Here is a 133,065-nt window from a genome sequence, read left to right as displayed (position 1 = left end):
ATTCACATGATTTTATTTTTTTACATGTTTAAATATGTCTGTCTCTTCATTCAGTTATTGAATTTCTAGTCTTAGTTAATCTTCACATATTATAAGATTTTTTTAAGTGTCTTTTTTTTTTTTTTTTTTTTGGTGTATGTTGTGTATCTTGGTAAAGTGATTTTTTTCTTGGGCATGGATAGCCACTTTTACAATTGTAGACACTGTTGGTTTGCAGACCAATTCCAGTGCTTCTCCCTCACTACTAACTTCCTTAGCATCTTTCGAAGATGCTAGTGGCCAGGTAATTGATTTAGGCCAGGAAAAGCAAAACACTGGTAGATGTATCCTGGGAAAACGTTTGCTTTCCTAAGAAAAGGGATAGATTTAACTGTGCCCTCAATTTACCTTTCTTCTACCTTGCACGTGATGCCTGGGACAGTGGCAACCTTCTCTCAACTGTAGGGGAAAGAATCAGAAACACTGGTCATGACAGTATTTAGTCAACACTAGTAGCAAGTTACCTCCAGATGTGCTAGGTGATAGATATAGACAGGTTTTGCATAAACCATTCTATTCTAGGTTTCTCTTGTATCTGAAAGCATGCCTAAATTTATTCAGGCAGCAAGATGTATAAAGTAATCCATCTTTTTTTATTTAAATTCTAGTTAGTTAACATAGTGTAATATTGGTTTCAGGAATAGAATTTAGTAATTCACTTATATATTACACCCAGTGCTCAACAGAACAAGCTCCCTCCTTAATACCCATCACCCATTTAGCCCATCCCCTGCCCACCTCCCTCCATCAACCCTGTTTGTTCTCTATAGTTCAGTCTCATCGTTTGCTTCTCTTTTTTTTCCCTTCCCCTATGTTCATTTGTTTTGTTCTTAAATTCCACATATGAGTGAAATCATATGGTATGTCTTTCTCTGTAATCTCTCTTTTCTCTTTTAAAATAGAAAAATATTTTAAAACCCCAGTAGATAACCCCACATAAACTTAAGTAGAGAGATAGAAAATTTACATAAGATTTGTAGTGAGTAAGAAGAACCACAAGTGATATTGGATCAATTAATAAGATCAAAAGAGAATACTACCTAGAGTAAATGAATGATTACCTGGCAAGACATAATTGACCAAAATTGAAAAGGAAAGAAAAAATTTGATAACCATAAAATTAGTTGTAAATATCATTACAGAGCAACCATTTAAAATGTACCAGAACTATAGGAAGAGATTGCTTAAATAGGACATAAATAATGAAGTATAAGAGAAAAAAATGATAAATTTGGCATTTCAAAATTAAGGTACTGCTAAGAAAATGAAAAGGCAAGATACAGAATGGGAGAGAATATTTGGAATAGATATATGACAAAAGATTTGTATTCTGAAAATATAAGCAAATTTACAACCAAAGCATAAGAAGGCAAATAATCCAATAAAAAATGGCAACAAACTCAAACAAATTGTTCATGAAAGATGTGACATGGCCAAAAAGGACAAGAAAGGATTTTCAACATTAGCCATCAAGGAAATACTAATTAAAATCACAGTGATACCTCTTCACTCATTAAAATGACTAAAATTAAAATGATTGGCAGCAACAAGTGTTGGAAAATATGGAGCAACTGGAATTCATTTGTGGCAAGTGGAGATTTGAAATGACACAAACACTTTGGAAAATGGTTTGCAAATTCTTAAACAGTTAAAATACACAGGTACCATACAACCCAGCCATTCCACTCCCATATTCAACCTGAGTAACAAAAACTTATGTCTATACAGATTTGTAGATGATTGTTGATAGTTTTATAATAGCCTCAAACTGAAAACATCCCACACGTTCATCATAATAGCCTCAAACTGAAAACAACCCACATGTTCATCAAGTGAATAGATATCCAAAATGTGGGCTATCCATAAATGACTACTGCAATTCTCTTCAGCAATAAAAAGCAATGACCACTGACATGTGCAAAAACACAGATGAGTTTCAAAGTCATTTTGAGTAAAAGAAGCCAGACATAAATGAGTATCATATACTGAATAAGTGCATTTATATGAAATTCTGGAAATGTAAACTGATAGTGAAGTGACACAAATCAGATTGGTCGTTGCCTGGGGCCAGAGGGAGGGATGGCCATCAAAGCGGTACAAGGAATGTTTTGGGAATGATGGAAATGTTCTGTATTTTTATTGTGTTGGTGGTTTCATAGATGTACACTGTCAAATGCATTGAACACTAAATGGATGCAGTTTATTGTATGTAAATTTATCAATAAAGTTGATTTTTAAAAGGCAAAATGAAAAGATGGTTTCATATCTCATTTTAGTACATGTTTAGAGACCAGATAATCCTTATTAATTCAAATTATTCCAAATCCTAGAGAGAGCATTTCCCAATATATTTTTTTAAAGATTTTATTTATTTGAGAGAGAGAGAGAGAGCACAAGATGGGGGAGGATCAGAGGGAGAAGCAGACTCCCCACTAAACAGGGAGTCCAGTGCAGGACTCAGTCCCAGGACTCCAGGATCATGACCTGAGCCAAAGGCAGTCACTTAACCAACTGAGCCACCCAGGCACCCCCCCAATATATTTTTTATAATTCCCAATATATTTTATATTTCTCATTGCTTCATTGAAATTTTAAAATATGCCATTACTAGAAAAGGGAGGCAAGATGGTGGAAGAGTAGGGGACGTCATTTTCATCTGGTCCCTCGAATTTAGCTGGATATCTGTCAAACCATTCTGGACACCCACGAATTCAGTGTGAGATGTAAGAAAATATGTTTGGAAATCTACAAACAGAAAACAACTGCTTTTTGTAAGATAGGAGGTGTGGAGTTGTGAATCCACGGGAAAATATCGGAAGATAAACGGAGGGGAGAGGGAGCCTCCACAAGCTGGCTACCGGAAATTGATAAAACACCAGAGCGCAAAATTGGAACCCTTAGAAATCTGCTGCAGTGAGAGACATCCCTTTCTGAAAAGGGCTCAGGGGATGAAAAAGGCAGAATTCTAGGTGGATCACAGTGGTCTCAGGATCCCAGGAGACACAGAAAGAATGGAGGTGCCTGAACTGATAGAGTGCCCAAGCAGCAGAGTGGGGAAACTGGTTATGGTCAGGGAGTCCAGGAGGGACTCTCAGCTCTGGTTGCCATAAACCACGAGCCAGCCGGTAGAGAGACCGCTCTTTGCCTGAACAGCTGGAAAAGGACTGGAATGAGTGGGCCGGTTACCATCCCCTGGGAGGGACGAAATGGCTGCGCCCATGACTGGGCAATAGCTCTCAGGGTGGCAGCAGCCCCAGAAAGGACAGTAGGGTAGTACCCAGCCATGACCTGGGAGCAGTGGAGCAGTGTGCACACACAAGCCCACAAATGTTCACAGTCCCAAAGACACCAAGTACAGAGACGCTCTCAGGTCCCTAGGAATCCCCCCAGGAGAATTGCAGTGGGCGCGACCCGTGGGAGTCTGCAGAGCTTGGTGCACACAGAAAGGGATACGGTTTGATCAGATGGTTTGTTGAAGAGGGGGGACCACAATCTTGTGGCTCTGGGCTGGAGATCCATTCATGGCCATTTTTGCTCTGACCCTCTGAAGAGGCAGGGAAAGCCACCAGAGAACAAAAGCCATGCAGAGGACCAGCTTACATTAAGTCCATCCCCCTGACAAGGGATGGGGCAACTCCGCCCAGGCAAAGATACCTGAGAAGCAGCACAGCAGGCCCCTCCCCCAGAAGACAGACTGGAAGGACAGGTGAATAACAAGCTTATGGATCCCAGAATACTGTAAAACTCCAGCATTGGGGAAAACAGTATATTGAGCTCCAGGTGTTTCCTCATGACTTCTTTATCCTTCAGTCTAAAATTTTCCATTTCTTTTTTTTTTTCCTTCTTTACTTTTTATCCCCATTTCAACTAGATTCATATTTTACCAGCTTATGTTTTTAAGTCGCTTTTTAACTTTTTTTCCCACAGCTTCATTTTAAAGATATATACTTCATTCTAGTCCTTTTTCCTCTCTATTCAATTATATATATATATATATATATATATATATATATATATATATATATATATATGTTTGCTTTATTTGCAATTTTGGGATGTAGTGTCATCTAACACACCAAATGTCAACCAGGAACAAGCGGATCACCCTGCTTTGTCCACCCTATGAGAGTATAATCTCTCCCCCCTCCACCTTTTTTTAAAGTATAGTTTTGTTGCATTTTGGCTTCGTGTGCTTTTCTATGGTGGCTTCGGACTGCTTCAGATTTTTTTCCTAGGGTGTATTTTGCTTGGGTTGTTGTTGATATTTTGGATTCGGTTCATTTGCTTACCCATCCTTTCCTGGGCAGAATGACTAGAAGGAGCAACTCACAACAAAGAAAAGAACCGGAGGCAATGTTCTCTGCCACACAGCTAATCAATATGGATATAAGTAAGATGTCAGAGATGGAATTCAGGATAGCAATTATAAAGTTAGTAGCTAAGCTTGAAAAAAGCATAAATGACAATACAGAATCTCTAAGGGCAGAAATGAGATCTAATCAGGCCAAACTTAAAAATGCTATAAATGATGAATCATGGAACTCTACGTCAAAAACTAATGAAGTACTGTATGGTGACTAACATAATAAAAAAGTTTTTAAAAATGCTATGAATGAGATGTAGTCTAAATTGGATGCTCTAACAGCTAGGGTCAATGAGGCAGAAGAGAGAATAAGTGATCTAGAGGACAGGCTGATGATGGAAAGGAAGCAAGTTGAAGAAAAGAGAGAAAGACAACTAATACCCATGAAGAAAGGCCTCAGGACTTTAATGATGCCTTCAAACGAACCAATGTCCGTATTATCGGGATTCCAGAGGGGGTGGAGAGAGAGAGAGAGAGGGCTAGAAGGTATAGTTGAGCAAATTATGGCTGAGAACTTCCTTAATCTGGGGAAGAAAGCATCCATGTCCAAAAGGCAGAGGACCCCTCCCAAAATCAATAAAAAATAGATCAACACCTGATGTATAATAATGAAGCTTGCAAATCTTAGAGGCAAAGAAGCTATCCTGAGAGCAGCTAGAGAGAGGAGGTTTCTTATCTATTGAGGGAGGAACATCAGAATAACATCAGACCTCGGGATGCCTGGGTGGCTCAGTCAGTTAAATGTCTGCCTTCAGCTCAGGTCATGATCCTGAGGCCCTGGGATTGAGTCGCTCATCGGGCTCCCTGCTCAGCGGGGAGCCTGCTTCTCCCTCTGCCTGCTGCTCCTCCTGCTTGTGCTCTCTGGCCAATAAATAAATAAATAAACAAACAAATAAATAAATAAATAAAATCTTAAAAAAAAAAATCAGACCTGTCCACAGAGACCTGGCAGGCCAGAAAGGGCTGCCAAGGTATATTCAGGGTACTAAATGAGAAGAACATGCAGCCAAGAATACTTTATCCAGCAAGGCTGTCATTCAAAACAGAAGGAGAGATAAAGAACTTCCAGGATAGACAGAAAATGATAGAATATGTGACCACCAAGCCAGCCCTGCAAGAAATATTAAGGGGGATACTGTAAGCAAAGAGAGATCCCAAGAGTAACATATACCAGAAGATAACAGAGACAATGTACAGAAAGAGGGACTTTACAGGCAATACAATTGCACTAAATTCATATCTTTCAATAGTTACTCTGAACATAAATGGGCTGAGTGCTCCAACCAAAAGACACAGGATATCAGGTTGGATGAAAAAGCAAGAGCCGTCCATATGCTGTCTACAGGAGACTCATTTTAGACCTGAAAACACCTCCAGAATGAAAGTGAGGGGGTGGAGAACCATTTACCATACTAATGGACTTCAAAAGAAAGCTGTGGTAGCAATCCTCATATCAGACAAATTAGATTTTCTTTATCTGGTTTTGGTATCAGGGCAATGGTGGCCTCATAGAACAAATTTGGAAGTTTTTCTTCCTTTTCAATTTTTTTTTAATAGTTTGAGAATAGGAATTAACTTTTCATTAAATGTTTAGTAGAATTCACCTGTGAAGCCATCTGGTCCTGGACTTTTGTTTGTTGTGAGTTTTTTAAATTACTGAATCAGTTTCTTCTCTGGCTATCAGTCTGTCCAAGTTTTCTGTTTCTTCCTGTTTCAGTTTTGGTAGTTTATATATTTCTTGGATTTTATCCAATTTTCTCTAGTTTGTCCAGTTTGTTGGCATGCAATTTTTCATAATGTTGTCTTACAGTTGTTTGTATTTCTGTGGTGTTCATTGTTATTTCTCCTCTCTCATTTGTGATTTTATTTGGGTCCTTTTTCTTTTCTTTTTAGTAAGTCTGGCTAGAAGTTTGTCAATTTTATTAATTTTTTCAAAGAACTAGCTCCTAGTTTCATTAATATATTCTGTTCTGGGTTTTTTGGGGGGTTTGTTTGTTTGTCTATCATTTACTCTGCTCTAATCTTTATTATTTCCTTCCTTCTGCTGGCCTTAGGCTTTGCTTGTTATTCTTTTTCTAGCTTCTTTAGCTGCAAGGGTAGTTTGTTTATTTGAGATTTTTCTTGCTTCTTGAGGTAGGCCTGTATTGCTATATACTTCCCTCTTAGGACTGCTTTTGCTGCATCCCAAAGGTTTTGGACCACTTCATTTTCATTTGTTCCCGTGTATTTTTTTTTTATTTCTTTTTTGATCTCCTGGTTGACCCATTCATTATTTAGTAGCATGTTATTTAACCTTCATGTATTTGTGCTCTTTCCAGATTTTTTCTTGTGGTTGATTTCTAGTTTCATAGTACTGTAGTCAATAAATATGTATGACATGACTTCAAACTTTGTGGAATTGTTGAGACTTGTTTTGTGCATTAATATGTGATTTATTCTAGAGAATGTCCCATGTGCACTTGAAAAGAATGTGTATTCTTCTGTTTTTTGATGGAATTTTCTGAATATATCTGTTAAATCCAACTGGCCCAGTGTTTCATTCAAAGCCATTGTTTCCTCGTTTATTTTCTGTTTAGTTGACTGATGTATGTGAAGTGTTAAAGTCCCCTACTATTATTGTATTATTATCAATTAGTTCCTTCATGTTTGTTATTGTTCCATTTTTTTTTATGTTCCCATTTACAATTGTTATATCGTCTTATTGGATTGTTCCCTTTATTATTATGTAGTGCTCTCCTTTGTTTTTTGTTACGGTCTTGGATTTAAAATCTAGTTTGTCTGATATAAGTATTGCTACTCTGATTTTCTTTCAATGTCCATTTGCATGATACATTGTTTCTCCATCCCCTCACTTTCAATCTGCAGGTGCCTTTAGGTCTAAAATGAGTTCTTCTAGGCAGCATATGGATGGGTCTTGGTTTTTTATCCATTCTACACCCTCCTTTGATTGGAGCATTTAGTCCATTTACATTTAGAGTGGTTATTGATAGATATGAATTTAGTGACATTGTATCACCTGTTAAGTCAATTGTTTCTGGAGATTTTCTCTGTTCCTTTCTAGTCTTTCTCTCATGTTTTGCTGCTTTTCTTTAATGATATATTTGGATTTCTTTCTCTTTATTCTTTGCATGTTCATTACGGTTTTGATATATGGTTACCATCAGGTTTGTATATAATCTCTTCTGCATGTAGGAGTCTATATTAAGTTGATGGTCAAGTTTGAACCCATTCTTTACTCCTCTGTCCCCCACATTTTAGGTATATATTATTATATTTTATATCCTCTGTGAGTTCCTTGACTGATTTTTTGCAGAAATATTGATTTTTACTGCTTTTGTATTTCTTACATTTATACTGTCACTTTTAGGTCTCTCCTTTCCACTCAGAGTCCCCTTTAATATCTCTTGCAGTGCTGGGTTAGTGGTCACGAACTCCTTCAGTTTTTGTCCATCTGGGAAACTCTTCATCTCTCCTCCTATTCTGAATGATAGCCTTGCTGTATAGAGCATTCTTGGGTGCAGATTTTTCCCATTCAGCACTTTGTGTATATTGTGCCACTCCCACTGGCTTGCAAGTTTCTGTTGACAAATCTCCAGCTAGCCTTATGGGTTTTCTCTTGTAAGTTAAGGACTTCTTTTGTCTTGCTGCTTTTAAGATTTTTTCTTTATCAGTATATTTTGCAAATTTAATTACAATGTATCTTGGTGTTGGCCTGATTTTGTTGATTTTGATGGGAGTTCTTTGTGTCTCCTGGATCTGGATGTCTCTTTCCTTCCCCAGATTAGGGAAGTTTACAGCTATTTGTTACTCAAATAATTTTCTGCCCCCTTTTCTCTATTCTTCTTCTGGGACTCCTGTGATAGGAATGTTACTACATTTGATGGAGTCACTGAATTCCCTAAGTATATTCTCATGTTGCATAATTCTTTCTTTTGTTCAGCTTCATTGCTTTCCATTACTTTGTATTCTGGGTCTTTAATTCTTTCCCCTGCTTCTTACAGTGTGCTGTTCTTTGCATTAATCATGTTTCTAATCCCAGTTATTGCACTTTTTTTCTTTTTAAAGATTTTATTTATTTATTTATTTATTTAACAGAGAGAGACACAGCGAAAGAGGGAACACAAGCGGGGGGGAGTGGGAGAGGGAGAAGCAAGCTTCCCACTGAGCAAAGAGCCCTATGTGGGGCTCGATCCCAGGACCCTAGGATTATGACCTGAGCCGAAGGCAGACGCTTAACAACTGAGCCACCCATGTGCCTGAGTTATAAGAGTTTTTTATGTAGTCTAGATACAAGTCCCTTATTGGACATATAAGTTGCAAAAATTTTATTCCAGTTTTTGGGTTGTCTTTTCACTTTTTTTAAAAAAAGATTTTATTTATTTATTTGTCAGAGAGAGAGCAAGAGTGCACAAGCAGTGGGGGCAGTAAGCAGAGGGAGAAGATGGCTCCCCACTGAGCAAGGAGCCCAATGTGGGACTTGATCCCAGGACCCTGGGATCATGACCCGAGCTGACCCAGGCACCCCCTATTGCACTCTTCATCTCTGATTGATTCTTTTTTAACTCTTTAATCTCTGTGGTATGCGTCTCACTGATGTCTTCCATTCTTTTCTCAAGTCCAGTGAGTATCCTTATGATCATTGCTTTAACTACTCCTTCCATGTTACTTACATCTGTTTCACTTAGACCTCTGGTCATGGCCTTATCTTGTTCTTTCATTTGGGATAAATTCCCCTGTCTTCTCATTTTTTCTAAATGTCTGCCTTCTCTGTCTTAGAAAAACCAGTTATATCTCTTGCTCCTGAATGTAATAGCCTTATGAAGAAGAGGTCATGTAGTACCCAGGGCCTGGTGCTTCAGGGAGTGGCTCTGGTGTGTGCTGTGTGTGCTCGTCTATTGTGTTTTGGCTGCTCTATCCTTCAGCCCAGTCTGCAGAGCCTCTGCCTCCTGTGGGTGGTCTTTCATCCCTAGCCTGAATGTGGTGAGTTTTAACTATATGTGCTCTGGTTTACTTGTGAAATGAGACCTGACATCACCTCCACCAGAACTGAGGCCCTACAGAATTCTCTGGTTGGAAGACATGGTGTGGAGAGGGCTTTGTGCTGGTCTTCTGGGGGAGGGGCCCACTATGCTGAGAAGGGCAGTTCCACCGGGGCACAGGGGGCTGAGACTCAGTGTAAGTAAGTTAGGTAGCCATTGTTGATGCTGTGCTTCTTCACACAGGTGGCTCTGTGTTTATGCTGAGGTGCAGGGGAGGGAAATGGCGTCAGCCAGCTACTTTGTTCCTGGTGAGGTTTCTCCATGAACTCTGCCTCTCATGGTCATACTCTGGGAAGAGCAGATAATCTCCCCACTATATGCCCCTGGTGTTCTTCAGATCACTGTTTCCATGCTCTCTGCCCCTGGGTTGTTTGCCTGCCTTCTCTCCAGGAGCAGTGCCATGCCTTCTGGGTTCTCTTCCATCCAAGCCTGTTGACCTTTAAAACAAACTATAAGCTTTGCTTGTTGCAAGAACTCATGAAATTCAGCCCCTCTCATTTTCCAAGTCAATGGCTGCTGGGAAATGTTCTCACTGTGCATTCACCTGTGTGTTCCTGTCTTCTCTTCGACCTTCTCCGTGAACATAGCTCCCTCCCTTCTGTAGCAGCCAGGTTCCATTTCTTCCATAAACCATTTCTTCCATAAACCATGTCTCTACATTTCCTACATTCTTTGATGTGGCCTCTTCTCTCCCTTTAGTTTGGAGTTTGTTCTGTCAGCCTTCATGTCAATTTCTGGGGTATTTAGGATGATTTGGTAGTTATTTAGTTGTATTCTTGGAACAAGGCGAGCTTAGGGTCCTCCTACTTTGCCGACATCTCCCTCTCTCCCCTGTGTGCAGCTTTTATATCCTGCAACTTTACTAAATTAATTTATTAGTTCTCATAGTTTTTTGGCAGAAGTCTTTAGGATTGTCTGTATATAATATAAGACCCTATCATCTGAAAACAAGAGACAGTTTTACATCTTCCTTTCTGATTTTGATGTCTATTATTTCTTTTTATCGACCAGTTGCTCTGACTACAACATCCGGAACTATGTTGAATAGGAGTGGTGAGAGTGGGCACCCTTGTTTGTTCGTGATCTAGAGGAAGAGATTTCAACCTTTCACCACTGAGTAAAATGTTAGCTGTGTGCTTGTCATTTATGGCTTTTATTATGTTGAGATACATTCCTTCTATACCCAATTTCTTGTGAATCTCTATCATGGTGTTGAATTTTTCAAATTCTTTTTGTATATCCATTGAGAGGATTTATGGTTTTTATTTTACATTCTATTAATGTGTTGTATCACATTTATTGATTTGTTTAAGGTGAACCACCGTTACACCCTGGGATAAGTCCCACTTGATCATGGTGTATAAACCTTTGAAGTGAGTCTCTTCTAGGCAGCATGTGTTTGCACCTTGTTTTTTATCCATTCTTCCCCCCCCAACCCACAGGGTCAGCTCTTGTTTTTATTAAAAAGTTTGATTTTTTTGTCATGGAATTTTTTATTTTATTTTATTATGTTAATCACCATACACTGCATCATTAGTTTTTGATGTAGTGTTCCATGATTCATTGTTTGCGTATAACACCCAGTGCTCCATTCAATATGTGCCCTCTTTAATACCCATCACCAGGCTAACCCATCCCCCCACCGGGAACCCCTCTGGAACCCTCAGTTTGTTTCTCAGAGTCCATAGTCCTTGTCCTAAGGACTCATGGTTCTTCTCCCCGTCCGATTTCCCCCCTTCATTTTTCCCTTCCTACTATCTTTTTTTTTCTTCTTTTTTTTTAACATATAATGTATTATTTGTTTCAGAGGTACAGGTCTGTGATTCATCAGTCTTACACAATTCACAGCACTCATCATAGCACTTACCCTCCCCAATGTCTATCACCCAGACACCCCATCCCTCCCACCCCACACCACTCCAGCAACCCTCAGTTTCCTGAGATTAAGAATTCCTCATATGAATGAGATCATATGATACATGTCTTTCTCTGATTGACTTATTTTGCTTAGCAATACCCTCTAGTTCTATCCACGTTGTTGCAAATGGCAAGATTTCATTTTTTTGGTGGTTGTGTAATATTCCATTGTATATATATATATACCAAATCTTCTTTATCCATTCATCTGTTGTTGGACATCTTGGCTCCTTCCATAGTTTGGCTATTGCGGACATTGCTGCTATAAACATTCGGGTGCACATACCCCTTCCGATCACTACGTTTGTATCTTTGGGGTAAATACCCAGTAGCGCAATTGCTGGATCGTATGGTAGCTCTATTTTCAACTTTTTGAGGAACCTCCATACTGTTTTTCCAGAGTGGCTGCACCAGCTTGCATTCCCACTAACAGTGTAGGAGGGTTCCCCTTTCTCCACATCCCCGCCAACATCTCTAGTTTCCTGACTTGTTAATTTTAGCCATTCTGACTGGGTGTGAGGTGGTATCTTATTGAGGTTGTGATTTGGATTTCCCTGATGCCGAGCGATGTTGAGAACTTTTTCATGTGTCTGTTGATTTAGTCCATTTACATTAAAGTAATTATTATTTTTTAAATATTATTTATTCATTCATTCATTCATTCATTCATTTATTGATGTAGTGTTCCATGATTGTTTGTATATAACACCCAGTGCTCCATTCAATACGTGCCCTCTTTAATCGCATCAGCAGGCTAACCCATCCCCCCACCCCCTTCCCTCTAGAACCCTCAGTTTGTTTCTCAGAGTCTATAGTCTCTCATGGTTCATCCCCCCCTCCAATTTCCCCCCCTTCATTTTTCCCTTCCTACTATCTTTTTTTTTTTAATTTTAACATATAATGTATTATTTGTTTCAGAAGTATAGGTCTGTGATTCATCAGTCTTACACAATTCATTAATAGGGAAGCACTTATTATGTCCATCTCATTGTTTCTGGCTGTTTTGTAGTTCACTTATTCCTTTATTCTTTTCTAGTTTTCCTGTATTAATTGGTTATTTTCTGTAGTGATATATTTTGATTCCCTTCTCCTTTTTGTATATCTAGCTTTTTGCTTGGTGGTTATCATGACGCTTACATAAAACGTAGTATAGATGTAACAGTCTATTTTATGCTGATAAGAACTTAATTTCAATCATATAGAAATGTTCTGCCCTTTTACTGCTCCTCACACTTTTTGTTTATGTCACAATTTACTTCTTTTATATTGTGTATCCATTACCAAATTGTTGTAGCTATAGTAAGCTTTAATACTTTGCCCTTTAATCTTTATACTAGAATTAAGTGTTTAACACAACACCGTATCACAGTATTAGAATATTCTGATTTTGACTATATGCTTATCTTTGCTAGTGTGTGCTTTATTTTCATAGTTTCATGTTATCAATTAAAGTCTTTCATTTTAGCTTGGAGAACTCTTTTCAGCATTTCTTCTAAGACAGGTCTAGTCGTAATAAACTTTCTCCACATTCGTTTGTTTGATAAGGTTTTTACATTATTTCCTAAGGACAACTTTGCCAGGTAAAGTAGGATTGGTTGGTGTATTTTTCTTTCAATTCTTTAAACCTGTAATGTTACTCTCTCCTAGCCTACAGGGTTTCTCCTGAGAAATCAGTTGACAGCCTTATGAGTTTCCTTTTATGTGGGGATTATTTTCTCTCTTGCCACTTAAAATTCTTTCTTTGTCTTTTATTTTATTTTATTAAAGATATTACTTAATTATTTGCCAAAGACAGAGAGCACAAGCAAGGGGTATAGCAGGCAGAAGGAGAAGCAGGCTCCCAATTGAGCAAGGAGCTTAACGTGGGACTCGATCCCAGGACCCTGGGATCATGACTTGAGCCAAAGGCAGATTCTTAATCAACTGAGCCACCCGGATGTGCCTCTTTGTCTTTGATTGATTGATTGATTGATTTTTATTTTTTTTTTTATTTTTTAAAGATTTTATTTATTTATTTGACAGAGAGAGACAGCAAGAGAGGGAACACAAGCAGGGGAAGTGGGAGAGGGGGAAGCAGGCTTCCCGCTGAGCAGGGAACCCAATGTGGGGCTCGATCCCAGGACCCTGGGATCATGACCTGAGCTGAAGGCAGATTCTTAACAACTGAGACACCCAGGCGCCCCTATTTTAATTTAATTTAACCATACAATATATCTTTAGTTTTTGATTCATTGTTTTCATATAACACCCAGTGCTCCATGCAGTACGTGCCCTCCTTAATACCTGTCACTGGACTCACCCATCCCTCCAGCCCCCTCCCACTAAAACCCTCAGTTTGTTTCTCAGAGTCCATAGTCTCTCATGATTCGTCTCCTCCTCCAATTCCCCCCCTTTATTTTTCCCTTCCTTCTCCTAATGTCCTCCATGCTATTCCTTATGTTCCACAAATAGGTGATGAAAACATATGATAATTGACTTTCTCTGCTAGACTTATTTCACTTAGCATAATCTCCTCCAGTCCCATCCATGTTGATGCAAAAGTTGGGTATTCATCCTTTCTGTGGCTGAGTGATGTTCCATTGTATATATGGACCACATCTTCTTTATCCATTCATCTGTTGAAGGGCATCTCGGCTTCTTCCACAGTTTGGCTATTGTGACATCGCTGCTATGAACATTGGGGTGCATATGGCCCTTCTTTTCACTACATCTGCATCTTTGGGGTAAATACCCAGTAGTGCAATTGCTGGGTCATAGGGTAGCTCTATTTTTTTTTAAAGATTTTTTTAAAGATTTTATTTATTTATTTGAAAGAGAGAATGAGAGAAAGAGAGCATGAGAGGGGGGAGGGTCAGAGGGAGAAGCAGACTCCCTACCGAGCAGGGAGCCCGATGCAGGACTCGATCCGTGGACTCCAGGATCATGACCTGAGCTGAAGGCAGTCGCCCAACCAACTGAGCCACCCAGGTGCCTGGGTAGCTCTATTTTTAATTGTTTGGGGAACATACACACTGTTTTCCAAAGTGGCTGTACCGACTTACATTCCCACTGACACTATAAGAGGGTTCCCCTTTCTACACAACCTCTCTAGATTTGTTGTTTCTTGCCTTGTCAATTTTTGCCATTCTAACTGGTGTAAGGTGGTATCCCAATATGGTTTTGATTTGAATTTCCCTGATGGCTAATGATGATGAACATTTTTTCATGTGTCTGTTAGGTATTTGTATGTCTTCTTTGGAGAAGTGTCTGTTCATGTCTTCTGCCCATTTTTTGACTTGATTATTTGTTTTTGGGTGTTGAGTTTGAGAAGTTCTTTATAGATCTTGGATATCAACCCTTTGTCTGTAGTGCCATTTGCAAATATCTTCTCCCATTCTGTGGGTTGTCTCTTTGTTTTCTTGACTGTTTCCTTTGCTATGCAGAAGCTTTTTACCTTGATGAAGTCCTGAAAGTTCATTTTTGCTTTTCTTTCCCTTGCCTTTGGAGATGTGTCTTGAAAAAAGTTGCTGTGGCTGATGTCGAAGAGGTTACTGTCCATGTTCTCCTCTAGGATTTTTTTAAAAAGATTTTATTTATTTATTTGACAGAGAGAGAGAGAGTCAGCGAGAGAGGGAACACAAGCAGGGGGAGTGGGAGAGGGAGAAGCAGGCTTCCCGCGGAGCAGGGAGGCTGATGCGGGCCTTGATCCCAGGGCCATGAGATCACGACCTGAGCTGAAGGCAGACACTTAATGACTAAGCCATCCAGGCGCCCCTCTCCTCTAGGATTTTGATGGATTCCTGTCTCACATTGAGGTCTTTCATCCATTTTGAGTTTATCTTTGTGTATGATGTTAGAGAATGGTCGAATTTCATTCTTCTGCATGTGGCTGTCCAATTTTCCCAGCACCATTTATTGAAGACACTGTCTTTTTTCCATTACATGTTTTTTCCTGCTTTGTCGAAGATTATTTGACCACAGGGTTGAGGTTCCATATCTGGGCTCTCTGTTCTGTTCTATTGGTATATGTATCTGTTTTTGTGCCAGTACCGTGCTGTCTTGGTGATCACAGCTTTGTAATATAGCTTGAAATCAGGCAACGTGATGCCCCCAGTTTTGTTTTCTTTTTCAATATTTCCTTGGCAATTCGGGGTCTTTTCTGATTCCATACAAATTTTAGGATTGTTTGTTCCAGCACTTTGAAAAATGCCATTGGTAGTTTGATCGGGATGGCATTGAAAGTATAGATTTCTCTGGGCATCATAGATGCCCAAGTATAAATATCTCTGGGCAGCATAGATATTTTAACAATGTTTATTCTTCTGATCCATGAGCATGAAATGTTTTTCCACCTTTTTATGTCTTCTTCAATTTTTTTCATGAGTGTTCTGTTGTTTCTAGACTATAGATCCTTTACCTCTTTGGTTAGGTTTATTCCAAGGTATCTTATGGTTTTTGGTGCTATTGTAAATGGAATGGATTCTCTAATTTCTCTTTCTACAATTACATCATTAGTGTATAAGAAAGCAACTGATTTCTGTGCATTGATTTGTATCCTGCCACATTACTGAATTGCTGTATGAGTTCTAGTAATTTTGGGTTGGAATCTTTTGGGTTTTTCACATAAAATATTATGTTATCTGCGAAGAAAAAGAGTTTGACTTCTTCATTGCCAATTTGAATACCTTTTATTTCTTTTTGTTGTCTGAGTGCTGTTGCTAGGACTTCTAGTTCTTTGTTGAACAATAGTGGCAAGAGTGGGCAGCCTTGTCGTGCTCCTGATCTTAAGGGAAAGGCTCTTGGCTTTTCTCCATTGAGAATGATATTCACTGTGGGTTTTTCATAGAATGATTTTATGAACTTGAGGAATGTTCCCTCTATCCCTATACTCTGAAGAGTTTTAATCAGGAAAGGATGCTATATTTTGTCAAATGCTTTTTCTGCATCAATTGAGAGGAGCATATGGTTTTTCTCTCTCCTCTTATTTATGTTTTCTATCACATTGATTGAATTGTGAATGTTGAACCACCCTTGCATCCCAGCGATAAATCCCACTAGGTCATGGTGAATGGTCTTTTTAATGTACTGTTGGATCCTATTAGCTAGGATCTTATTGAGAATTTTGGCATCCATATTCATCAGGCGTATCGGTCTGAAATTCTCCTTTTTGATGAGGTCTTTGCCTGGTTTGGGGATCAAGGAAATGCTGGCCTCATAGACTGAGTCTGGAAGCCTTCCTTCTGTTTCTATTTTTTGAAACAGCTTCAGGAGAATAGGTATTATTTCTTCTTTGAATGTTTGGTAGAATTCCCCAGGGAATTCATCAGGTCCTGGATTGTTTTTTTGGGGAGGTTTTTGATCACTGCTTCAATCTCGTTACTGGTTTTTGGCCTATTCAGGTTATCAATTTCTTCCTGTTTCAGTCTTGGTAGTTTATAGGTTTCTAGGAATGCATCCATTCCTTCCAGGTTGCTTAATTTATTAGCATATAGTAGTTGATAATAATTTCTAATAATTGTTTCTATTTCCTTGGTGTTAGTCATGACCTGGGCCGAAGGCAGACGCTTAACCAACTGAGCAACCCAGGCACCCCATGCTTTTGAGATTATTTTTTTGACTTTCACTTTTGACTATTTGTCGTGTGTCTCTGTGTGGTTGTCATTTTATCCTACTTGGAATTTACTGAGCTTCTTTGGATTTGTAGATTCATGTTGTTCCTCAAATTTGTGTAGTATTTTACATTATTTCTTCAAATAATCTCTGTACGCCATTCTTTCTTTCTTCTTCTGGGACTCCCATAGTAGAACATAAACTGGTCTAATTGATAAAGTCCCAAAAGTTCCTTGGGTTCTGTTCATTTTTCTTTAATCTATTTTTTCCTCCTGAGCTTTAATAATTTCAAATGTCTTCAAGTTTCCTAATTCTTTCTTTTGCTTGCAATTCTTCTGTTGGATTTCTCAATTCAGGTATTTGTATTTTTCTTTTTTTTTTTAAAGATTTTATTTATTTATTTGACAGAGAGAGACACAGCGAGAGAGTGAACACAAGCAGGGGGAGTGGGAGAGGGAGAAGCAGGCTTCCTGTGGAGCAGGGAGCCCGTTGCGGGACTCCATCCCAGGACCCCGGATCATGACCTGAGCCGAAGGCAGATGCTTAATGATTGAGCCACCCAGGCACCCCTGGGTATTTGTATTTTTCAACTATAGATATTCTTTTTGGTTCCTTGTTACAATTTCTATCTCCCCTGTATACCACTTCCCTGTATGTCAATTAACTAACTTATTTGAGAGAGCGTGAGCATGAGTTGGGGAAGGGAGGGGCAGAGGGAGAGGGAGATTTTTTTTTTAAGATTTTATTTATTTATTTGAGAGAGAGAGCATGAACAGAGTGTGGGGCAGAGGGAGAGAGAGAGGCAGACTCACTGCTGAGCAGGGAGCCCGACTTGGGACTTAATCCCAGGACCCTGGGATCATGACCTGAGCCAAAGGCAGACATATAACTGATTGAGCCACCCAGGCACCCCTGGAGAGAGCGAATCTTAAGCAAGCTCCATACCCAGCACGGAGCCCAATGCGGGGCTCAGTCTCACAACCCTGAGATCATGACCTGAGCCAATCAATAGTCATATGCTTAACCAACTGAGCCACCCAGGCACCTCTTTATTTATTTTTATGTAGAATCTACACCCAATGTCGGGATTGAACTCATGACCCTGAGATCAAGAGTTGCATGCTTTACCAACTGAGCCAGCCAGGTGCCACCTCCAATGTCATTTAAAATGTCAACTTCTCTAGGGGCGCCTGGGTGGCTCAGTCGTTAAGCATCTGCCTTCGGCTCAGGTCATGATCCCAGGGTCCTGGGATCGAGCCCCGCATCGGGCTCCCTGCAACGCGGGAAGCCTGCTTCTCCCTCTCCCACTCCCCCTGCTTGTGTTCCCTCTCTCACTGTTTCTCGCTGTCAAACAAGTAAATAAAATCTTAAAAAAAAATGTCAACTTCTCAGAGTCTCACCCCATCTTCCCTTTGGGGTCTTACATGTCCTATCACATTCCTCCGTCCATAATCTCTTGCCACAGGTGTCTGTGAGTCTGCAGCTTTCACAAGTAATGCTCACTGCTTTCCATGGCTTTTTCCAGACTGAGATTCAAGCTATTCCACTCTTCCCCTTCTGAGCTCCCAATCCAAAGAAACAGAAATATCCCTCAGGGAGCCTCCAGACAGGTTAGAATGTCGAGAGTAAAGTCTGCTCTGCTTCCTCCATTTTGATGGAGGGAATTGGGAACTGGGCTATTGTCCCCTTTAGACCACCCTACACTGCATCATACCAGGGAGGTGTTGAGACAAAGGTGAGCAAAGATGCCATGAAATTTCCTATTCTGAACGTGGGTTTTTATTAATTGGGCATTTGCTTGATTGCTGTAGTCCATTAATTATTTTCCAGGGGCTTTATAATGATATTTTAGCCTATCTACAGTTTTTTAAATGTTTTCATGGGCAAAAAGCGCCTGGAACCTCCTAGTCTGCTGTCTTGTAAATGTCACTCCATTGTGGCCAGTATTATACTCCCATTTATCTGAAGGTTCACTAATAGTTTCAAACTGGATATGTGAATGGAGGTTTCAGGCCTCCCTCATGGTTCCTCAGTAGGAATCAAAATGAGATATGTTTTAATAGCACAAAATTAAATTCAACTTATGTGTACTTGTAACTACATCAAGGTGGAAGCACTTACATGCTATATTAATGCAATTAAAAGAAGTGTAAAACAGTATTAGTAGGTTTTGTTTTGCAAAAGTGGTTAGCAATTCTGAAACTACTTTCTGTACATTCTGTCTCCCCAGAAGATGCTTATTAGCAATTGCATAGTGGAGAAATCTGAAAGGCACTACCTTAACCAAATGATCAAAGTTGACAGGGCCAGAATGGGACTATATACCTCTGATATGGGTGCATTAGAATTCGACAATTTTTTTGTAGTATTCCTGCTAAAAATTATCTGAATTTAACACCAAGAAAACATTAGTGAAATCCAAATGTCAATGTTACGAAAATACAAAGAAATCATCCGGAAAACAGTAACAATTTGTGGCCTCTCATTTAAGGTGAAACCTGTGTGGTTTTTTTTTTTCCAGCCACGTTCCGCGGTACTGCATGGGTACAGGTGCGCAGTAGGCAGAAGTCATTCTATAACCAGAATTGTATTTAACCAAAGCAAGAGAGCAGCCAGCAAGTTTCGGGTGTACACAGGCGAGTGACCAGACTGACCATGCAAGTTAAGAAGGGAGCAGAGGGGTGGCGGGGTGCGAGGCTCTCATCAGTGCATGGGGGGAGGGGACTTCCAAATCTGGGCAGGAGTGTAGGAAACTACAAAAGGTCAGATATAAAATACACATGTGGCAAGTGTGGCACGTTGACTGTTAACGGGGTCGACTTGAAATTGGTGAGATTACGTGTGGTGAATGACGCTTATTTCCTTTTATTTTATTTTTTTAAAGATTTTATTTATTTGAGAGAGAGAGCGCACAAGCAGGGGGAGGAGCAGGCTCCCCGCCCAGCAGGGAGCCCGAGGGGCTCGATCCCAGGACCCCGAGATCATGACCTGAGCCGAAGGCAGAGGCTTAACTGCCTGAGCCACCCAAGGCTCCCCGCCTTCTTTTCTTTTAAAAATGTACTTTTAAACTTTTCAATTAGGAGATTTTTCTTTAGGAAATCTACACATCCCCTCTTTCGATATACTTCTCTCTTGGGACAAGGCCCGGGGCTGAGGTGGGCTGGAGGAGGGGCGGCTGAGACAGCGGACCCGCCGTAAATGCTGCCTGTTTCCCGATGTCTCCGGGCCGAAGTGCCCTCCCGCAGGAGCCAGGCCTCCCACGCGTCGAGCACTTCAGGAACCCGCGACCTGGGAGACTAGCCCGCGGCGCCGCCGGCTCCTGTTCCGCGCCGGTCCTCTCGTCAGGCTGCGCCCGCGCTCAGGCCGGGGTCAGCACGGCAAAGGGTCCCACGCACGTCCTGCCGCCCAGGACTACGCCTCCCGGCGGTCCCCGCGCCGGAAGCGGCTTCTGCCCCGGCCTGCCTCCGGCTGCCGATTGGCTGCTGCTGGCCGCCGGCCGCGCGGGGGCTCTCTGCCCTGAGGGGGCGTCGGTCCCTCAGCCGAGACCTGGCGTGCCGGTTGGGGTTGAAGTGGGGGATGGTGGCGGCTGGCGGTGAGTAGGCGTCGGTCTACGAGCTGGTGTGTTTGTGCTTCTGTGTGAGGCGGTGGATACGGAAACGGACTGAGCGTTGGGACAGGTCGTGGCCGCGCGGCGTCCCAGCGTGAGGAAGGTGGGGCCGAGTCGCGGGGCGGGGCCTGGCCGCGCGGAGGGGCGGGGCCTGGCCGCGCGGAGGGGCGGGGCCTGGCCGCGCGGAGGGGCGGGGCCTGGCCGCGCGGAGGGGCGGGGCCTGGCCGCGCGGAGGGGCGGGGCCTGGCCGCGCGGAGGGGCGGGGCCTGGCCGCGCGGAGGGGCGGGGCCTGGCCGCGCGGAGGGGCGGGGCCGAGACTGGGCCCCACCTGCGGCCCCTGGCAGGTGGGTGTGACTTGCCGGTGTGACTGCTCACCTTGGCGAACGGTTCCGTGCCTACGCTGTGTGGTCCTGAGGGCCGGTGGAGGTCGAAGCTGCGTGTCTCCTGTGTTAAAGGGCCTAAGTGTTCTTCAGAGTGGTTCTTCCAACTCCTGGTACTGATCTTTTGATATTGCCGATTTGCTCTTGTATTTTTATTGTATTGTTAGTCTTGTTTGCGTATACTATACACACTTCAGGAAATTATACATATGATTACACAAGTTGATGAATTTTTGCAATCCCAATACACCTTGGTAATCAGCACTGAGACAAGGTGAAAAAAGGCCATTGCCAGCATTTCACTTATCCTACACTCCAGCCCCATTACTTTACTGCCAAGAATAACTATTATCCTGATTTCAAACATCATAGATTACCTTTATTTAAAACCTTTTCTACTTGGGGGGCGCCTGGGTGGCTCAGTCATTAAGTGTCTGCCTTCGGCTCAGGTCATGATCCCAGGGTCCTGGGATCGAGCCCCGCATCGGGCTCCCTGCTCAGCGGGAAGCCTGCTTCTCCCTCTCCCACTCCCCCTGCTTGTGTTCCTGCTTTGTCAAGTAAATAAAATCTTTAAAAATAAATAAATGAATAATTTTTCTACTTGGAATCATTCCCTACTGGGCTTTTTTCTGTCTTCTTTTGTTCAGGGTTATGCTTATCATGTTTATATTCTTGTTCGTTATAGTTCATTCATTCTTACTGTTTTATAGTATCCTATTGTGTGACTATAACAAAATTCCACCGTCTCATGCACTTGCAGTTTCCATTTGGGGACTGTTACAAATGCCGCTACCATGAACTTTTCAGTAGGTTTCTTTTAGTGCATGTAAATGTGCATTTCTGTTGGGTTTATATCAGAAGTCACATTGTTGGTCCTTAAAAGAGTAAAAATGTTCAACCTTAATGGATTCAAACTAGTTGCCCTAATTTATACTCCCACCATCATTGTATGAGACTTTCAGTTGCTTCAAATCCTAATATTTGGTACTTTTCATGTTTTCATTTTAGCTCTTCCAGTGGGTGTACATTTCCCTGATAACTAATAAGGTTATGTACATTTTCTTATGTTTATTGGCCATTTGGGTATTCTCTTTTGTGAAGTGATGGTTTAAGTTTTTGTCCACTTTTCTATTGGGTTGTCTTTTCATTATAGATTTAAAATATTATGAAGACAAATTCCTTGTTGGACAGATGTATTGTAGTAAATACCTTACTCCAGTTTATTTTAAAGATTTTATTTATTTAGGGGCGCCTGGGTGGCTCAGGCCTTACGCGTCTGCCTCCGGCTCAGGTCACGATCCCAGAGTCCTGGGATCGAGCCCCGCATCAGCCTCCCTGCTCCGCTGGAAGCCTGCTTCTCCCTCTCCCACTCCCCCTGCTTGTGTTCCCTCTCTCGCTCTCTCTGCCAAATAAATAAATAAAATCTTAAAAAAAAAAAATCTTTGCCCTTTTCAAGGCCACAAATATATTTTCTTGTAAGAGCATTAATATTTTGCTTTTCACATTTATATCTGCAACCACCTGGAATTGATATTTAAAGTGATTTTTCCCCCATGGGAATATCCAGTTGACAAAGCACCAGTCATTGAAAAGCCATCCATTTCCCACTGTATGTTTTACTTTTGTCATGTATCAGCAACTGTGAATGTGTCGTTCTTTTCCTGTACTCTTTATTTTGTCTCTTGGTCGTTTTATCCTAAGGCCAGTATCACAGTCTCTAAATTATAGTAACTCTACAACAGGTGCCAATATCTGATAATGTGAATCCTTTTTTTAAATATTTTATTTATTTGAGAAAGAGGGGGCACATGTGTGCACAAGCAGGGCCAGCCGTAGAGGGAGAGGGAAAGGGAGAAGCAGGCTCCCCACTGAGCAGGGAGCCGAGTGTGGGGCTGGATCCTAGGACTCCCAGGATCATGACCTGAGCCGAAGGCAAACTCTTGACCAACTGAGCCACCCAGGCGCCCCTGATAATGTGAATCCTTTACAAAGAATTCCTTTGTAAAATGTAAAGGATTCCTTTGAGATTGTCTTGTCTATTCACAGATCTTTGCACTTCTATAAGAGTATTAGAATCGATTTTCTAATTTCATTAAACTGCTTTTTTCAAAACTGAGATTGCATTGAATCTGTAAAGCTTTTTGAGAAAATTTACATCTATTTATAAATCTTCTAATCCATGAACATGGTGTATCTATATCACTATATAATCTTTCAATAATATCCTGTCATTTTTAATCTAGAGGTCTAAAAAACATTTTTTGTTTGGTTTATTAGTAGCTATTTGATTTATTCTTATATTGTTATTATTTTGAAAGATGTTATTCATTTATTTGACAGAGAGAGAGAGAGAGAGCAGGAACACAAGCAGGGGGAGTGGGAGAGGGAGAAGCAGGCTTCCCTCTGAGCAGGGACCCCGATGTGGGGCTCGATCCCAGGACCCTGGGACCATACCTGAGCCGAAGGCAGACGTTCAATGAGCTACGCAGACCCAGGCACCCCAGGTTTGCTCAATTTTTATCATAATGTTGCATTTTGTCATGATTTTTCTAGATCATTTGGTTTTCTTTTTTCTATTAATGAGGTGAAATACATTTGCTTTTTTTAAGACTGATGTATTAGTTTTAAAGTATTTGCTATATTATTTTTTTTAAGATTATTATTTTTTTTTGACAGAGAGAGACACAGCCAGAGAGGGAGCACAAGCAGGGGGAGTGGGAGAAGAAGCAGGCTTCCCGTGGAGCAGGCAGCCCGACGTGGGGCTCGATCCCAGGACCCTGGGATCATGACCTGAGCCGAAGGCAGACGCTTAACGACTGAGCCACCCAGGCGCCCCTCAACCAAATATTTTCAAATTAAGGCATATATACTGTTTTTTTTTTCACCCATAATACTACTGCACACTTACTAGGCTACAGTATAGTGTAAACATAACTTCTGTACGTACTGGGAAACCAAAAAATTAATCTGATTCACTTTATTGTGATATGTGCTTTATAGTGGTGGCCTGGAACCAAACCTGCAGTATCCTCACAGTATGCCTCTATCCTAGAGAAATGTACTTACCTGCATACCAGTAGTTATGCACATAAATGCTCCAGCAGCATTGTAATAGCCCCAAATTGAAAAGTATCAAACTAACCACCAATGACATAATGAACATATAAGTTAACATTTATATAAGGATACACTATTGAACATTATGAAAAAATACACAGTACAGACAAATTTCACATTATAGTGTTAAAAAATAATGCAGGACAGAAAGTCACATAAAGTTAAAAAGTACACTTATTATTTATTGATGCATAATTAGGGAGGTAAACTATAATGAAAAAACTGATCATAAAAGGGGTGGACAGGAAGGGTGATTTTGATTTTGATTAGGATGTTACTGAAGTGCTCGCAATGTTCTATGTTGTGACCTGGGTGGTTACCTGAGTGTTCTCTTTATATTTCTTAAACTTGATTTTTTTTAGTTACTTTGTATATTTTCCAAATTCTAACTGATCTGTAATTTTATAAGCAGAAAAAATACATTAAATAAAAAACAACACAAGAGAAAACTGAAACATTTGTCAAATTACTAACAGTTGGTTAGGGGGAAGGCAAGACACACTGGGCTCTTTAACATAAACACCCCACCCCAACATTTTCTCAAATGGTAAATACAAGAAACCGGGTCACTTGAAGGGCCTAGGTCCGGCATCAAAGGGGGGAAAAATCAAATCAGGAGGCAAGGAAATCAAGGCTGAGGAAAAAATGAATTATCACAAAAAGAAAATGAAAAAAACACCAAGGTACCTCCTAAGTGGTTCTCAGACATGCACCTCTTGGAGAGGAGCAGAACTGAGATAGTGGAGAAGATTCACGAGAGGCCAGGATTTTCTCGGAGTCCAGACTGACCAAATTCGAAACTACCCTCAGCTCCAGCCCCTACCAACGCGCAACCGCGTACTCACACACAGGACCTTCTCGCCAACTGAACGCACCGCAGGTGCGCGTCTGGGAAGTAGGCCGCGGGGCGCTGGAGCACGGGCACCGCCCCCCCGCCCCCAGGTGCGGCAGAGGGTCACAGACGCCCTCGGGGAAACAGCGGCCGCCGTACGCACGCACACACCTGCACGCACACACCTCCACGCCCGCGCCACTGCCCGCTCGCAGTCCCGAGGCTCCCACCGCGTCGCCCTGCCCAGGATTTGGGAAGCCCCCGCTTTCAGCGTCCTCTGGGTGCAGTCAGGAACGAGCCGCACTGCCCTGCGGATCTGACGCGCTTGTGCCCCGGAACCCTGAGCCCACAGAGGCCGAATTCTCCTGCCAACCCCAAAAGAAGCGCCAAAACCCCGAGATAACTGGAGTTGCGATGCAGAGCCTGTGAGCAACGCGGCGCGGCGCCGGCTCAGTGGCTCAGACACGGAGGCCGCTACCTGCAGCCCTGCCAGCACCAAGCCTACTCTCAGACGCGGCAGCCACGCCTGGCCGCACAGTCCCACATGGTTCTGGAAGCGTCTTTCCAGGCCGGCCCACTCCCCGGGGCTCCAAACGTTGAGCGGACGCTCACGCCGCAAACACCGGGGAGATGTCGCGCAGAGCCGTAAAAGCCTCGGGACGGAGGAGGGAGGCTCTCGGCTGGTGCGGCAGGGACTCCTGGGAGATGTCGCGCAGAGCCGTAAAAGCCTCGGGACGGACGCGAGAGACTCTCGGCCCCGGAGCAGAGGCACCTGGCAACGTCACGCAGAGCCCCAAAAGTGGCGGGACAGACGAGGGAAGCGCTCAGCTCGGGCGCCTGGGACTTGGGAAATGTCGCGCAAAAGAGCTGCGGGACCCACGAGGTGGGTGGTCGTCCTACCTCTCAGTGTCTGGCCTGGGGGTGGGGGACGCCGAAACTCGGCCTGGTTGCCCCTGCGGAATCCTGAGAGTTCTGGCCCAGCCCCCAGTTGTCCGAGTCCAGACGGAAGTGCACATGATATAGGCGTTCTCGGTGGTGGTTAGTATTGGGTGGAACGAGGACGTGGGTGTTGGGTGGGTGAAGGGGCGGCATCTGCGAGCCGGGGAGCCGAGTAGCTGTGTGCTGAGCTCGGGCCAGTAGGAATATGTAGTTGGGGTAGGATTGGGCTGAGGGAAGCTTCGGTGTGTTTGCCGGTGAGACAGTGGGATGCTGGGTGAATAGGAATCTACGAGGGTACAGAATGGGGTGCTGTGACCCCAAGGAGGCGTGTCACATGGGAGAGGAGGTTTGTCAGTGAGAGCCATAAACCGCAGACGTTGTTTTTGATCAGTCAGAACATCAGTGTATTTCACATGTGGAGAGTCAGAAATTACTTAAAACCGACGTTTATTCGGTATGCATGCAAGATCCGAAATTGTTTTTAAACAAGAAAGAATGTTTGAAAAGCATATTTTGCTACTGGATGCCTATGTTTGCCAGATCTGTGAGGGAAGATGTTCACTCTCTTCTTTGGTGGATAGTTGGGGACTCGGGGGGATTGGCCCAAATTTGCCAGCTTTGGGCCAAAGTAAAGCAGTAAAGTTCACCAGGCAATGTCCTGAAGAGCTCAGAATTGAGGAATGCAGCAAGTGTTTAAATCAGGCAGTGTTTGTGCTCATTTTCTGAAGAGAAAACATTGGCTTAAAATAGAATTTAAGGCTGAATACAATGGGACATGGAGGCTGGACTAGTTTACTGTGATCACAGGTCACTTAAAGCGTTTCTGTGAAGATTTATTTTCCACTTATTTCACCATCATCATTCTTTATGTGATTATAAATAATAGAATCCAGCAGGATAGCTGGGGGTAAAATTGTACTAATGGCATTATTAAAACCATAGTTTAAGGATGTAATGGAAGTAAAGACCCCCTTTCCCACTTTACAGTAGACGTTAATAAGAATTGGAAATAAACGACATAAAATAAGACGTATTTTAGAAAAAATATGAACACTAGAAAAATGTAAACCTTAAGCTGAAGGACAGCCTAATTGTAGATAGGGAGACTAAACATCAGCTGTCAGTTCACAGGACCAAAAAATAAGTAAGGATCTAAAACAGCAAACATAAGTTCGATTTTATGCACACATCTTGATTTTTAACACTCTGGTAGGAAGATAATACCATCTTCTCAAGCACATGTGAAACATTCATAAAACTAATAATACAGATTCCAAAGAAAAAAGTAATTTCCTTAAAGTAAAAATAAGACAGTATTCTTTTATCACAATGGAGCAAACTAGAAATTGATTTTTCAAATGACATACACTTGGAATTTAAAAAGCTATCAAAAGTAAACTTGTTCAAAGAAAATGCAAAATGATACTGCAGCTTTTAAAAGAAAATTGATAAAGCACAATATATCAGAGACAATATACACTTAAAGCAATTAAATGAAATTTTATAGCCTTAAATTCTTTTTTTTTTTTTAATCTTTTATGTATTTATTTGTCAGAAAGAGAGCACAAGCAGGGAGAGTGGCAGGCAGAGGGAGAAGCAGGCTTCCTGCTGGAGCAAGGAGCCTGAAGCGGGACTCCATCCCAGGACCCTGCGATCATGACCTGAGCCGAAGGCACATGCTTAACTGACTGAGCCACCCAGGCATCCCTAGCCTTAAATTCTTAAGACTATAAGAAAGAGAATTAAATTTTCAACTCAGAAGAAAAAAAAAAAACTAAATCAAAGCAGAAGGGAATAAATTGTAAAAGTAAATTCCAAAATTAATAAAGCTTAAAAGAGAAATGAAAACTATGTAAGTGAATAAGTAAATAACCATCTGTGCCACCCAGGTGCCCAAAACTATGTAAGTGAATAAATAAATGAAGTGTGATAAAAACCAAAATAGTCAAACCACTCACCGCAAATCAAGAAAAAAAATGAAGAAAAATGTAAAAAGTAACCAGGAGAAATAATTGTGAGAGAGGAAATTTTAGCAATAAACTATTTTCACAGTTCTTTTTTAAAAAAGGATTTATTTCTTTATTTGAGGAGGGGAAGGGGAGAGAGAGTCCCAGGCAGACTCTGCGCTGAGCTGACATGGGGCTCAGTCCCACGACCCCAAAATCATGACCTGAGCTGAAATCAAGAATTGGAGGCTTAACTGAGTCTTAACTCAGGCACTCCTATTTTCACAATTCTATGTAAAATAATAAGAGAGTAAAAACAAAAGAATGCTTTGGTAAGTTAGTAGATTCCTAGGAAAGTACATTTATCAAAAGTGACAAGTTCTGATAAAAAGCATAAATTTATAAACTTTATTAGAAAAAATGAAATGTAACCCTCTCACAGAACAGCATTAGTCATAGAAAGTTTCACAGAAGAATTCTACCAAAAAGATGGGAAGTTTCAAGTTCGTAAATGGGACACATACAACATTTGGATCAAAACCTGAAGGAAAATGTACAAAAAGAACTGTAGACAAATCTCAGTAATGAATATTGATTTAAAAATTTTAAATATCGGCAGAAACCAACAGCATATTAAAATAAAACCTCACCAGGTTGAATTTATCCGAAAATGCCAGGATGCCTCAATATTTGGAATTGAATCAGCATAACTAATCTTGTACATAGATCTAAGGAAAAAAGTCATAAAATTTCTCCCCTAAGCACTTGAAAAGATCTTACAAAATCCAACACCCTTTCCTTTCTTTCTTTATTTTTTGGGGGCTTGAACCTGAGTTTAAGACCTGAGCTGAGATCAAGAGTCTGACATTAACCAACAGAGCCATCCATATGCCTCTCGACACCCATTTCTAACTTGGAAAAAAAAAAAAATCGATGCAATAAGAATTGATGTACCCCAGAACTAAAACAAGGATCTTCCTTAATATGTAAAACAATAGAAACATTTTCGTAAGTTCAGAATCAAAGCAAGTATGTTAACTTTTTACGCTGGCATTAGCCAATGAAATCAGTGAGAAAACAGTGAGAGTTGTGTAAATTTAAAAAGAGGTGAAACTATTTACAGAAGAAATAAAATACATCTAGAAAGCTCAGTAGTCAATAAGTATTGAATAATGCACCAGGATTTTAAAATTAATACACAAATTTAATAGCCTTCATTAAAAAAAGTTATGACGATAAGGAAAATCTCAACATATTTTTTTAAAAAAAGTTTTTATTTATATATTTGACAGAGAGGGACACAGCGAGAGAGGGAACACAAGCAGGGTGAGAGGGAGAAGCGGGCTCTCTGCGGAGCAGAGAGCCCGATGCAGACTCGATCCCAGGACCCTGGGACCACGACCTGAGCCGAAGGCAGACGCTTAACGACTAAGCCACCCAGGCGCCCCTCAGCATATTTTTTAAAAAGATAAAATACTTAAAAGTAGAATGTGAAAACCTGTAAGAAGAGAATTTTATACTAGTCACAAAATAGACTTGGTCAAATGCTGTCATAAAGATTCTTAGAATCTTTGATTCTAAGTTAGAATCAACTTAGAAAGATAAATTCTTTCTAAGTTGATATAGAACTTTAACATAATTCCCCAAATAAGCAAACAAGGTTTCATGCTGGAGATAAAAGCTGAATTTGCAAAAAATTTAACAATTAAAAAGCTGGGAATCTTGGAAACAGTGAAGGAGGTTTTGCTAACATATTCTGGATCCTAGGTGATTGTAACATTGTAGAGTTAGAGCATGAATAGACAGACAAAGGGAATAAAGTATAAGATCCAGAGATGGACTGAAGTATATTTGGATAGTGTATACCTAATATGGCATAAGAAATCACTGGGGAAAAGATTAATTCTTTAATAAATGTCATTGTGACAATAACCATTTGGATAAAAGATAAAATTGAGTCCTACTTGGCAACATAAACCAAAACAAATCCCAAATATGTTAGAAATCTAAATAGAAGAAACCAAACCACACAATTACTAGGATAAAAAGAGCATTCTTTCATAATTTGGGTATGGGTAAGGACTTTCCAGTTATTACTCAAACCAAAAAGCAGTAAGAGAAGTGATTAAGAAATTTGCATTAAAAACTGTAGGGCAGGGGCACCTGGGTGGCTCAGTCAATTTAAGTGTCTGCCTTCAACTTGGATCATGATCCTGGGGTCCTGGGATGGAGCCCAGCATCCAGCTCTCCACTTAGCAGGGACCCTGCCTCTTACTCTCCACCCCTGGCCTTCCCCCCACGTACTTTCTCTCTCTCTCTCTCTCAAATAAAAAAATAAAATCTTAAAAAAATAAAAAATGCAAATGATTTAAAAATAATAGTATGGCAAAAAATGTAAGCACAATAAGACAGATAATGCATTTGGAATAATATTTGCAATTTACCTCATAGGTAAAGGGCTAACTTACTAATATATAAAAAGCTTCTTAAAATTCTTATTTTTTAGTTCAGGTAAAATTAACATACAGTGTTATGTTAGTTTCAGGTGTATAATACAGTGATTCAGCAATTCTGTACATTATTCAGTGCTCATTATAAGTGCACTCTTAATCCCCTTCGCCTGTTTCACCCATCCCCCCACCAACCTGCCCTCTGGCAACCACCAGTTCTCTATATTTGAGTCTTTATCTCTTTTTTTCTTTATTTCTTAAATTCACATAGCAAAGTCATACGATTTTGTCTTCCTCTGACTATATTTCACTTAGCTTTATATCCTCTGGATTCATTTATGTTGTAGATGGCAAGATTATATTCTTTTTTATGGCTGAGTAATATTCCATTGTATATATATACACACACACCACATCTTCTTTATCCATTCACCTACGGATGGACAGTTGGGTTGCTTTCATATTTTGGCTATTGTAAATAATGCTGCAGTAAACATAGGGGTGTGTATATCTTTTTGGATTAGTGTTTTGTTTTCTTTGGGTAAATAGCCAGCCATGGAATTACTGGATCATATGATAGTTCTATTTTTAATTTTTTGAGGAACCTCCGTACTGTTTTCCATAGTGGCTGCACCAATCTGCATTCCTACCAACAGTGTCGGAGGGTTCCCTCTTCTCTGCACCTTGCGCGCACTTGTTTTTGTGTGATTTGAGCCATTTGGAAAGGTATGAGGTGATATTGTAGTTTTGATTTCCATTTCTGTCATGATGAATGAAGAGCATCTTTCATGTTGGCCATCTGTATGTCTTCTTTGTATAAATGTCTATTCATGTCTTCTCTTTTAAATTGGATTTTTTGTTGTCTTTTTTAGTGTTGAGTTATATATATTATTTATGTATTTTGGATATTAGCCTCTTATCAGGTATATTCTTTGCAAATATCTTCTCCCATTCAGTGGGTTGTCTTTTAGTTTTGTTGATGGTTTTCTGCTACTTCATTATTAAAGGTGTAGAAGTGCAGTATTTCTGTATATTGATTTTGTATCCTATGATTTTACTCAATTCGTTTATCAATTCTAGTAGTTTTTTGGTGGAGTCATTCGGGTTTTCTGTATATAGTGTGTCATCTGGAAATGGTGACAGTTTTACTTCTTCCTTACCAATTTGGATGCCTTTTATTGTCTGATTGCTGTAGCTAGGACTTCAGTACTATGTTGAATAAGAGTGGTGAGAGTGGACAGACATCCTTGTCTTGTTCTTTACCTTAGGGGAAGTGCTCTCAGTTTTTCACCATTGCGTATGTTAGCTGTTTTTCAAATATGTATCTATTATTGAGGTATGTTCCCTCTAAATCTGCTTTGTTAAGCATTTTTATCCTGAATGGATTTTTACTTTGTCAAATGCTTTTTTTGTGTTTACTGTAATGGACACTATTATTTTATGATCATGATTTTTATTCTTTGTCTTGTTGATGTGATGTATCACATTGATTTGCAAATATTAAACCATCGTTGCATCCCAGGAATAAGTCCCATTTGATCGTGGTGAATGATTTTTTGGATGTATTGTTGGTTCAGTTTGCTATTATTTTACTGAGGATTTTTGCATCTGTAGTCAGCGATACTGGCCTGTAGTTCTCGCTCTCTCTCTCTCTCTTTTTTTTTTTTTGTAGTGTCTTCATTTAGTTTTGGTATGAGGGTACTGCTGGCCTCATAGAATGTATTTGGTAGCTTGTCTTTTCTGTTTTTTTGGAATAGTTTGAGAAGAATAGGTATTCTTCTTTAAATGGTAGAATTTCCCCACGAAGCCGTTTGTTTTTGGACTTTTGTTTGTTGGGAATTATTTGATTACCTATTCAATTTCATTGCTAGTAATCGGCCTGTTCAAATTTTCTATTTCTTCCTGATTCAGTTTTGGGAGGTTATATATTTCTAGGAATTTACCATTTCTTCTGGGTTGTTCAATTTCTTGGCACATATATATGTATATACATATACACACACACATATATGTGTATATATATATATATAATTTTTTTGTAGTGGTCTCTTAGAATCCTTTGTATTTTTGTGGTGTCACTTGTTATTTCCCCTCTTTCATTTTTGATTTTGAGTCTTTTTTTTTTCCCTCTGTTGAATCTGGCTAAAGGTTTATCAATTTTATTGGTGTTTTCAAAGAACCAGGTTCTGGTTTCATTGATCTATTTTTGTGGTGGTGGTGTTTCTCTATTTTGTTTATTTCTGCTCTTACCTTTATTATTTCCTTCCTACTACTGGGTTTAGGCTTTGTACTTCTTTTTCTGTTTCTTTTAGGTGTAAGGTTATGTTGTTTATTTTTTGTTTTGTTTTGTTTTTGCTTTTTTTGTTTTTGGTTTTGAGGAAGGCCTGTATTGCTATAATCTCTTAGAAGAACTTTTGCTGCTTCCCAAAAATGTTAGACTGGTTGTGTTTTTATTTTCCTTTGTCTCCGTGTATTTTTTGACTTCCTCTTTGATAATCTTGGTTGACCCATTCATTGTTTAGTAGCTTGTTTAACCTCCATGTACAGTTGTTCTTTCCAGAATTATTCTTGTGGTTGATTTGTAGTTTCATAGCATTGTGGTTGGAAAAGATGCATGATATAATTTCAGTATTTTTTAGTTTGTTGAGACATGTTTTGTGGCCTGATATGATCTAGAGTATGTTCTCTATGCACTTGAAAAGAATGTGTATTCTGTCTTAGTGTGGAATGTTCTGTGTATATTTGTTAGATCCATCTAGTCCAATGTGTCATTCAAAGCTGTTTCCTTGTTGATTTTCTGTTTCCATGATCTATCCATTAATGTAAGTGGGTGTTATAGTTCCCTACTATTATGGTATTACTATCAGTTTTTTGCTTTATGTTTGTTAGTAGTCGCTTTATGTATTTGTTGCTCCCATGTTGGGTACATAAATATTTACAATTGTTATAGCCTCCTTTTGGATTGTTCCCTTTATGATTGTGAAGGATCCTTTTTTTTTTTTTTTAAAGATTTATTTATATATTTTAGGGGAAAGAGCGCACGTGTGCGAGCAAGTCGGGGGAGGGGCAGAGAGAGAAGGGGAGAGAGAGAGAGAGAGAGAGAGAGAGAGAGAAAATCCTCAAGCGGACTCCCTGCTGTGTGGAGCCTGAAGCAGGGCTTGATCCCAGGACCTCGAGATCATGACCTGAGCTGAAATCAAGAGTCCACTGTTCAACTGACTGAGCCACTTAGGTGCTCCTCTTTGTTTCTTGTTAGTCTTTATTTTAAAGTATATTTTGTCCAATGTAAGTATTGCTATCCCAGCTTTCTGTTAGCTTCCATTTGCATGATAATTGCTTTTCCATCCCTTCACTTTCAATGTGTGTCTTTAGGTTTGTAGGCAACATATAGGTTTGTCTTGCTTTTTTATCCATTCTGTAACCCATGTCTTTTGAATGGAGTGTTTAGTTCATTTACATTCGATGTAATTGTTGATTGGTTTGTATTTATTGCCATTTTGTTACTTGCTGTATGGTTGTTTTAGTAGTTCCTCTGTGTTCCTTTCTTCGGTTGCTCTTTTCTCATGGTTTGCTGGCTTTATTTTATTTTAATTTTTTTTTTAATTTTATGTATTAGAGAGAGAGCATGTGCATGCATGAGGATGGGGAGGGGCAGAGGGAGAAGCAGGCTCCCCGCTGAGCAGGGAGCCCAATCTGGGACTGGATCCCTGGACCCTGGGATCATGACCTGAGACAAAGGCTGGCCATGGCTGGCTTTCTTTAATGATATACTTTGGATTCCTTTTTCTTTATTTTTTGCATATCAATTACAAGGTTTTGATTTGTGGTTACTGTCAGCTGTATACATGATATCTTATGCATATAGCAGGCTATATTAAGATGATGGTTGCCTAAATTTAAACTAATTCTAAAAGCACTAAATTTTTACTTCTCTTTCTCCCATTTTTCAGGTATATAGTGTCATACCTTACATTCTTTTATTTTGTGAATCCCTTGACTAATTTTTTTAAGATTTTATTTGACACAGAGAGACACAGCAAGAGAGGGGACACAAGCAGGGGCAGTGGGAGAGGGAGAAGCAGGCTTCCCGCAAAGTAGGGAGCCCGATGTGGGGCTCGATCCCAGGACCCCGGGATCATGACCTGAGCCGAAGGCAGACACTTAACCATCTGAGCCACCCAGGCGCCCCATCCCTTGACTGATTTTTATAGGTGTACTGAATGTTACTGCTTTTGTGCTTCCTACTTTTTTTTCTCCTGCTTATGGTCCTTCCTTTCCACTCAAACAGTCCCCTTTAATAATTTTTTGTAAGGCTAGTTTAGTGGTGATGAATTCTTCTAACATATTTGTCTGGTAAACTCTTTATCTTTATTATTTTGAATGGTACCCTTGCTGGATAGAGTATTCTTTGCTGTATGTTTTTTTTCTTTCAGCACTTTTGAATGTGTCATGCCACTCCCTTCTGGCCTGCAAAATTTTTGCTGAAAAGTCAGTTCATAGCTCTGTGGGGTTTCCCTTGTACGTAAGTCTTTACTCTTACTGCTTCTAGAGTTTTCTTTCACTACTTTTGACCATTTCAGTTACTGTGTTTCTTGTTGTGGACCTCCTTGGGTTGATTTTGTTGGGGAGTCTTTGCCTCCAGATCAGGATTTCTATTCCTTCTTCAGATGTGGGAAGTTTTGAGCTATTATTTCTTGAAATAAATTTTCTTCCCTCTTTCTCTCTTTTCTCCTTCTGGGGTCCTTATAACAAGATTGTTATTACACTTGATGGTGTCATGGAATTTGAAGTCTTATTTTTATTTTTTATTATTCTTTTTTCTCTCTCCTGTTCATATTGCTTTCTATTACTGTGTCCTCCAAGTCAGTGATCTGTTCTTCTGCTTCCTCTAGTCTGTTTATTCTCTCTAGGTTATTTTTAATTTCAATAGTGAATTCTTCATCGCTGATTGGTTCTTTTTTATGTTTTCTCTTTGTCAGGGGTCTTACTGAGGTCCTCCACTTTTTCGTCAAGTCCAATATCTTTTTGTTGACCATTATTTTAAATTCTATATCAGGTATACTAATTAGCGCTCTTGCTATGATTTGTTCTGTTCTTTCATTTGGGACATAATCCTTTGTCTCTTCCTTTTGCCTAGCTCTGTGTCTGTTTCTGTGAGTTAGGAAAGTCAGCTACATGGGTCGCCTGGGTGGCTCAGATGGTTAAGCATCTGCCTTTGGCTCAGGTCGTGATCCCAGGGTTCTGGGATCGAGCCTCGCATCGGGCTCCCTGCTCGGCGGGAGGCCTGCTTCTCCCTCTCCATCTCCTGGTCCCCCTGCTTGTGCTCTCTCGCTCTCTCTGTCAGATAAATAAATAAAATCTTAAAAAAAAAAAGTCATCTACAACTCCTGCTCTTGAAAGTTGTGGTCTTATGAGGAAGAGGTCCTGTAGTGCCCTGCAGTGCAATGTCCCCTGCTCCCCAGAACCTGGCACTTCAGGAGTATTGCTTGCTGTCCTGTGTGTGTTGCAGCAGGGGTGTCCTGCTGTTTTGGCTAAGTCACATTTGCCTTCAGACCAGTTATCTGCAATGGCTCTCTTTGCCTGCTGTGGGCAGAGTTTGGTTCGTGTGTTAGTGGGCCTGTCTGGGGCTGCGTGGGGCTTGAATTGAGTCAGACCAGGTCTTTGCCAGAGGTGTAGTAGCATCAAACTGCAGGTCACTCTTCCTGTGTTGTCCCCTTAGAAGCTTTCATTGGTGGGCAGGTCCTGCAGTCAGACCAGATGTGTGCTCCCGGTCCACTGCTGGGGACACAGATGGACTGTTGTATGTGGTTATCTTTCTCTCCCCTGGGGCAGGAGTCAGTATGGAGTGGTGCTAGCTTCTGTTGGGGTGCTTGTTGCACGCTGCCGTGCTGTGGCTCTGCTTTGAATGGACTTTTATAAACATATGTTGGAGGGTGGGAGTCTGCAGGAGAACATGGGGATGGGGCATGGTGCCAACAAAGTCTGTGCCTGTCTGCTCTGTGAGGGAACTGCAGTCACCCAGGAAGACTGTGGAGGCTGAGACGGAGGGGGTGAGTCTGCAGAAGGACATGGGCCTGTGTGCACTGTTAGGAAGCTAGTTAGAGAGTGTTGAACTGCGCTGATTCCCATAGGTGTCTCTGTATCTACGCTGGAGGTTCAGATGTTGGATGACACTCACCAGCTCCTTTGCTCTTGGAGACCTCTTCCAAAGATTCCCGCTCCTCCGGCACCTGCTCTGAGATTAGTAAATAAATCTTTTTCTTGTATTCCTCAAGTGTTTTTGGAACTGCTAATTCTATGCTGTATCTCATTGGGGCTGTTTGTTGTGCTGTATCTTTAAGGGCGGCGACTCAGTTTACTTTCACCCTCCAGCTCTCCCACCCGATCCTTAAAGTTCCAGGTGCTAAGCCTCTTGGTGTAAGAACTTGCCAAACCAGTCCCATCTGGTTTTCAGAGTCAAATGGTATGGGAATTTGTCTTCTTTGGGCAGGTGCCTGGAGGGGCATATCCTCTCCTCTCTCCACACCTTTGGCACCCTTCTGTGGATAGTCCTGTGGGTCTTCTTGGCTCTAGACCACGTCTCCACCCTTCCTACCCTCCTCAGTATGGCCTCTTCTCTACATTTAGCTGCGGAGAGTCTGTTCCGCCAGTCTTCAGGTCATTTTCTGGATTATTTACACCAGTGCGGGTGTCACCTAGTTGTATGCATGGGGTGAGGTAAACACAGGATCATCCTGTTCCACCATTTTCCCAGAAGTCCTGAAATGGAACTGATTTTTTATGTTGCTTTTGTATTATGCAACTTTATTAAGTTCGTTTATTAGTTTTAACAGCGTTTTCAGCAGTCTTTAGGATTTTCTGTATTAAGATCATGTCACCTATATATAGAAACAGTTTTACTTCTTGTTTTCTAATTTGGATGCCTTTTATTTCTTTGTCTTCCCTGATTTCTTTGGCTCAGACTTCCAGTATTATGTTCAAAGGAGTGGCAAGAGTGAGCACTCTTGTCCTGATCTTCAGTGAAAAAAAGCTTTCAACCTTTCACCTTAGAGTATGTTTGTTTTGTGGACTTGTCATACATGGCCTTTGTAAGTTGAAGTATGTTCTGTCTGTGTCCTATTACTTGAGAGTTTTTTTTTTAAATCATGAAAGGATGTTGAATTTTGTCCAATGTTCTTTCTGCATCTATTGAAATGATGGGATTTTTTTAGCTTTTGTTCTATTAATGCAGTGTATCATGTTGGTTGATTTGCATATGTTGAACCTTCCTTGTATCCCAGTGATAAATCTCACTTGATCATGGTGAATTTTCCTTTTACTATTTTTTAAAGATTTTATTTGTTAGAGAGAGAGGGCATGCATGCACTCGAGAGAGAGAGAGAGAGAGAGAGAGAGATAACACAAGTAGGAGGAGGGGCAGAGGTAGAGGGAGAAGCAGACTCCCCACTGAGCAGGGAGCCGGACGACTTGGGGCGCTCGGGCTCCATCCCAGGACCCTGAGATCGTGACCTGAGCCAAAGGCAGACGCCTAACCGACTGAGCCACCCGAGCACCCCTGAATTATCCTTTTAATGGGCTGTTGAATATACTTTGCTAGTATATTGTTGGGAATTTTTGCATTTATCTGGGATATTGGCCTGCAGTTTTCCAGTAGTGTCCTTATGTGTCTTTGTTCAGGAAAATGGAGTTTGGGAGTACTTTCTCCTATTTGATTTTTTGGACAACTTTGAGGAGGAGTAGTGTTAATTCTCCTGTAAATGTTTGGTAAAATTTATGAGGGAAGCCATCTGGTTCTGGGCTTTTCTTCATTGGGAGACTTTTGATTACCAGTTCAGTCTCCTTATTAGTTCACATTTTCAATTTTTTTTTTTTAAGATTTTATTTATTTATTAGAGAGAGAATGGGAGACAGAGAGCACGAGAGGGAAGAGGGCCAGAGGGAGAAGCAGACTCCCCGCTGAGCAGGGAGCCCAATATGGGACTCGATCCCAGGACTCCAGGATCATGACCTGAGCCGAAGGCAGTCGCTTAACCAACTGAGCCCCCCAGGCGCCCTCAATTTTTTTTCTGATTCATTCTTGGTAGGTTGTATTTTTCTGAGAATTTTTCTGTTTCTGTTTGATCAGTTTGTTGGCGTATAGTTCATAGTAGCCTCTTTTGATCCTTTGTATTTCTATGGTATCAGTTGTCATGTTTTCCTTTTCATTTTTAATTTTGTTGGCTTGGGTCCTCTCTCTGTTCTGTGGCTAGTGTAGCTAAGGGTTTGTCAGTTTTATCTTTTCAAGGAACCAAGTCTTAGTTGGGGTAATCTTTCCTATTTTTCTGTTCTTTATTTCTGCTCTACTCTTTATTTCCTCCATTCTGCTAACTTTGGGCTTAATTTGTTCTTTTTCTTTTTTTGTTTGTTTTTTGTGTTTGTTTGTGTGTGTTGTGTTTGTATGTGTGGGTTTTTTGTTTTTTGTTTTTTTTAAGATTTTGTTTATTTGAGGGGCGCCTGGGTGGCTCAGTCAGTTAAGTGGCTGCCTTCAGCTCAGGTCATGATCGCAGGGTCCTGGGATTGAGCCCCGTATCGGGCTTCTTGCTCGGCGGGAAGCCTGCTTCTCCCTCTCCCACTCCCCCTGCTCACTCTCTCGCTGTCTCTCTCTGTCAAATAAATAAAATCTAAAAAAAAAAAGGATTTTGTTTACTTGAGAGAGAGAGAGAGAGCACGAGGGGGTGTGGGAGAGGGGGGCAGAAGGAGAGGGAGAAGCAGACTCCCCGCTAAGCAGGGACCCCGACATGGGACTCTATCCCAGGACCTGGAGATCATGACCCAAGCTGAAGGCAGATGCCCAAACATCTGAGTCACCCAGGTTATTCATTCATTCTTGAAGGAAATAGCATGAGAACATAACTGAAAGTGTTTTTTTTTTTTTTTTTTTTTTAAGATTTTAAGATACAACAGTCATGAATTCAGTCCAGATAGTCTGAAGAAGTATGTGCTAAGGGATAGAAGGCATATATCTCATTAAAAAAACCAGAAGCCCAGAGTCCCAGCTGGCAGGGGATGATGTCTACAACTGTTTTGTGGAATGTTCAGTCAGGAGCAAAGAAGAACATCCAGGCTGTCCCAGAACAGAAGCTCCACCCAGTGCTTCTCTGTGTTCCCTACCCACACCGCTTGTCTTTACTCATAAGGTCAGGGAAGGGGACACCTCCCCCTTTCCAGTGCCTTGTGGCTCTTACCCCTGGGTCTGTCTGTTCTCTCTGTTCCATAAGCTGCTCTGGCCCATACATCATTCTAGCTGTTCCTGACTCTCAACCCAGTGCTCAGGCCATGGGTGAGTACCTGTCAAGGACCTCTCCTGCAGCCTCTCCAGGGTAGATCCCAGGGGAGCAGAGTGGGTGCAGGATCAAAATGTGAGCAGACGTACTCTGGACTTACACAGGGTGAGACTGAGAACAGACTGCTCTTCACAAGATGAACTTTCACAGATAGTTTGCAGTTTGGGCTTTGGAGAAGGAAAAAATTAACCACCTTTTGATACCCACAACAAACCAGTCTTCAGAATAGTCCTGTGTTCCAAAAGGCAACTCTAAAGGTCAGAATGGTAGACATTGTTCTGGGAACTGGGTGGTGATTTTCAATAGGACAGTCAGGAAAGGCATCAGGGGGACAACGTGAGAATGCCCTGAGGTAGCAGCCAGTTTGAGGGATTTGGGGGTGGCCAGTGTGCAGGGGGGTACCAGAACTGGGGGAGGGCATGTGGAGTTTCTGGGCCTGTACAAAGGGCCGGAGTTCTTGGGCAAATGAGGGACAAGATCTCATAGATATTTGTCAGGACCCCTCTGGTTATAGTGTGGGAAATACATTGAAAAGATGTGGAGGAATAGTTCAAAATCATAAAACAGCCCCAGGGCTACAAAAATATACATCAGTTGTTAAGAATTAGATCTACACTTACCACCTTTTGCTTTTGCACGTTTGTCATCAGTTCTCCATTCTGATGTGGGGCTGTTTCTGGGTTCTTTGCTCTGCTCTGTGTCTGTCCCTCTTCTAACATCACATTGTCTTGGTTACTGTAGCTACAGAGTACTTCTTTTTTTTTTTAAGATTTTATTTATGTGACAGAAAGAGAGATAGCAAGAGCAGGAACACCAGCAGGGGGAGTAGGAGAGGGAGAAGCAGGCTTCCCGCTGAGCAGGGAGCCCGATGTGGGGCTTGATCCCAGGGCCCTGGGATCATGACCTGAGCTGAAGGCAGACACTTAATGACTGAGCCACCCAGGCGCCCCACTACAGAGTACTTCTTAAAATCAGGTACCATGGTTTCTTTTTCAAAATTATCATAGCTACTACACTCTTACCACATAGGTTTTAGTATCTGCTTGTGTATATCTAAAAAGATCCTGCTGGCATTTTGTTAAGAACTACATTAAATTTATAGATCAGTTTTAGGGAATTAGTATCTTTGCTCATTCTGCCTTTCCATTTATGTAGGTCTTGTTTGTTTGAGATCCTTAGTGCTTTGTAGTCTGCATGCAGATCCTTCACATATTTTGTTAGATTTAATCCTAATTTGGGGGGAAGCTATTATAAATGAAATTTTTGTAAAGCAAGATTTTTTTTTTTTGCTGAGTAAATTTTATGTACCTATATATATCTATATATATCACATTACTTTGTCCATTAAGGCATTGAGAGACCCTTAGATTGTTTCTGTATCTTGGCTATTTTAAATAATGCTTCAAACAAAATGGGGATGCAAGTATCTTTTCAAGTTAGTGTTTTTGTTTTCTTCAGATAATACACAGAAGTGGAATTGCTGGATTACGTGGTAGTTCTATTTTTTATTTATTGAGAAAACCACATGTTGTTTTCCATAGTGGCTGCACCAATTTGCATTCCCACCAACAGTGAACAAGTGTTCCCTTTTGTCCATGTTCTTGCCAACATGTTATTTTTATTTTTTTTATAAAAGCCATTCGGACAGGTGTGAAGTGGTAGCTCATTGTGGTTTTGATTTGCATTTTCCTGATGATTAGTGATGTTGGAATCATGTACTTTTTGGCCATCTATAAGTCTTTGTATTTATTATTAAGACTGACATTGAGCTTACTGCTTCTAGGAGGTTTATAGTTTCAGATTCTGCATTCAAGTCTAGTCTATTTTGAGTTAATTTTTGTGAATGGTGTAATATAGTTGTCCAGAGTTGTTCTTCTGCATGTTGCTGCCCTCTTTTCCAAAAACACTGATTTAACAGTCTGTATTTTCCGGGGATGCCTGGGTGGCTCAGTTGGTTAAGCGTCTGCCTTCGGCTTAGGTCATGATCCCAGGATCGAGCCCCATGTTGGGTTCCCTACGCAGCCTCAGCAGGGAGTCTGCTTTTCCCTCTCCCTGTGCCTGCCACTCCCCCTGCTTGTACTCTCTCTCTTTGTGTCAAATAAATAAATAAAATCTTGAAAAAAAAACAAACAAAACAGTCTGTATTTCGCCCCCAATTGTATATTTCTGGCTCCTTGATCATAAGTTAATTGGCTCTTTATGAGAGGGTTAATTTCTGGGCTCTGTTGTGTTCCACTGACCTATATGTGCCTGTTTTTATGTCAATATCATACTATTTGATTACTGTACTTTTACAGTATTGTTTGAAAGTTAGGGAGTGTGATATTCCAGATTTGTTGGTTTTTCTGAAGGTTCCTTTGTATATTTGGGATCTTTTGTGGTTCTATACACATTGTGGGATTGCTTATTTCTGTGAAAAATACAGTTGGAATTTTATGGGGATTCCGTTGAATTTGAAGATTGCTGTGGATAGTATGCATATTTAACAATATTCTTCCAGCCCATGAACATTGAATATCTTTCCATTTATTTTTGTCTTCAGTTTATTTCATCAGTGTCTTACAGTTTCAAGTCTACAGTTCTTTTATCCTTCTTTTTTTTTAAAGATTTATTTATTTGGGGGGGGGGGGCTTGATCTCACAACTGTGAGATCATGACCTGAGCTGAAACCAAGAGTCAGATGCTCAACTGAGCCATCCAGGCTCCCTGGTCTTTCACCTTCTTAAATTTATTTCTAGGTATTGTATTCATTTTGGTGCAATTGTAAATGGAATTGTTTTCTTAATTTTTCTGATGGTTCATTAACACTGTATAGAACTAACAGGGTTTTTTAATTTTGGTATATTGATTTTATATCCTGCAACTTTACTGGACTCTTTGTTTAGAGTCTTTAGGGTTTTCTGTATGTAATATTATGTCATCTGCAAATGGTGACAGTTTTACTTCTTCTTTTCCAATTTGGAGGCCTGTTATTTCTTTTTCTTGCTTAAGACTTTCTTTCTTTCTTTTTTTTTTTTTAAAGATTTTATTTATTCATGAGCGGCGGCCGGGGGTGGGGGGCGGAGAGAGAGAGAAGCAGAGGGAGAAGCGGGCTCCCAAGGAGCAGGGAGCCCGATGCGGGACTTGATCCCAGGACCCTGGGATCATGACCTGAGCCGAAGGCAGACGCTTAACCATCTGAGCCACCCAGGCGCCCATGCATAAGACTTTCAATAATATGTTGAATAAAAGTGGCAAGAGTGAGCATTTTTTAAAAAATTTTATTTTATGTTATGTTAGTCATCATACATCATCAGTTTTTGATGTGGTGATCCACGATTCATTGTTTTCATATAACACCCAGTGCTCCATGCAGTACGTGCCCTCCTTAATACCCATCACCGGGCTAACCCATCCACCTACCCCCTCCCCTCTAGAACCCTGTTTGTTTCTCAGAGTCCATAGTCTCTCATGGTTCGTCTCTCCCTCCAATTTCCCTCCCTTCATTTTTCCCTTCCTTCTCCTAATGTCCTCTATGCTGTTCCTTATGTGAAACCATATAATTGGTTTATCATATGTGAAACCAAATGATAGTTGACTTCCTCTGCTTGACATATTTCACTTAGCATAATCTCCAGTCCCATCCATGTTGATGTAAACCTTAGGTATCCTTAGGTATCCTTTCTGATGGCTGAGTAATATTCCGTTGTATATATGGACCACATCTTCTTCATCCATTCATCTGTTGAAGGGCATCTCAGCTCTTTCCACAGTTTGGCTATTGCAGACATTGCTGCTATGAACATTGGGGTGCATATGGCCCTTCTTTTCACTACATCTGTGTCTTTGGGGTAAATACCAGTAGTGCAATTGCGGGGTCATAGGGTAGCTCTATTTTTAATTTTCTGAGGCACCTCCACACTGTTTTCCAAAGTGGCTGTACCAACTTGCATTCCCACCAACAGTGTGAGAGGGTTCCCCTTTCTCCACAACCTCTCTAGATTTGTTGTTTCTTGCCTTGTCCATTTTTGCCATTCTAACTGGTGTAAGGTGGTATCTCAGTGTGGTTTGGATTTGAATTTCCCTGATGGCTAATGTTGATGGACATTTTTTCATGTGTCTGTTACCCTGTGGTGGGGGATGGGCTCAGTGGAAACCGGTTTTTGGGGGCTTTTGTTCCCTGGTTACTTTCCGTGTCTCTTCCGTGAGTCAGAGCAGAAGATACCGTTTCCAACCCTCTGCCTCAGAGCAGAGAGATCACATTCTGTTCTTCAGTGAGCTCTCCAGCCACAGTCTCTCCATTTCTTTCTGTGCTGCTATAAACTACAGGGTCCTGGGTTGTGCGCCCCTCCGCAGCGCTCTGAGTCCTGCCTCCAGGTCGGGGCATGTCTCTGCCCTTTGTGCTTCTAAAACCGCAGCCGCTCCCAGTTTGCACGTGTGACCCCACCGCTCCTGGTTTCCGTCAGGGGGGCTGCCCTATAAGTCCTTTCCCCGCCGCTACCCAGTCTGTGAGCCTGTGCCCGGTCCCCAGCGCGCGAGGCTGTCGCTCACCGGCGGTGTAGGATCCCCCGGCCAGGCTCCCTCCCGCTGCCGTTTATCCTCCAAAATCTGCCCGCGGAATCACGGCTCCCTGCTTGGTACCTCAAAACCTACTGCCTGCGATATTCCGTTTGTAGAGATCTGGATCTATTTTCTTACATCTCAGGACGATTTCGTGGGTGCTCAGAGTGGTCTGGTAGCTATCCAGCTCAATTCCAGGGACCAGTTGGAATAGGGTCCCCTACTCCTCCGCCATCTTTTCTGTCTCTAGTACAGCTGGCCCTTGAACAAGGATTTGAACTGCATAGGTCCCCTCTACATGGACTTTTTAAGAAATGATACTGTAGATGTATTTAAAAATTTTTTTTTAAATTTTATTTATAGACAGAGACACAGGGAGAGAGGGAACACAAGCAGGGGTAATGGGAGAGGGAGAAGCTGTGGGGCTTGATTCCAGAGCCTGAATCGAAGGCAGACGCTTGACTGAGCCACCCAGGCGCCCCTTGACTGTAAATTTCTAATGAAAAAGTTATTTTCCCTCATAACTAGTATTTTATTATTTTTTTAAAAGATTTTATTTGACAGGAGAGAGACATTGAGAGAGGGAACACAGCAGGGGGAGTGGGAGAGGGAGAAGCAGGCTTCCCGCCGAGCAGTGAGCCTGATGTGGGGCACAGTCCCAGGACCCTGGGATCATGACCTGAGCCGAAGGCAGACAGTTAACAACTAAGCCACCCAGGTGCCCCTATTTTAAGATTTCTTAACATTTTCTTTTTTCTAGCTTCCTTTATTATAAGAATGCAGTATGTAATACATGCAACATACAAAATATGTGTTGTTACTGTAAGGCTTCCATTTAAGAGTAGGCTATCAGTAATTCAGTTTTTGGTGAGTCAAGTTACATGTGGATTTTTGACCGCATAGGGACTTGGCACCCTTACCCCCAACGTTGTTCAACTGTACTTTAATGCTCAGTAGAAAAGTTAGGGGAAAACGTTAACAAGCTGTGGAAGATCCACATCCTTTAGCAAATGCAGATCTGGGTCACAGGAGAGGTGCCAGTGAGGATCAGAAGTTCACATAAGGTGTGTTGAGGGTGCCAGTCGCTGTCTTAGTCCCAGCCTGTCCTTTCCTCGGCACACACCTGTTCTGCTTTGTCAGCTGGCTCCGTCGGCTGATGAAGGGTGCTGGATAGAAACTGCATACTGAAGAAGAGGAGGGACTAACGGACTCCTTCCTGCCTTCTCATTTCCCACAGCTTCATTCTGGTGACGCTTCTTCATGCTGGCAGTGGCGGTTCTTCCCGAGAGTAGCAGCCAAACCCAGTTTGCAGTTTTTCCAGCACAGGCAGAACCAGGTACACTGTCAGCCCCAGCCATCACCCCACAGAACTCACTTCCTAGCCTAGAAATTCCATCACTGGTCAAGTGGCAGCCCTTCCATAAGAGTCTGGTTTAATAATTCAATGGTGGACATTGTTCCCTCAGCCTATGATGGAAATGTTCTGGAGATAGTCCTAACAGCTGTGCAACCTTGTGAATAAATTAAAAACCACTAAATTGTAAGGTTAAAATGGTAGATTTTATCCCAGTTTTGACATTCGTTATACTGGGTAAAGAAACTGCAATTTTGGTAAGCAATAGTAAAGATGTCACGAGAGCATTTTTTAAAAATTGTGGCAAAATATACACATAACCTACAGTTGACCATTTTTAGTTCAGTGGCACTGAGTACATTCACACTTTTATGCAATCATCCTCACCATGTCCATTTGCAAAGCTGAAACTCTACCCATTAAACAGTAATTCCCCCTTACCCTTTCCTAGTTCTGGCATCCGCTATTCTACTTTCTGTCTGAATTTGACTAAAGTGGAACCACACTGTGTATGTCCTTTTGTGACTGGCTTACTTCACTTATCATGTCTTGAAAGTTTATCCATGTTGTGGTGTGAGTTAGAATTTCCTTCCTTCCCTAGGTTGAGGATTTCCTTGTATGTAAATGCCATATTTCCTTTATCCATTCAGTCAACAGCAAACACTCGGGTTGCTTCCACCTTTTGGCTATTATGAAGAATGCCAGTAAATGGGTGTACAAATATGTTTGTGTCTCTGTTTTTTTATTTTAGATGAAAAAGCTATGATAGGTTTTTGAAGGGAGTCTGTTAAAAATCAAATTTTTTGAAAATATACCTCTTTTTTGCATTAGCTTAATTAAGGATTAAGAATTTAGTTGATACCCACCCAAAAGAGAACCCAAAGATCAATGGTACTATTTGCTTTAAAGAAACACAAGACATAAAGGTATCCATTGCAAATTTATTATGCATTAGGAAGCTTAACTTAAAAACCAACAGCATAGTAAAAAGATATGTTATCTCTGTTCACAGCAGAACAGGTTTCAAAATATATTTTCTTTTAAATGTGTTCAGTCAGTACACAATCCTTTTATAAAAGTTGTATATATATTTTTCTTTCAACACCTTCATTACATTTATAAATACAAGATTTACACAGCACCCCATCAAAAAAAATTTAAAACTCCTTACAAATATCTACATATATTTCATACCTATAAAACTTTCAGAGGAGTGCTCTGTTCAAGGTGGGTGGGGCCTAGTTAATGGTCGATTTACTGGTGCAGGAAAATACATATAAATCTGTAAAGTTTTCTGTCCATAGAACATCTTGAAAAATTAGCAAGACACTTATTGTGAAACTGAGCTTCCTAAACCACATTTTAGAAAAGAATCTGATGTGCATATTCCCATGAAATTCAAAAGTCAGATAAACAGATGGAAATAAAGACCCGACTGAAAACCGATGCATACAATAGAGCAGTTAAGGCAGGAGTGAGATGAACGAGAAAAATCGAGAAGACAGAAGATGCAGCAAGGAGCAGATGGTAATAATGTGTTCTAGGAGTCTGAACTTGGATATAAACTCCACTGGTATCCGGTCACTAATTAATTCTCATCCTCACTTAGGAATATTTGTATTATTGAAAACTTTCTTAGAAGCTCCCTTCAAATTCTCTGTTGCCACCAGAACACTAGATGTGCGTTTTTCTTCTGTAAAATTACCTGGAATCTGACCAAAACACCAGGGCCAGCGATCTGAGTTGCTAGTTCTTCATAATTTAAATTTTTAAGAAAATTTTCCTTTTATCTAATATAGGTTATCACTGATCATTATTAATGTCCAGAGGTGTATGTGCTGAACTTCATTCTAGCCAAGGACAGGAAGTAGAGACAAGGAAAGGAGAGTAAGATTTGGGTTTCTGTTGACCTTTGAACAAAGGCAATAGATCCCTGATACTGAGTGACTCTTGGAGCGGCCGCTCATGAACACCCGTGGGCTAAGCGGGCACAGATCAGAGAAACAGGAAGGAAGAAAATAAGCAGGGACTTTTTACCTCGGATCTTGCCAGAGATGGCAGTCCACTCCCACCCTGCACCTTCCACTGAAAAGGAGATGGAAAAACTGCTATCACTCTTCCTCCAGAGTTATTCAAGGAAAGCCATCCTACCAGAGGTAAGAAATCTTTCTATTTGAGTTTCAAAGTTTGGACTCCAGATGACTTTGAGAGTTGCAAAATTTGCAGGAAACTACTTTGAATATTGTTCTAATATACCACAAAAAGAAGGAAAGGAACAGGAGCGGGGCGGGGGGGCAGTGGAGGGATGGAGAGGGTTACTTCTCAAACCTGGCCATGAAGGGTGCCACTAGCATCTCCCTTCCAGCACCATGGAGTCTCCGTGTGGTGTGGCTCCCACGGCTCTCAGAGAAGGCATCTGCAGAATCCCGCTTTCTGCCAAGTTCACAGCTCAGTGCACTGATTCCCAGACTCCTCGAAGGAAGAGAGCTCCCAGATGCTGCTGTCTTGCAACAGTGGCTCAATGTCCTCATCACTGGCCTGCTCTGGGGTGTTGGTCAGGCTGCCGCTGATGCTGTTGCTATGTTTTTGAAGTCCACTGCCTTTATGGTATTCAGGGATGAATAAGGCAACCAGGAAAGACATGAGAACTATACATGCCCCAAATAAAAACGGTGGGCCTGGGATGACAGCTCCCTGAGGGGCATGGGAAACAAACGGAGATAAAGGATTCGGTTAGTCTTCAAAATTAGCCCTGGACTCCCCCAAACCATCCAACAGTAAATCATTTTCTCATAAGCAAATGTTTCATTCAGTATCAAGGCCAATTCCCATAGAGCCTGTGTTTGGAATATGACAGAGGGCAACTAATCATTGTTCTTTGCACCACTTTTCAACAGCCTTTAAGTGGCAGTTGTGGGTCTCCAGTCCCCATCCCGTGACCTCACATTATGTACTCTGTTCGTGAACATCAAGAATTTTATACAGAAATTTACACTAAAGGAACGACTGAAGAAATGTAGTAGAAAAAGCACTCTAGCTCAATTCCTAGCAGGGATCTAGGTCATTTCACATTTTATTTGGCCTTCGCTGGGCTTCACCAGAGGACAGGATTCCGATCAGATACTTGTGTAGGTAAAAATGGACTCTGAACAAAATTAAGACAGAGCTTTTTGCAGAAGATACTACATCACTGAACTGACCCTTCCTCAATCCCAGGAAGCAGTGAACAGAGCACATACAAGAGAAACATCAGATGAACAAGAACATTCTCCAGATTTAAGTTCAGATTTTGCTATCATCAGACATCAGACATATGGTTATAAAACTAGACTTATCACCAAATTACCTGCAGGGCAGCATTGTCAGAATTCAGTTCTGGTTCCAACTCAGTCAGTTCCACATGGAACATGTAGAATATGAAGCCATACAGTGCTGGCCCCAGGCCATTACACAGCCCTCTTATTCCAGTTATGATCCCCTGGGCGACTCCTGCATGAGAATGGAGAGAAGGGAGCCCGTCTTCTCAGAAAAGCATCTCAAGATTAGGGACTTAACAGTATTTTCTTACAAACTGTGATACTCTGCTCAGCTGGACTGAGTATGAGTAGTCTGTGCTAAGGGAAGTAGATTAGGGACTTCGCCCATCATAGTTCCATTTGGTGCACAAATATATTACGGGTTTTACTATGCCCTGTTAATGTTGTCCTAACTCTCTCCCCTAAGATCTATAAGGAGATGAAATGACAGTGATGTTTGTGAAATTTCTTTTGGGGCCGAATTCCCCACGTAACAGTTAGAGCCTTCTTATAAATGGGGAATAAAAAAATGAAAAAAACTCTAATAATTATTCTCCATTTATAGGCAATTTCCACTTTTCTATGGAATGAGATTTTCCTCCTCTACTCATCTAATGATCCTTTTACAGGAAAAATCTGCCCTTTGTCTCCTGGAGCCCTTTATATGAGTCCATAGCAGTCCCAAAGTTGTGTACTTGGGGCACATTCACACAGACTGCTCCTCATGGTGAGCTCCTCATGGTAACCTGCACTGAAAAATCCCAGAAGTACCAACTTCTAATGTGGCAGATAAAATATTAGCTTGAATCATATGAAAATGCATGTTTCCACAGTCAAAATCGTTCAAATATGATTCAACTTAATGTGTTCCAGTAATGTTGTACACTGACATTTAGAAACATCTGTATTAGAACATACAACCATAACAGCCAAAGAGAATTCATGTCATGAAAGGCCAGATGGTGCCTGTCAGACATCAAGGCAGTGCCCACAGCTGTCTCACTTCTTCAGATGTAACACCTCCCCAAGGACACACAGCCAAGGGATTTCCCACAGGGTGACACACAGAATCTGTGACACTTTAAAAATGGGTATGAATAAGATGGCTAATTTCTGATGTGGAAAAGTAGGTGCAATGAATTAATCTTTTCCAATCTAGTTTTTTATTAGAACTTTTAAAAAGACTCTAATGAATTTAAAAGATTTTCCTTCTAAAATTCACTACTTCCTGACTACTTTAGGTGAACCATTAACAGATGGAGAAGGAAAGGATTAATTCTGGCAGTGGGAACTGCCTGACAGAAGCCAGAGGTTCACGATGAGTCTAGATGGTAGAGTGCTATTCTCCACGTGGTGGTCTCCATTTTAATTGTTTCCAAAGTACACATATTTACTTATTTATCCCCTCAAAAAATCATTTCCTAATTTAAGCTAATGGACTTTGATTCCAAATTAAATTTCAGTAATTATGGTGATTAAATAAAGAACTCATTGCTTTACTAACCAGTCTTTCCTTATTTGACATTACATCTGTTAAAAGTGATTCTGGTGGTAACACACACGAGAAGACTCAAAACTGAAGAGAGAAAATGGATAGTTTTGTTTTTTGTTTTTATTTTGGATAGTTCTATTTCTAATCCTTAGTATTCTGAAAGTCCAGAAGCAGGAGGGAAAAGAGAAAGCTGTAATTGCTGAGAAGGGACCACATGGCTATCACCTGCTCCGTGACCTGGAGTGTATCTTAGCTAAAGGAGGAAAACGGGAAGGGGACAGCGACCTCACCTTGCTGATCTGACTCTGCATTCCGAGAGACGAGGGCGCTGACTGCTGGAAATGTGATGCTGGACATGGCGGCCACCGTCCCTGCTGCCCACATCATCCTGCAATGACGAGCGACTGCAGTCAGGTGGCAGGCCAGCCCTAAGGAGCTTACCATTCAGAGTACAATCTGGCAGAACCACAAAAAGCTTTCTGTTTTCTCCTGTTAGGTTGTATTTATTTTTCCCTCTTTAAAAAATGGATTTTTTTTTTTTTTTTTTTTTTTTTTTTAAACCTGGAAGGTCCTACATCATACTGTTAATGATTACTTCACAGCTGGGAAGATTTCATTATTTTATGTTACCTCCTTCGAAATCCGTTCTTCCTCCTTGTTTGCCCATTACCATCTTTAAGATGTATAAGCTCAATGAAGTTCAAAAGGATTTGTTTCTATAAACACCACATCTTCCTCACTGATTTTCCGCTTTTCTCTCTGTGCTTCTCACCTTCGCACTGCCCTCGGGCTGCTCAGTTTGCCACCCCTCAAGCAAGTGTCATATGCCACCAACAGAAACAGAGACCTGAAGTTCAGGGTCACTATGAAAGGAACTAAAGTATGAAGCATGAGTGTGAGCAAAGTGAGGCCCTCATCAGGCTGAAAACCTGTTTGGCCAGACTTTCCTTGGGGAGGCTAATGTGCACGTCCTTAACTGAAAAGAAAAACCCTTGCAGGTCAGCAAATCTTTGAAACGTAGCACAAGTCTGACCAAATCAGCTACTGAACCAAAGTTCACAGGACTGGAATCTTCAAGAACAAGAAGAATCAACCATTGAACCACTGACCACATTTCTAGCTCCTCTAAGCATGTGTAAAGTGAGGATCAATTCTCGTATGTAAAATGGAGATAGAAAATCTGGTATTTGGTAAGCAGGCACATACATTTCCTCTTACTCCTCAGGGCTTATTTTGAATTTCCTTCCTGTTTATGGGCATCTAATGTGCTAGCAGTAATAACTGCCTTAGGGCACACATGGTTTTGGAGATATTTGTGTTCGTCTAACTCGGATGCTTAATGTTACAAAGGTTATGTCACTACCCAAAGTCACTCAGCTAATTATGGCAGTGAACCCCATCATACCCATTTTTTTCTTGTCTTCTTGTGGACTATGTGAGGTCACTAAAAATTGACAAATATGTTTAAAAAGCAGACGTAAAACTTTTTTGAGGCGTTGGAGGAGGCACACACATCCAGTTAAATAAGAACTTCACCGCTGAGGCAAAGGCAATTTAACAAAAATCTGAGAGTACTTACCCTCCGTCCTTCCCCACATTAAGTCTAAACATCCTTTCTGAAATACTGAGGACACCAAACCAGCAAAGTAACCCTTGCTTCCTTCACATCACATCCAGCCAACTCAAGTCCTAGAAGATGCTTCCGTCTGTTAGTTCATGAGGATGCAAAGGAGAGGCTTACCAGGCCTGAGATCCGAAACCATACCAGGCTAACTGGAACATCTGGAAGCCCAACCCTAGGAGGACAGTATTCTTATTCCCTAATGATCTCATCAGGATGGTAAGAAAGACTGTCTGTAAAACAAAGGAGATAGTCTTGAGAAACCATGTGAGTGCACAGATTTGATGCCAGCTTAATGAGGGGAGCCCATTTACAATGACCAAGGGCCTCTACAGGTACACAGTCTGGCCTGAGAGCAGGGAAGCCACGCAGTACTGACGGAGCTTTCGAGTCGAGCTGTGGAGGTTCCGAGGCTAACCTGGGGCTCAGAGCCTTCAGAGCCCTCCCCAAAGCCTGTTTATCTAATGCTTTGCTAGCACTTGCCAAAGGTCATCATAGCTGTTCACCAATTAATCGTGATTGAGAAGCACACGACTCAGACGCTTTGGAGAAATGCCAATCACTTCACCACCAGGGAAGAGCAAACCCCTGCTGAACGTTTACAGACTATGTGGGATTCTGCTGGAAGTTCATGGTGTCAGAAAGTTGGACTAATATAAATTTGACTTTTAACAGATATATAGTCTGCTAAACGACTAGCTCAGATAGTCTATAAAGGCAGAGGATAAAAGAGTTTTGGCTAACGGACTCACCAGAGTTGCTATAAATGCAAACCAAAATCATGAGCAACTTGAAAGTTCAACATAATTGACATTCACTAAAAAGTTCGGTAAGAAAAAATAAAAGGTTTTTTTTGCCTTGATGCAGTCCTTTGAGCCTTGTCAGTTCTAACGTTTGGGCAAAACAGTCTCATAGCCGCCTTGTTTCTCCTTGAAGAGCACTCTGCTGGGCCCCATGCTATAAAGCAGCATGAAGCCGTTTCAGGGAGTGGCCTCTAGGCAGTTCCATGTGATACCGTGAATATACCCAGGCATGTCAGTGAGTTCGTTTAAAGGTCATATACCCTGCCTTTTGTGGTCCTATATTTATAATGGGTGGGGAAATGTTTACTCATTTCATATGTTCTAATGCACTCATTACCACACCTCTTCAGTCCTGGGGATAGCAGGGTTTGGAACAGTTACTGATTTCATTTCTGTTTTCCACTGCTACTAAACTTTCCTCATTAACCAGGAGAGTGCTTCTTTATTTTAAGCTTATTTTGCAGTATATGGAGTTAGACTATTGGTGGTTGTAAAAGCAAATTGTTATTTGCTGAACTGACCAGTAGAGGTAAAAGGTATCCTAAAAAGTACTGAAAAGCTGTATTAAATTCCTCCTAAATTACAATCTCAACATTCTATTAAAAATGATGGTTCTGGGGTGCCTGGGTGGCTCAGTCGGTTGAGCATCCAACTCTTGATTTTGGCTCAAGTCATTTTTGGTGTCATGAGATCGAGCCCTGTGTTGGGCTCTGAGCTCATTGTGGAGTCTGTCAGAGATTCTCTCTGCCTCTGCCCACCCCCCACCCCCACCCCCTGGCTGCCTCTCTCTCTCAAAAAAAAAAAAAAAAAAAAGATGGTTCTGTAGACTGTATCCATGCCTGTTTACTGGGTCTGATATTGTACACCACAGATATAAGAGATGTTACCGTGGCAGGGGAGGAGAGGGGTACTGACAGAGGGGTGCAGGGGTTCCCCATGAACATTTATTTCTTTGCAGTTTCCTGTAAATCTGGTTCTCTCCAAATAAAAATGATAAAGAAAAAATGGATGAAATGACACTCACCTGAGCCACAATAGAAAGAATTCCTACCATAGCTATGAATGCCGCAATCTTAACAGATCCAAAACCTATGACCTGTGGAAATGGAAAGAAAACACTTTATAGATAATATAAAAAATAATCCCCATCTCCAACCCACCAAGAGACAAATATAACATCACCAAACACTAGAGAGAACATGAAGAAAATGATCTGACTTTTGGTTCTACCAACAGAGAATCTGCTCATTAGCCAAGTCAGTGGCTCTCAACCTTGGCTGCACATTAAAATCATGTGGGCAACAGAGAAGGGGAGGGGGGTAAGCACTGAAATGCTGTAACCTACTTGAGACTAATTAAATTCAGACTCTCTGGGCCCAGGCCCAGGCATGTTTTAAAAAGCTTCCATGGTGATTCGAGAAGCAAAGTGAGCAGGCAATAATTTATAAGCCTCTCAACCTTAACAGAAGCTCTGAAAGGCTAAAAGTTTAGGTTTTAAATACCACGTTTTTAAAAAGTCAAGTATTTTTGCCCTCTTCTGAAATCCTATAAAAATCAGGAAAAGGACTTAAAAATTATTGTATGCTTTCTATTCATTTAATAAATGATTGTCTTGCTTCTAGTTACACAACGAGCTAATAATCTTTTTTTTTTTTAAGATTTTATTTATTTATTTGACAGAGAGAGCAAGAGCACAAGCAGGGTGAGTGGGAGAGGGAGAAGCAGGCTCCCCGCTGAGCAAGGAGCCCAATGCGGGGCTCGAACCCAGGACCCTGGGACCATGACCTGAGCCGAAGGCAGACGCTTAACGACTGAACCACCCCAGGTACCCCTATAACTAGCTAATAAAAGAGCTAGAATCTCAGGTTTCCAAGTCAGTGCTGCTGGCAAATAGCCTATTACTTGCTAATGAAACCCAACTAAAAAAAATTGGAACCTGAAAAGTAGCCTTATTTCTCAGCCTGTATTTGTAAATATAAACATATACATATTTAAAGCATCAAGAAAGAACTTAAGTATCCTACAATTCACCCATTAGAAGTATACAATTCGGTGGTTTGAGAATATTCACAGAGTTGGGCAACCATCACCACAGTCAATTGTAGAAAATGTCATCACTCCTCAAAGAAACATGGTACCCCATCAGGAGTCCCATTCCTCCAGCCTGTTCCTCTGTCCGGCCAGTGATACACTTCCCTGTCTCTGCCTTTGTTTTTTCTGAGCCTTTCATGTAAATGGAATCAAACAATATATGGTCCTGGTTTCTTTCATTTAGCATCTTTTGACAGGTTGTCCATGCTGCAGCAGGTACCAGCACTTCACTGCTTTTTATTGCCAAACAGTAACATCCTGCCATACAGTTCATTTGTCAATACATTTCATCAGCTGTTTCTCCTTTTTGGCTGTTATAAATACTTGTATAAAAGTTTCTACGGAGACATGTGTTTTCATGTCTCTTGGCTACTTACGTAGGAATAGATTTGCTGGAAACCCTAGTTTGAACACTTGAGGGACTGCCCAACTCTCTCCCACCCCATTTTACATCCCCACCAGCCATGGGTGAGAATTTGCCTTTCCCCACACCTTTGTCTGTGATTACAGCCGTCTTATTTAGCAGGTGTGAAGAAACACCTCTTTTTGATTTGCATTTCCTTGATGGCTAATGTTAAGCACCTTTTCATGTGCTTCCTTGGACGAGTATCTATTCAATCTTTTTCTGAATTTTTTCAGTTGGGTTGTCTTTTTATTGTTCACTTACAAAAGTTAATACTTGATACAAGTTCCTTATCACATATATGATTTACAAATACCAATTTTAACTCAAATGTGTGTGTGTGAACTGCTCTTAAAAGCACAAATATAGAACAACCGAAAATGATTCTGATTAACTGTTAAATGCTGGTGCTGGTGCCATAAGCCAATACATACAGGAAAAAAGGGTAGAAAAAGAAAATATCCATAGTTGTTTTTTCTGAAGGAATGAGAGGATTTTTCACTTCCCTAAGCTTTCCCATTTTTCCTACATTAAATGCAGTTAATTTAATGCATAATTTAATTACAAATGCACATATAATTTTCTACATTAAACGTGCTACCTCACCAGTCTTCCCACTAAATCTCCAGCATCTGCCCACCCCAGATGAGCAAAACTGAAAAAGGACTGGTTGAAAAAAGTTTTACTTATATGCCACCATATAAAATATTAGTCTCACACTTTCAGAAAAATTGTGAGATGGGTGAATTTAACAAGTTTCAATTAAAAATATCCCCAGAAATAGAGGAATTTATCTTAGGAGGAGGCCTGCTCTGCCACGTGGAGTAAGCCCCGAGAAGGACTTCCAGGGAAATCAGTAAAAGACCAGGGCAGGATTTGCTATGGAAGGACCTCGTGTCTCTGCAACCCCAGAGAAACTGAAACAACAGTTGGAAAGGGAGCTTGTTCTGAAACTGCCTTAAGCCAGCTGCCTTGATTATTGCTTGTGAGCCCCCTTGAAGTCTACAGCAGCACTGAGTTATATGGCCTACTGAAGATGTCCCAGGTCAGGTCCCATCAAACAAACTTGACCTCTCTCTGAAATTTAATGAAGATTTAAAACATTATGATAAACTTTGTTTATGCTAATTCTCAAGGAAATTTTTCCCAGATTAAACATTTTACAGTATTTTAAAATATCATATTACAGGTCCGCCGACTTCTAATTATATGTCAGCGCCTATACTTACTATAACTAGAAGCAACTCCACACATTTTTTTTCTCTATATACCGTTTTCCCCACAATACTTTTCAACAGATCCTAACCTTTGGTTTTCTTCATGTTCTAAACCTACTAGGCACACATTACCCACCTGTCTGAGATAGAGAAAAAAACTTGAATACTGTCCAGCTTCAGGAAGGTATGAAAGAAACACAGTGATGCAAATTAATAAGACAGTAGAATCTTTTCCAACTTTCTTCAGTGACTAGGAATAAGCAGAAAGAGAAACATGTAAAAAGCAGGCGACACTGAAGTCACTGATATTCCAGGATATTGGCTTCGTTGTTTTGTTCTGTTAAGGTGAATTATAAAAGTTGAAGGGACTACAAAAGCAGGTAAACATTAACGCTGTGGTTACAAGTCCTCTATGTTTAAAGTATTACAGCTTAAAACCAAAACAAGTTTCCCCCACAAATACTTGCTCATCTTTGTTAACCATACTGGTTCACATCCTATGAACAGACCCTGAAAAAACATTGTTCCAGAACCTTTTAAGAAAATCTCATCTCTCTTTCATTCATAATATAACCCTTTTAAGTCCATAAAGAGTTCAGGGTTTTTACAGTATAAATTTACTATATTCTTTAAGATGTTAATAATATTCAATTTGCCTGTAAAACTGGTAGACAAATAAGTACGCTCCAGTCATGGGGTCAGTGACAAGATTCTCTAACCAGTAACTTTTGAATGTTACAACTTTGTCTAAAAGTCCTTCTTACATCTCTTTTTACACAGAATTTCTGAGAAGACCAAAAGGTGTGTTGTTTTCTAAGGACTGGGGAGTGCTTCAGTGCATCCTAGGGTCACCGTAATTGTAACCTTCATGTGTGAACAGCAAAAGCATCTCACGTCTATGGGGATTGGCTGCCTGCGGTAGGCCTGGAAGAGTACACGGCAGCAGTCGGAGTTTCCATGCATAACTTGGTCACTACATGACAAGAAAGTGGGAGACCTGACGGGCCCCTGGGTCCACGCCTGGGTTCCTTCTCTAAGCACCTCCTTCTCAATGTCTGACATCATGGCACAAACAAAACGAGCAGGGTCCCCAGGTCATGACCTGAGGGATCTTTCTGGAAAAAAATTTGATGAGTTATTTTTCTTTTACACATTTTTCCTAAAAGGTGTTTAAAAACAGCAATCAAATCTCTGGTTATTTTTTTCTGCACATATTTTCTTCAAGAACAATTTCAAGTCAGATAAAGTGGGAAAAGGGGAGGGATAAGATTCTTCTTCTCAGTACTTTTTGTTAATAGACTCCTTCCAAAAAAAAATTAAAAATGCCAAAAATTTGGGCGCCTGGGTGGCTCAGTCGTTAAGCGTCTGCCTTCAGCTCGGGTCATGATTCCAGGTCCTGGGATCGAGTCCCGCATCGGGCTCCCTGCTCCGCGGGAAGTCTGCTTCTCCCTCTCCCACTCCCCCTGCTTGTGTTCCCTCTCTAGCTGTCTCTCTCTCTGCTGAAAAATAAATAAAATTCTTTAAAAAAAAAATGCCCCAAATTTTAAAAAGTTACAGGAAACAAAGAATCCATTCAACCTGCAAAATACAAGTTCAAAGCCTCTGGTCAAAGTGGATGTATATTAACAACCTAGAAAATAACTAGTCAGACCAAATCTATTCATCTTTTCTGAATTTAACTGAATGAAAATGAACACTTCAAACAGCCACCTTCATTTTGTTTACCAAAAAAAAAAAAAAAATGAAAACCACCATGCAATAGGAAAAAAACCACTTCCTTCCTAAATCCTCATCAGGGATTAAGGACCTTTTTTCTCTCTTTCCTTAGGATACCTACCACCCACTTGACTTAAAAATAAATTCTAGGGGTGCCTGGGTGGCTCAGTCGGTTAAGTGTCTGACTCATGAGATTGAGCCCCGAGTTGAGCTCCACGCTGGGCATGGAACATGTAAGAGTCTCTCACTTTCCCTCTGCCCATCCCTCTCTTCCTCCCTAATAAAAAAAATTAAAAAAGGAAAGAAATATAAATTCTATACATTCCTTGGTGCACAGACACCTTCAGGCCTTATGTGCAATTAAATTTTTGTTTTTATTTTTGCTGGAGAAAGAAATGGATATTTACCGCAAAAGGGTCTGCTTGTTTCCAAGAAATCTTAGCTCCCCAGGAAAGTGGTCTCATTTTCTCTGGCAGAGATTCTGGAACAGCCAGTAAGATGAAGCAGATGTCCAGAAGAGCCACCACTGTGGCCACCAGCACAACGAGGCGGTCTCCGTAACTGGCTGAAAGGTATGCTCCAATGGCTGGGCTGCTGACCAGACTGGCTGCAAAGGTGGCTGAGACCTGTGGAAAAGCACTCTCTCACCCAGGGTCCCATCCTTTACCACATGCACATGCAGAAAGCACACACTCACTCAGCCCCACCTGCTACAGGTGCACACCTATGTTCCTGCGTCTTACACAGGGTCCCACAGATATGTACCTACAGCCATCCCTCCTTGGCTTTAAACAAAACAAAAGGAACGTGTTGCACATACATTTTAAGAATGAAAGAGAAAGTCATTTCCTTTTAAGGACTTGTTCCCAAACTATGAACTAAACGGAGATATCCTGAAAAGCTACAAGAGTACAAAATGATCCTATTAGAAATAAAAATTGAGAAAAACTTCCCCATGAATAAAACATACACACTTTAGTCGTCTTTAATTGGAAAACAAGGACGTGGGGAGAAAGGGCATGAAAAAACAATGTCTGCAGGGCCAGTGTTGTAAAACTTCCAAATTACTCAGGGACTGTGTTGATTTCATAGCCTAAAAACATGCACTGTTTTACTATTTTATTATTGGTGACCATTGCATTAGCACAGAGAAGGGGAAAAAAAAATCCCTGATATTCTTAGAGAAAAAGCTCAACAACAAAAGAAAAACAACAAAGACGTGCTGAGAGACAGTTGAAGCTTCTCACCTTGAGATCCCTGGGCTGTTATTTTCCGTCACTCCCAACCTCCGTTCTATACCAGAGACCACAGAACCAACTGATCACATTTGCACCTGAATCTATGTGGAGCCTCTTCACATGCTTTTCCTAATGTAGAGCGCCTCCTTTATCTTGGAATGTAATCTGAATGTTCAGAAGCTTAAATGGACAGTCTCCAAATTATAACCAGATTGAATGCCAAAAATAGACTTAATAAACTGGTTATCTAAACTTCTAATGGGTTTTAAAAGAAACCACTGAAATTATTACCTACGGTTAAAATTATGACAACACCTGGTTAGCCAATGACATTCTTCCTTCACCCAGCACCCGCAAACGAATGTGAAAATACAATATATCTGATATTAGTATTATACTAAAAATACTATAGAAGCCAAAAGTCCAATAAAAACTGGGGGAGAAAAGAAGGTGTAGAGAATTCCAACTTGGGGAACAGGAATGTCTTGGTTCAGTATTTACTTAGTACCCATTCTGCACTTGATGAATAAGAAGACAGAGCTCCTGCCCTTCAGGTTTTTCCATATTTGAAAAGATCAAGGCAGTCCCATAAGTCACATTATAAATTGCAGTGACATGCAGGCAGCTATGGGAGCACTGCCACGGGGTCGTCCAGCACCTAACCACCTCATTTCTGCACAAAATGGGTCAATAAGTCATTTATTCATAAGTTTTCATTTCCTTAATCTTCACATTTCTGTATTGTAAACAAGATTACTACTCAATGTACAAATAAACAGCAACAGAAAAGTTAAATAACTCAAGTTCATATGATGAGCAGGAATGAGAAGCCATTTTCTAATCTCGAAAATAATCTTTCCCACCAAAATGTACAGTTAGACTTACAGCTGCTTAATTTCAGCTGAAACTGGTTCTTATAATCCCACAGCATTCCAAGTCTAAAGGATCTAATAATCACTTGAGTTTAAATAATTTATTTCATTATTTGTCAAAATGGCATTTCTAAATCTACCATCGTAATTGTCTTCTAGCCAAATGGACATTTTATAAAACAAAAATTTTTCAGTAACTCAAGATTCAGTCATTACAAATGATGGAATTAAATTTATTATTCCAGAAAAATGATTTAATATATAAGAATACATTTGATCCATGAGTTTTGAATGGAAAATGACTGCATTCTACTAAGCTCCCCCTCAGAAAATTTTGGAAGGGATACAGTAGCTACTTCGGATGTAATGAGATTAACGCTCATTAATACGTAATGCATGCACTCCAAACCATGGTAAACTTTGTAATTCATCTTTCCCATCCATGTGATGCATCCTGCAACACTGCTCTGAGAAAGAAGTGCTCTCTTTTCTAGTATTTCCATAATTTATTTGTAAACTGCTACAGAGAAAACCTGAAATTGGCATAGGCAGAAATCTTAATGAGAATCTTTCTTTTAAGCTTCCAAAACAGAGGTTAAGAAATGAGTTTAGGGGGCACCTGGTTGGCTCAGTCGGTTAAGTGTCTGACTCTTGATTTCAGCTCAGGTCATGATCTCAGGGTCGTGATATCGAGCCCTGCGTGGGGCTCCTTGCTCAGCGGGGAGTCTGCTTCTCTCTCTCTCCCTCTCCCCCTCTCGTCCTCTCTCTCTCTAAAATAAATCTTAAAAAAAAAAAAAAGACATGAGTTTAGGACTTCAAGAGTCTATGTATCTGAAGAGCTGAAAGCCCCATAAATGACTCAGACAGCAGGGCAGATGTTCTCTGACACAGAGGGGCAGGCCTACCAGTCCTAACGCACCCCTGATTCGTTAGGTCCCTCAGCGCTCAGGACTCCCTCCCCCCATCAACCCCTCTGCTGCCGTGCACCTATATTTTTTCCTCCCTAAGTGGGAGACCGAACCAGGTATAGCACTTGAGAGATCAGTTTCTTCAAGTATGTGAAAAATAAATGTAGAGATGTATTTCATAGTGAGAAACAGTAAGAATTTAGTGTGAAAATCTCTATGTAATAATAGTGAATATTCTGAGAGCCAATTTAATCACGTGGAATATGGAAATAAAAGTAAGCTAGGTGCCAAGTTTCAAGTATCAGAAAGGGTGGAGAACAGCCGCGGTTCCCTAAATTGTTCCATCCGATCAGTTCTGTTCCTCCCCAACAGCCGAGGCTCAGTACTTGCTGGATGACTGAGTTTCTGGGATCTATGACCCCATGAACTTATTCAGAGCAGCACTGTTGCTTAGTTTGCATATTTACCTAAATCCCTAATTCACCTCATGCGCAGCACAGCTCTGGTAAATAAATCTAAAGGGTGACTTCACCACAACAATCTCTCAGTGAGCATTAACTCAGTTAACAGGACTACTCCTTGCTGCAGCCCTGAAAGAGCTGCCACCTCTTGGCGCAGTGGAGGAAGGTGTACATACTTTGTACATTCTTTAACGGCTCTAAAACCCCAGCTAGACTTGATGGACAATCTTGTAAATAACTGGCAGTAAATCCTCCTCTATCTCTAAGATACGCAGCCTGAAAGCTTTTTTCCTTTCCTTTTTTTTTTAGTTCTGTCATCTTCACATCTGACACGTTAGGGCACACGTAAAGGCCACTGGCCAACACCCTGACTCTTGTGACCAAGTCCTGGCACCTTACCTGCCGGCCGCCAGCACAGCCAGCTCTCTCCCTCGCTCCCCTCGGCAGCCCGATGACGCCGGAAGCGTGACTGCCATTTTACAGCTGAGGTGTGCTAGCAGAGGGTGGCGAGGTCTGTTCTTTCTCGGAAATCTGTCCTCAAAGCGTGAATACTCGGTACAACAGCTTTGTGAGTGGTGTTTTTTTGTTTGTTTTGTTTTGGCCGAAAGCAAAGAACAAAAATTTTTTTAAAACTGGAGGGGAGTTAATATCTCAATGGGTATTTCCCATCACGTACAGAAAAGCTGCACAAATGTGGTACGTGAGGCTTCCGGCTGACTATTAGGAGCCACCCTGCACGCCCCTGCCTCCTTCGAAGGCTCCCTAGAGCCCCTCCCTCTGTCCTGTTCCACGGCACCTTGGGGATGGCAGGTGCAGACGGTCTTCGGGTGTGCTGTGGGGGGCGTTCAGGGTGGGAGGGAAGATGAACGGGGGGGGAAGCGGGCAGGAGGTAGAGGGCAAGTAATGTTGAAGAAGTTGTTTTTAAACTAATGTCTAAAGTCAACAAAGTGAAAGCTGCTGGTGTGTTTTATGGAACAGCAACAACTGATCTTTGTGCAGTTATGACTCCTTCCTATCTCCCAGGAAGTAAGATTTAGAGGGAAGACAAAGGCTTGGGAAAGGAGATAAGTAACCTGGGTTTCTGGCCTTTGGTCCTCCTCCAACCTGTTCAACAACCCAGCCAGAGTCGTCTTCTTCCACCTTTCCTCACTGTAAACATTTTCCAACACAGGAAGTTGAAGGAAGAGGAGCACAGTGCATGCTGAGGGGAGAATGCAGCACCCCAACTATACCCCTTTGCACGTAGACTGATTCGGTTGAAGGCAATTAAGGCCCAGCGCACTCGGGGAAAGCTTTTTTGCCTCTCAGAGCCTAAAAGAATTTAGATGGGGGCCTGTATCAGGAAGGGAGCTATCGCCAAAGATAACTTTTTCTATCAGAAAGATTTATTTGCATGGCATGGGCAAACATTTATTTGCCAAACATTTGCTCTTCTCATCTTCCTGTGAATGGCTTTCCTCCTCTCTGAAGTCCCAGACCCCTACCCCCTTTTTCTGGATGGCATATAAGCTTCAACTGTCCAAATGCGTTTGGGTCTCTCAGGTCTTTGTGGAGCTCTGTACAAAATTAAATGTTTCCCTCCTGTTAATCTGTCTTATGTCAATTTAATTATTATTAGGGTAGCCAAAGAACCTAGAAGGGAAGAAGGGAAAATTTCCCCCCTCAACAACACCCACGTGACTCAGCAAGTTCACGCATTGGACACATACCCACAGACTGCTCACATGGCATCGCCCCGCCCCCCAAAACAACTTATAGTCATGACACACTGACCTCAAGGGCTTCAGCCTGCCATCCTGTACAAGTCTTTGTTCCCCAACAGAACCACAAAGCCATAGTTACACCTCAGAAAATTAGAAATGATTTTCTAATACTCGATGATCCAAAACAAAGTCTCCTATAACTTTTGTTATGCACTCAAAAATTAATTGCCAAATAAATGTAGTCCTTCTTCTACAGTACCATGTCCCAAATAAGTGCCTGAGATACACAACCAGCAATACAGTAACAGTGGATTAACAGGGCTGAGGGGCAGCACCTCTCCACTATGAATGAGGTGCACAGGGACTTCTGTGCTCAGCACCTGTTTACTGTTTATGGCTCCTCAAGAGATAAGCTAATATGAAACAAATCAAATCAACTTTTGAAACAGTTTTGCAGCTGACAACTCACCCTAAAACCAGAGGATACATTACTAGTAATTTCCATCTTACTATTTTAAACTTCATAAATCTCCTTTTCTGATTTCAATTGCTTTAGATTTTCTCTTATGTAAGGTCATTATTTATAATTTATTTTAAATCTTACTTTCCAGTACATTTTTAAATAGAACCCTAATTACTTCTCTGGTTAAAAAACATAAACTATAATCTTACCCATCCATAAGCAGTACTTCGCTCGTGTTCTTGAGTGACATCAGCTACATAGGCAAATATCACAGAGAACGTGACCGAGAAGACTCCAGACACAGAAATCATCGCAAAGTACCACCTATAAAATGATTATTTTAATTACCCGGGGGAGAGGTAGTGTGCATACACTTTTATAACCAGAGCCAAAGATTATCATGTAAAAATTATAAACCAAGAAATAAATTTAAAAACAAATACATGTATATGTATATTTAAAGATAGAATGGACAACTAATAAAATGATAATCAAGATGGGGAAGAAGAAACCAAGTCTGTAATTGCTTAAAGGGTGTCAGTACATGCAGTTGAAAAAAATGGAAGAAAAGGGGATTGAGTAAAGATACAGTTTTAAAGGCAGCCAACAGAAGAGAAAAACTTAAAATTTCCTAGCTTTAGCTAAGAAAAAGACACATATAGCAAATAACTTTAAAAGAAGTACAGGGGCGCCTGGGTGGCTCAGCTGGTTAAGCGTCTGCCTTCGGCTCAGATCGTGATCTCAGGGTCCCGGGCCTGAGCCCCACGTGGCACCCCCTGCTCAGGGGAGTCTAACTCTCCTCTCCCTCTGCCCTTCCCCTGGCCCTTGCGTGCACACGTGCTCATGCTCACTCTCAAGTATGTAAAATCTTAAAAATAAAGAGCTACACAAAAGCAGAAATCACAACAAAAACTATTATTGTGTTTAAAACTAAAACTTCAATCATATGCACAGGTGCTTTAAAAAAAAATCTAGTTAAGATACTACCAAACAAAATTCCACAGAACAAAAAGTAGGGTTTATCCTAGGACATAATGATATTTCACTATTAGAAAATCTATTAATATAATTCTTCATAGTAACATATTTTTCTTAAGATTTTATTTATTTATTTATTTGACACAGAGAGAGACAGAGAGAGAGGGAACACAAGCAGGGGGAGTGGGAGAGGGAGAAGGAGCCTTCCCGCGGAGCAGGGAGCCCGATGTGGGACTCGATCCCAGGACCCTGGGATCATGACCTGAGCCGAAGGCAGACGCTTAACGACTGAGCCACCCAGGTACCCCTTGTAACATAGTATTTTTCAATGCAAAAGCTACCTTAACACTCGAATGATGAAAAATCACAACATTCCCTTTATATACATGAGATGTTAGGTCCATTATCACTTTTACTTAGTATTATTCATTAATCAATATAAGCAAAAGCAACAGCATGAAAATTGGAAGGGAAGAGGCAAAATCATTTCAAAATCTGAAGAAAAAATATTTTAAGATATTGAGAGGACATTAAAAAAAAAAAGCCCTCATTTATTTGAAAAGCATGACTTGTTCTTGGAAAGACTGAATACCAAAAAGTATTTGATAAAACATCTGGTAGAAAATAAAATGATCCACTATGGGTAACCAACATATTTACAATGTAACAAATATTGACACAAAATTATCAGATAATCAAATGATGATATTTTCACATGAGCCAAAAAAGAAATATTAATGTATTAAAACATACACAGACACACAAAAAAACCTTCCATTTTAAGGTGTGTTCTTCACACCTTAGGACGAGCATCTCAGCAACAGAAATTTTAGCCACATACCATCTTCTGGAACCAAGAAAAACAACTAAGGTACAGATCAGGTGCAAATTCCAAACCATCTTTGGTACTTGGTTATATGTTAAATATTCTCTCCCTATTTATCATGAAAAAATAAGATCAAATTCAAATTCATATTATGATTTAGACAGAACAGGCTCTTAGGCTCTATTGATGTAAAACTCTGTTCATCCGGTACCCTAGAGCAGTGAGATGACAACACACCTGTAGTCAACTGAGCCACAGGGGTGAGCACAGGGACCGTCACCCCCTCCCAGGACCCAATCCTTTAACTGACCTGATGGCAACTACAGCTGCCCTTAGAGACATCTTTAAACATCTTAGAACCCAAACTAGCTTTCAGTATTACCAAAAGAGATCAAATAAACATACAGCTATCGACCGCTTTGAAACGGTTAAGATATGCTCTGCAGATGTATTATTCACATGTGACCCAAAATAGGCAGTCATGATGGTATAGGGCCAAGCCACTCACCAAGGGCTGATCCTCATCAGTGGAATTGGGAAGCAGGTGAAGAACACAGTGCCAAGGAGAAAGGGTTTCCTCCCCCACACATCAGACAGAGCGCCTATGAGGGGGGCACTCAGAAAAGACAGCAGGCCCTGCAGAGGAAAGCAACAACAAAGTTCAAATTTACATCGTGGTCCCCCAATCACTTGTAATTTTTCCGTTCTAAATGCTCCAATTTCTTTTACTGGCCCCCAAAGAGAATAATTTGAAGCATTAAATACAAACTGTCATTTAAAAACATTCTAATGAAATAAGTCAAGCAGAGAAAGACAATTATCATATGGTTTCACTCAGATGTGGAACATAAGGAATAGTGCGGAGGACCACAGGGGAAGGGAGGGAAAACTGAAGGGGGAGAAATCAGAGGGAGAGATGAACCATGAGAGACTGTGGACTCCGGGAAGTAATCTGACGGTTTTGAGGGGAGGGGGTTGGGGGTGATGGGTATTAAGGAGGGCACATGTTGTGATGAGCACTGGGTGTTCTATGCAACTACTGAATCACCGAACACTACATCAAACACTAATGATGTGGGCGCCTGGGTGGCTCAGTCAGTTAAGCGTCAGACCCTTGGTTGCAGCCTGTATCATGATTTTGGGATCGTGAGATTGAGCCCCGCATCAGGCTCTACGCTCTGAGCAGGGTCTACTTCAGATTCTCTTCCTCTTCCTCCCTTCTGCTCCTCCCCCTCACTCACACTTTTCTAAAATAATAATAAAAATTCTTTAAAACCATGCCATGGTCTCCACTGCACAGTTTAAATTTTTCAGCGGGTACTTATGGGTAAAATAATGAGTTTCTGAACTTTGCTTTTATTAAAAAAATGGGTGGGGAAAACTGAGACAGAGGAGACGAGTAGGAAAATGTTGATAAATAATGAAACTGGGTGCTAAGTACATGGGTGTCCATTACATTTTCTACTGTCGTGTATCTGAAATTGCTCAGCACTGCACACCAACAGTACCCTCCAAGATCCGGCACCTAACACACATCCTATGCTTTGGCTATATGTAGAACTTAGCTTTCCGAGCACACTCTTCCTTTTGGCCAGCAGGCCTTTGCTGTGCCTGCGTACACCTCCCACACGTAGACTAGGTACACTACTAGTCCTTCTTCCCAACTCCGGGGTGAGCACTTCCTCCTCTCTCTCTTCTCTTAGCTACACGAACAGAATTCCTCACACTAGTTTTTGTGGGCTACGAAACAAACTCCTGCCCACTACATAGCTCTCTCTTCTACTGCGATTTCAACACTTGTTATTTGTCCATCTTTTCTATCCGATTCGAAATGGAGATTAAGGTCAGAGGGATGGTTTCTTCACATCTCTGGACCCTTGGTGCCTACTACAAGGCCTGGTAAGTAAGGGCTTTCAAAAGGTCTGGTGAACTGAACTTTAAGAGGAAACCAAAGTCACACAGCGGGGAAGAGGGGGAACAGGAACAGGATTCCGATCTCCTATCAGCCACCAGTAAACCTAGAGCCCACCGCCTGGAGTCAGGCAAACTGAAGTAGGGGGAGGTACGAGGGAGACTTGACGGCAGGGTGAGAAGGAAAGCTGTTTAGTTCTTCTGAAATAAACTATTAATCCCTGCCCAGGAATCAAACCCTGTAATGTAATTTCTAAGCCACAGTGGATTTCCATTCAGCCTGTCCTTGTGTCAAGAAAGTAACAGATCAAGGATTAAATGATTTTCCTTTAACAAAGAGCCAAGTAACTGCAGACACATGAGACCCTGCACAGTACAAAGCTTCCCTTCACAGGGAACATATCAATCAGAGCAAGAGGGCACATGAGAAATGCGACATATAAGGTGATTTTAATTCAATTAAAGTTTGGAAAAGGGAATCTGCAAAGCTGGAGAAGGGTCAAAAAACAGTTGGTGCCAGAAACTTCAAGGAAAGAACGAAATGCGCAGGAGGGCTGGGCATGCAGCTTTGTTCTGAGGTAAAGGGAGAGAAGTAGGGAAGATGCACTAAAACAAAGAAGAAACAAAAAGCAGATGAAAGTGAAATTGTTTTAATTAAAATATAAGTAAACAGACTTTTCCTTAATCTTAGAAGCAGTAGGGCCACTACAAATCCTGACTCCAAGAAAGCTCAGTGTGTTTTAAGTAATAGCAACAGTAACAGCTAGCATCCACCTACGCCACGCACTTCCACGCCTTTCACACGCACATCCTTACACTGAGGCAGGTTCCATTAGGGTACGCAGCCAGCCCGAGGTTCAGAAGCAGCAGAGGCAGGATTCAGCTCAGATGTGAGGTGGCTCCAGAACCTGAGTCCTAACCCCTAAGCCCACAATTCAAACCAATTATTAAAACTAATCTGTTAACCTTTCAGGGTCTCTAACCTAAAGCACATAAAGTACTAGTCTTTTCTACTTGTGGGCACTCTTACATGCTTATTTTATTTTACAAATTTATCTATTTTAGAGAGAGGGGGCGGGAGGGAGAGAGAGAGAGAGAGAGAGAGTGCACAAGCAGGAGGGGCAGAGAATCCCATGCAGACTCCATGCTGAGTGTGGAGCCTGATGCAGGGCTCTATCCCACAACTATGAGATCATGACCTGAGCTGAAAGCAAGAGCTGGATGCTTCACAGACTGTGCCACCCAGGTGCCCCACACCTGTTTTATTAAATGGATAAATTAGTCTGTCATGAAACGACTACGTAAAACTTATGAAGTCATTCTCAAGTAGGTTGTCTGATAATTTTATTTACAGATAAAAAGGATAATCTTTTTTTTTTTAAAGATTTTATTTGACAGAGAGAGAGCGAGAGTAGGAACACAAGCAGGGGGAGTGGGAGAGGGAGAAGCAGGCTCCCTGCAGAGCAGAGAGCCCGATGCGGGACTCGATCCCAGGACCCTGGGATAATGACCTGAGCCGAAGGCAGACGCTTAACGACTGAGCCACCCAGGCGCCCCTAAAAAGGATAATCTTTAAATTGTTGTGCAAATTAAGAATTATTCTGTGTGTGTGTATGTGTAGGGAAACCATTCTGTACTTACTAATACCAAAGAGTAGTCTGAGGGAATTTTAAAGATACCTTGTTTTTTTTTTTTTTTAAAGATTTTATTTATTCATCTGAGAGAGAGAGAATGAGAGATAGAGAGCACGAGAGGGAAGAGGGTCAGAGGGAGAAGCAGGCTCCTCGCTGAGCAGGGAGCCCGATGCGGGACTCGATCCCGGGACTCCAGGATCATGACCTGAGCCGAAGGCAGTCGCTTAACCAACTGAGCCACCCAGGCGCCCTAAAGATACCTTGTTTTTTAATTCTTAAAAACAGTGAACAAGAAGCGCCTAGGTCTGACTCTTGATTTCGGCTCAGGTCATGATCTCAGGGTCCTAAGACTGAGCCCCACGCCAGGCTCCACACTCAGCAGGGAGTCTGCTTGAGATTCACTCTCTCCCTCCACCCCTCCCCCTGCTCCTGCACACTCTCTCAAATAAATCAACATTTTTTTTTAAAGATTTTATTTATTTATTCATGAGAGACAGAGGGAGAGAGAGAGAGAGAGAGAGAGAAGCAGAGGGAGAAGCAGGCTCCCAAGGAGCAGGGAGCCCGATGAGGGACTCGATCCCAGGACCCCGGGACCATGACCTGAGCCGAAGGCAGACACTCAACCATCTGAGCCACCCAGGCGCCCTCAAATAAATCAACATAAAAAAAAAAAAAAATCAACCAAAAGTTTCCGTGTGTCCTTATGCTAAGCTACTATGCTAAGCACTGCTTGATGATTTAATTCATTTAAACAGCAGGATGAGACAGTTGAGCAGCAACTCCTGGGACTACAGAAATGACGTATTAAATACCCCTGGAAGAGCATCCTGGCAGAGGGTCTACCCCATTAGCTGGCCTGCTGGGTCTCCTACTTTCTCCCCTTTCCCAAGCCTTCACTGTGATGTCAAAGCTAGACAAGATTATCACTTTCCTGCTTTAGAGCCACCCTGTTCATACTGTCACTCTAGGCATAAACCAACCTTGGACACATGGCCTGCTGAGTTTGGGATACTGATAAAGATGTCTAATTTTGTAATAAATATAAAACACAGCTGCTAAAGAAAAAAGTTTCAAGAAGTTACAAAGGCAGACACTGGGTCATCAGACCAACTGGTTTTAATGATGAAAATGATTACAGTCACTCCACCTGCTATTAACCAGCATCATAACTAGGCTTCATCTGCCAAGTCACACCATGGCGTTTCAGTCTGGTGTTACATTTTGGACAAAGTGTAGCTAAAACTACTGTGATGGTGTCACCTTGGCTAGCGTAGAGTACCCAGTTATTTAATTGAGTGGGTGTGGGTGTTCCTGTGAAGGTATTTTGTTGCAGCTGGTTTTAAAGTAAAGGGTACTGCCCTCAATAATAAGGGGGAGGGAAGGCTCTTCCTATTAGTTGATGGCCTTAAGAGCAAAATCTGAGGTTTCCAGAAGACAGAGTTCTGCCTTGGGACTGTAGCATCAACTCTTGCCTGAGTTCAGGCTGACCTACCTATTTCAGACTTGCTAGCCCCCAAATCATGTGAGTCCATTTCTTAAAATAAATCTTTTAATGTTATTAATCTCTTAATACTAATGAAAAGAACAAAAAACATTTACTAGTATTTATTTACACTGTAATTGAAAACCTTAAGAAAGCGTTTTATTTCCTTATAAAAAAAACTTACCAAGAGTCACCTGAACAGTGCTTGCCTTCCTACTAACATAGAACTTATAACATATGATGTGCAGTGGGTATCATCTGTGTACTGGCAAACTGTCAGACACCTTTCTAATCTGATTCAACTTCCAACATTTTGTCCTTCGTGTTTTCAATGTCATGAAATACCATCTCTGAGAGTTCCTTCAAAGTGAAGCATTTTGCTGACATCACTTCCCCGGGGACATCTTTTTCATCACACTGCTCTCCTTTACTCTGGTTACCAGCTCATTTCTCCTGTACCTCTGCAGAGGTTCTATCTGAATCTCACTTCTAGCATGATCAGTAATTACTTCTTCACTGCACTTCCACCCTCGCTGGCCAGTTCCTTTTCAATGATTGATTTTTGTAAACTGTCGTGGGGGTTTATCACTGGAGACAAGGAGGCAACACAGCTACATGCTTAGCTGTCTGTGCACGAACTGAGATGTGCAGTGACCCGTCACCAGCAGATTCTGCAAGAAGTGACATCACTGGTCACTGAGCGTGATGTTCATCCGTGATGTATGCAGTGTTCTGTGGCTGAGCAGCTAGGAGCAGTTCGTACTTTACTCACAACCACTACACCACGGTGATGGAAATGTGAGCTGTTCTGCTGTATTTTTTAACTGAACTAGATATAACTGAAATTTGTGCATACTGGAATGTGCAAAAAGAGGGCTGCCTATGCTTAATGTAATTTTTAATGTCCGAGAGAAATTATGATGATATAATTAGTGATTGCTGACATAAGAAGAAAGATAAATTGTTACAGTCTCAGCGTAAGCTGGATCTTGACTATTTAAAAATGCATAGAAAAAGACTGGAAAGAAATAGTAAGTCAACAATATTTACTGAACACCTGTCATTTGCCAAGAACTGTTCTAGGCGCTGAGGACAGCAGTAAGCAAAGCAGACAAAAATTCATGTCTTTAAGAAGGTTCTAGTCTAAAAGAGAAAGGTTAAGAAGGACACACAGTAACAACATAAAGCAAAATACACAGCATGTCAGAGGTGAAATTATAATGCTTTTGGAGAAAAACAGAGAAGAGGGACTGAAGTGATGAGAACAGGTTACATTATTCAAGACAATAGTCAGTAAAGGCTTTACTAAAAAATGACATCTGGGTGAAAAGCTAAGGGTTACGGAGTGCGGTTAGTATCTGGGGGGAAAGCAATCAAGCAGAAAAAAAAGAGAACCTGCAAAGCCCTCAGGTAAGCACAGGCTTGCTTGGAGCTAGGTCAGCAGGGAGTACAGAAGAGAACAGGGATGATGCCAGAGGAGAAAATGGAGTGGGGATGGGATTGGTTAAGAATGCCACAAGCTGGCTTATATTTTGTCAGGATCTCTACTGAAAGGAGACCAGGGAGTCTTTTCATTATAGATCTATTCTGAAGGCACAACCACAGAATCTGCTGATGGAATGGTTTTGGGAAGAGAAAGGAGTTAACACTTACTCCAGGGATTTTGGTCTGAGTGAGGATGGCATGACCAGTAACTGAAATAAGTAAGGCCTGGGAGCAGGTCAGGCTAGAGGGGAAGATCAGGAATTAGTTTTGGCACGTTAACTTTGAGATGCTTATCAGACCGGGAAATAGAGGTGTCACAATAAGGCAACTGGGTATATAAATCTGGAGTTCTGGATGAAGGTCTAGGAAGGTATCTGAGAGCTGGAAGTGGTAAGTCTGATAATGTCATCCAGGGAGCGAGTGCAGAGGTAGAAGAAACTGTTGTCCAAGGCCTGAGTCATTCATATCTCAGAAGTCTAGGGGATGAGGAACACATATGACTTGCCAGAGAGAGGGTTAGGAAAGATGTTACTTTGAAAACAAAATTAAAACAATCAAGTTATTGTATGATCCAGCAATTCTGGTACCCCTCGGTGTATTCTCAGGGCAAAGTGAAAACACAGGGCCCCATGAAAATTTGTACACAAATGTAATGTTCACAGCAGTATCATTACTCAGGCCAAGAAGTGGAAGAAATACAAATGTCCATCACTAATGAACAGATGAACTGTGTATGTTCACACAACAGATATTATTTGGCCATAAAAAAATGAAGTACTAATATGTGCTGCAACACAGGTGGGCCTGGATGATATCAGGGAAGTGAAGGACAGTCACAAAAGACTGTTTTATAGTATGATTCCATTTGATTGTTTGTTTTTAAGTGTTTTAAGATTTTATTTATTTGAGAGAGAGAGAAAGCACGCAGAGGCAGGAAGGACAAGCAGACTCCATGCTGAGCGTGGAGCCCAGCGCGAGGCTTATATCATGACGCTGAGATCATGACCTGAGCCAAAACCAAGGTTGGACTCTGAACCAGCAGACACCCAGGCGTCCCAGTATGACTCCACTTATACGAAATGTCCAGAACAGGCCAATCTATAGAAGCAGAAAAGTAGATCTGTGCTGATGGCTGTACAAGTCTGTAAACACGCTGAACCCATGGAACGTACACTTTTACTGGGTGACTTTCATGGTGTGTGAATTTCATCTGAATATAGCTGCCAGAGGAAAAAACCTGAAACTGGAGAATACACAGATTTGTTTCCTCTTGTATCTTTTATGGGTGCTCACCCCAAATATGAACTTTCTCACCCATGCATTACAACAATAAACTTACAAAGTACAAGTAACTGTGGAAAATCTACAAAGAACGAACATAAAGAAGAAAACTGTGAATCATCCATAAATCCATATGCTTTCACGCTTCAGGTGACTCCGTTTTAATCACGTTTCCCCCTACTTATACACATGTATTTTGGTAAAAACAAAACAAAAGCCATACTCTAGTTTTACAACCTTTTTGGCTCACACATTATGTAGTATTCTTCAAAAATGTGTTCTTCATGTACCCGTATTACATCATATGGCTGTGCCATAAAGTACTTCTAATTTTAAGGCATTTTAATTGCTTCCATGTTTACTATTACAAACAGCCCTTTACCTGAATCTCTTAACTATTTGATTAGAACAATTTTCTAGAAACAGAATTGCTTTGTTAAAATAAGTGAATATTTTGAGGTTTTTTTTTTTTTAAGATTTTTATTTATTTGACAGAGAGAGACAGCGAGAGAGGGAACACAAGCAGGGGGAGTGGGAGAGGGAGAAGCAGGCTTCCCGCTGAGCAAGTAGCCCAATGTGGGGCTAGATTCCAGGACCCTGGGATCATGAGCTGAGCTGAAGGCAGACGCCTCATGACTGAGCCACCCAAGTGCCCCTGCTTTGAGGTTCTTTAAACACTGCCTTCTAGGAAAGCTATACCAATTTATCCTCCATCAACCATGTATGGGGACCCAATTTACCACAAAATAAACTAGTTATTGTCAGTTTAAACTTTTCTACCAATGTCTATGTGAAAATATAATCTCGGGGCGCCAGGGTGGCTCAATTAGTTAAGCAGCTGCCTTTGGCTCAGGTCATGATCCCATGGTTCTGGGACTGAGCCCCACATCAGGCTCCTTGTTCAGCAGGGAGCCTGCTTCTCCCCTACCTGACGTTTCCCCTGCTTGTGCTTGCCCTCTGTCTCTCTCTCTCTCTCTGTCAAATAAATAAAATCTTAAAAAAAGAAAATATAATCTCATTTCATTTGGGATTCATTGCTTCCTAGTGATAAACCTATTTCTACACTGACATCTTTTGTAAACTGCTAGCTTACGTCCTTCCTTCCCCTTCTGGGATATCAATCATTTTCATAACATTTTACTTTGAGAGCACTTTTATGTATTCCTCCTTCTATTTCACATGCTGCAAAGAACATTTTGTCACTTGTCTTAATTTTTATCATGGTGGTTTTGACTTACCAAAGTTAAAATACTGATGTAAATGCCTCAATCTTTTCCTTTATAAATTCTTTTCCTAAGAAAAGAAAATCTTTTCCCAAACTGGTAAGAAAATGGTCACCAAGATTTCCTTCTAATAGTTTTTGCTTTTTACATATTTCTCCTTGCAACATTTTAGTCAGCACATGAAGATATTGTGCTAATAGGGTTACATATACTAGTTCATTTAACCTGTAATAATCACCCTGGTTAGAAAGATCTTTTATTTATTTATTTTTAAAGATTTTGTTTATTTGAGAGAGCGACCGAGCTCAAGGGGAGGGTGAGAAGGAGAGAGACTCTCAAGCAGACTCCTCACTAAATGTGGAGACCAACACGGGGCTTGATCCCACGATCTCTGTGACTTCCGTAACAAAGGTCATAGGTGCTGAACAGAGATTTAAAGCTAATGCAATTTGAAGCCCCATTCACTTCACTGTGCTCACACACACATTAAGCTATCTTAACAGAGCTACACTTTGCTGTAGGTGCTGTCATTTTATCCCTACCCCTTACACAATAACCTATCAGTACAGGACAGAAGTCCTTATTAAAGCTCAACGAGCTAAAGTTTGTATATACTGAAGTGGAATAAGCCACTGTCCAAGCCCCTGAATCAATCCAAATACCTTGTGTTTTACATTTTTTTTAGAGTAACAGTGTAGGTGTCTCTAGGTCAAAGTGTAGCACACCGCTCGGCTTCAGAGTACAGATCTAGCTGGTTCTATTTTGCAAAACCAGACTAAAACACATTTTAGTAGCTAGTCCACAAGATAAAAAGGTCTATGGAATAACTTCCCCAAGAATCTACTGTAAGGATAAATTTATGTTATATATATATATATTTTTTAAAGATTTTATTTATTTATTTGAGAAGGAGAGAATGAGAGATAGAGAGCACGAGAGGGAAGAGGGTCAGAGGGAGAGGCAGACTCCCTGCTGAGCAGGGAGCCCGATGCGGGACTCGATCCCGGGACTCCAGGATCATGACCTGAGCCGAAGGCAGTCGCTTAACCAACTGAGCCACCCAGGCGCCCTTTACGTTATATTTTTATCAATGCTTTCTCTCACTTATTTTTTCTTTTTCATCTATGCTGATCACAAACAGGTGCTTAAATGACCACATGCCAGATTCTTGATCATATTCCTCTTCTCAATGAGTACTAAAAACTTCTTGCTTCAACCTTTATTTAAAATGCCATTTTAGGGGTACCTGGGTGGCTCAGTCAGTTGAGTGTCCGACTTGACTTTGCTCAGGTCATGATCTCAGGGTAGTGAGATCGAGCCCACATCAGTCTGCTGGAAATTCTCTCTCTCTCTCCCTCTGCCCCTCCCCCTGCTCATGCTCGCTAAAATAAATAAATCTTAAAAAAAATAAAAAATAGGGGCACCTGGGTGGCTCAGTTGGTTGGGCAACTGCCTGCGGCTCAGGTCATGATCCTGGAGTCCCAGGATCGAGTCCCGCATTAGGCTCCCTGCTCGGCGGGGAGTCTGCTTCTCCCTCTGACCCTCTCATCCTCTCTCTCTCTCTCTCCCTCTGTCATTCTCTTCTCTCAAATAAATAAAATCTTTAAATAAAAAAATAAAATAAAAATAAAAAAGTAAAAAATAAAATGCCATTATTGTAAGCATACTCAAATTCTTTTTGAAACTAGGAAAAGAATAAATAGCATTCATTACAAATAATGCTGCTCCCAGCTGTAAATTCAGCAAATTACTACGATATAATTTTGTGTGCTCCTCAACTCACAGATCAATACCATCCAAGCTAGGAGGGACACACAGGACACTATTCCCATAGACTGACTATACTGTGAAGTGGGACTGGAACATAACATTCTAATCTTTCATAAGCTTTTCTGATAAATATCACATTAAAATTTAAACAATGAATTAAGGCTAATTAATTACATGGTCGAGGACTCAGTTGTGACTAGAACACAAACTTTGACAAAAGACGACTATATAGCTGACGAAATCTTGATGCTGTCTTCTTCCTCAATATCAAAGTCAATCTCAAAAGCAGACAAGAATATGATAGACAGGGCAATTAAAAGCCTCACATAATTAAACACTTTATAAACTGTTGTACACATGTTAATAAAAATGAAGTACTGCTTTTACCAGTAAACCATTCTATGCCTTATGGTCTTGGGTTATGTTTCATTTTGACATTAATACTCTAGGTAGAAGTTTAGATTTAGGTTCCAGAACAAATAGTGATTATTTCCCTACTTTTCACTTAAACTTCCAGACTTAAACTACTAAAGGATTCCTGCCTTTGGTTCCCTGTGAACCACACAAAAACTGTTCTTACCTTTACACCTTGAATGAGACCATTCATGAGGAATGTGTGTTGAGGGAATGTTTCATGTAGAACCTACAAAAAGCAAACAAACATCAAGAGAAATTCAAAAACAAATTAAAGAGAAAGACTTTGCTTCTGTTAATGTTAGGTTAGGTAAGTAAGATGAACCCTGGACTGAAAACATTTTAAATATCAGCGAAATATGTAAAATATCCTTAAAGTATGAAAAGGTAAAAAATAATGAGGCAGAAATCTAAATAAAGCAAGAACCTACACAGGAGCACTCAGGTGCTTTTCTTACAAAAGCATTTGCAGCAAACACAAACTGTTAATGGGCCCCCTTCACCACCAACAATTTTAAGCAGGTGCCACAAAAGGTTATATAAGCTCAAGTATGAACCTGCAGCCCAGCTTCATGTGACCTAGGTAGTCCAGGAAACTTCAAGCCTTCAATTTGAATCACAGTGATTCCAGACTGGTAGCACCTCTGGATATCTAACAGAAAAAATCTAAAATCAATCCTGAAAAGGCATCATCTAGGTTTCAAATCAACCATATATTTTTTTTCAAATATAATGACCAGGACACAATTAAAGGTAATCAGATACAAAATGAAATATGACACCATGAGCAAGAAAGAGCAACAAAGAATATGTATATAATAGAAACAGACTCTCAACAACTTCACATTCTGGAATTACTTAACAGAAATAATGTAAAAAGAGTATGCTTGGGGTACCTCGGCAGCTCAGTTAGTTAAGCATCTGACTTTGGCTCAGGTCATGATCTTGGGGTCCTGGGATCAAGCCCTGTGTCAGGCTCCTCATTCAGCAGGGAGTCTGCTTGACTCTCTCTCTCTGTGCCCCTTCGCCCACTGGTACGTGCATGCTCTCTTTCTCTCAAATAAATAAAATCTTTAAAAAATATGCTTACTATGTTCCAAGATATAGAAAATAAGCTTGAAATTTTTGAACTAGCTGTAAGAAAGTCCACAGATTTTAAAAAGAAAAGAAATTCCAAAACAGAAAAATGTATTGACTTAAGTTAGGAACTCACTCAATGGAGATATCTGATAAGATTAGACATGGCTGAGAATTACTGAACCCAAAAGTAGGTCAACAGAAACTATCCAGAATGCAACATGGAGAGACAAAAAGACAAAAAATAAAAGAGAAAGTAAAAGACACAGAGAATCCTATAAGAAAATATGACACAACTTCAATTAAACTTGTCTTCTTTATGAGGCAGACACAAAATTTCAGGAGCCAATGGCTGAGAATGTACTAGAACCAATGACAGACATCAGGGCAGAGATTAAAGCAGCATAATAAATTTTAAGCAATATAAAAAGAAATCCAAACTCACAATCAGAAAACCAAACCAAACCAAAACAAACCAAAAAAACTTAAAAGCAGCAAGAGAAATACAGACTGGCTTCAAATAAGATGTCTTCGTAAGAGTAACAATGGAGCCCAGACAAGAAGCATGCCATCCTATCATCAACAAAACGAGGAAAGGAAGACAAATGCCCACCTACAATTCTATAACTGGTTAAAATGTGTTTTGAGCACAATTTTTAACCTAGCAAAAACTTAACAGTAGTGAGTCTACTAACTTATGGACTCCACCTAATGAGATACAAAAAAATGTACTTCCAGAAGGAAAATAATCTAGACTAAGATGTGAGATGCAACATGAAATAAACAGCAAAGAAAATGGTCAATATAAATGAACAGTGATGCACCCAAAAAAATGATGTGTCCTGGAGGTTTTATTTTTATTTTTATTTTTTTTAAAGATTTTATTTATTTATTTGAGAGAGAGAGAGAGATAGCACGAGAGGGAAGAGGGTCAGAGGGAGAAGCAGACCCCCCTGCCGAGCAGGGAGCCCAACGTGGGACTCGATCCCGGGACTCCGGGATCATGACCTGAGCCGAAGGCAGTCGCCTAACCAACTGAGCCACCCAGGCGCCCTGGAGGTTTTATTTTTAATTGTGTGGAATTAGAAGACTTAATGACATTAGAATAAACGAGGTAACTAAATGAAGTGTTTACATTCCTTCACCTCACTCGTGCTGACACTGCTGTCCTGGATGAGGGTGAAGATATTGACATTAGACTTCAGTAAGTTTGCATGGAATGCTATGAAAGTAAAATGCATTCACAGAAATCATTTCCAACCTTTCCCTTAACAAGATTATTCTTAAGGTTTAGAAAAGGTTTGTCATCTCAGCTAGCGGCATTTGAACTCTACCTATTTATAATGGAAAAATAAGAAAGTAGATAAGGGACAGCAAATATCACATGTTAAAAATCTTTAGAGTTCTCAGAAAATTCTCAAAAATAACACACTTCATAGGATACAGAGATATAAAACTTTTCTTTAAAGAAAATGGAATGAAAATCACTATCAGAACTACTTAACAGTTTCATTTGTTACATGCATCATATGGTGAAACAGCAAAACACAGGAAAGTCAGTATATTTTTTAAAATGTTTCTCTAATCCTGGGTGTGCCACTGGGTGTGGGTATCTACTGTCTCACAACCCTCTGTTCTCCCCTTACATATTCTGTCAAACTGAGGCTGAGAGCATACAGACATTTCTCAGACTCCCTGTGTATACAGGCTTTCTCACAGTTTCTGCTGGGGGAAACAGAAGGTGGAGAAGTTCCTGTGAATACTACACCAACCCCAGGGCTGCCTGTTTGCTGTCAAAGGGGCACCGGCACCGATCCTCCACTGCCTCCGGCTCTGTCCTCTGACCTCCCCTAAAACAACTCTACCCTCAAAACGACCCAAACATGCATTCACTTGTGCAGATGATGCAATCCAGAAACAGGAGACAACCACTTAAGTCTGGCAAAACCATCTGCATGTATAAACAATGGAGTATGCATTTACTGGGCTGTACATTAAACTGAAGAGATCTAATGGGATGCCTGGCTATGTGAGGGACCATTTCTGGGCAACAGTGCCACGATGCAGGAAGTTCCTCTAAGAATTTTCGATCTGTACTTTTCAAAATTCTTCTTCATTTTCCTAATGGGGGGGGAGTGGAGAAGAAAGCAGTTAAATCTTATTGGATAAATAAGTCAATAAAAAAAAGCCAAGTCTTCATAAAATAAAGCAGCTGTAAACAAAACCGCAATATTCTACCCATTTTATGATAAATTAAAAAAAATTAAATACAGTATATAATTTAACCTAACGATAAAAAGTTTATTAAACATTTCTGATAGAAATCTAAGCTTTCATTTTTAACATCTTCCTATATAAAATAAAACTTAAGGAAGATATTGCCTTTATTCTTCAGGACTATTGTAAGCATTAAATATAATGGTATTTCCTTTTTTTAAAAAAAAATTATTTATTTATTTGGCAGAAAGAGAGAGAACACAAACAGGGGAAGCAGCAGAGGGAGAAGCAGATTCCCCACTGAGCAAGGAGCCTGATGTGGGGCTCGATCCCAGGGCCCCGGAATCATGACCTGAGCTGAAGGCAGCCGCTTAACCGACTGAGCCGCCCAGGCGCCCCTGTAATAGTATTTCCTAATAACTGAAAGTTTAGAGAGTTGAACTGACTTCTAGTACAATGAAGCTAATAACCGCGTATGTATGTTTATATGCTTACACATTACACACACACACACAGCTCTATTTCTGTTACTTCTACCTAAAATTCCACTGATGGGAAACTAAATTTACAGTGTTCTTGAGAAGCTAAGAATAGTGAGGGACTTCTGGATGATACACAGCAGACAGGAAACCCTGAAAGAGTTGAAGCAACAATAACATGTGAAAGTGGGGTAAAAAAAAGATCTTTGAAAACGTAAATTTCCCAGAGTCCAGGAAAAAAAACTAAAACAAAAAAAAAAAAACCAAGATTCAGCACTGGAGGAGGAAAAACATCCATAGTTGAAGAGGTTTTTAAACGGTTATAAAATGAGCTGCTGGTATCTTGCTCTCAAGGCTGCTGACCTCCGTATCTGTGCCCAACATAAGGATCAGACAGCATAGTTCTCTGAACTGACATTACTAAATGGGATACCTGCAGAACCAAATGGATAGGATTAAAAAATGGTAATGCCCCAGGTTCCTTATGTTTGCCAAGAGTAGCATAAAGCCCTACAATCACACAATAAACTAATTCATCATTATAGAGGGATCTCTGAACAACCACACTGTCATAAATCAAGAGCTCCTACAAGCAGTGCTTGCATTCAATTCTGAGGAACAGGCCTGTCCACCGGGGCAGTACTCCAACTACCAGAGGTGTCTAGGGCACAGGTGGCAAATTGGCAAGCTGATACTCTTTCTGACTTGTATTTGTGTTTTTCAAAGTGTGATAATTGTCACTGTGTAAATTTTAGGAAAAATCATACTCCGTATGATTTTCTAGCATGTCACAGGAACTCAGAAGATTTCAAAACATGGGGCTTCAACTGCCACATCACTGATTAGCTGAGTAAGCAGACAGTGGCTGCTGCAGCTGAAGGAGCATGTATTCCAACTACAACATTCCAACACCACTTCTGACATTTACATTACTTGCCTAGCCCCAGAAGACATTTGTTTTCACCATCTCTGATCTACCCCTCATTTGTAAATATAAGCATGTATAAAATTCAGTAACAATTCTGAAAATACTGAAAGGCACAAAAAGAACACAAATAGAAAAAGATAATCTGCCTCACTGCCAAATAACTAAATTATGGTAGGAAACAGAAGAAAGTTTTAAAATAAGTAAGTGCCGGGCGCCTGGGTGGCTCAGTCATTAAGCGTTGCCTTGGGCTCAGGTCATGATCCTGGAGTCCTGGGATCGAGTCCCACATTGGGCTCCCTGCTCAGGAGGAAGCCTGCTTCTCCCTCTCCCACTCCCCCTGCTTGTGTTCCTGCTTTCGCTCTCTCTCTGTCAAATAAATAAATATAATCTTAAAAAAAATTTTTTTAATAAAATAAAATAAGTGTCCTCCAAGTCATTCCAAAAAATGCTATGCACATTAAAAACAATGTGCTGCACAGGGACCTGCACCAAAGCAAAACAAGTAAAAAAAAGTCTTCAAGAACTGATTATAGGAGAAAGCACAGAAATACAGAAAAGGAAGAACATCAGAATGGATAAGTATCAGGGTAAATACTGACTGTATAAAATAATACAATGTACTGTAGTGTTTAAAAAAATACAGAATTTAGCTGCACAACAATAACGTAAAAAGTGGAAGAGAAATACATCTCTCTTGAAGGATGCCAGAACAGGTAGACAAAAGACATCAGTGAATATATAAAAGACATCAAACATAATTAACAAATTTAACATACTTACCACATAGACAATACTACTCCAGGGAATACTTGTTCTTTTCAGATCATATGGAAAATTTATCAGAATTAACCATACGCAAGTATACAAAACAAGCTTCAACAAATTTTGAAGAACTGAAATAATTCATAATATGATCTCTGATAATACAATCTAGAAAAGTCCCCAAATGTTTAGAAATTAAGATAATAGACATGCAACAATCTATGACCATAGGGAATATAGTCATTAAGACTGTAAAAACTCTGTATGGTGACAGATGGTAACTATCACGGTGAGCACTATGTAATGTGTAGAACTGTCAAATCACTATGTTGTACACCTGAAACTAATATATCATACTGTACTTCAATTAAAAATAAAAATAAAAGAAACTGTCCCCCCCCCACGGGAATATTATTCAGCCATTAAAAAGGAAGGAAATTCTGCCACTTGAGACAACATTAATGGACCCTGAGGGCATTTCGCTAAGAGAAATAAGTCAAACAGAAAAAGACTGATATCATATTATCTCATTTATATGTGGAAGCAAACAAAACACAGAGAACAGACTGGTGGTTGCCAGAGGCAGGGGATGGTGGGTGAAATGGGTGAAGGGGATGAAAAGTACAAGCTTCTAGTTATAAATATATATCAGAACTAAGTGAGTGGGATTTATGCAAGGGTGGCCTAATATTCAAAAATCAGTACTAACTGGGCACCTGGGTGGCTCGGTCGGTTACATGTCTGCCTTCGGCTCGGGTCATGATCCCAGAATCCTGGGATCCAGCTCTGCATCGGGCTCCCTGCTCAGCGGGGAGCCTGCTTCTCCCTCTACCCCCCTTCCTGTAATCTCTCTCTCTCTCTCTCTCAAATAAACAAAATCTTTCAATTAAAAAAATCAATATAACTGGCCACATTACTCAAATAAAGGAAAAATCTAATTGTTATCTAGTTACATGCAGAAAATTCATTTGATAAAATTTAACACCTAATTAGTTAACTGTAAGCAGAAGAGGAATAGAGGGGAATTTCCCTTCTCTGACAATGAGTATCTACAAAAACATATCTATAGCAAATAACATACTTAGTGGTGAGTTTTAAATTTTGAATCACTTTCCAACAGAAATCATCTATGAGATAAGGATGCCTACTATGATCGTCTCTATTCAACACTGTACTGAATGTCACAGCAATGCAGTAAGAAAAAGAAAAAGAAAAAGGACTGGAAGATTTAAAAACTAACAAAATATATGAACGTGTATGCAAAAATCTGCAGATAAACACAGGATTAGTAAGTGAATTCAGCAAAATCACTAGACACAAGGTCAAAACACAAATTGTTTCATGTACCAGTAAGACAGAAAATTAAATCTTTACCCATCCCCATGAATACCCTAGCCAGCTAAGCACCAAGCGTTCAGGGACTGACTGGGAACTTGCCACCAGTCTTGGCACCCTGGCTGTGTAAGTTAACAGCCCCAAGGCCCTGAAATGCAAACTAAGACCTAGTCAGAAAAGCAGCAATGGGATGGGAATGACTATAAGCAGGGCCAAGTCCATATTTCCAATGGGAATGGCATCTCTCTGCCTCATTTATCCCAGCAATTAGAGCCTCCATTTTTTATTGCATCTCATTAATAGACCTTTTTATTTTGCCTTAATTAGATTTTAGTTCTTTTACCTCTCCAGAAAGGGATTCTGTAGTATCTTCTATGCTTATTTCAAGCCCAGCTAGTATCTTTATAATCGTTATTCTAAACTCTAGTTCTGACATCTTACTTATATCCATACCGATTAGGTCTCTGGCTGTCAGTACCCTCTCTTGTTCTTTTTTGAGCTGAGTTTTTGTCTTGTCATTCTTGCAGAACGTGGTCACTTTTCTATTTGTAGAATTGCAGCAATTCTTTTCTTAGATCTCTGGATGAGTTTACAGGTGTTCAGAATGATTTGATAGCAATCTAGCTGAATTCCTGGGACCTGACAAAACTAAGGTCTCCTACTTCTCCGCCATCCTGGAAAGTCTCCAATTCTGTACTACTTCAAACAGAGCTCTTCTAATGAGTGCTAGGATGCAGGCAGTCAGACTGGACAAAATACTAATATGCGGGTACCGTTCTGTATCTCCAAATCCTTACTTCAGACTATTTTTCTCACCTGATGGAAAGAGGACAGAGTGCTGTCCACTAGTTACGGCATGGAAAAAAAAAACCCACACATGAACCATCATCCTAATAGTTACACCAGAGTGGGCGATAGATGCAGGATGCCAAGAACTAGTTAACTGACGACAGTAAACCCCAACACCAAGGAAGAGGATCAACGAAGTCCTGCTGTAATAAACAAACCCTCATTCTGTCCCTTCCTCATCAAACAACCTAACATTATCAGTTCTCTGTACAACCAGAAAAGGCAGAAAGTAGAGGGGATATGCCAGAGAAAATCTCCCCCCCACCCCCCATAAAGAAGGTGAAAGGAACCAGCCCTGCCACGTCAGAACAGAAACAGAGGTAGCAAACTGTGATGTAAAGGCTAAGGGAGATAGGACAGTAAAGGACATTTAGCTTAATTTAGTAACACCAAGAGCTCAGAAAAGAGAGAATGAACCCATCTATTAACTCAGCAACACTTTTTCTATGATGGTATAGTGTGTCAGAGTGATGTAGCAACCCTGTACTCCTCACATGTTTATTTTAACCAAATCTTTGAAAGCAGCAAAACTGCTCAGAAACTGCAAAGAGAAAATAAAACAGCATTTTAGCTGGCTTCTAAGGTTGCATTCCAGGGTCTAACGAGGACAAAGAATGCCTAGGAAAATTATCTGCATTGGGCAGTAAGAAGAAAGGCACATCAGTCTTTGGATGCATATTAAAATTAATTAGCTAATTAATTAAAATTAAAAGAGATCTGACAATCTGGTCTAGGGCCAGAAAGGTCCCCAAAGATTTTAACTGTCTGGAAGGTGGTTTTAGAATTTCTTTCTTTTTTTTTTTTTTTTTATTTATTTGAGAATGAAAGCACGAGAGGGAAGAGGGTCAGAGGGAGAAGCAGACTCCCTGCCGAGCAGGAAGCCCGATGTGGGACTCGATCCCTGGACTCCAGGATCATGACCTGAGCCGAAGGCAGTCGCTTAACCAACTGAGCCACCCAGGCGCCCTTAGAATTTCTAACAAGGCCTCAAAAATATTAAAGTATTCTTCACTTTGAATTCTTACTAGAGCATGATTATAGGATTAACTCTATATTGAGAAACCTGCTGAACCACTACAGCGGATTTCTGGTTGTCTTAGAAAAATACTATTTAAACTATTTAAAACGCTTAACACATGGGGGCTGGGGGGGACATGGACATGGACATGGACAGAGTGAGAGAGCCTAGACCAAAAATTAAGTAACATAGTTCCTTACAATGAGTAGCCTGTTGTGTCTATATTCATACTGAAAACAGGTCTCAGAGAAACAATCCCTCAAGGACACAACACGTGTGCCTACAATGCATATACTTGTTATTCAAAGAAAATATCTATTGAGCACCAGCTGTGTCATAGGTAGCCCAAACAGTGGTGAACACAGCAGGCTCATGAAACTTAAAACGGGGACCACTTACCCCCATTAACTAATAACCAATTACCTTCTGTAGTAAAGCATTAGGAAGGAAAAGGTAGTATAATGAGAAAGAATAAAATAGAGGTTTAAAAACACAGGCAATCCTTTAGGCTGACTGTTCCATTCAAGCTGTCATTTTAATTAAATCAAATTTTATTTTAAATGCACCAGAAGAATTAAACATAGCAAAGTCTTATGTATGGCTAATAGCCACCCTTTAAAGATCCCTGTTTTCTAAAGCTAATTTGGAACCAAAGTTTATCTGTATCCAAAGGGATTCTCTGGTAAAGCAAAATGGTGACTGGGAAGAGTTAACCACCAATGATTTTTAAGACAACTGAAATGTAAGGCCAATTTAAAAATATCTTTTTCTTCAATTTTAAAATATTTTTATTAGAATTGTTAGTGATTGGGGTGCACCTGGGTGGCTCAGTCGAGTAAGTGTTTGACTCTTGATTTTGGCTCAGGTCATGATCTCAGGGTCCTGAAATTGAGCCCTCTGTCGGGCTCTGTCCTCAGTCCACTTGGGATTCTCTCGCTCTCTGTTCCTCCCCCTGCTTGCGCACACACGTGCATGTGCACTTTCTCAAATAAAATCTTTTTTTAAAAAAATAAAATAGTAATTAAGCACCCAAAATCTACATGCCAACGCTTTCTTAGGCATTTCCCTTCCCTCTAACCACAACACATATCAAATATCCAGGTTCTGGCTAAGAAATTCAGTACAGCCTCTGCAAAGAAGTGGCTATAGCGAGTAAGCTACCAAATAGGGCAATGATCACTGTTACAAGGTACTTACCAATCTATTTCCTATGTTCTTAGTCAAAGGCCATTACATCCATACAAAGTAAGTTACAAAGTTCAACAAAACTGCAATAATTTCCCCTGTGCATCTTCACAGTCTTCCTAAATACCTACAGTCCACTAACAGCACTTCCAGGATTCTGGCTCAGTGGGAGTGCCTTGCTACCCAAGAATATTTAACGTGCAGCCCAGGTGTTTTGTTGCAGGTAGTTCTTAGTCTACACAGTGGAAACAACACAGTGGAATAAGCAGTCTTAAATCACTGTCAAGAGATTCTCTCAAACACATACCTAAACATTTGGCCCTGGGCATATATGCTTAAGAACCTCTGTTTTGCTTTCATAAACAAGGACCTGTTCAGCAATACTTACAGTTAACATTGGAGTTGTCAACAAGCCCCACGCAAAGAATTCTAGGAAGATGACAATAGCAGCATGATACACACTTGGTCTGCCAAAGCCTTGTAGCTAAAAAAGGAAGAAAGTTATTATGAAAAATAGTAGACAGATAAAAGAAATCAATTTTGCTAAAATGGTATCTAACACACAAAATAAAGACTGTATAAAATAAGCTTAGGACCTACCTATATTATATACGATAAAACTTCATTCTGTGGCATCCCTGATTCCTTGCCTAATCACAGAAGGTGGCAAACTTATAAACTTTTTCACTTGTCCCATGACTGCAAATAACTGAGCTTTGGTTGAGAATCAACTGGGTCTTTAAGAGACTGAGGTTCCAAGATCTGACTATTCTGTCTCTTACTAATTATGTGTCCCTCAGCAACTTGGCCTTTCTAAGCCTGGTTTCTCTAGCTATGTAAAGAGAGAGGTGGGCATATGGGTCACTTGCTCAAAAGCTTCAGGGGCAGCACAGATGATTTAAATGGTGGGGGAGGAAGAACAATAAGGAAAACACAGCCCATACCAGGGGGTCAAAATCCAACTTTCTGTTTGTTACATTTTAAGACTGTATCTATTCTGCTAATTGTCTGCAGTTTATGACTTCTGGAGATAAACCTAAAATTCCCTTCAACTTAATGTTGATTCTATGACAACGCTTATTACAAGACTAGGCACCTTGCTACCACTTGGTAGTAACTGAAAGTGATGCTTGCAAAAGACTCTGTAAAGCCCTCACTATTCTTATGCTTATATTTTTAAGTCTTTAAAAGGTAGAAGTAAATCTACATTTCACTGGAATTTAATCGTGAGGAAACAATCAGACAAATCCAGACTGTGGGACATTCTACAAGATAACAGGCGTGCTCTCCTTAGAAATGCCAATGTCATAAAAGACGGAAGTAAAGGTCAGGAGACTCATACATGTCGAAGGATGCGAGAGTCACACAACAAAATGGGGGATCCTGGAGGAACAGGGAACAGAAGGGTAAAATATGAATACGGACTTTACAACAGATAACCATTTGGGAATTCTTGATGTCTGCGACTTACCGTCAAACGGTTTGGCAAAGCAACAAGAGCAAAAAAAACCAAAACGGTATGTACGTACTTCCTAAAGCAAACGTTAAAAAATGCTCACTGCTGAATTTAGATGAAGGGAATATTATTTTACTTTTAACTTTTTTTTGTAGTTTTGAAAATTTTCAAAGAGCCAAGAACAAATGTTATTAAAAATACAAACTCGTGAATTTCTAAATTTTTGCCATGTCCAATGAAAAGTACCTTTACATGCCATTAAATAAGACATTTGCAAAAACAGAAAGCATTTTATAAAGTTTAAAAAAAAATTTAAGCATCTAACAACTCACCCCCTCCAAACCAAAAGGCCTTTAACATAATCTTCCAAAAAGGACTAGTTTTCAATAGTCCTTTACCAACAAAATAGTGAATGGAAATGGCAGCAACTTTTCAGCCTCTGCCTGCGATCAAGCCTTCTGGGACCCTCTGCGTAAGTCGTTCTAGCCGCTAGAGACAGAAATTTTGCCATCACCCTTGGCTCTCCCCACACTGCCCTCCATCTACTCCTCTACCACCTCTTGCCCAGGTTATAGAGTAGCTTTCCACCCTTGCTCCTTCACCCACTGCACTGCAGCCACAGTGCCCCCCTTTAAATGTAAATCAGATCCCTGCAACCCCTCTGCTCCACCCTCGTAAGACTTCCAGGGCAGTCAGCCCCACACCCCACTAGTCCAAGAAGGTCCCACACCTCCCTAACCCCTTGTTCTGCTCTTACTGTTTTCTAGAGGATTTCCAACAAACTTTATGATTCATTTTTGTCTACTGCCCATGGAATGGTAATTTAAATGCTATGAAGGAAAGGATTTTTGTCTTTGTTCGATGATGTATCCAAACAGCCTTCTCTCACCCCACTATAGTAGTAAGCACTCTACAAAATCTGTGAGATGGAAGCAGGATCTCTTCTTCAGAGACTAACATTTTTTCTCTGATCTTTTAAACAGCAAAACCCAAAATGTAGAAAAATTTCTGAAGCAGATGGCCCAGTTTCTTCAACAAGGAAATGGTATGCGCAAAGAAAAAAAGAAAAAGGAGGGAGAACTATGTTAGTATATAGATTAAAAGAAATGTAAGAAATATTAACCAAAAGCAATACTCTGGGACTTTGGGGTTTGACTCAAACTATCTGGAAAAAAGACAATTCTGAAACAATCATGGAAATTTGAAAATGAACTGGATATTAGATGATACTAAAGAATTATACTCTTTGTAACTTAATGGTATTGAAGTAAGGTGTGTTTTTTAAAGATCCATATCTCTTAGAGATACACATTAGTGTATTTGTGAACTGACAGTATGTTTGGAATCTGTTTTAAAATCTACAGAAAAAAAACTAGAAGCAGTGGCAAAAATGAATTTTAAAAAAAGTGAACTAGCCTATATGCACTTACTAATAATTTCTAGTTATTTGGGTAAAAATTCCGATAGTCACCAACTCCACACTACAAAACAATTGCTTCTGAACACTGGGTGAGCATGTCAATAAATAGCCCAACTGTTGCTCTTGAATCATTTTATTTATTAAGCATCACGCATACAAGAATCTCAAAAACCCCTGAGAACAGCGCATAGGGAGCATAAGAAGGCAACTCTTATTTCTCATTTGCAGCTTCCTTGGTTTGGTGCTTTTGTAGGCAATAAAGTTCTATTTACGGAGACCACTAGGGTAGAGACCCATGTGGTGGCCATGCTGATTAAACATAAAAACAGATACACACTTTAATCTGTGTGATATATTTTAGGACATTATGCTATTTTAACACCTTACAAAAAAAAACAAAAACAAAAACCAGACAACCTGCATTTTGTTTATGTATTATATGCTCAGATATATCAATTAGAAGTTGTTTAACAAGCACCTCTTCTAAAATGCAAACACTTTCTTTTTCTCACCTCTACATAAATTACTTTAATTGAACTAACTGTTCCTAGCCAGTACCAGTGATACATGAGAGAAATGTACTATGACAGGCAGGCAGGCCTTGGTATGGTGGGAACTTAGTGTTGGCAACTGGATATAAGAAGGTGACAAAAATAAATCTGCCTTCCTTCCAATTCTTCCTAAGCTCTTGGTGGCCAGTATGCTGATGGAAAAAAAGGATCACAAGTTTCTCCCTTAAATTATCTGAGCTATCAGAAAAACTTTAACACAACCTAACCAATTATTTCCAGTTGAGCCTGATCTAGTGCAGCCTCTCTGGATCAGTTCAACGTCTCCTCTCTCCATCTGCCCCTCTATAGATCAGTACGGAACAACCTGAGATGTTTAGATGATAAGTATGTGGTGATGTCTTTATTCATTCATCTCTCCTACAGAGGACTGCAATGGCCTCCTAACTCTAACTTGACTTCTCTTCCCTTCCTTCTTCAAATCTTTCTTGATACCATACTCAGAGTGGTCATTCTAAAATACCTATGTTATCCTAGGACACCCGCAGAAGACTGCAAGACTGAGCTACGAGTTCTGAACCTCATTCCTGTGCACATAACCTTTTCACAGGATGACTGTGCTGCCTATGCCATCCCAAGGTAGATAGAGTCTATTTCTCCACTTCCCTGGATCTGGGCAGGCTTAACAACTCGACTCAAACCAACAGATGTCAGGTGAAGCGACAACATGGACTTCTGACGCTAGGCCTCCAGAGGTCTTCAAGACCACATGGAAATGCCTTCTTGGCACAGGAGGATGAAAGCATATTAAGTCCTCCCTATTCAGGCCACCTGGGCCAACCACTGAACAGCCGTGACCAGCTGCCTGACAGAGGAACAAGGCTGTCTTAGATCACCCAACTCCATCAAGCCTGCAGATGACTACGGAAGTGTGAGTAACTCCAAACAAATCCAGCGAAGAACCCCAAGCTGACCCTAGCCCAAAGAATTGTCATAAATGGTTGCTGTTTTGAAGACACTAAATTTGGGGGTAGTTTCTTATGTAGCAATCATTAAGTGATACAACCACCCCCCTTTGCCCTCATGATTAAGTTTAAACTCAAAACTTTCTTGATTTCCCTTTTGTAGTTCTCCAATCTCATCCCACAGTCCACATATAACCATGAAAATCAATAAAGGGAAACCACTCTAAAATGGAGCCAGAAGGCCTTCGCTCCAGGGTGCAAACTGATGATTTTCCTAGCATACTGAAGTTAGCTTGTAGGTGAATAAAAGACATGGTCCCCAGCATTCTGTTTAAAAGACTGTCTATGCATCGTAGGAAATATTGAAGCACTGAAATTTTCTTTTTCTAATTTGAGGAATTAACATTGTATTGCTTGAAAGGGAAAACAACTTCTAGACCCAGTCCTGTTAACCTAAGCTGACCATAATTCTCTCCCAAAGAGAAGTGACTAGAGGTTTAACATCACTCTGGCTATTCTGAACTGTAATACCCTTTAAAAATAAAAGGTACAAATAAACAGTTCAATAATAATAGTTGAAGATTTCCATATCCACTTCTAATAATGAACAGAACAATGAGAAGATCAACAAGGAAGGAAAGATTTTAGTAGCACTACACTAACTAGACCTAACAAACACCTACCTGAACACTCCAACTACAGCAGTACATTCTTCTCATGTGTACACAGAAATATCATAAAACAAGTCTAAATAAATTGAAAGGATTGAAATCGTATAAATTATGTTCTCTTGACCACAATGTAATGAAACTAGAAATCAATAACATAAAAAACATGGAAAACTCACAAATATGTAGATATTAAACAACATACACCTAAATAACCATAGGTCAAATAAGAAATCACAAGGAAGATCACAAAACTTTCAGATGAACAAAAATGAAAACACAACATATCAAAGCTTGTTGAATGCTGTTAAAGCAGTGCTTACAAGGAAGTTTTTAGCTGTAAATGCCTTATTATAAAAAAAAAAAATCTGCTATCGATAACCTAAGTTTTCACTGTAAGAAACTAGAAAAGCAAAACTAAAGCAAAGCAAGAAAAAGGAAAGAAACAATAAAGGCTTAGAGCAGAAATAAATGCAATACTGAATAAAAAAGCAACAAAAAATCATCCAACTATCAAAAAATTAACAAATCTTTAGTGAAACTGACCACAAAATATAGAGGGAAGTTTAAATTACTAGATCTGGAAACAAAAGTGAGGTTATAAAGGAGTATTATGAGCAACTGTAGGACAATGGATTGGATAAACTAGATGAAATGGACAAATATCTAGAAACACCCAATCTACTAAGACTGAATGATGAAGAAATAGAATACCTGAATATACCTAGAACTAGTAAGGGTATTGGGTCAGTGATCAAAAACCTCCCAACCAAGAAAAGCCCTGGCCCTCACAGCTTCAATGGTAAACTTTACCAAACATTTAAAGAATTAAAATCAATCACTCTCAATGAAGAGGAGGGAACACTTCCTAACACATTCTATGAAGAAAGCATTTACCTGTACCAAAGAAAAAGATACTACAAGAAAAGACAACTGCAGATTAATTTCCCTTATTCTAAGGACACAAAAATTCTTAACACGATACTAGCAAATTAAATTCAGCAGCCTATTAAAAGGGTTCTAATACCATGGCCCAGTGACCTTTATTCCTGGAATGTAAGAAAAATTCACATATGAAAATCAATCAATGGAACACATCACATTAAAATGAAAGGGGGAAAAACATATGACCATCTCCAACAATGCAGAAAAAGCATTTGACAAACAGCCTTTCATGATAAAAAATCTTAAAAAGGATAGAAGAAAACTACCTCAGTATGATAAATGGCACATATGAAAAATCCACACCTAACATCACAGTCAATAGTGAAAAGGCTGAAAAAACTTTTCCTTTAAGATCAGGAACAGGAAAAGGATGCCTGCTTTCAACACTTTTATACAACATAGTACTGGGAGTTCTAGCCACAATAATTACATAAGGAAAAAAAAGCATCCAAACTGGAAACGAAGAAGTAAAATCATTTCTGTTTGGGGATGCCATCATCTTACATATAGAAAACCCTAAAGGTTACAAAAAAAAAACACTTTAGAGCTAATAAATGAATTCAGCAAAATTGCAGGACCAAAAAAAAAAAAAAAACAAAAAACAACAAACAAAAAAAATGCAAATATCGGCTGCATTTTTTTTTTTAAGATTTTATTTATTTGACAGAGAGAGACACAGTGAGAGAGGGAACACCAGCAGGGGGAGTGGGAGAGGGAGAAGCAGGCTTCCCGCTGAGCAGAGAGCCCGAAACAGGGCTCGATCCCAGGACCCTGGGATCATGACCTGAGCCGAAGGCAGACGCTTAACGACTGAGCCACCCAGGAGGTCCTTTTTTTTTTTTTTTTTTTTAAGATTTTATTTATTTGACACAGAGACACAACAGGGAGAGAGGGAACACAAGCAGGGGGAGTGGGAGAGGGAGAAGCAGGCTTCCCACTGAGCAGGGAGCCCGACACGGGGCTCGATCCCAGGACCCTGGGATCGTGACCTGAGCTGAAGGCAGACGCTTAAAGACTGAGCCACCCAGGCGCCCTATCAGCTGCATTTTTTAAAAGATTTTATTTATTTATTTGAGAGAAAGACTGCATGAGCGAAGAAGGGGCGGGGGAGAAGGCTCCCTCCCTGCTCAGCAGGGAGCCTGACCCAGGGCTCAATCCCAGGACTCTGACATTATGACCTGAGCCTAAGGCAGCCACTTAACTGACTGAGCCACCCAGGCACCCCTCAGTTGCCCTAACAATGAACAATCCGAAAAGGAAATTACAAAAACAATTCCTTTCACAATAGCATCAAAAAGAATAAATTCTCAGGAAAAATGAACCAGGCAGGCAAAATACTTCAACACTGAAAACTACAAAACATTGCTGAAAGGAATTAAGAAGACCAAAAATAAACAGAAAGACACTCCATGTTCATGAATCAGGAAACTTAATGTTGTCTAGATGTGAGTAGCCCTAAAGGATCTATGGATTCAATGTCATTCCTACAAAAATCCCAATTCCATTTTTTGCAAAAACAGAAAAACCCATTCTAAAATTCATATGGGATCTCAAGGGACCCTGAAATAACAGCCAAAACAATCTTTAAAAAGAAGAAAACTGCAGTACTCACATTTCGTGCTTTCAAGGCATACAACAAAGTTCATCAAAACTGTGAGGTACCAGCATAAACCATCGGAATATAATAATAGAGAGTCCAGAAATAAATACTTGTATGATAGCCAAATGATTTGCAACAAGAGTGTGAAGACCATTCAATGGAGAAAGAATAGTCTCTTCAACACATGGTGCTGGGAACACTGGCTATTCATAATATGCAAAATAATAAAGCTGGACCTAACCTCACATCATGTACAAAAAATTAATTCAAAATGGATCAAAGCCTTAAATGTTAAAGCTAAAACTACAAACTCTTAGAAGACAACATAGGAAAATTTCCTGACATTGGATTTGACAATGCTTTCCCCAATGTCACCAAAAGAACAGGAGACAAAAGAAAAAAACAGATAATCTGATTAATCAAAAAGAAAACCTTTTGTGCATCAAGGGGCATTATCAACAGAGTGAAAAGGCAACCCACAGAATGGAAGAAAATATTTGCAAATCATATATCCAATGAGGATTACCCAGATTATATATTTAAAAAACTCCTACAATTCAAGAACCAAAAAACTAAACTGATTAAAAAATGGGCAAAGGACAAAAAAAACATATGAAAAGATGCTCCACATCACTTATCATTAGGAAAATGCAAAGTTAAACAACAAGGATAGTACCTCGTGCTCATTAGGATGGCTATGATTAAAAAGAAAAAATATTTAAAAACCTGAAAAAAGCAAGTGTTGTCAAGGATGTAGAGAAACTGGAACCCTTGTGCACTGTTGGTGGTACTGTAAATGGTATAGCCAATGTGAAAAACAGCCTGGCGGTTCCTAAAAAATTAAAAATAGAATTACCAAATATCCAGTAATTCCACTTCTGGGTACATATCCAAAAGAACTGAAACCAGGATCTCAAAGAGATATTTGTACACCCATGTTGATATCATCGTTATTTATAGCAGCCAAAAGGTGGAAGCCATCCAAATGTCCACTGACAGATAAATTTATAAACAAAATATAGTATGTGCAGACAATGGACTATTATTCAGCCATGAAAAGGAAGGAATTCTGATAAGCGCTACAACTTGGCTAAATCTTGATGACATCATGCTAAGTCAAATAAGCCAGTCACATAAGGACAGATACTGCATGATTCTGTTATATGAGATTCAAAGAGACAGAAAGTAGAATGGTGGTCGTCTGGGGATAGAGAGAAAGGGAAACAATGAATTATTTTTTAATGAGTTCAGTTTCAAATGATGAAAAGTTCTGGAGATGGACAATGGTAATGGTTGCACAACAATGTTAATGTACTCAAATGCCACTGAACTGTACACTTAAAAATGCCTAAATTGGTGAATTTTGTGTTATGTATATTTTACCACAATTAAAAAAAAAAAGGAACTCAAAATAGATCACAGAGCTAAAAGTAGGTCCGTTGGTTTCACAATGAGTTTGTATATAGAGCACTAATGTCACTATCCATGTAAGAAAAAGTTGATATGTTGGGACTCCATTAACATTAAAAACTTACTCTCTGTGAAAAACACTGCTGAAAGAACAAAAAGACAAGCCATAGAGTCGAAGAAATTATTTGCAAACTCATACCTGATAAGGGACTTGAATCAAGAGCTCTTACAACTCACTTATAAAATAACAAGTAACCCAATTTAAAAACGGGCAAAGGACTTGCACAAACATTGCTTGAAAGAAGATATACAGGGGCGGGGCGCCTGGGTGGCTCAGTCGTTAAGCGTCTGTCTTCGGCTCAGGTCATGATTCCAAGGTCCTGGGCTTGAGCCCAGCATCAGGCTCCCTGCTCAGCCAGGAGCCTGCTTCTCCCTCTCCCACTCCCCCTGCTTGTATTCCCTCTCTAGCTGTCTCTCTCTCTGTCAAATAAATAAAATCTTAAAAAAAAAAAAAAAGAAAGAACATAAACAAGTGATCAATAAACACATGAAAAGATGTTCAACATCATTAGCCACCAGGGAAATGAATATCAAAACCAATGATGTACCACCACAGTGATGTACCACTTCAGAACCACTAGAATGGGTGTAATAAAAAAAAATAATAACAAGCATTGATGAGGAATTAAATTGGAGCCCTCATACAGAACTGTTGGGAATTTAAAATGGTACAACCACTGTGGAAAATAGTTTGGGAGTTCCTCAAAATGTTCAACAGTTACCATATAATTATCAGCAACTGTACTCCAATACCCAAGACAACTGAAAATATACGTTCATACAGAAACTTGTAAACAAATGTTCATACAACATTATTCACAGTAACCAAGTGTGGAAACAACCCCAATGTCTACCAACCGATTGAATAAATAAACAATAAGTGGTATATCCATACAATGCAGTATTATTCAGCTATAAAAAGGAATAAAGTATAAACTCATGCTACAACATGGAGGAACTTTGAAAACATAATGCTAAGTGAGAAAAGCCAAGAGGAAAAGCAACAACATATAGTATGATTCCATTTAAGTGAAATGCCCAGACTACACAATTCCAGAGGGAGGGAGGGAGCAGCTCAGTGGTCGCCAAGGCTTGAGAGCAGGGGAAAATGAAGAATGACTGCTAATGGGTACTGGGTTTCATTTTGGGGAGACAAAAATGTTCTGACAGTGGTGATGGCTGCATAAACTTCTGAATATACTAAAAATTGTACATTGGAATACAGTCAATTTTATGTGAGTATATCTCAATAAAAAAATGCAATGGTAAAAAAAGAGATGAGAGAAAGATACACAAAGAGGCTGACTCTGGGGGAGGAGAGGAAAGATGGCAGAGGAGTAGGGGACCCTATTTCAACTGGTCCCCGGAACTGAGCTGGATAGCTACCAGACCACTCTGAGCACCCACGAAACCAGCCGGAGATGTAAGAAGATCTGGATCCCTAAAAACAGAATATCGCAGGCGGTTGGCTTCAAGGTACGAAGCGGAGAGCCGTGATTCTGCGGGCAAATATTGGAGAATAAACAGCAGTGGCTGGGGTATCCTACACCGCCGGTGAGCAACAGCCTCGCGCGCTGGGGACCGGGCACAGGCTCACAGACCTGTAGCGGCGGGGAAAGGACTTTAGGGCAGCCCCTGAGGCGGAAACCCGGAGCGGCTGGCAGTTTTAGAAGCACAAAGGGCAGAAACGTGCCCCGACCTGGAGGCAGGACTGGGAGCTCTGCGGAGGGGCACACAACCCAGGACTGCAGTTTATAGCAGCAGGGACAGAAACGGAGACAGTGTGGCCTGGAGAGCTCACTGAAGAACAGACTGCAATCTCTCTGCTCTGAGGCAGAGGGTTGGAAACAGTCTCTTCTGCTCTGACTCCTGGAAGAGACGGGGAGAGCCGCCAGAGAACAAAAGCCCCAAAAACTGATTCCCACTGAGCCCATCACCCCCCACAGACGGGCAGGGCAACTCCGCCCAAACGGGGTTGCCTGAATAACAGCTCGGCAGGCCCTTCCCCCAGAAGACAGGCTGGGAAAACAAGAGGCCAGCAACCCTAAGGTCCCAAGAAAACAGGTGCATCTTGCTTGGGTTCTGGTCAATAATTTGGACTCTATACCTTCCCTCAACCACCCATCGACAGAATGAGTAGGAGGAGAAACCCCCAAAACAGAAAAGACTCAGAGATCATGACTTATGCTGCAGATTTACAAACGGATGCAGATATAACCAAGATGTCGGAGATGGAATTCAGACTAGCAATTTTGAAGACAATAGCAAGAATGGAGAAATCAATTAATGACAACATAGAGTCTCTAAGGGCAGAAATGAAAGCTGAATTGGCAGAACTTAAAAATGCTATCAATGAGATCCAATCCAATCTAGATAATCTAACAGCTAGGGTAACTGAGGCAGAAAAACAAATAAGCGACCTGGAAGACAATATAATAGATAAAAAGGGAAGAGAGCAGGCCAGGGAAAACAACTCAGAATCCATGAAAATAGAATCAGAGAAATAAGTGACACCATGAAGCATTCCAGTGTCAGAATAATTGGAATCCCGGAGGAAGTGGAGAGAGAGAGACTAGAAGATGTACTTGAGCAAATTGTAGCTGAGAACTTCCCTAATCTGGAGAATGAAACAAACATTCCTGTCCTAGAGGCAGAGAGGACCCCTCCCAAGATCAAGGAAAACAGGCCAACACCCCAGCATGTAATAGTAAAACCTGCAAATTTTAGAGCCAAGGAAACCATCTTCAGGGCAGTTAGGGGGAAGAGATTCCTTACGTACAGAGGGAGTAACATCAGAATAACGTCAGACCTATCCACAGAGACCTGGCAAGCCAGAAAGGCCTGGCAAGACATATTCAGGGTACTAAACAAGAACTGCAGCCAAGAATACTTATCTGACAAGGCTGTCATTTGAATGGATGGAGAGATGCAGGGCTTCCACGACCGACAGAAACTGAAAGAATATGTGAGCACTAAACTGGCCCTGCAAGAAATATTAAGGGGGGTTCTATAAAAGGAGAAAGACCCCAAGAGTGATATACAACAGAAATTTACAGGGACAATCTATAAAAACAATGTCCTCACAGGCAACATGATGAAAATTAGTTCGTATCTTTCCATAATCACTCTCAACGTGAATGGCCTAAACGCTCCCATAAAATGGCACAGGGTTGCAGATTGGATAAAAATCAGGACCCATCCATATGCTGCCTACAAGAGACTCATTTTGAACCTAAAGATACATCCAGACTGAAAGTGAAGGGATGGAGATCCATCTTCCATGCCAGCGGACCTCAAAAGAAAGCTGGGGTAGCAATTCTTGTATCAGACAAATTATATTTTAAACTAAAGTCTGCAATTAGAGACACAGAAGGACACTATATCATTCTTAAAGGCTCTATCCAACAAGAAGATCTAACAATTGTAAATATCTATGCCCCCAACATGGGAGCAGCCATCTATGTAAGCCAACTATTAACCAAAATAAAAAGTCATATTGATAACGATACGTTAATTGTAGGAGACCTCAATACTCCACTCTCAGCAATGGACAGATCATCTAAGCAGAAAATCAAAAGGGAAACAAGAGCTTTGAATGATACACTGGACCAGATGTATCTCATATATTTACAGGACATTCCACCCTAAAACAACAGAATACTCATTCTTCTTGAGCGCACATCGAACTTTCTCTGGAATAGACCACATACTGGCTCACAAATCAGGTCTCAACCGATACCAAAAGATTGAGATTATTCCCTGCATATTCTCAGAGCATAATGCTTTAAAACTGGAACTCAATCACAAGAAAAAAATTGGCAGAAATTCAAACACTTGGAGGCTAAAGAGCACTCTGTTCAAGAATGTTTGGGTCAACCAGGAAATCAAAGAACTTACACAATTCATGGAAATCAATGAGAACGAAAACACATCAATCCAAAACCTATGGGATACTGCAAAGGCAGTCCTAAGGGGGAAATAATAGCCATCCAAGCCTCCCTCAAAAAAATAAAAAAATCCCGAATTCACCCACTAACTCTACACCTTAAAGAACTAGAGAAAAAACAACAAATGATGCCTAAGCCACGCTTTAGAAAAGAAATAATGAAGATCAGAGCAGAGATCAAATGAATTAGAAACCAGAAACACAGATCAAATCAACGAAACTAGGAGGTGCCACTATTGTTCAACATAGAACTACAAGTCCTGGCAACAGCAATCAGACAACAAAAAGAAATAAAAGGTATTCAAACTGGCAAAGAAGAAGTCAAATTCTCTCTTTTCACAGACGACATGATACTTTATGTGGAAAACCCAAAAGACTCCACCCCCAAATTACCAGAACTCATACAGCAATTCAGTAATGTGGCAGGATACAAAATCAATGCACAGAAATCAGTTGCTTTCTTATACACTAACAAGAGAACTGCAGAAAGAGAAATTAGAGAAACGATTCCATTTACAACAGCACCAAAAACCGTAAGATACCTCGGAATAAACCTAACCAAAGAGGTAAAGGATCTATACTCTAGGAACTACAGAACACTCACGAAAGAAATTGAAGAAGACATAAAAAGATGGAAAAATATTCCATGCTCATAGATCGGAAGAATAAACATTGTTAAAATGTCTATGCTACCCAGAGCCATCTATACCTTCAACGCCAACCCGATCAAAATTCCAATGACATTTTTCAAAGTGCTGGAACAAACAATCCTAAAATTTGTATGGAATCAGAAAAGACCCCAAATCGCCAAGGAAATGTTGAAAAAGAAAAACAAAGCTGGGGGCATCACGTTGCCCGATTTCAAGCTATATTACAAAGCTGTGATCACCAAGACAGCATGCCACTGGCACAAAAACAGACATAAAGACCAATGGAACAGAATAGAGAACCCAGATATGGACCCTCAACTCTATGGTCAAATAATCTTAGAAAAAGCTGGAAAAAACATGCAATGGAAAAAAGACAGTCTCTTCAATAAATGGTGCTGGGAAAATTGGACAGCCACATGCAGAAGAATGAAACCTGACCATTCTCTAACACCACACACAAAGATAAACTCAAAGTGGATGAAAGACCTCAATGTGAGGCAGGAATCCAGCAAAACCCTAGAGGAGAACATAGGCAGTAACCTCTTTGACATCACCCACAGCAACTTCTGTCAAGATACATCTCCAAAAGCTAGTGAAACAAAAGCAAAAATGAACTTTTGGGACTTCAGCAAGATGAAAAGCTTCTGCACAGCAAAGGAAACAGTCAACAAAACAAAGAGGTGACCCACAGAATGGGAGAAGATATTTGCAAATGACACTACAGATAAAGGGCTGGTATCCAAGATCTATAAAGAACTTCTCAAACTCAACACCCAAAAAACAAATAATCAAGTCAAAAAGTGGGCAGGAGATATGAAAAGACACTTCTCTGAAGAAGACATTCAAATGGCTAACAGACACATGAAAAAATGTTCATCATCATTAGCCATCAGGGAAATTCAAATCCAAACCACATTGAGATATCACCTTACACCAGTTAGAATGGCAAAAATGGACAGCGAAAGAAACAACAAATGTTGGAGAGGTTGTGGAGAAAGGGGAACCCTCTTACACTGTTGGTGGGAATGCAAGTTGGTACAGCCACTTTGGAGAAGAGTGTGGAGGTTCCTCAAAAATTTAAAAATAGAGCTACCCTATGACCCAGCATTTGAACTGCTTGGTATTTACCCCAAAGACACAGATGCAGTGAAAAGAAGGGCCATATGCACCCCAATGTTCATAGCAGCAATGTCACAATAGCCAAACTGTGGAAGGAGCCGAGATGCCCCTCAACAGATGAATGGATAAAGAAGATGTGGTCCATATATACAATGGAAGATTACTCAGCCATCAGAAAGGATGAATATCCAACTTTTACATGAACATGGATGGGACTGGAGGAGATGATGCTAAGTGAAATAAGTCAAGCAGAGAAAGTCAAATATTGTATGGTTTCACTTATTTGTGGAACATCAGGAATAGCAGGGAGGACATTAGGAGAAGGAAGGGAAGAATGAAGGGGGGAATTGGAGGGGGAGATGAACCATGAGAGATTATGGACTCTGAGAAACAAACAGGGTTTTAGAGGGGTGCAGGGAGGAGGGACTGGTTGGCCCAGTGATGGGTATTAAGGAGGGCACGTACTGCATGGAGCACTGGGTGTTATACAAAAACACTGGATCGTGGATCACCACATCAAAAACTAATGATGTACTGTATGGTGACTAATATAACATAATAAAATTAAAAAAAAAAAAAGAAACACCATAATGAGAAAAAAAAAAAAAGGCTGACTCTGTCTCTTCGCTGCCTCTGGACTTTGCTGATGGTGTGTGAAGGCTGGAACAATGACAGACACCTGAGACCATAAAAGCCAGACAAGTCAATACACAGAAAACACAAAGGACCCGGGTCCTTGATTATACTGCTTACATGCTAAATGAACCAATCCTGAAACTGTATTTCCATCAGATTTCTTGTTAAATGAGTTAATAAATCCCCTAATTATAAAACAGGGTTGGGGGGGTTCTGAACAGACGCTTAACCAAAAATGACATGGCAAATAACTATATGAGAAGATGCTCAGCATATATCATTTAAAAATGCAAATTAAAACAATGCAATTGCTGGATGGCAGAATTTAAATGCACATTGCTAAGTGAGAAGAAGCAAGTATGGAAGGCTATCTATATGGTGTATGATACCAGGTAAAACTACAGAGGTGGTAAACAGATCAGTGGTTGCTAGGGGTGGAAGAGGTAAGGTTAAACAGTTGAAGCACAAAGGACTTTTTCAGGTAGTAAAACTTATGTACAACACTGTAATGGTAGATGGTAAGTGGTGCTATGTATTTGTCAAAACCCACAGACTTTTGGAACAAGAAGAGAACCTTAGTACATGTTAATTGAAAAAAAATGTTTAAGAGGTCAGAGAATCTCAGCATGGACTGCAGAATGTGACAAAGAGCTAACTGTATTAAGAATGCATGACTCAGGGCACCTGGGTGGCTCAGCTGTTAAACATCTGCCTTTGGCTCAGGTCATGATCCCAGGGTCCTGGGATCAAGTCCCACATCGGGCTCCCTGCTCAGCGGGAAGACTGCTTCTCCCTCTCCCACTCCCCCTGCTTGTGTTCCCTCTCTCGCTGTCTCTCTGTCAAATAAATAAATAAAATCTTAAAAAAAAAAAAAAAAAGAATGCATGACTCAACTTCATTGAAGAGAATAGGGGGGAAAGTTAGTGATCTAAATAACATTAGGAATGAGCAGTCTGCAAGACTGAAGGCAAAAGGAACCTCACATAAGCACTGTACTCTAATTGATAAATATGTTCCCCACAATGGTACAGATAACAATTCTGAAACCAGTGTCCTGGAACTGAACAATTAAGTAAACGGATGACAAATGGTGGGAGTTACTTTTTTCACCGCCCCAGTGGAAGGTTATAAACAAACAAGGGGGGAGAGACAGGATGAGCCATGTGCTAACAGATTAGATTTGGGTATCATTATGACCTCATTCTAGCTTTACAAGGATACAGGCGACCACATACAGAAATATTTATAGATATATATATACACACAGGCTAATATACACACATATATTTTCCTTGACCTGTCACCTGAGAACCTAGAAGTAATGACACCGTGGCAGCCAACAGCACTTTAAGTATCTGGTACTCAGGTCTTGGTTTCAAATACAATTTTCCAACAAAAGGAGCCAGGGCTCCTTGGAGAAATGACTAATTCTAGGACTAAGGCAGGAAACAGACAAGAGGAACCTGGAGCATCTTGTAGTGCCAGAATATAAGTGCTAAAACAACAACAAAAAACAACAAATAAACAAAACCTAACACAATGACAAAAACATGGGGTATGTCAAAGAGCTCCCAATGCCTAAAGCTGGAACAATATGAGCAAAGCAGTATTGGATTATAACCCAAATTATAAAATAAATATTTCTAAGTTTATACTAATAAGATGATGTAGTAAACAAAAGGGGGAGAACAGACAAATCTCCTGTGCAGAGGAATTCCAAATAATTTACATAGGTACTTTGTACTCAAGAAAGTGAAGCATAACTTCCCATTCTTCAAATGTGAGCTGCACACACTCTCTTCCAAAGAGCACAGCATAGAAAGAGGGGAAAAGAGTAACTTTATAAAGAAGGTGACAAACAGCAACAGTGATTTGTATCCTTGACTTGATGTAATGAAAATGGCACTGCACTTTTGTGGGCTTCCTCCCCCAAACCCATAATCTCACCCTAATATTAAGGAAAACATTAGATGAATCCCACCTGAGGGACATTCTACAAAATATCTAACCAGGACTCATGAAAACTGTGAAGGTCATCAAAAACAAGGAAAGTCAGAGAAACTATCACAGCCCAGAAGAACTGAAGGAGACATGACAACTAAATGTAAAGAAATACTGGAACAGAAAATGGGCATTCAGTAAAAATTAGCAAAATGTGAATGAAATGTAGACTTTAGATGATGGTAAAGTATGGACACTGGTTCATTAATTTTGACAAATATACCATACCAGTGTAAGATGCTAATAATAGAAGGGAACGGGTGTGGGGTTTATGAAACCTCTCTATACAATCTTTGCAATTGTTCTCTAAGTCTAAACTACTCTAAAATAAAGTTTTATTTTTATATATTTTTTTAAGATTTTATTTATCTGTCAGAGAGAGAGAGAGCACAAGCAGGGGGAGCAGCAGGCAGAGGGAGAAGCAGAGTCCCTGCCAAGCAAGGAGTCCGATGCAGGGCTCAATCCCAGGACCCTGGGATCATGACCTGAGCTGAAGGCAGACGCTTAATGACGGAGCCACCCAGGCGCCCCGGTTCATTCCTATTTTAAGTCATTGAATTATCCTGGTCAAGTTGGCTTGTCAAGATTCAACTTCTGGACCTGAAGAGTTCTCAAGCCTGCAGTGTCAGAAGGTGACTACAGTCTCTTTATGCACACAGTTGCTGAAACATGAACACCGTTGGGAATTTATTCGCAAATGTCTTGGGTGGCATGGAAAGTCAACTTTTTCTGTCACAAAAGCCTGTTATCTTCGGAGTTCAGGGTACATTTAGAGAAATACTATTGAGATCCTTGCCTTTGAGAGGTGTCGTGTAGTATAGGAGACAGACTAGTTGTATGTGGAAAAGAGGCTACAGGGATTTGGTAGGGAAGGACCCACCTCTGCTCAGGGTAGTTAAGGAATGTCAGCAGCTTCTCAGTTATTTTATCAGGTTACTGATATTTATGAACTCCCCTTTGTATTCCACTTACTCACACTGGGGCCAGGAAACATTTTTCTGTTAAGAATCTGATGGAGTAGGGACACCTGGGTGACTCAGTCGTTAAGCGTCTGCCTTCGGCTCAGGTCACGATCCCAGGGTCCTGGAATCGAGCCCCACATCGGGCTCTCTGCTCAAGCAGGAAGCCTGCTTCTCCCTCTCCCACTCCCCCCTGCTTGTGTTCCTTCTCTGTGTCTCTCTCTGTCAAATAAATAAATAAAGTCTTAAAAAACAAACAAACATAGGAACGAACCACATGACCCAATTATGGCCAGGAAGATATGAGGGGAAATATGTGGGAGGGTTTATGGACTTTCCTTCATTCTTCTAGGGACAATATCAAAACATTACTGTTTCCAGTGTGAGGGCACTGTTGTGTAAGCATGTGATACTTAGCAACGTCAACCAACTTGAGACCATATGTGGTCAATCCTAAAGACCAAAAACTAGCACCCTGGGAAGAGCAGAGCATATGAATGTAATGAGCCCACTAGGTCTTTGGTGATATTAAACTGCTAAAATAAGCACACAATTTTTGTATTTCCTATTATGTGCAATAAAAAATCCCTTTATCATCAAGTGTATCATTACACCATGAACAATGTTAAGCTACTAAAAATGAAATATTTCAGTTTGATTTTTATGGGTAAGCTAAGCAACTAAGGCTGTAACTGTAAACTGTTGGCTCTATTGTACTTCTAAGCAGAAAAATTATTTTAAAATACATTTTGCTTGAAAACTGGTACTCCACAGTTGGAATGTACTGCCATAAGATTCAAAGACATCTCTGCAGTACTACTGAAGACATTTATGAGAAGTATGTTTCACTATAATCTCTTAGTATTTTAATAATTCAGACAGTTAGTACTTCTTGCCCATATCATTTGTATTTATCTGGTTAGTAAAATGCTCCAACAAAAATAAATTCTTTATCAGAAATCTTTTAAAATATAAACAGAAAGATGAAAAGCACAAATAGTTTTAAAACAAATAAATGATTATACCTGTAGGTTTTGCTTTCATCCTCCTAATACTGGAAAGCCAGTAGGAAAAACAATTTTACCGCTTCTTTAGATGAAATAACTTTTCCATAAAAATTATGAAAATTTTCTCAGCACTGCATTAAATAGTTGAATAAATACAATGACTATGATGTTGGAGAGACTAAGCATTCATTAAACATTTGTAAGATAACTGCTTTTAACTCAACTTTTCAAACTCTATAATTTACCAACCACCACCGACTGAAAGCAAACCAAGATGCCAAGGACTGCTTTTGTAAATATTTCTATTTCTATCAATCTTCTTTAAGAATGAAAATATTCAATTCCAAGTGGTTAATTCACTCAACAGATGTTTGTTGAGTCCCATTATGTCAGTTAAATGCTGGGGGCAACGGTATCAACAGAGGATACTATCCCTGTTCTTGTTTCATGGAATGTAAAATTTTAAATAGAAATAAACACTCTAAAGAACAATGACACAGGTTAGGGACAGTCTACCAGAAAAGATCCTAAACTATACATAGGCAAAAACTATCCTACAATAGCAGCAGAAGCAACAACAGATACCATGCCAAGACCGATGAAAGCACATCACAAATCCTACCATTTTTATCTTCACTGAATTCTTTGAGATAGAAACTATTATTATTCCCATTTTGTGGGTGACAAAACTCAGATGCAGAGAATTCAAGTAACTTGCCCATCTCGCACAGTTACTAAGTGCCTAAGCTGGTATTCCATCCAGACAATCACTTACCTCCAGAGTGTACGTGACTAACCACTGTACTGCTTACACTACCTTTCTTAGAGCCAAAGTTCTCTACAAACAGAATCAGCACATACATATGATAGGTAGCCTGGACTGCCACAACCTAAGTAAGAGGTGACAGGAGCCAAATGCAGACAGTTCTTCAGGCGAAGTGCAGCCCTTTACTCACCCACCACCCCCACTTTCCCACACTAAGGAGTCTGGCCTGGCTAGTGTGTATCTGGGCAAAAGAACAATCTCCACTAAACCCCTCACTTGCTTTATCAATGTGACCTGAAAACATCAAATGAACTAGAGCATCTGGCTTTTGTCAATCAGGACATCTGCCTTCAACTGGAAAAAGATAAGGTTGAAAGCTACTCCCATTTGTCCCAAACATGATCCCCAACTCAAAGATCACAGTACACAAGAAACATCAGTGAGTTGCCAATATGGGAGAAGAGAGAGAGGCTGTCATATACACCAGCTGACTAGAACTGAGTTTCCACAAACAAACCCATACATCTATGTCCTGCCGATTTTTGGCAAAAGTGCCAAACCCATTCAAAAGGGAAAGAACAGTTTCCTCAACAAATGATGCAGAGACAACTGAATTTCCTCATATAAAGAATGAAGCTGGAACTCTACCTCACCCCATATACAAAAGTTAACCCAGACCAGATAAATGATCTAAGCTAAAACCACAAAGCTCCTGGAAGAAAACAGAGGTAAACCTTGGATTTAGTCATAGATTCTTAGACATGACTCCAAAGCAACAAAAGAAACAAGCAACAAAGAAAAAGTAGATATTGGGCTTCATCAAAATAAGAAACTTTTAAAATGAACCAAAATCCTAAATGTAAGACATCAAACTCTTACAAAATGACTTAAGGGGAAAGCTTCATAACACTGGGTTTGACAATGATATCTTGATATGACACCAAAAAACAAAGACAACAAAAGTAAAAACAGGTAAGTTGGATGTTACCAAAATTTAAAACTTCTGCACATCAAAGGATACAATCAACAGAGTGAAAAGGCAACGTCTGGAGAAAATATTTGCAATGCATTATGTGGTAAGAAGGTAATTTCCAGAATTTACCAAGAACCTCTACAACTCAAAATAACAACAACAATAACAACCCAATTTGGACATGAGCAAAGGACTATCATTTCTCCAAAGAAGATATACGGATGGCCAATAAGCATATGAGAAGATGCTCAATCACTAACCATTAGTGAAATGCAAAATCAAAATGAGATATCCCTCCACACTCATCAGGATGGTTACTCTCCAAAACAAAACAAAAACCAGAAAATGACAGGTGTGGTGAGGATGTAGAGATACTGGAACCCTTGTGTAATGTTGGTAGGAATTTAAAATGGTGCAGCCACAAAGGAAAACAGCATGGTGGTGCCTCAAAAATTAAAAATGGAATTATCCAATGATCCAGTGATTCCACTTCTGGGTAGGTATCCAAAAGAACTGAAAGCAGGCTCTCAAAGAGATATTTGTACAATCATGTTCACAAAGGCATTATTTGCAAGAGTAAAAAAAACACAACAAAACCCAGAAGAAATGAAATACTCAACAGAGAAATGGAGAAACAAAATGTGGCATATACATAAAATGGAATACTCTTCAGTCTTGAAGGAAATTCTGAGGCACACTACACGTCTTCAATCTTAAAGACAACATATTTCAACATGTGTCAACAACATTGAGGACATTATGCTGATGGTCACAAAAAGACTATGATTCCACTTATATGAGGTATCTAGAGTAGTCAAACTTAATAGAAACTAAAAGCACAAAGGTGGTTATTAGGGAACGGGAGACAGGTAAATTCTGTGTAATGGATGTAAAGGTTTAGTTTTACAAACTGAAAAAGTTCTAGAGATTGATTTCTATATATGTTAATATATTTAACACTACTAAACTGCATGTTAAAAAATGGTTAAAGTGTTGGGGCACCTGGGTGGCTCAGTCGTTTAAGTGTCTGCCTTTGGCTCGGATCATGATCCCGGGGTCCTAGGACTGAGCCCCATGTTGGGCTCCCTGCTCAGTGTGGAGTCTGCTTCTCCCTCTCCTTCTAACCCCCCACCTGCTCGTGCTCTCTCGCTCACTCTCTCAAATAAATAAATAAATAATCTTAAAAAAAAAAAAAAGGTAAAGGGGTGCCTGGGTGGCTCAGTGATTTAAGCATCCAACTCTTGATCTCAGCTCAGGTCTTGATCGCAGAGTTGTGAGTTCAAGCCCCACACTGGGCCCAGCATGGAGCCCACTTAAAAAAAGGGGGGGGGCACTGGGGGCTCAGATGGTTAAGCGTCTGCCTTCGGCTCGGGTCATGATCCTAGGGTCCTGGGATCAAGCCCCGCATCAGGCTCCCTGCTGAGCGGGGAGTCTGCTTCTCCCTCTCCCTCTGCCTGCTGCTTCCCCTGCTTGTACTCTCTCTCTCTCTCTCTCTCTGTCAAAAATAAATAAAATCTTTAAAAAAAAAAAAGGTTAAAACAGTCAATTCTATGTTACGTGTATTATATCGCAATGTTAGGAATTTCTTAACTATATTTCTATATACTGGCAACAAACAATTATGAATCTGAATTTTTTAAGAGTTCACATTTTTAATATATTTACACTACTAGGTACGATAGCATCCCCGCATCGGGCTCCCTGCTCTGCAGCAAGCCTGCTTCTCCCTCTCTCACTCCCCCTGCTTGTGTTCCCTCTCTCGCTGTGTCTCTCTCTGTCAAATAAATAAAATCTTTAAAAAAATATATATGAAATAGGGTATAATCTGAGAAATTATGTGAAAGACCTATATACTGAAAACTACAAAATAAAGGTGGGAAATTTAAAAGAAGATTTAAAATAAATGGAGCAGTACCTCCTTCATGGATGAGGAGACTCAATGTTGTCTTCAATTCTTCCCAAACTGATCTTCAGAGTCAACACAACCCCAATGAAAATATAAGCAGGGTTTTTTGTTATTTTTGTAAAAGTTGACAATCTGATTCTATAGTTCTAAAATGCAAAGGACCTGGAATAGCCAAAACATTTTTAAAAGAAAACAAAGTTGGAAGCCTAACACTGTTAGTTTCAAGTATTATGTACCTCCAGTAATACAGATTAAGTGGTACTGATATAAAGATAAACAGATGAAACAGAGAATCCAGGATAGACTGACACATATATGGACAACTGAAACTAATTTCGACTAAAGTGCAAAGACAATTTAGTGAAAAAAAGTCTTCTCAGGGGGCATGGGTGGCTCAGTTGGTTAAGCACTGGACTCTTAGTTTTGGCTCAGGTCATGATCTTGGGCTTGAGCCCCACATCAGGTTCTGTGCTCAGCACTGAATCTGCTTGAGATTCTCTCTCTCGCCTTCTCTCTGCCCCTCCCCCCCACGTTTTCTCTTTCAAATAAATAAAATCTTAAAAAAAAGTCTTTTCAACAAATCACGCAACAATCAATTATCCATACACAAAAAACAAATTTCCATCCACACTTTGCACCATATTATAAACTAATTCAAAATGGTCATAAACCTAATTGTAAAATTTAAAAAACTTCTAAAAACAGAGAAGGAAATCCTTGTGATAATGAGTTAAGCAAAAGCATTTCTTAGATGTAAAACCAAAAACACTATCCATAAAAAACAAATTAATAAATTAAATTTCATGAAAATTAAAAACTGTTCTTCCAAAAGCACAGCTTGGAAAAAATATTTGCAAAGCATGTATCTGATAAAGGACTTCCATCCCAAATATATAAAGAACTCTCAAAAATCAATTTTAAGGGGCACCTGGGTGGCTCAGTTGGTTAAGCGACTGCCTTCGGCTCAAGTCATGATCCTGGAGTCCCGGGATCGAGTCCCACATCGGGTTCCCGGCTCAGTGGGGAGTCTGCTTCTCCCTCTGACCCTCTTCCCTCTCGTGCTCTCTGTCTCTCATCCTGTCTCTCAAATAAATAAATAAAATCTTAAAAAAAAAAAAGAACTTATGTGTCACTATACACATTGTTTAAAAAAAAATCAGTTTTAAGATAATAAACAACCTAACAACAACAACAACAAATAGGCAAGACTTGAGCAGACACTTCACCAAGAAAATATAAACATGGCAAATAAATTTATGGAGAGATGTTGAACACCATTAGCCACAGGGACATGCAAATTAAAAACACCAGTAAGATACCACTACTACAGATCTATTACAAGGGCTAAAACTAAGTTTTGAGGATGTAGATGAGGTGGAACTCTCAGTGCTAGTGACAATGTAAAACTGTACGATAACTTTAGAGAACAGTTTGGCAGTTTTCTTAAAAAGTTAAACAATACACCTACTATATGATTCAGCCATTCCACTCTGATAAAAGCATATCCCATACAAAGACTGGTAGACAAATGCTCATAGCAACTTTATTTATACTAGCCAAAACTTGGTGATAACCAAATGTTCATCAATGCTGAATGGACAAATTGTGATAACACCCCTGCAATGGAGTACTACTCAGCAACAAAAGAAGAATGCACTGGGGCGCCTGGGTGGCTCAGTCTGTTAAGCGGCTGCCTTTGGCTCAGGTCATGATCCTGGGGTCTTGGGATCGAGCCCCACATCCGGCTCCCTGCTCAGCGGAGAGCTGTTTCTCCCTCTCCATCTGCCTGCCACTCTGCCTGCTTGTTCTCTCTCTCTCTCTGTCAAATAAATAAATAAAATCTTTAAAAAAAAAAAGACTACACTGATTTATATACAATATGGATAAATCTCAAAATAATTTATGCTGAGGAAAAACAAAGTCAAACCAAAAAGAGTATTTGCTAAAAAATTAAAAGTAATACCTAGTGACAGAAAGTAGATAAATGCTTGCCTAGGGAGTAGGCGGAGAGACAGGATGTAAATGGGCACAAGGAAACTTCTGGGGGCGATGGGCATTCACCATCGTGACTGTGCTCGCGACTTCACAAGTGCATACACGTCAAAACACAAACCTGTGCACTCTAAACATAGTTTTTACTATGTCAATTTTATTTCAATGAAGCTATTGTAGAACTATAAGCAAATACAGAACTGTGTATTAAAAAGTCAGGCAGCTAGAAAGAAGCTGACATAATTCACAGATATTATGTTTTAGCAGATTATTTATTACAGTTGATTACAGGGATTAATGACAAATTTCTCTCCAATTCTCATACAACAATGCCTGTACTACGCCACAACCTATTTCTCCAAGGGACATCTCAGACTTCATAGCCCACTTGTGAAGCTTCTATGAGACACTGAACTGGAAGGGAGGGAGGGAGGCAAAGAGGAAGAAAGTGGGGGAGAAGAGGGGAACACATACAAAAAAGACAGTAAGAATAAGAAGATGCTGTTGTCATGTAATAAAGCCCATTTATCTCACACATATAGTTTACACCATCCTTAACAATGAAAAAAATGTATTTCTGTTATGAAGAGAAAGTTGTGAACTTTCACCATTGCTAATGAACCTTTTCCTGGATATTCTAGTTCATACAACAGAAATACAGACGATGCAAAATTACCCCCATTTGCAAAACTGATGATTACCCAGAACACACTGAGAATTTTTTTTTGTTTAAAGATGAGGTAAAAATTACCAGTGTCAGCAATAAAAACAGTAAGGATCTTATAGTAGTTTAAAAAAAACCTAAGAGGCTATTACAAACAACCTTATGCCATTTAATTTGAAGGTGAAATGGACAAATTCCTAAGAAAATACAACTTACTAAGACAGAAAAAAAAGGAAAATCAAATAGAAAACCTCGATTGTTGGGCCACCTGGGTGGCTCAGTCGTTAAGCATCTGCCTTCGGCTCAGGTCATGATCCCAGGGTCCTGGGATCGAGCCCCACATCGGGCTCCCTGCTCCGCAGGAAGCCTGCTTCTCCCTCTCCCACTCCCCCTGCTTGTGTTCCTCTCTTGCTGTGTCTCTCTCTGTCAAATAAGTAAAATCTTTAAAAGAAAAAAAAAGAAAACCTCGATTATTATACAACTACATTACCCCAGCCTAAAAACCATTAAGTTCTAAAATTATCTTACCATACACAAAATCTTCAGAGAAAAGAAGAAATCAGAACTCCCCCAATTTTTTTTTAAATTTTATTTATTTATCTGACAGAGAGAGAGATAGCAAGAGAGGGAACACAAGCAGGGGGAGCCAGAGAGGGAGAAGCAGGCTTCCTGCGGAGCAGGGAGCCCAATGCGGGACTCGATCCCAGGACCCTGGGACCATGACCTGAGCCCAAGGCAGACGCTTAACGACTAAGCCACCCAGGTGCGCCCCCCTCCCAACTTGTTTTATAAGGCCAAAGCATATTATATAAATGACAAAAGAAAAAAAAAGTAAAAGACAAGCTTCTATCATTAATAAGCCTAAAAACTGGCTTAAAGCTACACTGAATGACTTCTTCCTTTATTAATATTTATTGATCATCCCCAAAAGACTATTTCAGATTAAAAAATACAGAGCTGTAAAGTGAAATAAGTCAAGCAGAGAAAGGCAATTATCATACAGTTTCACTTATCTGTGGAACATAAGGAATAGCCTGGAGGACATTAGGAGAAGGAAGGGAAAAATGAAGGGGGGGGAAATCGGAGGGGGATACGAACCATGAGAGACTGTGGACTCTGAGAAACAAACAGGGTTTTAGAGGGGAGGGGGTGGGGGGATGGGTTAGCCCGGTGATGGGTAATAAGGAGGGCACGTACTGCGTGGAGCACTGGGTGTTCTACGAAAACAATGGATCGTGGATCACCACATCAAAAACTAATGATGTACTGTATAGTGACTGACATAATAAAATTTAAAAAAAAAAGATACACAGCTGTAGTCCCTATCTTCAAAGACTTAATCTAGTAAGAAAAATGGTGGAAAAGGATGCTCAAATATCCTAAGAAGCAAGGTCTACAAAATCCTGCCTTATGCCAGGCCTGAGAACAACACAACAGCAAGGATAAGCCTGTGTTATGACAAAGGCTAGCCGTGATGATAGTGAGCTGACTAGAAATTTGCATAATTCTAAATATGAAATATAGTAAATGTTTCTATGAAAGCCCACGTATTGGCTTTTCTAAATTGCAATATATCAACTGCTCACAAATGCTTTCAGTTTCTCCCCTTATCTGCTAGAATTTACTTGAGAGGTTGCTATGCCAATGTCCCAGTACTATTTTATTATTGAAATGATCATACTGGTCCCTAACAGTGTCAAGAAAGAATTTAAAGCTTATAGTTAATTTTCCCTAATATGTCCCTAGACCTTCTTTTATCTTTTTATAAACATAACAGAGTCATTTTAGCATTTTTTTTACCTGAAGCTACTCTTCAGTATTATTTCCATTTTGCCTACATAATAAATAATATTCTTGTTCTCAAAAAGCAGAATTAAAATTAGCCTTTACAGAAAACCGCTGAGACAGTCTTAGGAAAATCAACTTAAGAGACATCAAATGTCACCAGAACAACAATGATCCTGAGAGGCCTTATATCAGGGCTCTTAACCCGTTACCAAGCATTGGCTTCTGGGAGTCCAAGAACATCCTGAAATAGTATGCTAAACTTAGTTGTGTCTTCTTTGCAGCAAATCCTTAATTTTCATCAGATGCTCACGGGTAAATGATGCCAAAAACAACAACAACAAAACCTTTCCCCTTACCTGATTATGAAGGTTAAGTACGATGGAAAATATACATTTAATGATAATGCAAACAATTCTGATGAAACATCTCAAGTTGTTTGTACATGCGATTAGGGAAGGAAAGAGCAAAGAGGAAATAAAACAAGAACTTACTCGCTAAACACACATCCCTTTTCTACGAGGCAATGATCTCTTGAAGTAAATACTTGATTCCCTTCCATTACTCAGATCAATACATCTCTGTGCCAATCTCTTTCAGGTCAATACATCTCCGTGCCACACAAGGTTGAAAAGCTGCCGGCAGGTTCCCTGTGCATGGGCAGTTTTCCCTGTAATTATTAGCATCTAAGAACCTGAAACCATGAGTATCACTGGACTCAAGCTATAAGGAAATTCCAGTACATTAAAATGAAATCAAGTCACAGAGGCTGCAGAACATAGCTCCTGGGAAGTGACACTAGACAGAAAGTGCAAGCAGGAAAGATGCATAATTTTGGGGTACTGGCATACAACATGAACCTATATGATTAAAGGCATTCACTTGCTTTCCCAGCCACCACACATTCCAAAAAGCACCAGTGTCTGAACTGTGCCACCTGCCCATGCTAGTCACTCACTAAGTACAGCAAGCATCAGAAAACTCAAGTCAGTTTCGCAGCAGTTTATCAGTACTGACTCCATGGACCCTCACAGACAAGGGAAGACTGAGCAGGAATGTACTTGTGCCCAAATTAGGTTAGCATCAGGGTCCACAGGAGAAGGAAACAGGGAATAAAGAGTCTAAGTTTCCTTGAGTAAATATCCCTCAAAAGTTCTAGCTCTAAGTGCATAAAATTACCAACTTTAATTTTTAGTGAATGACTGACAGTCAGGGATCACCTATACATTCTGGCCAATCATTCATGCCAAAAATATTGAGAACTAATAACAGTAAATATTTATTGAGAACTTACTGGGTGCAAGGTTGCAGTAACCCTCACAATCCTCTGTGGTAAATACTATTATTAATTCGGAGATATTATGTAACCTGCCCAAAGTTATGTAGGTAATAAAAGGTGGGAACTGGGATTCTGAGCATGCTCACCTAATCACTATGCTATGATGCTTCAACCTGCCAGGTTATTTTTTCTATCCTATAAACCAAGGCGAGCCAATGAAAAAATTTAAGGACAGTAGTAATTATATTTACATGTTAGATCACACTGATCAACACTGTGGACAGCAGACCAATGGTGAGGTGAAGCCAGGGTCCCAAAAGATAAGTCAAAATCTAAGTCAGAATGCTGAGGAAATGAACCACAGAGATGCAGAGAATAAACACCTCAAATCTTTGCCCAGTAAAATTAGTTAGACTTAAGAATGTACTGGATGTTGTAAGCATGGCAAGGAATGAAGGAGGCTACCTCTCATGTTACTGGCGTGGCCTCTGGTTAGTAATTATGGTCCATCAATTCAAAGACAGAAGGAGGACCTGGCAGTTTGGTTTAGTTTAAAGGGGGAGGAAGATGACAAGTCTACTTTTTAAATAATCAAAAACAAAACGAGAAAAACTTATTCTCTGGAATTTCCTTCCCCACTGAAGATAAAATTCCCTTTATGGAAATCTTATCTTTGAAATGAGGAATTTCTGGGGCGTCTGGGGGGCTCAGTCGTTCAGCGTCTGCCTTCGGCTCAGGTCATGATCCCGGGATCCTGGGATCGAGCCCCGCATCGGGCTCCCTGCTCGGCGGGGAGCCGGCTTCTCCCTCTGACCCTCTCTCCCTGCTCGTGCTCTCTCTCTCGCTGTGTCTCAAATGAATAAATAAAATCCTAAAAAAAAAAAAGGAAAGAAATGAACTCCTAATGCTTTTTCAAAAACTGGAACTCACTGGAGCAAGGAGGGTCCTTCAACATTACCAAGCTCTCCGGCCACGGGTGAGGCACTGAGTGGCAGGGCTGTGTCGGGACCTTGCCTAGCGCGCGCCGGTTCTCAGGGAACCAAGACTAGAGACCAGCTCTTCCGGCTCCGTTCTACTTACTGTTCCTTCTACGTCACCCACCCTCCCAATTCTAGCGGGGACTCACATCACCAAGGAATAATCACGTAGTATTTTTTAAACGCAAATACAGACATGTAAGCGAAAATGTGAAGCTGACTGCATACACTTAATTTTCCTAAAATTTCCAGTGTTCTTTGCGTTAGTTTCTACTCACTGTAACGTTTCTACACTTCCCGTCCTAAATGGACCCCCACCCCCCAAAACAGAGTCTTGAAGAGATGCCTGGCTCTCTCTTAGTACTCCACCACAAAAACCGAAGCGCCACTGACAAGGCCTGTTCTGCCGGACCCGTGCCAATTAAGTCGGGGCCTCGGAAGCCCCCCGAACCCGGCGTAACGCCGGAGCGCGAGACCCGCCCGCACACGCTCCGCACGGGCCCTGGCGTCGCCAGCTTGCTCCGAGATCCCGCCCTGCAACCGCACGGCCGCCGGAGGAGGAGGAAGAGCGGAGGTGCTGCCCAGCCTCCACCTCCAAGTTCCCGGTTGAGGCCCCCACACGTCCACGCAGGCGCGGCCAGAAACTGCACCGCGGAAACGGTACCGCCAGCCCCACGTCTGGAAATCCCTGGAAGGACCACATTACTTACACCCGGGGCCCGGGGTCTAGCGCTGTCGGAAACAATAAGCGCCCTCGAGTTCTGTCTCGAGAGCGGCGGCGCTAGGGAAGCCCGGGGAGGAATCCGATGGCCGACCCGGGAAGGACTTCCCGAGGGCCGGAGCCGACGCTCCACGTCTCCGCAAACCCCGGGGTCGCAGGCCCCGGCGTCGCCCCGCGCGGCCCCCCACGACCCCGGCCTCGGGCTGAGCACCGCGGCCGGGACCCGCCCCCGCGCTCACCGGGATGCAGCCGGCGGCCTGCCCGCCCGGGCGCTTCTCTGGCATGGCTGCCGCCGCGGGCTCCGACGCCGCCTTGTCCTCTGGCTCCGGCGGCGGCTCCGCGCTCATGCCGCGGCCATGCCCGCGCCGGCTCGGGACGCTCCGGGACGACGGCGATGCCGCTAACGCGGCGGCGGGGCCCGCGCCCTCATGGGCTCCGCGGCCCGCGGCGGCCTGCGGGTCGGGCGGTGGCGCCAGCGGCGACGCCGTGGGCTGGAAGGGCGGCTGGGGCTGGAGTCGCTGCTGAGGCGAAGAAGGGAGCGCAGGTGCAGAAGCCGCCGGCCGCAAGCGCCCCAACGACCGCGGCTCTTGCGGCTGCCAGCGGCGTCCGCGCCGGGCCCGGACGCTCCGGAGGCTCCGCCCCGCGCCTCAGCTCCGGCCTCCAGCTCCCCGCCCGCGCCGGAGGCCTCCAGCCGCGCCCCGCCCACCTCGGGCCCCGCCTCCGCGTCTCCGGAGCCGCCGGGGCGGCCGGGCCCCGCCGCGCGCCCGAAGGACGTCATCTCCCAGGACCTTCCCAGCCGTTCTTTCTGTTTCCTGAGACACCGCCCAGTGTGGCCAACGGATGCGTGTGAGCCGGCTGCTCAGAAGCGGAGCTTCGTGTGTGAAATAGGAATAATACAGTGCTCTGGGTAAGGTGATGATGTACGGAAGTAAACTACCCTAAGCTGGGCATAAATGCTGCTGTCGTGATTACAGGCCCTGAAGGACCTGTGAGACACCACATCCTATCTTGCACATGCCAACCCACGCTTCAAAAGGAAAGTGACTTGGTAGTTACTAAGCTAAGGTAACAAACAGGTAGAACTGTTGCACCAATTTGGAGTACAAATATAGTCGTAATATTTTTTACGGCTCGATGGTTGAGCATTCAATGCCTCCTTGAAAGAAGAGGAATACCTTGAAACGCTGAAGACCTTATGTCTTTCTCCGTATTAGGGAGACCCAGAAGGACTTAACTAACAATGAAATAAGTCCAGTCAGCCCACCATTGATTTACAACTTGTGTCATTACTGTAAGAATTAGTAAAAGGAAATCAGAAAGGCGAGCTGTCATGCCCTGTCACCCACCGTCATGTGTAGACCCAGCAGGAAGAGACTCACCTTGTAAGTGCATGGCGCTTTAGCTACTATATTACTCCAGCAGGAGGAAGAACGGTTCTCTCCCCAGGTCCACCAGCCCAACCAATGAAAAGCCATTATACTTTAAACCCCTGGTTTACTCCAGTGGACTTTTTGTTTGTAACAGCCCTCCCAACTTACTCTGTAAGAGAATCTTCCTCTCCTTGGTTCTTGGACTTGTCTATGGTTTTGACACTGGCTTGCTTTCTTGCCCTGGACTGCAATTCTCCGATATTTTGCTGGTAAGATAACTGGCAGTTTTATTTTTAAAGTTAACATTCCAAACAGTTCATGCACAATTCTAAAGATTTTTGTGTGCTCTGACTTGGTCTACACACTGGCTTAGGTCCCTCCCAGGCCTTGAGCTAGTATAACTTTGGTGTTTTAGTTCAGGCTCTCGTAACAAAATACCATAGACTGGATGGCTTAAACAACAGACATTTATTTCTTAACAGTTCCAGTGGCTGGAAGTCTGAGCTCAGGGCGCCAGTAATCAGGTTCTGATGAGAGCTTTTTTTCCTGGCTTACAGATGGCCACCTTACTGTGTCCTCACAAGGACAAGCTCAACGTTGGCACAAACCCATCATGAGCACTCCTGCCTACATGATCTCATCTAAACCTAACTACCTCTCCAAATAGCATCACATTGGGGGTTAAGGCGTCAACACCTAAATTTGGGGGAAGGATGCAATTTAGTTCATAGCCCTTGGTATACAGACCTATAGTTTTATTTATACTCACTGTTCGGACATTGTCTCCCAGAGTACATGGATCTCCAAAATTGGCTTTTCTTCCTGAAAGAACACCGTTCTTTTCTTGATCTCAAGTAACCAACCTGGTTGCCCCTTAATGCCCGGACTGTACTGCTACTTGGCCTTTCTTGAAGACCCTTTAGTTCACAATAGGAGACTGACTGGATTTTAGAAGTCAACAGCATTGAATTGAGAGTGGGAAATTTCCCAACAATATCTCAAGCAGGTTGTCATCTAACCTCTACTTAAATATAGCCAGAGAAGAGGTAATGTTAAATACACCCAATTCACTTACGGATAGCTGTCATTTTTTTGAAATATGTTCTTTTTTGAGCTAAAGACTGCTTGATTCTTTCAGCTATGCTTTGATCCTGCTTCTCCCTTCTATGTCCATACAAAAATGTCTAATTGCAATTGTTTAAAACGTCAAGATAAACCTGCCATCTTTCCTGATTATCCTCCAAATGCACACCAGTTTATGAAAATCGCACTTAAAATGCATTGCCAAAAATATAACACTATAAATAGCATTTGATGATGATACTGTAAGGTCAGGTCTCTTGATCTGGAGACTCTTAAAAGTAATTTTAAAGAGGTGAATTTTATAATCACATTATGTTGACAGCTATACCATAGGAATTAAATAGACCCTTATCCTTACCTTTTAATTAATTCTGTACTAAGCAAGGTCAAAGACTTGGGAGTCCACATAATTTAATTCAACATCTTAGATTCTGGGAAAGTAATGGTGCTCACTGAAAGATACATGTGATACCTTGTTTCATCCAAGAGGGTTTAGGTATCTTCATTGTTTGAAATCATATTGTTAAGGAAAAGATGCTCCTCTGTTAACAGGCATGCAAGAGCTGGTAGGAAGTAACTTTGTGTGTTAAGTAATAACAAAAGTTAAAATATTTTCTTTTTTATTACCAGATTTCCTCTAGTTTTAATATGCTGATGGGTATCATGATTTTCCAAAGAGAAAATATAGTAAGCAGTGTTTCTCAAAGATTTTTATTCTTGAAACACTGATTAATATCTTGTAGAGGTGTAGGACACAGTTTGGGAAGTGCTGCCTTTTTATCTTTATTGATTTTTAAAGATATACATGAACATGAAATATAGAAAGATATGCATACAATACTGTAGCACAGAAAGATTGCAAAACAATAATGCTTGATCTTTTTAAAAACAATCAAAAAAAGAATGAAAGTGTTTCTTTAATAATGATTGGCTCTATAATTAAGAATATTTTTCATATAAATTTCTGATTTAGGGCTATGAATATGTAATAGTATACTTTTATAATAAGAAAAAGAAAACAGACCAATTTCCCAATCTAAAAAAATACAATGAATTATACACTTTTTATTAGTTTCCTATTGTTACAAAGCAAATTACCTCAAACTTAGGGGCTTAAGTCAGCACCAATGTATTATCTCTGTCTGTGGGGCAAGAATCTGGCAGATTTTAACTGGCTCTGCTGAGGGTCTCACAAGGGTAAAATCAAGTTGTCAGCTGACTACATACTCATCTGGAAGCTCAACTAAGTAAAGATCTGCTTCCAAGCTCTCTCAAGATGTTGTTGGAATTCATTTCCCTGTGGTCTTATGACTACGGGCCCCATATTCTTGCTGGCTGTTAGTCAGCCACTCCTCTCAGTGTCTGGAGGCTGTTCTACTACTTGCGAAGTGTCCTCCACCAACAGTTGGCTCCTTCCCACGTCTGAGACTTCACCTTCCTTTAAAGAGCTCATTTGAGTAGCTCACGTCCACCCAGGATTATCTCCCTTTTGATTAACCCAAAGTCAACTGATTAGTAGCCTAATCACAGAAGTGATAACCTGTTATATTCACTGGTCTTGGCTGCAGTCAAGTGGGGGGATAATGCAGGGTATGCACACTAGAGTACAGCAATCATAAGGACCATCTTGGAATTCTGCCTATCATACTACATGCTTCTTTAGAACAAGGGACTTTTCTGACTTTGTAGTCCCATGGCCTGGCTCGGTGCCCAGAACGTAGGAGATGGTCAGTAAATGCTTGTAGAAGAAATTAAACCAGGTTAATACTGTTTCAAACAGGGTGTATTTAGGAAGGAAGGCCCCATAGTATGTATTGGAAGTCTTTCCTACTTCATTTTACTGGACTCATACAGTATATTGTGTGTTGCTAATCCTGTTTTGGAAGGCAGAAATGTTCATAGGTACAAGGGGAACAAGTGACCACCCAAAGAATTATGAACAAGTGCATTCCTCTTGTTCTCACCTGGTATGTCTATGCCAAGTTTTAGAACTTTAGCTGGAATTGTTAGTTCAGGCTCGTGTGGAACAGATATTTAATATTTTTAAAAAACCCTGTGGTTCTTTAATTGGAAACTCTTAAGAAATAGACAAAAGGAAGTGGTAGCAGTAGTAGTTGAAAGACTGACTTGAGCTGGGATCTGTTTCATCAGTTATTGCTTGTGTAACCTTGAAAAAGTGGTTTAACCTCTATAATCCTCATTCTCCTCATTTACAGATTTGGGGTATTAATTCCCACCTTATTGTTACTGTTGTGTTGGTTACAGAAAGCATATTATATGATTGTATATACGTAGAGATAATTGCGATGTAAAGCTCTCAGTTATTTTCTCTTTCTGGATATTCTCTCTCTCCATTCGGTGACTCTGGGAAGAGTTGAGTAACATATGAAAATATTATACAAGCACACTTTGCAGAAGCCTTTGACTTTGTTGCCTCTTTTAATGTGCTATTTACACTTCCTCCCTTGTTGAAATAGTATTGGGTTGTCAAAAATGTACTCCTGGGGCACCTGGGTGGCTCAGTCGTTAGGCGTCTGTCTGCCTTTGGCTCAGGTCATGATCCCAGGGTCCTGGGATCGAGCCCCGCAACGGGCTCCCTGCTCAGCGGGGAGCCTGCTTCTCCCTCTCCCACTCTCCCTGCTTGTGTTCCCTCTCTTGCTGTCTCTCTCTCTCTGTCAAATAAATAAATAAAAATCTTTAATAAAAAAAAAATGTTCTCCTTAATCCCCATCACCTCTTCACCCCATCCCCCACCCACCTCCATTCTGGTAACCATCAGTGTGTTCTCTAGAGTTAAGAGTCTGTTTCATGAGGGTTAAGGAGGGGGAATTGTGATGAGTACCAGGTGTTATATTCACTATATGGTACTCCTGAAACTAATACTACACTGTATCTTAACTAGCTGGAATTTAAATAAAAACAACTCCCCCCAAAAAAACCCAAATTAAAATGCATTTTAAAGAAATAAATAGTTTTGGGTTTTGCTGTTTGTTGCATTACTTATGAGTAGGCTACATTCGCTCACATGCAAAAACAAGAGGAACTTTTTTTTTTTAAAGATTTTATTTCTTCATTTGCAAGAGAGACAGAGAACAAGCAGGGGGAGAGGCAGAGGGAGGGGGAGAGGCAGAGGGAGAGGGAGAAGCAGACTCCCTGCTGAGCAAGGAGCCCGATACGGGACTCGATCCCAGGACCCTGGGATCATGAACTGAGCCGAAGGCAGACGCTTAACCATCTAAGCCACCCAGGCGCCCATGAGAGGAACTTTTTTTTAAGTAGACTTTCTCTAATGGCACATATACAAGTCCCAAGGTTCTATAAAATTGTCCCATTCTTCAAACCAATGGTCCTCAACCTGGGGTAATTTTGCTTCCCAGGGGGTGTTTGGCAATTTCTGGAAATGTTCTTTATTGTCATGATCATCAGAGAGGGGAGGTTGCTAAGAGGCCAGGGATGCTAATAAACATCCTACAATGCATAGGATAGTGTCTAACAGCAAAGAATTACGGAGTCCAAAATGTCAATGGTGCTAAGGTTGAGATATCCGGTTTTACACAAAGGAATTAGTACAGTGAAATGCAGTCAGAGTATTATTTTGGAAAGAAGATATGAACATTATCTCCTAAATCATGGTGGCTTACATAGTGGAATACCATTCAGCAATGAAAACAAATGAATTTTAACTATTTTCAATAGCATCACTGAATTTCAAGATGATGAACAAAAGAAGTCAAACATAAAAGAATATAGATAATATGATTCCTTTTACATGATTCAAAAATACAAAAAATTAATTTGTGTTGTTCAAAGTCAGGGTAATCAGTATTGTAAAGGTTTTTACAGGGCCGATCATCTTCTCTTTCTGGATCTGGGTTCTGGGTACACAGATGTGTACATCTGGTGAAAATTCATCAGTTTTATACTTAATGATTTGCCTACTTTTCTGAAGGAGTATTTAATTTCAACAAATAGTTTCCTAAACAAAGAAGGAAAATATATGCACGATTCATGCTATTTGATTATAACGATTATATCACTTATGAGCTAGATTATCATTTCCTGACTCCTGGGACCAAAAACCAGAAAAATTTGTAAGCCATTTTCTTAAGAGACTCTCACAATAGAGTTGTTCTAGAGGGAGCAATGGAGATTTTTGAAGTTTTTTTTTTTCTTTACCATAGCATCCACTGAAATTTGCTATAACATTGGCAGGGTATATAGAACAAGGTATGATTCTACTAAGGCTGATCTTAAAATCAATACAAATAAGGGTGCCATTACAATGCTGGTATGAGTGCCCACGGTACTGACTGCATCTTTGGCCCTACATCTTGTTTATGTTTGTGCAATGACCTCCCTCAGGGCTATGTGTTCCAAGCCCTTGGAAGGTTAATGTATACCATGACCAGAATGAGGAAGGCTTCTTCTGATGTTTCCTAAAGTTCTTTCAATAACTGGTAGAGATAACATAGTTTCTTACCCTCCCTCCCTTCTGGTACACGGATGGCACCACTTTAATTCACTCTGTAAAATCTGTGGATTAAGGTCTGGACTTTTCAGAGAATAGCTGCACAGCACCTGGATGGTCATCTGCCTGATGTCCCCCACTCGCTTCCCCACTGTCATTAAGTTACGCTGAATAAAACTGTAAACAGTATGGAGTGGCTTTCTTCATTTTTTTGGTCTTAAAGTGCCTTCTCAGTCTGGAGAATTCTTGACTACCCCTCTCCCACCTTCTAACAATTGTTGATGATCAATATTACCATGTCAGAGCAAAATGTGCTAATACAGTTCTTTTTTTAAAAGATTTTATTTATTTGACAGAGTGAGAGAGAGCACAAGCAGGGGGAGTGGCAGGCAGAGGGAGAAGCAGGCTCCCTGCTGCAGGGCTCAATCCCAGGACCCTGAGATCATGACCAGGGCCTGAGGCAGACACTTAACTGACTGAGCCACCCAGGCGCCCCTGCTAATACAGTTTGTTTTTCCTAGGAGAAGGAATATAAGAGTTTATTCATTTTGGTTATATATTTTTGTTGATTTTTTTTCCACTTAAATGAATTAATTATGCTGTCTTACAGCTGAATTTTAAAAGTGAGTTAAGTTTAATACTGCATTACACTGAAATCAAGGAATTTAATGATTCAGTCTGTGATTGGGGTCCTAAAGACCACCCTCAGGTTCAGTGTTTTACTAGAAGGACTTCAATTCAGAAAAGTGTTACAGGGGAGTAGTGTCAGCAAGATGGTAGACTACGAGGTCCCAACCTTTGTCCTCCAATGAAAACAAATGTAACAACTACTTACCAAGGAAAACAGCTCAGAGAGTTCTGGAACACAATGAAGCCACAGGAACCTAGTGGAGCAAAACAAAATAAAACAATAACCTGGGGATGTCTGCATAGAAAAGAATAAGAAGCATTTTAACTGTGTCACCCTGGACCTCAGCACCAAGAGGGATCCCCTCAGCTATAATTAACCCTGCTGGGGAAAAGGAGTGCAGGAGAACCTCAGCATTCTCTGTCACTGAGGACTCCAGCAGTCCTTGCTGCTACCATGTTCACCTGCAGCCTTGGCTGCCAAGGACTTCTACAGTATTCACTGATGCTAACCTCAGCTGACAGAGCTGCTGAGAGTCCACACTGCTGTACTCTCCCAGAGCTGGAGCTGCCAAATCCCACCTCACCCAGCACCCTCACACCCAACTGTAGGTGAACATCTTTGCCCAGTAAAGGTAGTCTCTAAAGTCTGGAAAGGAGACTTCTCCTTTAAATGCAAGGTGATCAATGTAAGGCTATAAGAAACACACACGCACACAAAAAAATCAAGGAAATGGGACGCCTGGGTGGCTCAGTCGGTTAGGCATCTGCCTTGGGCTCAGGTCATGATCCCAGGGTCCTAGGATTGAGTCCCACAGCGGGCTCCCTGCTCAGTAAGGAGCCTGCTTCTCCCTCTGCCTGCCACTTCCCCTGCTTGTGCTTTCTCTCTCTCTCCCTAATAAATAAATAAAATCTTTTTAAAAAAATCAAGGAAATAAGAAACCACGAACAAAAAAAGAATATTTTTCCAGTTTCAGTCTCCAGTGGAAATCTATGAATTTCCTGGGAAAGAATTAAAAATAATTACTTTAAAGAAGTTCAGTGAGCACACAAAAGAACATAGACAACAAAACAGGAAAACAGTACATGTGTAAAATGAGTTCCACAGAGAGACAGAATTTATAAAAGAGAACTAAGATAGAAATTCTGGTGCTGAAGAACACAATGAATGAAATGAAAAACACAATAGAGACCTTCAACAACAGACTCATTCAAGAAGAAAGAATCTGCACCCTCAAAGGTCATTTGAAAGTATCCATTCAGAGGGGATAAAATGAAAATTAGTGAAAAAAGTCTGTGGTATTAATGGGAAAGCATCAACAAAATAGAAATGTTTGAATTATAGGATATGCAATATATCCTAGAAGGAGAAAAGAGAAAAGGGGGTAGAAAGTGTATTTAAAGAAATAATGGCTGAAATTTTCCCAAATCTTGGGAGGGAAATAGACATCAAGATTAATTAGGCTGAAAAGTTTCCAAATAGGATAAATCCAAAGAATAGACCAAGATACATTATAAAATCATATTGCCAAAAATTAAGGACAAAAATAGTATTTTGAAAACAGCAAGAGAAAAGCCATTCATCACATATAAAGGAACTCCTTTAATATTATCAGTGGATTTCTCAGCACAAACCTTGCAAGCCAGGAGAGAATGGGAAGATATATTCAAAGTACTAAGAGAAAAAACTGCCAACCAAGAATAACTATACCCAGCAAAATGTTCCTTTGAAAATGAAGGAGTGATAAAGATGTTCCAAGACAAACAAAAACTGAGGGAGTTCATCACCACTAGCCTTACAAGAAATGCTTAAAGGAGCCCTGCATCAGGCTCCCTGCTCTTTGGGAAACCTTCTCCCTCTCCCACTACCCCTGCTTGTGTTCCCTCTCTGGCTGTCTCCCTCTCTCTCTCTCTCTCTCTCTCTCTTTCTCTCTGTGTGTGTGTGTCAAATAAATTTTTAAAAGAATCTTGAAAAAAAAAAATGCTTAAAGGAGTCTTCAAATTGAAATGAAAACATGCTCAACAGGAGCATGAAATCCTAAATCTCACTGGTAAAGGTAAATATACAACAAATGGTTACACTGTCATGGTTATTTATAAATTACTTTTAACCCTAACTTCAGGGTTAAGAGAAAAATTTGTTCACGGATACACAATATAAAATGAAGTAAACTCTGAGTACAAGAACACAAAGTATGTGGGGGAGGATGAAAGTGTAGAGTTTTCGTATGCAATTGAAATTTAAAACTGAGGGTTATAAATACAGGATATTCTGTGCAAGCCTCAAGCTAGCTACAAAGAAAAAACCTATAGTAAATACACAAAAGATAAAAGAATCAAAGAAAATCACTAAAATCATCAAATAACGAAGATAGCAAGAGTGGGAGAGAAAACAACTGCGAAACAAAACAAAAGAGGGGCGCCTGGGTGGCTCAGTCAGTTGAATGGCCCTCTTGATTTTGGCTCAGGTCATGATCTCAGGGTCCTGGGATTGAGTCCCATGTCTGGCTCCGTGCTCAGCAGGGAGTCTGCTTGAGGATTCGCTCCCTGTCCCTCTGCCCCTGCCGCTCACCCTCTCTCTATAAAATAAATAATCTTTAAATAAAAAAATTTTTAAATAAAAGGCATGGGGCTCCAGGGTGGCTCAGTTGTTAAGTGTCTGCCTTAGGCCTCAGGTCATGATCCCAGGGTCCTAGGATCGGGCCCCACATTGGGCTCCCTGGTCAGTGGAGAGCTTGCTTTTCCCTCTCCCTCTGCTGCTCCCCCTGCTTGTGCTCTCTCCCTTGTTCTCTCCTTCTCTCTCTTAAAATTAAAAAATAAATGAGCTATATTAAGTCCTCATTTATTAATAATTAAATAAACTTAAGCACACCAGTCAAAAGGCATAGAGTGATTGAATGGTTAAAAAAATATGATGTAGGGCGCCTGGGTGGCTCAGTTGGTTAAGCGACTGCCTTCGGCTCAGGTCATGATCCTGGAGTCCTGGGATCGAGTCCCGCATCGGGCTCCCTGCTCAGCGGGGAGTCTTCTTCTCCCTCTGACTCTCTTCCCTCTCGTGCTCTCTGTCTCTCATTCTCTCTCTCTCTCAAATAAAAAAATATGATGCAGTGGTATGCTGTCTACAAGGGAACCCCCCTTTAGATTTAAAGACACATAGGCTAAGAGTGAAGGGATGGGAGGGGCGCCTGGCTGGCCCAGTCAGAAGAGCGTGCAACTCTTGATGTTGGGATTATGAATTCAAGCCCCATGTTGAATGTGAAGATTACTTAAAAAATAAATCTTTAAACAAAACTTTTTAAAAGAGAAAGAAAAAAAAGAAAAGATGGGGAAAATATTATATACAAACGGTAACCAATGGAAAGTAGGGGTGGTATAATTATATTATACAAAATTCACTTTAAGTCAAAACCTCTCTTTAAAGACAAGGTCATAATGATGAAATGGTCAATTCAACAGTATGACATAACAATTACAAAAATAAACACACCCAGCATCTGAGCACCTAAAGTACAGGCCAATATTCTTAATGAATACAGATGCAGAACTCCTCAGTAAAATATTAGCAAACTGCATTCAAGAGCACATTAAAAGGACCATACACCATGACCAATGGAGTTTATCCCTGGGACACAAGGGTGGTTCAATGTACACAATAAATGTGATACACCACATAAACAAAGTGAAAGAAAAAAACCCCACCACATAATCATCTAAACGGATCCAGAGAACACATTTGACAAAATGTAATATCTTTCATCATTAAAACTCAACAAAATAGGCATAGAAGAAGCCTAACTCAACACAATAAAGGCCATATATGAAAAGTCCTAATCTAACATCATAACAAATGGGGGAAAAATGAAAACTTCCCATCTAAGATCTGGCACAAGGCAAGGATGCCCACTTTAGCCACCTCTCTTTAATGTAATACTGGAAGTTGTAGCCAGAGAAACTTGACAAGAAAAAGAAAAAGACATCTAAATGACAGGTGAAGTAAAATTACCTTTGCAGATGACATGATATTATATAGAGAAAAACCTAATGACACAACAAAAATAACTATTAGAAATAATAAACACGGGACGCCTGGGTGGCTCAGTCAGTTAAGGGCCTGCCTTTGGCGCAGGTCATGATCCCAGGGTCCTGGGATTGAGCCTCACATCAGGCTGCCTGCTCCATGAGGAGTCTGCTTCTCCCTCTCCATCTCCCTCTGCCTCTCCCCCACTTGTGCTCACTTTCTCTCTCAAATAAATAAATAAAATCTTAAAGAAATAATAAATACATTCAGTGAAGTTGCAGGACACAAAAATCAACATGCAGAAGTCAATCAATATTCCCAAAGGAAATAATAAAACAAATAGACCTCCCCCCAATCAGTCCATAGCTTTGTAGGGAATGAATTTGAGAAGGGTGAGAACAAAGGTGAGAGAACGAGGTCCGAGGCTGCTTCCGTGGTCCATGTAAGCTGTGGTGGTGACTTGAATAGGGTGATGGCCGTGGGGTGGAAAGATACAGATTGGAGGCAGGGCCACAAGGGCTTATTTAAAAACTGGATATAGAAGCAGTGTGCTTAGAATAGAATAGCCGGGTTGCTCAGATCCTCTATGCACAAGTGAAATACTTAGAATGGTGGGATTTTCACCGAGACCAGGGTCTGGGAATTGCTTACTAAAGACAGTGGTGCTTCTGGTGGAATCGTGGGCCTTGAAAGAGAAATAGAGCAATTGCTGAGGTTCTGTGAGTGTAACTCCACGGCAGACATTAAGAGAACAAAAAGTAAAAGGAACTGTACTCAGGAGTGCAGGAGTGAAACACACTAGGATCCCATCACCGGTGCAAGACTTAATACCTTTGATACCCCAGCATAACTTCTCATTCCACATCACCTTCCCCTTAACACACACGCATATGTGCACACCTGCTCAAAAGTACTTCTTTAACTGCACACACAGACTTGCAGTATTTCTTCTAGGCAGCTCCTAGAAGAGGTCTTTGAAGGCAAGGTGCCTAGTAAAATGCCAGTTCTGAAGAAATACCATCTATATACCATATATTTTCTAAGAAGAATAACAGAATCAGCCATTCAGGTTATACAATGAAATCCTGCTGTGGTTCCCATTGGAGTTAGTAATTTATAATAAGATGTCAAAGATGAAAATTGCCCTGGATGGGATTAATGATATTTTAGACTTGGCAGAAAAGATTAGTGAACTTGAAAATAGCAATAGAAGCTATGCAAAATGACACAGATTGAAAACAGAAACTGGAAAAGAAGTGGAGTGCCTCAGTGTGTGGCAGATCCACGCATTAGCTTAAAATATAATTCAAGTCCCCAGAGGAGAATGGGGAGGGGCACAGAAAGTGTTTGAAGAAATAATAGCCAAAATTTTACAAATATGATGAAGTCTATAAACTCACAGATCCAAGAAGCTCCAGAATCCCTAAGGACAAGAAACATGAAGAAAACTACACCAAAGCACATCATAATTAAATTGTTTAAAACTAGTTATAAACAGAAAATCTTAAAAGCAGCCCCCAGAAAGAGACACATCATATACAGAAGAGCAAAAATGAGAATGACAGCATATTTTTCTTGGTAATAATGCAAGCTAGAAGACAGTGGAGCAATATTTTTAGAGTATTGAAAGAAGAGGAAAGGTCAACCTCAACCTAGAATTCTTTTTTTTTTTTTAGAAAGTTCTTTTTGTTGTTGTTTTTAAGATTTTATTTATTTGACAGAGAGATAGAGAGCACAAGTAGGCAGAGAGGCAGGTGGAGGGAGAGGGAGAAGCAGGCTCTCCGCCGAGCAGGGAGCCCGATGCGGGACTCGATCCCAGGATCCTGGGATCATGACCTGAGCCGAAGGCAGCCGCTCAACCGACTGAGCCACCCAGGCGCCCCTCAGCCTAGAATTCTAACATTTATTTTGTTCAAGTTGTTTCATCTTTGGCCACTGGGGCTCTTTCAGGTTTTCTCCCATGTCCTCTAGAGAAATCACTTTTTTAAAAAAGAACTTTGTTATTTTCTGACACTACAAGATGCCCCAGTTTCATCTTGTATTTTCTCAGCCCAGCCCTGGAGTCAGCTGTTTCTGATTCCTTTTATTAGAGTGGTACTTAAAAACCAAGATTTGGGTGGTGGGGATGCTTGTTGCTACTGATATGTCAAGGCATCTCAGCCCTTTGATGTATACGCATACCTATATTTCTCTATCTGTCTGTTGTTTGAAAGGATTCACTTCAGTTGCCCCCCCCCTTTTTTTATGGAGAACGATCCTTACTTAATCTTCCTAATTCCTTGCATTACAGAGTAATTCCATTTAGCAAATTTGGTTAAAAGGTAAATGTGATTTACCTTTTGTTTTTGTTTTTTTAAACTTTTTAAAAAGATTTTATTTATTTATTTATTTATTTATTTATTTATTTATTTATTTATTTATCAGAGAGGTAGAGAGAGCACAGGCGGGTATGGGGCGGGGGACAGCAGGCTGAGGGAGAAGCAGGCTATTTGCTGAGCAGGGAGCCTGATGCAGGACTCAATCCCAGGACCCTGGGACCATGACCTGAGCCGAAGGCACATGCTTAACTGACTGAGCCACCCAGGTGTCCCGTGATTTATCTTTTTGAAAAAAAGTGTATGTTAGGCCGTAGTGGATACTAGGATGATTCAAAGTCAGACAGGCAAACATTTCAGAAGGAAGGATGGGATTTTGAGCGAGCCAGGGAGACAAAGAGTTTATTCTATAATGTGTGTGAACTATGTAAAAGGCGAGGAACTTAAGGACTTTCTTCCTTGCCCTACTTCTCTCTGTTTCACATGCTAAATGTGTGTTGCTGCCACCTGGTACAATCTCTATGCCTAACGCAGGAATTATTGCTGATGTAGGTCAGCTCCTCCTTTTCCTTGCCCCCACCCCCTCATAATCAGTTATCAAATGTTACTTACAGCCTTTCTCACCTACCTCTCTTTCCCTACCCACACATCCAAGCAACCATCATGCCCTATTTATTCTTTATCTCAAGTCATTCTGCACCTGCTCACTCCCACTGCCACTGCCCTAGTTCATACCCTTCTCATCTCTCAGTAATTTAGTGTCTTTATCTTTGGGTTTACTTCCATCTATGTATGCACTCTTCAAGCAAAATTGGTATTTCCAATACAAATCCATCTTAGGTCATTTCCTTGCTAAAAATTCTTCAAGGTATCCTATTTTTATGCTAGGTAAATTTCTCTGCCAACATGTAATTGTCTAAATGTTTAAAAACAATTCTCACCCAAAGAGTTAGCACATGCCAATATTTCATTTATTTTATTTTAATTCCCGTTAGTTAACATACAGTGTTTTGTTAGTTTCAGGTGTACCAGATAGTGATTCCACACTTCCATACATCAGCCGGTGCTCCTCACAACAAGTGCACTCCTTACTCCCTGTCACCTACTTCACCCATCCCTCCCCCACTTCCCTTCTGCTAACCATCAGTGTGTTCTCTATAATTAAGAGTCTGTTTCTTGGTTTCGCGCTCTCTCTCTCTCTTTTCATCCTTTGCTCATTTGTTTTATTTCTTAAATTCCACATATGAGTGAAATCATTTATTAATAAGGGAACACATAAAGTGAGTTCAGAAGAGAATCTGAAAAAGTAGGTGAGAACAAAAGTGAGTGAGAACAAAAGGAATAATGACTGCTAAATTAGAGGCAGCCTTAGTTAATGTCCTGTAGGGCAATTAAACTGTAATATTTGGGGTTATCTAATTTTCCCACCATAGAAAAAAATCAACTGATCAGTTATTTATAGTCTAACTTCTTACTTTACAGGACTGTACATGTCTGGGCCTAATCAATAATAAATAGTTAAAAAATAAATAATCAGTTCTTTTCCTAGAAAGTTAGCTGACCCTTAGGTGGGATTGTTGAGCGATTATCTTCTAGTACGATGTTGATGGATATGGCATCTCTCTTTTTAATTTCCAAGTTTGGAGAAATTTTTCCTAGCACTATCAGTGACTACTCTGATAGTGTGCTTTTTAATCCACTCAATCCTGGCACACACTACGAACTTAAGGGAACTTAGGTCACTGGTGTTCAAACAGGGATATGTATACCCCATGGGATATGGGAAGACTTCCAGAGGTTCCATGGCCGTGAATAGCTTTTAGATAACCAATTTCCAGATTCTCACCTTAGGTGTGTACTCTTTTCCACAGCTAACCTGCTCTAAAAGGCATCTCTGTTGTGCTTTCTTTCTCACCTTCACTTCCACAGCCACCTTTCTCCCACTTCACCAAAGCCCCTCACCCATTCCAGATCTGATTGTGGAGCATGGATTTAAATACTTCTGAGGGCTAAACAAGGGGATAGTTTGGGAATGCCTCACCCCTGAGAGAGTGTTTTATCTAAGCAACAGGCTCCTGTCGAGTCTCCTATCACAGACTTTTAATACCGTGTTTATTTGAATTAAACAAAAAAATTAAGATTTTTCTGTCAGAACGTGAGTTGGATTTGGTCGATTGGTTTGACGATGAGGACTGGC

At 40.7% G+C, this 133,065-nt stretch overlaps 1 protein-coding gene and 2 long non-coding RNA genes across 5 annotated transcripts; 2 read left to right on the top strand and 1 right to left on the bottom strand.

Moving 5' to 3' along the window:
* The first annotated feature begins 19,669 nt into the window (after window positions 1-19,669).
* Window positions 19,670-23,349, top strand: LOC114200756 (uncharacterized). Its single transcript, XR_003607516.2, has 3 exons — window positions 19,670-20,657; window positions 20,899-21,047; window positions 23,281-23,349. It is a non-coding gene; the product is annotated as an uncharacterized LOC114200756 (long non-coding RNA).
* A 2,257-nt stretch (window positions 23,350-25,606) lies between these two features.
* Window positions 25,607-57,691, top strand: LOC114200755 (uncharacterized). 3 transcript variants are annotated; one of them, XR_015766835.1, is made up of 4 exons: window positions 25,607-25,766; window positions 45,318-45,416; window positions 54,327-54,471; window positions 57,138-57,691. It is a non-coding gene; the product is annotated as an uncharacterized LOC114200755 (long non-coding RNA). The 3 variants fall into 3 exon arrangements; XR_015766834.1 differs by having other exon boundaries at window positions 45,318-52,672; XR_003607515.1 differs by lacking the exon at window positions 54,327-54,471.
* Window positions 46,356-117,619, bottom strand: SLC71A2 (solute carrier family 71 member 2). Its single transcript, XM_028093054.2, has 12 exons — window positions 117,227-117,619; window positions 86,962-87,057; window positions 76,890-76,952; window positions 66,031-66,158; window positions 63,928-64,042; window positions 58,481-58,699; window positions 56,494-56,607; window positions 53,671-53,742; window positions 51,964-52,076; window positions 50,513-50,610; window positions 48,781-48,923; window positions 46,356-48,128 (listed from the first exon to the last, which is right to left on the bottom strand). The coding sequence occupies exons 1-12, from the start codon at window positions 117,332-117,334 to the stop codon at window positions 47,877-47,879; spliced, it is 1,521 nt and encodes a 506-aa protein (XP_027948855.1). The 5' UTR covers window positions 117,335-117,619; the 3' UTR covers window positions 46,356-47,876.
* Window positions 117,620-133,065: the final 15,446 nt, after the last annotated feature.

Source organism: Eumetopias jubatus, unplaced genomic scaffold (assembly GCF_037043125.1).
Source record: "Eumetopias jubatus isolate StellerSeaLion01/CBP00866 unplaced genomic scaffold, mEumJub1_p1.0 scaffold_15, whole genome shotgun sequence".
In the NCBI taxonomy this organism is placed as follows: domain Eukaryota; kingdom Metazoa; phylum Chordata; class Mammalia; order Carnivora; family Otariidae; genus Eumetopias; species Eumetopias jubatus.
The sequence above is the reverse complement of the archived record's forward strand: the minus strand, read 5'-3'. Positions and strand labels throughout refer to the sequence as shown.

What these genes read in the sequence shown, in the direction of transcription:
- SLC71A2 (XM_028093054.2), bottom strand. Translation starts at nt 117,334, where the DNA reads ATGAGCGCGGAGCCGCCGCCGGAGCCAGAGGACAAGGCGGCGTCGGAG. An exon ending in GTCTCATTCAAGGTGTAAAG is followed by an intron (nt 66,159 to 76,889) that starts GTAAGAACAGTT and finishes TTTCCTCTGCAG; the next exon opens with GGCCTGCTGTCTTTTCTGAG. An exon ending in TGCAGAGTCAGATCAGCAAG is followed by an intron (nt 48,924 to 50,512) that starts GTGAGGTCGCTG and finishes ATTCTCATGCAG; the next exon opens with GAGTCGCCCAGGGGATCATA.